Source organism: Geotrypetes seraphini, chromosome 11 (genome assembly GCF_902459505.1).
Source record: "Geotrypetes seraphini chromosome 11, aGeoSer1.1, whole genome shotgun sequence".
In the NCBI taxonomy this organism is placed as follows: domain Eukaryota; kingdom Metazoa; phylum Chordata; class Amphibia; order Gymnophiona; family Dermophiidae; genus Geotrypetes; species Geotrypetes seraphini.
The window spans coordinates 32844966-32989144 of record NC_047094.1 but is presented as its reverse complement, the minus strand read 5'-3'; the positions used below and the strand labels follow the sequence as shown (position 1 = coordinate 32989144).

The 144179-nt window shown below is 42.4% G+C and overlaps 1 protein-coding gene across 1 annotated transcript; it reads left to right on the top strand.

Moving 5' to 3' along the window:
• The first annotated feature begins 67503 nt into the window (after positions 1 to 67503).
• Positions 67504 to 135512, top strand: CPPED1 (calcineurin like phosphoesterase domain containing 1). The gene is given in 9 exon segments (XM_033914817.1): positions 67504 to 67814; positions 78768 to 78986; positions 119004 to 119044; positions 119046 to 119090; positions 119092 to 119136; positions 119138 to 119191; positions 119193 to 119228; positions 119230 to 119431; positions 134270 to 135512. Coding segments are annotated over 9 exon segments (936 nt in total). The 5' UTR covers positions 67504 to 67750; the 3' UTR covers positions 134500 to 135512.
• The last annotated feature ends 8667 nt before the right edge of the window (positions 135513 to 144179 follow it).

Below are 144179 nucleotides of genomic sequence, written 5' to 3'. Positions count from 1 at the left end.
TTTTAACTTTTAAATTGCTTTTCTAGCCCTTCTTCCTTCCTTTGCTTTTTCCTTAACCTTCTCCCTCTTTATGTTTGTCTTTCTTTTTTGAATTACCAATTACCACAGCTCTTCAATTCATCTTAAAATACTGTACCACCTTGTATTATAGATAATCACCACTTGAATTTTTGTGAAATGCTCAGACCCTACACCCCGTATTTGGGGGCTAGTCCATATAGTACTTTGAAGCAGAGGCAGGCGAGTTTAAACTTTACGCGTGCTTCTGTCGGCAGCTAGTGCAATTGCCGGTAGTAAGGTGTCACGTGACCGAATTTCTTCAGCCCGAAGATAAGTCTGACCGCTGCATTTTGCAGTGTTTGAAGACGTCGCATATTCTTTGGGGAGATTGTTAAATAGGCGATGTTGCAGTAGTCAAGTTGACTTAGTACGAGGGATTGCACTAGGATTCTGAATGAGAAGATGAGCAAGGCGATGTGTGTAAATAACAAGGATTGCGCAAGAGAGTGTGCGTGATATATCACGGTGATTGGCTGCTAATCATGCAGGATTGTATGAGGAATTGGGCAAGATAAAATGAACCTACCAAGAGGATGATAATGCGATGTGACAAATGTGGGATAACCTCAAAGGCTAAAAAAAACAAAGATGCATAAGGTTGCATAACATTATCCCCCTCTTTTACTAAGCTGCGGTAGAGTTTTTAGCGTGCGCTGCAGATTAGCACACGCTACACGCCAAGAACTACCGCCAGCTCAATGGTGGCGTTAGCGTCTAGCGCATGCCAAAACCACTGGCGCAGCTTAGTAAAAGGAGCCCTATGTTTTATTTAAAATTTGATATACTGCTTTAAATAAATTATCAAAGCAGCGTACAGTGTTAAAACTATTAAAATCCTGGGAAAGACATCAAATAACAAGACTTAACTGACTTACAAGAATACAAATTGGGTTAGGAGGGAAGTACAATTTATAATAGGAAAGAATGAACGTAAACAGTCAACACACTAGGAAGGGGATATGTTCTTCCTTCTACTTGCGATCTAGCTTCTACTTATCATAAGCAACTTTTAAAAGGAAGGCCTTTAAGTAATTCTTGAATTTGTCCAATGAAGTTTCTTCTCGAAGGTGAGAAGGAAGGGAATCCCATATTGTTGGTGCAGTAACCGAAAAAAAAATTTTTCCTTGTGGTGTCGGAATAAGTGCCGCGGGGATGGGACCACCAGAAGGTTCTGGTTACTGGATCTTACCCCCTTCTTTAACTAAGGTGCACTAACCAATTAGCGTGCGTTAAATGCAAACGCGCCCATAGACTAACATGCACGTGTTAGAATTTAGCGTGCGCTAAATCGATTAGTGCGCGCTAATCGGTTAGCGCACCTTAGTAAAAGAGGGATAAGAGGAAATAAAAGTAAAAATATATAAAGAAATATAAATATGTAAATATATAGTGTAACAAAAGTAAAAATAAGATGAGAAAACGTAGGCTCCAGCCTATATCATAGTGCCTACATAAACTTGCTTGTTTACCACCACAGATATCAACTTAACCTTTCTTTAGTTTCATTAAAAAAACAAACAAACCCACAATTGTTCTAATTGAAATGGATCTAAGAATACATAATTAGAATTAGGAAACTTAATCATACACTTGGGTGGTCAGCATTTTAATTGAAACACCAAAATAGAGTCAGCAGCCACAAATACAAGAGATCTTCAAAAAGTTTCTGAACTCTTTTTTTTAACACTATTAAATATCTCAAAAGCAAATTACATCACTACCTGCAAGGTGAGCCAGCTTGCCTGACTAACTAGTCACATGGCATTCTATGGCACACCCTCTTACCACAACTCCTGCCCCAACCACTTCCTGCGAAAATGTGAACGTGCAGAAAATTTTTGAAGAACACTCGTATATGGTAAACACTGAGGGTCTGATTCTATATAGTAGAGAATGACACGGTGACAAAATTCATCACCGTTCCCATCCCCGCGGATAACCGCGGGAAATAATCCCATGTCATTTTCTAGTGTCTATTTCAACCTCAGTCCTTCTACACCAGCATTCTTCAAAGCAAAGCTTGCGGGTCAGTGGTTGTGGCCATTCATACTCTGATTCTTATGTGAGCCAAGGATAATGAAGCCATTGTGACATCACTGATGTGATTGGCTCTTAGTCACTGGTGGAATGAGGCATTATGACATCACAGTATCTGCTCTGGATACCAGAGACTGTCATTCTGTAGTGTCTGTTTCAACCTCAGTCCTTCTACACCAGCATTCTTCAAAGCAAAGCTTGCGGGTCAGTGGTTGTGGCCATTCATACTCTGATTCTTCCCTCTCTCCTTAAAGAATGACATGAAGATGGTTTCCCGTGGTTATCCGCGGGGACGGGAACGGTGATGAATTTTGTCACCATGTCATTCTCTACTATATAGGACACTGGTCTTGGCAGCCCCTTAAGAAGTAGCTGAAAATTGGGTACCAGCGTCCTATGCAGAATTGTGCCTGTCCTAACAGACGCCTACCCCCCCCCCACCCCCATTCTCTAACCGGCACCCGTGTCACCAGCATTAATTAGAGAATCATGCCTTAGCCTAATCCCTTGCCATCAGTTGATCACAGCAAGGGAATCTCTGTCAGAATTGTGCCGACTCTGCTGAGGGGGGGAAAAATACCCCCACCACAATCAGCTGAGCTGGCTGTGGCAGAGAACCCCTGAAATTGACAGGAGGGATGCCTACTCCCTTCTGCCTAACATTGCCCAACATCCTACCCCCCCCCCCCATCATGATTGGCAGGAGGGATTCCCACTCCCTTCTGCCTAACACCACCCAACACCTCCCCCCTCCCCCCCCCATCATGATTGGCAGGAGGGATGCCCAATTCCTCCTGCTGCCAGACCCTTTGATCCCCCCAAAAAAACCTTAATCTGAGATTGGCAGAAGGGATGCCCAATCCCTTCTGCCTAACACCATCTGACACTCCCCCCCCCCCCCATCATGATTGGCAGGAGGGATGCCCAATTCCTCCTGTCGCTGGATCCTTTCATCCCCCTACACCCTCCCTCCCCCAATCTAAGACTGGCAGGAGAGATGCTCATTCTTTCCTGCCACCAGCCCTTTGATCCCTGACACCCCACCCACCTCCCTCCCCCGTCACTAGTTCCATTTCTTCATTTGACAATCAATGTCAAACAGCAACTTTGAACTTTTCCTTTTCAGAGTGCATTTTACTTCATCTGGTACATTTCCCCCTTTTTTTTTTCTTCTTCCCTAACTTTCCTTCGCAAATTTTACACCTTATTGTTTGTTCCCTTAAATGTAATGGAGTTTGTTTTTGTATTGTTTCACCTCCCCAATTTAAAGTCATTGTAAACCGCTTAGATTTTAACTCTGGTTTTATATTTGTGGTGTATTAAATAAATTGAACTTGAACTTGTTTTTGACAACTGCCCATACTAATTCCAGTTAGGTAATATTTTCTTTCAACAGTTCGAGCACCAAGCAATCACCAGCATATAGGTGGCATCCATGACCACCTGCATTAGTCCATTGCACAGATGAAGTACAATAGGAGCTATAAATGGTAAGTTTGGCACTGGCATAGTAAGAGCAGGAGGCGCCCGGGATGGTGGTGCCCCCGTGCCCTCCTCTCCGTGCCCCCTTCCCCTGCTCCTTGTGTTCTCTCCCCTCCCCCCCTCCGGTACCTCTAAATCTTTGCCAGTGCGAATGGCTTCGACAGCATGCTCCTCATGCCAGCATTGGATTTCCCTCTGATGTCATTTCCTGGCCCCGTGACTCGGAAGTGATTCAGAGGGGAACCAGGCTGGCACAAGCAACAGGCAGAAGGTGCTCACACTAGCAAAGATAATACAGAGGTACGGGGTGGGGGGGAGGGCTGGCGTGAGCAGGGTGGGGCGGAGAGGTGCCAGCGCCCCCACCGACTCAGTGCCCGGGGCAGTCCGCACCCCCCTTACTATTCCATTGAAAATTTGCCTCGGTAGGCTGTTTTTCTTAGCAGATCCATAGTAAGGCGCAGATATCCACAGACAGCCAGTTTTACAATAAGCAAGCAGAAACACATGAAGGCGCCATTTGTGTGGCTTCTGAGGGTCATACATCATGAATGGTGTTCTTCCCTTGAAGCTGATTGTACTTTTGTCTATAACTATATTCCAAAATGAAATAAATAGCTCCAGGCATTTTTTCTTCATGAGCTCAGTAATATTTTTCACTTTACTGCCTCTAGTCTGTCGACCTGCAACACTATTGCTTGGTGGTTGAATATGTAACATACAAATGATTTGTCGAAATCTTTCACAAGAAAACACTTCACTATTAAAAAAGGCATTTATCTACCGACATGAAGAAATGTTCTGCATAGTCTCTCGCATTTGCATTGCCATCCTGAAAATTACACCAAGGTATGCCTTCATTTCTGTTAGTCACCTTAGTCCAACAATGCCATATGTGAGTAGATCGTGGTTCCAGCTCATGATTCTTTTTCTTCTCTGCTGCATTATCGGTTGGTCTCACTGACAAGTTCATGCGGCATGTCTCATGTGAAAAAGAGTTTTAAAAAATACTTGTAGTATCTGGGATATCTCCACCACCAATCTGCACTCCCAGTATTTTTATACATTAAAAGGTAACTGATTCAATGTACAAGTTATAACATGACTGGAATCTTGACATTTCACTCACTGTCTGGAATCAGTTTCAGTTTCACTTTCACTGTTGTTGTCCTCTTCATTGTCACTACCACTGTGGTCATCTGCCAACATCTGATCATTTTCAGTGTCCTTCAATACATTGCTATCATTTGCAGAATCATCAAATCAGAATTACTATATGAACAAAGGAATGTAAGCGTTGTCATACTGGGACAGACCAGAAGTCCAACAGTGGTCAATCCAGGCCACAAAAGAGTAAAGCAGATTTTATGCTGCTTATCCAAGAAATAGACAATGAATTTTCCCAAGTCTATCTAAATAATGGTTTATGAACTTTTCTTTCAGGAAATTATTCAAACTTTTTAAAACTCTGCTAAGCTAACACCTTTTACCACATTCTCTGGCAACACATTCCAGATTTTAAGAACATAAGAATTGCCATACTGGGACAGACCAAAGGTCCATCAAGCCTAGCATCCTGTCTCCAAGAGTGGCCAACTCAGATCCCAAGCACCTAGCTGGATCTCAAGTAGCAAAACAGATTCTATGCTGCTTATCCTAGGAATAAGCAGTGGATTTCCCCAAGCCATCTCAATAATGGCTTATGGACTTCTCTTTTAGGAAATTATCCAAACCTTTTTTAAAACCTCGCTAAGCTAACTGATTTCACCACATTTTCTGGCAACGAATTCCAGAATTTAATTACACGTTGTGTGAAGAAATATTTTCTTTTTTTATAAAATATTCTTTATTCATTTTTGAAATCAAATGCATAGTGCAAACGGATAAACAATCAAGTAATATATTGCACTCCATTCCATCAAATAATATACAGCTATTTAACACCCCCCCTCACCCTAACTCTCCCCCCTGCCCCTCCTGGATGTGTATAACGATCTTTCAAGAAACAAAGGGAAATAATGTTAATAATTCACATTCATATTTTACAATATTTTGTTAACGGGCCCCAGAAAGTGTGTTGTTTTGTTTTTGCTCACCATTAGCAAGGGCTATGGCCACTTTATTTACAACATATCACTACTTCCCGTTTCTTACTTCTGGTGACTTCCAGTCTGGAGGTGCATTTGTTTATTACATCTGATTAATCTGATAATGAAATGGCCCACAGAGGAGGACTTACAGCCTTAAAATAATAAAACTATGTGGGACAGTTGAATAGATTAGGCACACATCTGGCCCCATTCTCCAGCTCACACAAAAGGCCTCCTCCTTTCATGCATTTCAGCAGTAGCAGGAGGAGCTGAGATGGAAAAGAAGTGCAAAAGTTTTCATTCTAGATTGCATTGGAGGTCTGCCATATCCCCACCCACTCTGTATCAGGAAGTTTGTACCAGAATGGAAGGGGCACAGCAGAACTTAGAATGAGAGGTCCCTTACTTCTCTTCCATCTTAACAAACCCTGCAATGAACTATGGTTACTGACCGCAAGACAGGGAAACTGTTGGTGAAGGAAAAAGGGGAGATGCAGACTATGGTATAAGGGAAAGGGGGACAGGGAAATTCTAGACTGCAGTAGCAATGGGGAAAGGTGAGGAAAGGAGAAGAGAGAAGGGAGATGCTTGGTTACAGAAGGTGTAGAGTGTTTCTGGGCTATTTTGGGGAACAGAGATGGGGAAATGTTAAACTGCAAGGGGGAAGAAAATGAGAGGCAGATAGATGCTGGATCACTGGGGAGGATAGGAAGTGCTGGGCTACATGGGGGAGGGAAAAGATGGAAAGAAAAATCCTGGACTGGGTGGAGAACTGAGGGAAGTAGAGGGAGAATGAGGAGATGCTGAACTATGAAAGCAGAGGGAAGGGAGAGGAAATTGGGAGATACTAGACTAGGAGGGAAAGAGAGAGAAAAAGAGATGCTAGATTGGGGGATAGATGTTGGAAAGGAAGGGCAAGAAGGAAGATGTTACATTGGGAAGGGGGCAGAATGGAAGAGAGAGAAAGAGGGGATGCTTGCAAAGGAGTACAACAGGCATATCTTTTCAAATTTATACCCCAAATGCACTGCAAGAGAATCTTCACTCATTGTTCTTCAGTCTCAATCATTGGAGTAGTATCTCAATCATTGGAGTAGTCTCAATCATTGGAGAGAGATGGAAGAGAGAGAGAGAGGGGATGCTTGCAAAGGAGTACAACAGGCATATCTTTTCAAATTTATACCCCAAATGCACTGCAAGAAAATTTTCACTCATTGTTCTTCAGTCTCAATCATTGGAGTAGCATTTTTCTATTTGTCTATGACCTGGAAAGTGAAAAGGTATCAATGTTTTAACAGAGCAATTCCCATACATTCCTTTGGCTTGGAAAGAACAATAACACAAAACCAAGTGTAATAGGATATTTAACTGTTATCATATCAAGAAATTTCAACGGATGGATTTTGCAGATACTTCTGTCCCACAGTAAAAGGTAGCACTGTGCTTTTCTACTACTGGCTGGCAATACATAGCAACCAGTAGCAAACTAATTGGTTGTCACCATACATAGCAACCATGAAGAAAATTATATGATTTGGTCACCACATTTCCTATACTTTAAAGCACAGAAAGCAAAAACACTTAAGAAAATGGCTGCAGTCGCTCCTGTTTTCTTGGCTTGCTACTTTGAATGTTGTAGAGTCAGCCCATGACAAAAACCCAGGCATCTTACAAGTAAATTGTATTTTCCTAACGGGGTGCTTTGCTGCAGTTACTATGTTGGTTACTAATGTAATTTGCTCTATTTTTTATTTTTTTTTTTAATCTTCATTTAACAAACAAATTTCAGTTTGATAATCATAAGAAGAATACGAATGTTTTTGTTGGGCATGGATCTGTTTGGGTAACTGCAACATAAGGTGGTGTAGTTTCACCCCTAATTAAAAACAGGACTGAAAACAGGACTTGATTTATAGACAAACAAGAACTGTGAAGCTAAACTAAACTAAACTAAACTAAACCTTAGGTTTGTATACCGCGCCATCTCCGCAAGCGCAGAGCTCGGCACGGTTTACAGAATTAAGAAGAAAGGAACTACAATGAAAGGATATAGGAGAGGGACTAAGAAGATAGAGAGAGACAAAATACTAGAGAATGGGAGGTGATTAGATTTTTGAAAAGAGCCACGTTTTCAAGTGTTTGCGGAAGGATTGGACGGAGCTTGAATTTCTGAGCGGGAATGAGAGGTTGTTCCAGAGTTCTGTGATTCTAAAGGGGAGGGTAGTTCCAAGTTTTCCTGCGCGGGATATACCTTTTATAGAGGGGAATGATAGTTTCTGTTTTTGGGAGGGTCTGGTGGAGTGTGGATTTGAGGAATTCCAAAAGAGTGGGATAACGGGAGGAAGGACGCCATGTAGGATCTTGAAGGCTAAGCAGGCACATTTAAAGAGGACTCTGGAGTATACTGGGAGCCAGTGAAGCTTGGAGAGGAGTGGGGAGACGTGATCGAACTTGCCTTTTGCGAAAATAAGCTTAGCCGCGGCGTTCTGAATTAGCTGAAGTCTATGGAGGTTTTTCTTAGTTAGGCTTATATAGATGGAGTTGCAGTAGTCCAGTCTAGAGAGGATGGTAGATTGAACGAGGACGGTGAAGTGAGAAAGCTGAGGTTAAGGGTGGAGATGGGTGGGCCAGGGGAGAATGGGCATCCCCTACCCTCCTCCTCCCTACAGGCTGCCTGGAAGGGAGAGGCTGGAGCAGAACATCCCTGCTGCTCTGGATGCTGAAAGAAAGTGTGTTCCAGACCATTCCCCAGAATGTAAAGCTTTAACTAAAGGGCTTAAAATGGTTTATCTGCGTTGACTGCTGTATTAGAAGTGCAGTGTTTACAATCAGGAGGCGAGTGTGGACTGGAGTAGTGGTTAAGAGCCAGTGGCCCAGCGAAGGTGAGAAGGTTCTTGTTTACCTCATAGAATCCTTTTCTTATTCATTTGTGATGTGCGTACAGTCCATTCTCGCTATTCATACGTTCCCAATGCACAATTTTGCATATCCACAGTTGCATCTATTGTGGCTAATATTCTCCATTTACACCGCCAGGTTTGCGCACTCATGGACCTGCTCTTAAAAAAAAATGCTTTCATTTCACTTTGTGTCTGGTATTCGTTTCCCGATATGGCCCCCAAGTGTCCAGAGAGTGAATTACAAGCGTCTACAGTGTTGTCCCATGCAGGAACCTAACCCTATTTTCTCAACAGGATCCACTGTTCACTTTCTGTGATTTTGATGTGCAGCGTACACTGCTGGAACCTAACCTCTATTTTTCCATAGACTCAATATTTCGTTATTCGCGATTTCATGGTTTTTGAACATTTTCAGGAACTGTACTACCGTGAATAATGAGAACGGACTGTAATTATCTTATTTCGCTTCCCTGTTTCCCATTCATGGTACCACTTCCAGCATACTTTCACAATCCTACTTGCATTGACCCTTTTTCTACTTACATTACTTTCACACTGCCCCCTTTGATTCTGTACAGAATTACTATAGTACTTGAGTTTCTTGCTGCACAGATCAGCAATACAGGGAATCGGTGCTCTGAGAATCAGGGCAAACATACAAGAGAGAAACGGCAGTACGCGGGGTATAGATAGGGCAAGCTCAAATAAAAATGTGACTTCCAATAACAGATAAAAGGCGTTTGGTCATCTATGAGAGAAAAAAGCATCTCAGAAACCTGCTCAGAAACTGATAAAATACTATGGGGGTCTTTTACGAAGGCATCCATAGACTATAATGGGCACGTTAGCATTTAGCACATGCTAAATCAGCCAGCGTCTTAGTAAAAGACCCCCCTAAAAGATTTAAGTCTGAGACTTATCAGTTCCAGAATTCAATCATGGATCCTGCAAAACACCTCTCATATTATCAAAACACCCACTTTTATGTATAGTAATAATTTTGTAGTGATAATTTTTTTTTAATATTAATTTTTAAAATAATTTTTAAATGATTTTTCGATGACTATCCAAACCAAATGTCATCATCCAGCTAGAACAGAAACAATTTTGAAATGAACTCCCACATTGTGACTGACAACTACTTCTGCCATGTTGATTGGACATTGCTCCTGAGTTCCCAACTTGGTGATTGTGTAGCATGAAATGATTTTATAATTCTGATATGATCTTAAAATATGTAGCATGATATAGTTAATATTGCTGGAGTTATGAATTTTGAATTTGAATTATTGCCTGACCCAATAGATCATTTATTCTGAGGGACTTAAAGTAAAAATGATATGGTTTTATAATTCTGCTTGGAGTTAAAATGTTTTTATAATTCTGATTGGTGTTAAGATGGTTTTATAATTATTAATTTGATAGATTTAAAAAGTGAATTTCTGACTTGGTTTTTGAGCCAGCAGAGCCATCTGTTCAGAAAGGTGTTAAATGCCACATTCAATAGAACACAAAAGATAGAACTGAGCCATCTACCTTCAGAAAATGTTAAGTACCTGGCCAGGGTGGATAACAGGATGTAGGCCAGAAGACCAAATTCATCTCTGGACTACAAGATCAAACAGAAGCCCTTCACACTAAATTCATCTCCAGTCTGCAAGATCAACAGAAGCTCTTCACACCATTTTAAGCTACTCAAAGAAGATTCGATCAGATGCCTTCATCTGCCTAGAACATAGAGAAACCACTCAGACATAGATTCACACCACATCCAGTAAAGATAGTAGCAATAATCTGTATTGGGACATCCTTTTAAGTCATTGTGATTCAATCATAACACCACCTGGGAACAGAGAAAAAAGATGAACTGCTATGCATCTTGGGTCCAGAGACCTAGCATTCTATTTTTAGAACAGGTCTCAACAATATAAATATGAAGTAGAATTCTTTCTAACCAGGGAAGATGCTCTCTCTCCCTCTGGAACCTTCCTGGATCAAGCTGCAACTCTTCTTCTCCCTGGATCACCATGCTGCTTCATTAGGCCTTGTGGCCTCTGCTTCATTTTAAGGACTATTTACATTGGGGTTCATAATCAAAAAAAACAAATGTCTAAAAAGTGTCCTAAATGGCTTCTTGGACGATCAAAAAGCCTGATCGTCCAAGTACCCATAACCAAAGCTGGTTTGTAGACGTATCTAAAACCAGCTTAGGCCTTTTCCCTGCCACTAAACGCACAGGGAGAAAAGAGGCGTGTTTAGAGGAGGGGAAAGGGCGGGCGGGCGGTGGGCCAACCTACACCTAGGCATGCAGCAGGTATAACCAAAACCTTAGGCAGGTTGCCTAGTCAGCACTTATACCTTTTTGACTTAGATGAAGTCAAAACAGATCTAAGTGCCGAAAAAGGGGCCGCTGAGCTGATGGTCGCTGTCGCGATTAGTTCAGTGGCCCGGCAACCTACCCACCCACCCACAGCAACCATCACAGCAGGAGAGATGCCTCATCTCCCCTACCGCGATGCGATCACCCCTCTATCCGAACTGCCGTGACCCACGGCAGGAGAGATGCCCAATCTCTCCTGCCGCGGGTTGTGGCAGTTCGAGTAGAGGAGTGATCGCATCGCGGCAGGGGAGATGGCCAATCTCTCCTGCCAGGATACATCACTCCCCCCCCCCCGACAATATCGGGGCAGGAGGGAGCCCAAGACCTCTTGCCCCGCAGCACCCCCGATCTCCCCGACGACATCGGGGCAGGAGGAAGCCCAAGCCCTCCTGCCCCACCGATTAACATTGGGCCAGGAGAGAGCCCAAGCCCTCCTGGCCCCAGCAATCCGTGACCCCCCCCCAGTCGATTACATTCAGGGCAGGAGGGAGCCCAAGCCCTCCTACCCCACGGGCCCCCCCCCCGATTACGATCAGGCCAGGAGGGAGCCCAAGCCCTCCTGACCTCTCGCCCCTCCCACCCCCCTACATGATCAGGCAGGAGGGAGCCCAACCCCTCCTGCCCAGGCGGACCCCCTATCCCCCACCCCCTACTACAAAATGGGCAGGAGGGATCCCAGACCCTCCTGCCCTCGACACAACCCCCCTCCCCCCAACATCCGCCCCCCCTGATCCCCAGATCGGCCTCCCTGCTGACCTGCGACCCCCCCTGATGACCTCATGACCCCCCACCTCCCTTTCCCATATTTCAAATCGTTGGCCGGACAGACGTGTGCCAAGCCCGCCCGTCTGGCTCCAGAAGGGGCCGGATTGGCCCAGGCGGATGAAACCCCACCCACAGGTGGTGCCTGAGGCACCTGGGCCAATCAGAATAGCACATGGGCCGGGTTGGGCGTTAGTACCTGGTGCGTAGCGCAGGGAGGCAGCACGAGGTAATCTGCAGCTTGTGCTAAAAATGCTATCGCACCTTAGTAAAAGAGGGGGGTTATTACAGAGCTAAGTTTTAATCAAGCGAGCTAACTTTCCCCAAATTACTAGTTCTTTATAATATATATGTCTCTAAGCCAGAGAGGGATATTACTGTATATTATTGAAGGAGTTCCCTTCATTTAATAATAATTTTTAACAATTGGATTAGACTTCAAGCCCCCAGAGTCCATAAAAAGAGGAGATTCACCTAAGCTTCTCTCTCTCACTGGACTTTCTACAACACACCCTGTGTAATCTCTCTTCTACCTCCAAAATGCCATGTGCTCTCAGCTAATCGTCAACTGAAGAACTCTTCTTCCAGCAAGGCTCTTCATCATAGTGAGTTACTTTTAATCCAGTTTAAATTAATCATTTTGTTTCTCTAACAATATTTTATCTTGTGATACATTTCTCTTGTTTAAAATCCCTAAATTCTAACTAAATTCAATGCATTCCTGGCATAATCTCCTAATTAAACTTTGCACTGTAAAATTAAAATTCTAGTTCCTCATAAATACTTTAAATATCTGTTCTTAAAAATATTACACAGAGCTAAGTTATAAACAGGTAGTGCATTCCCCAAAATTAATATATAATCCTTCTCTTCAAGTGCTAAAAAAAAATAGTAAGAAATACACTTTTTTCTGTCCTATAACCCCAATGATAAAGCAAAGGGGCTCAAGTCAATCAACCAATGGTCAATTTTTGGCTTCAGTGTGGAGATTCTTTGTAGTATCTCAAGCTTTGGCACTTGTGCTGCAATACCTTTTGTCTTATCTGGGATGCAGGTACAGCATTCTTTATCCTTAATCACAGCATACATGCCTCCTTGTACAGCTAGAATATAATCCAGTGCCAAATAGTTCTGTACTACCATTGCATGCATTGCTCTTATCCCACCCATAAGCATACCAAGAGGATCTAGATCCTAGGGGTTCATTGAAAGCTTCTGAGATAGTTTATTCTTTAAAGCTGCACTTAGTCTTTTTGTGGCTACAGAACGTGTGGAGGTGCAGACCAATGACATCTTTATAGAAGTCACAATCTCAAATGTGAGTTTTGCAACCCAGTTTGGAGTTACAACCCAAAGTCTGATAAGCTTTATTCTATAGGACAAGGCTCATCCTACGGTAGGGAACAACGCTGTCGCAAGCCTTCCTCCCCCACAATGAAATATGCTTCAATTCCAGTCACCGGAAGCAAAGTAAGACAAAGAACTGTTTTTCTCTCAGTAGTGCTGTTAAGTAAGACAGATGAGCATAAACTTGCAAGCATCACAAAACATGGCTGTCACTCCTGCATTACAGCGAAGATGTAAAGAATGATGGCAGAAAGTTAGCACACTTGTCCCACTTCTTCCAGTTCAATGGAGCCAAACAATATCTCTCTCTAAGCTTAATGGTTGTGAGTTATAAGAAGGATAGGCAGCTCTGATCCTCAAGTGCCAGAGGCTAGTCAGGGCACCTGAATTTAATGGCGAAAATGCATGCAAAGGGAGTTCATGCATATACAGTACGGTGACTAATTTGTAGTATGTGATGTCTGGAGTTGCCTATCTTTGAGCTAAATTAAATCATTCATTCAGCACTGCCACCTTTCCCTGCAGTATTCATAGCATGGTCAGTGACATCCCTGTTTCTCTCTCGTTATTCTCCTTCCCCCTATCCTTCCTTTTATTTTTTATTTATCGTTGTAATTAAAACTTCCCTATCCCCCAAATCTCTCGTCTCTAATCAGTCTTAATTCGTTATAGTTTTAGGTTTACCCTCTTTTTATTTTACCCCACCCAAATCACAAATAATATTAGACCTTTTTTAACTTTTAATATTGTAAACCACCCAGATACTTGTGATGGTCGGTATATCAAGCCACGAATAAACTTGAAACTTGAGAACTGGACACACAATAGACAAACAGTCTAGAACACATTATTTTCATTTTTATGCTTACTTTTAGGATCTGTAAGACACAATAAAACACTCCAGTAAATTGGTATATACAGTATGTACTAATAATCACAGTGAAAATCTAACCCCCACCCTTTTTATACTAAACTGCGATAGCAGTTATTAGTGCAGGAAGCTCCTGACGCTCATAGGAATTCTGGGGTCCTTATACTAAGGCGTGCTAGCCGATTTAGCACGCGCTAAATGCTAATGCGTCCATTATATTCTATGGACGCGTTAGCATTCAGTGCATGCTAATATATAGCAAAATAACATAACATAGTAACATAGTAGATGATGGCAGATAAAGACCCGAATGGTCCATCCAGTTTAAATTTTTTCTTCTTAGCTATTTCTGGACAAGAATCCAAAGCTCTACCCGGTATTGTGCTTGAGTTCCTACTGCCGAAATCTCCGTTAAAACCTACTCCAGCCCATCTAAACCCTCCCGGCCACTGAAGCCCTCTCCAGCCCATCCTCCCCCAAATGGCCATTTACAGACACAGACCGTGCAAGTCTGCCCAGTACTGGCCTTAGTTCTTCAGCATTTACTATTATTTTCTGATTCTAGATCCTCTGTTTTCATCCCACGCTTTTTTGAACTCCGTCACCGTTTTCATCTCCACCACCTCTCTCGGGAGCGCATTCCAGGCATCCACCACCCTCTCGATAAAGAAGAATTTCCTTACATAGTAACATAGTAGATGATGGCAGATAAAGACCCGAATGGTCCATCCAGTCTGCCCAACCTGATTCAATTTAAATTTTTTAATTTTTTCTTCTTAGCTATTTCTGGGCAAGAATTCAAAGCTCTACCAGGTACTGTGCTTGGGTTCCTACTGCCGAAATCTCCGTTAAAACCTACTCCAGCCTATCTACACCCTCCCAGCCATTGAAGCCCTCCCCAGCCCATCCTCCACCAAACAGCCATATACAGACACACACCGTGCAAGTCTGCCCAGTACTGGCCTTAGTTCAATATTTACTGTTATTTTCTGATTCTAGATCCTCTGTGTTCATCCCACGCTTCTTTGAACTCTGTCACCGTTTTCCTCTCCACCACCTCTCTTGGGAGCGCATTCCAGTCGGCTAGCACGCCTTAGTAAAAGGACCCCTCTATGAGCATCGGGAGCAGTGCGAAGTATTCAGCGTGGCTCCCTGCACTAATAACTGCTATCGCGGTTTAGTAAACGTGGGTGGGTAAATGAAGGGAAAAAGCATCAAAAGGCACTCAGAATCATTTCTACTGTGCTAATGAAGTGAGCTGAGATCCTCTAGCTCTGCTTCATACCATCTATCATAGACAAAAAAAAAACAAAACAACAACTTTCACCATATATTATTCAGACCTGCAGACAAAAAAATGGCAAGGTTAAAAATAACAGACTGTAGATGTGGACAGTGGCGTACCAAGAGGGGGGCGGTACACCCCGGGTACACCCTTAGGGTGGGTGCACAGCCGGACAGGTCCGGAAAATTCCTGGGCTGTGACGGCACTCAGCAGCATCGGTGCCCCCCCTGCCCCGCAACAGCACTCAAGTTCGGCCTCCTTCTCCCGGCATCAGCAGAACTTCAGATCGGCAACAGGTGCTCAGTCAAAAGCTTCCCCTAACTCAGCTTCCTGTTTCCGCCCAGGCAGTTCAGTCAGAGGAAGTTTTTGACTGAGCACCTGTTGCCGATCTGAAGTTCTGCTGATGCCGGGAGAAGGAGGCCGAACTTGAGTGCTGTCGCAGGGCAGGGGGGCGCCGATGCCGCTGAGTGCCATCGCAGCCCAGGAATTTTCCGGACCTGTCCGGCTGTGCATCCCCCCTAAGGCTGCACCCTGGGCGGACTGTCCTCCCCTTTGGTACGCCACTGGATGTGGATGTTCTGAAAGATGATTTTAATTCGCTCTTCTCAATAAAAATACAAATAAAAGTCTAAAAAATTAATATATGTATGATTGTCCTGTCAGTCCCTACATCAGTGATGGCTAACCTTTTTGAGCCCGAGTGCCCAAACTGCCGCACAAAACCAAAGAATTTCCTCAAAGTGCCAGCACGTCAATTAAACCTTAATAACAAGATTTTAGTATCTAAAAACTGTTTATAAAGTTGCCTGAACTATGTAACATCATTTTTAAAGGTTGGAATCTTTGTATTGTCAGAGAATCAATTTGATTCACAATCCTTTGGTTTTCATTTCAATTTATTGGCAATTTATAATGTTTTAATGATTTCATTCAATTTAATGAATTTAGGAAGAATTTGATTCAGTTACACAATATATTTTAAATGTATTATTCACATAACATGTCAAAAGTATCCTGAGTAAAAAAAAAGATAAACTTCTTAAAACTGTTAACTGTGTCAAGACTCGGTGTGCATTCCCAAAGAGTCTATACATGTTTTTTTGTAAAATTTACAATCAAATTAGAAAATAGTTAAATCATTACATTTCTAATAATATGATGTAAAGAAAACAAAAGAGCTTTCAATTAAACCAACCGTTTTTATTGGAAATTCCAGATTGGAATACAACAGGGCCATGTAAAGTCCCTTTTTTAAATAACATCTTTAAATAATATTTCAATAACTTAGAAAGTATCTTAACTGCAAACTGAAAACACTGCTTCATGTAAACATATGCATTGGGCATGCTCTGAAAAAAATTAATGTGATTTTTGTTGTTGCATGCATGCTGATAACTTGTCAATCCTTGGCTCATAGTGCGTTAATTTCAGAGCAACACATGCAGCACTCATGTCATCCATTAATCTGTTTCTAGCATCAGATTTTATATGATTCAAAGCCGAAAACAGCTGCTCACAAGCATAGGATGACCCAAACAAAGTAAGAAGAGCAATCCCAAGTGCTTTCATGGACTTAAAATTGTCTGGCAGAGAATTCCATGCTTTTAGGATTTCATTTTCAGAACTGCTAGCAGTGATTTCATTTGTCACCCTTTCACACTCAATACGTTCAAGAGCCGCACGCAGGTCATTGAATTTACTTTTCCAGATAGAGCTTTCTTGAAATTCCAGTAGCTCCATTTCCAAATTTTGAATATCCAACCACTGTAAGCAGGAAAGATCAAGATCTTCAAATATGGACTTTTCTGGGGAAGTTATAAATGAAAGGGTGTCACTTGTCTCCATCTTACGGAACTGAGAAAATCTTTTACTAAAATTCTCCTTTGCTTCGGCTACAATGGTGGAATATGCTTTGTGGATTTCCTGGTATTTTTTATGACTGTCCACAAATGTTGTAGAATTATCCAAATGTATTTTTAGGTTGGGAAAATATTTTAGCTGTCCACTCTCAAGGTCTTTTTCAAAAACATGCAATTTTCTCTCAAAAGCTTTGATGTCACTAAACATGCTTTCTGCTGTTTTTCCCATGCCTTGTAATTTTTTGTTTAGTACATTAAAGTGGTTAGTAAAATCTCTAAAGAACATGAGGTTGGTAAGCCAGGCCATGTTGGTGAGTTGAGGATAGTCTTCCCCCTTTTCGTTCATAAATAGCCTAACTTCTTCCAAGCAGGCCACAAATCTCTCTAACACTCGTCCTCTGCTCAGCCACCGGACATTATTGTACATCAGTAAAGTGTTATATTGTGCCTGAACCTCATCAAGAAGGGCTTGAAATTGTCGAAAATTAAGAGCACGCGCCATGATGAAGTTCACCATTTTTGTTACATCTTTGAGGACATCGTCAAGTTTTTTGCTGCTTTCTTTGGCGCAGAGAGCCTCTTGATGTATTATGCAGTGAAATTGAATCAGTGGATGTTTTGCTTCCTTAGCAAAGAAATGAATGAATCCTGATGTTGTCCCCACCATGCTAGGTGCTCCATCGCTAGTAACTGAAACCACTTTTTCTGGACTTATGTCTAGTGATGAAAAAGCCTCCATCACAGCATTGTGGATATCTATCCCTTGTGTTCTTCCAGGCAAAGACAGCAGTTTTACCAGCTCTTCTCTCATGATGTCACCAGTAGCATAACGCAAAATGAGCGCTAGTCTTGCATGGTTAGTAATATCTATACTTTCATCCAAGCACATGGAGTAGAAGGGTGCTTTTTGTAAGTCGCAAGTAAGCTGTTGACTAACATCAGCAGCCATTCGCAGAACCCTATCTTTTGCAGTATTTCTGCTTAGCGGCATCTCAGAGATGCGCTGCACAATTTTATCCTTGTTTTGGAAATCATGGAAGAGTGAATTACTCCCAGCCAAAATTTCCTTTTTGATAAAATCTCCATCAGAGAGGCGCTTACCATGTTTTGCCATGCACAGTGAAATTTGAAAGCTGGCAACTGTAAGATGATTAGTTTTTGAAAGATAGTTGCTAAAACTAAGAGACTGGGAGTGATATTTCTTTAATTTTCCTACAAGGAACTCTTTTCTTTGAGCTAAACCAAGTTCAGCAACACTGTTATGGTTGGTCTCAAAGTGACGTTTGACACTTGATGTGCGAGACACAACACTTTCATTACACATAATACACAATGCTTTCCCACTGCGTTCAATCACTCCATATGTCTCTGTCCAGGCCTCTTGGAATGGTCTTCCACTATCTGTTTTTGCTTTTTTTGCTGTACTCATTTTCTTTGTTCAAGACTTCAAGTCTACAAAAAGATAAAATTTGTATAATAAAAAAAATCTAATGAAGTGCTGTATACAAATCCGTCCCCATAAAAAAATATGTGATTGGGGAATTTTACTAATTGTAGACATCCGTTTTGGTCAAAAAATATACTGTCCGGGTGAAAACCGGACTTGTGCAACCTGAGTGTATGGGAAAAGGACTTTTATTTTTCATTATTGGAGCCTTTGTTGTTTTATTATGATGTTTACAAAAGCACTGTGAAGGGCCACATATACACTTTACTGTTTTTTTGCTATATTGCGTTTTCCATAAGGTACAGCGCAGAGGATTAGTGTGTTGGTTGTTCACAGAGAGCCCAGCCCTCCTCTCAGCTTACTGAACTTCTCTATGCAATCATCATAAGCAGCTTTTTTATTTCCTCAAATTTAGCATGTCCCCCATGGAAGATACAGAGGTTTTTACAGAGGAGCACATTATTAGACACATTAACATCCCCCCATATCCTCACCTCTCTAGCACTAGGAACTGTTCCTGATTACAGATGCTGTAAGAAGGTAATTTAGATTCGCTGTTAAGGGCAGGGAGGTTTGTCGGACCAGGGCTGTTGTCGGTGGGTCAGGTTAGCGCCACAAAAGTAAGGGAACCTGTCCGGCTGTGCTGCACACGGGGCGGGGTGGGGCGGGGCGGACCGCCCCCTCCCTTGGTAGCCACTCGAGCCGCAAGGCTACTCCTCCTTACCTATCCTGCCTTCAGCACAGAGCCGAACGGAAGTCTTCCCGACGTCAGCGCTGACGTCGGAGTGAGGGAGGACTTTGTTTAAGCCCTCCCTCCCCTCCGACGTCAGCGCTGACGTCGGGAAGACTTCCGTTCGGCTCTGTGCTGCAAGCAGAGCAGGTAGGGAGAAAAGCCGCGCGACTTAGTACATCCAGCCCCGCAGGAACCCCGCGACCCTCGGAGGCGTCCCCACGGGATCCCCGCGACCCTAGGGGGCGTCCCGTGCAGCTCTCTATTGCGGACCTTCCCGCGTGCCAGCTGCAAGGCCTTCGCGTGCCACAGTTGGCACTCGTGCCATAGGTTCGCCATCGCTGCCCTACATGGTCCATGTTTCGGCGAGACCACCTTCTTAAGGGGTCCGGATGATGTAGGGTACAAAGATAAAAATATGAGCAAAACAATGTACGTGTCTTTGAGCATAAAACCTGAAAATGGCTTGAAACAAGCAGAGTGGCGCATAAAATCGAAGGATCGAAAAATGGTAGTCATAAACAGTGTGTATACAGTGAAAACTGTTAAAGTTACACAAAACTGCTTGTATTGCAAAAGAGCAATCACAAACAGCATTTGCTTATCTTGAGAAGCACAGGATCCCCCGACGGTGGCCATCTCATAACTAGCTGTGAAGTGCTGAAGGCGGAGAATGTTTAAACAGAAAGGCACAACAAGGTGCCACGTCTCATACATTGGAAATTCTGTGAACATTACAACATCACTTTGCTAGAAAAGCATTGGGATTGTCATGATCCTAAGAGAATTGTAGAAAACAAAGAGGTTACGATGTTATGGAACATCCCCATCCCGACTGATAAGCTAGATCCGCAAAAACTGGATATAGTGGTAAAAGTGAAAAACTCCTGAACGGCATTAATCATAAAGGTGTCAGGCATTAATTATAGAGGTGTCAGTCCCAAGCAATTACTCTGTGAATCGAGTGGAGAGAGAGAAGATCCTGAAGTTCCGAGAAATGCAGTCTGAGACCAAGACGCTGTAGCAGAAAGATACAGAAATGTTTTCCATCATGTTGGGTACCACAGGCTTGATCAAAAAAAATTTCCAAACACACCTGGATAAGTTGGCCAAAGTTACATCTCACAAACTCCAGAGGGAAGCTATCTTTGGCAGGGTGCACATTTTACAGCAGGGATCTCAAAGTCCCTCCTTGAGGACCGCAATCCATTTGGGTTTTCAGGATTTCCCCAAAGAATATGCATTGAAAGCAGTGCATGCACATGGATCTCATGCATATTCATTGGGGAAATCCTGAAAACCCGACTGGATTGCGGCCCTCAAGGAGGGACTTTGAGACCCCTGTTTTACAGCATGCATTAGATTTGAGAAACGAGAGAGGTTTGTTCTTCTTGAACTGAGAAACTTTAACTACGACTTCAGCAGAACGAGATTTAGGAGTAATCATTAGTGCAGACATGAAAACTGCCAATCAAGTGGAGAAGGCTTCATCTAAGGCAAGGCAGATATTGGGTTGTATCAATAGAAGTTTCATCAGCCGAAAGCCTGAAGTCATAATGCTGTTGTACAGGGCCATGGTGAGACCTCATCTGGAGTACTATGTGCAATTCTGGAGGCCACATTACAGTAAAGATGTGCGCAGAATTGAATCGGTTCAGCGGATGGCCACCAGGATGGTCTCGGGGCTCAAGGGTCTCTCGTACGAAGAGAGACTGAACAAATTGCAGCTCTACACTCTCGAGGAACGTAGGGAGAGGGGAGACATGATCGAAACATTTAAGTACCTCACGGGACGTGTCGAAGATGATATTTTCTTTCTCAAGGGACCCTCGGCCACAAGAGGGCACCTGCTCAAACTCAGGGGCGGAAAATTTCATGGCGACACCAGAAAGTATTTCTTCACAGAGAGAGTGGTTGATCATTGGAACAAGCTTCCAGTGCAGGTGATCGAGGCAGACAGCGTGCCAGACTTTAAGAATAAATGGGATACCCATGTGAGATCCCTACGAGGGTCAAGATAAGAAAATTGGGTCATTAGGGCATAGACAGGGGGTGGGTAAGCAGAGTGGGCAGACTTGATGGGCTGTAGTCCTTTTCTGCCGTCATCTTCTATGTTTCTATGTTTCTATGTTCCTGTCATGGGATGTATAAAACTAACCCATTTGGAGAAATAGTCCCAAGACATATACTAATTAGGCCCAGAGGCTTAATTAAAAGCACTGCTTCTCATTCAGCCACCTCTAATTCATTACAAACTTTCTAGGGCAGGGCTGCCCAATTCCGGTCCTCGAGATCTACTGGCAGGCCAGGTTTTCAGGATATCCACAATGAATATGCATGAGAGATTTGCATACCAAGAAGGCAGTGCAGGCAAATCTCTCTCATGCATATTCATTGTGGATATCCTGAAAACCTGGCCTGCCAGTAGATCTCGAGGACCGGAATTGGGCAGCCCTGCTCTAGGGGGATCTCTGATTTATATAAGTTGACGGGCAGAACCGTTCCAGCCACCACAGCAGTGGATGCTGTAGCAGCATGCTTTATATTTCTTCTCCGTACAAAGTTGGTATGGTCCTGAATTCAAGAGTATGCTGGGCTACAGTAGTGAGGTCCTTATGCTTGTTAAAATGAAACAGAATATATTTCAGGTTTCCACCATGTCAATGCACTGATGCCATAAGTTTCAGAAGCTAATTTTCTTCAAACACTATAAGGTTCGAGTAGCCTTTGAGCTTGCCAGCAGAACGGCTGTGCAACTTTACGCCATCGGGGTAGTTTCACAGATTGGAGCCACCTTATGATTTCCTTTCCCGTGAACGACATGGCAGACAGGACATGACTTGATAAGAAAGAGATTATCATTGTCTAGCAGTGCCAGAATGCAACAAGACACAGTGCCAAGGACCTTTACCCTAAAAAGCAAATGACAAGGTTAAAAGGGTACAGGGATTGTAATGAATGTGCTGTACTTTCATAGGAATGATTGATACTGTCATGAAGGCTGTCAGTAATCTGAATGCACACAATTTCCCTAAATTTCAATGTTATCAGCAGAAATTGTATATTCTGATAGAAACAGGACCAGACCAAAGGTATCTGACACCTCTCCAGCATTTTCTCTTTCACTCCCTACCTGCCCACTCCCCTTAAGTAGCAGGCATCTTCTCTCCCCGTTGGGCCCAGCATCTTTCCTTCTCTTCCCTACCCTTCCTCTCCAGATCAAGTATCTTCTCTCTTCTTCTTCCCCTCCCTACCTCTTACTGAGTCCAGTCTCTTCCCTGCCATACCCCTCCGGTTCAGTATCTTATCTCCACTTCCATAAGAATAGCCTTAGTGGGTCAGACCGATGGTCCATCAAGCCCAATAGCCCGTTCTCACGGTGGCCAATCCAGGTCCCTAATGCCTGGCCAAAACCCCTTCTTCTTCATCTCTTCTGGATCCAGCATCTCCTCTCCCCTTGCTTACCCCGCTCCCTTATCCAACATGCTCGTCCTGCCACTGCCATAGCCACCAGTTCTTTTGCACCTCTTTTCAGGCTGTTTTTTTTTTTTCATTTTGGACTTTTTTTCCCCCTCCAAAATGTTTCAAAAAGATCATCGCACTGTGTGCAAACACATCTAAGAAAAGGCCATTTTCCAAACAAAAATAAGTTTTCTCGTTTTGAAAATGGTCATGGTCGTTGCCGGATGTTGGGATGTGTTCCACAAAAAGTCCAAACGTGGATTTAGACATTATATCGAAAATGCCCCTCCATGCCCTAATAGGAATATATTGCAAACTAACATATTTCCTTGCTACAGGCGTGCTAATCGAGTTAGCATCTGCTAAGTGCTAAGGCCCCCGAACCCCACTGCAAGTCGGCCAGCAGGAGGGATGCCCACTCCCTCCTGCTGGAACCCTTGAAACAACCCCTGGCAGGAGGGCGCCTTAGCATTTAGCACGCAAAACGCTAAATCGGTTAGCGCGCCTTAGTAAAAGGACCCCTATGTGAAAAAAAATACTTGCAGTTGATCCTTTGCCGTCCTTTTCAAGTGATTACGTTAGCGCACTTTGCCTTTGCTGTGTTTTATTGTACCGCATAAGGATGCAAGCAGTAATGTGATAAAGAAGATGAGAGCAAATACTGAGTGGGAGCAGAGATGTTCTGTGACTATTATTATTATTTATTAGTTTTATTATTATTATTATTCAGGTTTAGCTCAGGCCTTTTGTCATGGGTAGCTCAAGGCGAGTTACATTCAAGTAATGTGACTATGCTTTCCTATTTAATCTAGCACTGTTACGCCAACAGCACCATGGGGACAGGGACTTCTGCGTGTACAGAAATCGCTATGGATATAAATACCCACACTGCAAAGAAACAAATGGGAAGTATGCTCTGAAGTTTGGAGTTTTATTTCTCTTTAAAATAGGACGATATATAAGATGAGAGAGCGTGAGACAGAGATAGAGAAATATATACCCCCCCCCTTTACTAATGCATAGTGCAGGTTTTAGCGCCGGCAGTGGCGGTAACGGCTCCGACGCTCATAGGAACTGTATGAGCGTCGGAGCAGTTACTGCCGCGGCCGGCGCTAAAACCCCCGCTATGCGTTAGCAAAGGAGGAGGACAGTTATGCTAATTTTATTTTTTTGTAATGCCCTTTAATAATTCTTAAATAATAAGACTACAATTCGATTTAAATGTTCATCCCTCTTCCTTTTACTGTTGCAGCTTCAAATCTGTGCATTCAGAACCTGCCTTAACAGGGGGCAAGCGAAGCAATAATTCTAGCCCCCGTAGTCACGCCTGTTAAGCTCTAAAGGGGCAATTCTACAAGGGGTGCTCGAAGTTAGGTGCCTGAATTAGGGCTAAGAACATAAGAATTGACGCAGCTGGGTCAGACCAGTGGTCCATCGCGCCCAGCAGTCCGCTCACGCAATGTCTCCATTTACTATTTTACTTTTAATTTTTATTTTATTTATTCAGCCCGTCCTCCCAAAGGAGCCCAGAACAGGTTACAAGAGTGCATTCATAGTATAAGTAAGACAAACTTTGGAGGGGAAAAACAAACTTGGTGTACATAAAGGTATAAATTTCAGCTTTTACAGTATAACAAAAACAAAAACTGTGGATAAAGATGTTCTGGAGATAGTTTATTAAACACTGACATATAAAACCATGAAAATTCAATTAAAAAAGTACAATGATAAAAAATATTGTGATAAAAATCCAACCGGACCCTACACGGTCCGTGTTTCGGCGAACACGCCTTCCTCAGGGGTCCAATGGTTTGCAACCTCACATATAAAGAATTGGACTGAAAACAGTCTATTGTCTTTAAACATGTGAGCAAAGAACACCGCAGACAAGCTGAAGTAGCAAAAAAATGCCCATCTGCAGTAACCATTATCTTTCTCTTTATTGGCTAAGGCTCTTAATATTTGCATCTCCTCTTCCTATAGGCTAAGGCTCTTTACACCTGCATTGTGAGGTCATAGGGCTTTATGGTTATAGAAACATTGTAACATGATGGCAGATAAAGGCCAAATGGCTCATCTAGTCTGCCCAACAAAGAAAAATGGGGAGACCCAATGATCCACAGTGAAAACAATCCACCGATGAAAACAAAAACAAAAAACTGTGGATACAGATGTTCTGGAGATAATTTATTAAACACTGACATATAAAACCATGAAAATTCAATTAAAAAAGTACAATGATAAAAAATACTGTGATAAAAATCCAACCGGACCCTACACGGTCCGTGTTTCAGCGAACACGCCTTCCTCAGGGGGTCCAATGGTTTGCAAACTCACATATAAAGAATTGGACTGAAAACAGTCTATTGTCTTTAAACATGTGAGCAAAGAACACCGCAAACAAGCATTTTTTTGCTACTTCAGCTTGTCTGCGGTGTTCTGAGGAAGACGAGTTCGTCGAAACACGGACCGTGTAGGGTCTGGTTGGATTTTTATCACAGTATTTTTTAGCATTGTACTTTTTAAATTGAATTTTCATGGTTTTATATGTCAGTGTTTAATACATTATCTCCAGAACATTCTGTATCCACTGTTTTTGTTTTCATCGGTGGATTGTTTTCACTGTGGATTATTGGGTCTCCCCATTTTTCTTTGTTCTGCAGCTTTTACAGTATAGTCATTACATACAGATTTGGAAATATAGACTTAGGCCCTGTTTTACTAAGGTGCGCTAATCGATGTAGCGCGCGCTAAACGCTAACGCATGCATGTTAGTCTATGGACGCATTAGCGTTTAGCCCACGCTAATTCGATTAGCACGCGCTAATCGGTTAGCGCACCTTAGTAAAACAGGGGGTTAGTGAACAGAGGGTGTTTTAAAATTGCAGCATTTTCCAAAAAGTCATATCCTATGGTAGTTTAAATGACATCATTTTCCGTATGGACTTATCCTAACATAAGGTAAAATAGCTTTGTAGGTTTGTGCGTCTTTGAAGTATGGTGGGTTTTTGGTCCGTTGGTCCGATGTAAGGGTCAGTAAGGGATGCTGACGTAAGCTAGGGAGCTGGGTTTGTAAAGAGGAAGTTTTTCAAGGCCTTCCTGAAGTTCCTGTTATAGGGGAAAACACCCTCCAAGGATTCAAGACAAAGTTAGACAAGTTTCTGTTGAACAAGAATGTGCGCTGGTAGGGCTAGTCTCAGTTAGGGTGCTAGTCTTAGACTAGAGGAACGCCGCATGATGGACCACTGGTCTGACTCAGCAGTGGCAATTATTATGTTCTTATGTTCCATAGTCTGTTTAACGATCTGACAGATGGGGGGATGATGTGCCATAATCTGGGTATGAAATGGGAATAAGAGCGTATCCGGGCTGTTTCAGATGTGAGTGAGCGTCCGGGTGGAATGGCTAGCCATTTTTCTGCTTGGGATCTCAATGTTGGGGACATAAATTTGTAGTTTTGATGCTATGTAGCTTGGTGTCATCTTGTAGAATATCTTGAAAGCTAGAACCAGGGCTTTAAAGACGCATCATTTTCGGATAGGTTTTTACTGCGGGCCAGCAAGGTAAATGCTCCAATGCTCCATTAAACAAGCTCATAATTAAAAAAAATAAAATAAAATTTAATTGGGAGATAGGTCCCTACCTTTTTAGGATGTGATTCTGCAAAAGATAGGTGTTTATCACGATAGTGCCTAGCATGTTTAGGGGTGGAGAAAGACTTAGGGCAAGATTCTGTAACCAGTGCCCAAGTCAGCGGTCATCTTAAAAGCGGCCACTGATTGCCTGTCAATCATTCGAGAACAAAAAAAATCTAAGATTGCCAATAACTTTTAGAAAAATCAACAACAATTTGGCAATCAATATGGAGAGAATAAAAAAATCTCACCATATGCAACCCCTCTACAAAGAGGTTTATACCATGCAATATGAGAATGCAAATCAAACTTAGAAGTTTATAGGGAATAGACCTCAGTACTGGGGAACTAAAGATTCTATAAGATCTAACAAGCCCTGTCATGTAAAATGAGTCCGCCCTGAACATCATAATGTCTGTGCCTTTTTAATGAAAATTATAAGTGAAAAATCACTATCCCAGAACTAATAAAACCATATACCGTATTTTCACGCATATAACGCGCGCGTTATACGTGTTTTTACAAACCGTGCATAACCTTGCGCGGTATACGCGTGAGCGCGTTGTACAAAATTTTTTTTACATAGTTCCCCCCCGACGTCTGATTCACCCCCCCCCCCCGCAGGACCGCTCGCACCCCCACCCCGAAGGACCGCTCGCACGCACCCGCACCCCCACCCCGAAGGACCGCTCGCACGCGCTCCCACCCGCACCCGCATCCCCACCCTGAAGGACCGCTCACACGCACTCCCACCCGCACCCCCACCCTGAAGGACCGCTCGCACGCACTCCTGTCCTCTTGCCCCAGTCAACCGCGGCACCCCTGACACGATCGGGGCAAGAGGGAGCTCAAGCCCTCTTGCCCCAGCCAACCGCGGCACCCCCGACACGATTGGGGCAAGAGGGAGCTCAAGCCCTCTTGCCCCCCCCCCGACACGATCGGGGCAAAAGGGAGCCCAAGCCCTCTTGCCCCGCCGACTCCCCAACTCCCCGACAATATCGGGCCAGGAGGGAGCCCAAACCCTCCTGGCCACGGCGACCCCCTACCCCCACCCCGCACTACATTACAGGCAGGAGGGATCCCAGGCCCTCCTGCCCTCGACGCATACCCCCCTCCCCCCAACGCCCGCCCTCAACCAAGAACCTCCGACCGCCCCCCCAGCCGACCCTCGACCCCCCTGGCCGACCCCCACGACACCCCCACCCGCCTTCCCCGTACCTTTATGTAGTTGGCCGGACAGACGGGAGCCAAACCCGCCTGTCCGGCAGGCAGCCAACGACGGAATGAGGCCGGATTGGCCCATCCGTCCAAAAGCTCCGCCTACTGGTGGGGCCTAAGGCACCTGAGCCAATCAGAATAGGTCCGGGAGCCTTAGGTCCCTCCTGGGGGCGGGGCCTTGGGCACATGGTCGGGTTGGGCCCATGTGCCTCAGGCCCCGCCCCCAGGAGGGACCTAAGGCTCCCGGGCCTATTCTGATTGGCCCAGGCGCCTTAGGCCCCACCAGTAGGCGGAGCTTTGGGACGGATGGGCCAATCCGGCCTCATTCCGTCGTTGGCTGCCTGCCGGACAGGCGGGTTTGGCTCCCGTCTGTCCAGCCAACTACACAAAGGTACGGGGAAGGCGGGTGGGGGTGTCGTGGGGGTCGGCCAGGGGGGTCGCGGGTCGGTTGGGGGGGCGGTCGGAGGTTCTTGGGGGGGCGGTCGTTGGGGGGAGGGGCGGTTTGCGTTGAGGGCAGGAGGGCCTGGGATCCCTCCTGCCCGTAATGTAGTGCGGGGTGGGGGTAGGGGGTCGCTGTGGCCAGGAGGGTTTGGGCTCCCTCCTGGCCCGATATTGTCGGGGAGTTGGGGAGTCGGCGGGGCAAGAGGGCTTGGGCTCCCTTTTGCCGTGATCGTGTCAGGGGGGGGCAAGAGGGCTTGAGCTCCCTCTTGCCCTGATCGTGTCGGGGGTGCCGCGGTTGGCTGGGGCAAGAGGGCTTGAGCTCCCTCTTGCCCCGATCGTGTCGGGGGTGCCGCAGTTGGCTGGGGCAAGAGGACGGGAGTGCTTGCGAGCGGTCCTTCGGGGTGGGGTGCGAGCGGTCCTGCGTTGGGGTGAATCGGACGTCGGGGGGGATCAGGTTTTCAGGGTGGGGACAGGACTTCAAGGGGGAGAGGAGAGTTGGGGCGGGCGAAAGGAGAGTCGGGGAGGCCAGAAGAGAGTCGGGGCGGGCAAAAGGAGAGTCGGGCGGCGACGGGAGAGTCGGGCAGCATGCGCGGTATATGGGTGTGCGCGGTATATAAAAATTTCTGTACATAGATTTGTGTTTTCCGCGCGCTATACCCGTGTGCGCGTTTTACATGGGTGCGCGTTATCTACGTGAAAATACGGTATACATGGTGTACCCTCTCTGAATGAGAAAAAGTTGTCTTTAGTTTTCTATGTCACTATATGTAATTACACAATGTCAGCACAATGAAAAAATATATCCAAAATATCAACTTATCTGCATTGAAAGGAAAGTCTGTTCTTGCCCAACAGAGCTCTGTTTTGCTGTCTTCCTCAGGAGCCAAACCCCCTTAAATTGATGTCCACAAAATTCATGGCTGATTCAAAACGATGGTAAAAACCTATTTCAAAAGCATTGAAAGTGAGCTCCCAGTTACAGAATCGCACCTATTCAGTCAAGATAGGTGGCTGAAATGTAGGCCCATAAAACCCTGGCCTATATTCCAGCCGCTTATCTAGACCACAGCAGCCAATCGCAGCAGGGGGAATTCTCCCCTCCTCCCCCATCAGCTGAGCAGCCGCGATTCTGTAGCCAGCACCCAAATGTTATTTTATTTTTAACTTTTATCCTTGGCATATTTTATTGTAAACCGCTTTGAGTCGCGAATGCAGTCAGATGGAGTCGGAACCGATCAACACAGAGTTGATGATCAAAGCAAGATTGCTTTACATTCATGGCAAGTCGGTTGATGGACTCTTAAGGCAGGCGTTATTACCAAAACACGGCCATTGTCAAGTCCCTTAAGGAACATCAGATCTTTGTCATTTGTTAGTGTAGTTTATATATATTTTAATTGTTTTATTATGTATGTATTCTATTTTAATCCAGCTTGGATAAAGGTGGACTAGAAATAAATTAAACCAAACTAAGGGATCCTTTCACTAAGGTGCACTAACCGACTTAGCGTGTGCTAATCGTTAATGTGTGTTAAATCGATTAGCGCGCCTTAGTAAAAGGCCCCCTAGATTCCCCATAACAGTGATTTTGAGCTTCCTTACAAAGTAACCTTCTTGGAATTGTTATCTCTGAACCTCACTGCTTTGTCTGTCCATAAGCCCATTAAGTATCGGGTGGTCCTTTTTCGAGCTCTTCATTTCCACACTCCAGTATATTAGACAGATATGTCTGGTTTTTTAAGGAAATTACCAGTATTACAATCCACCCTGATGTGTTCTGTCTGGAATGGGTAGTAATTAACTAGGGACATGCATTCATTGACATTTCAAATGGCACCTCCCATGTCGTTTCATATCATTTTAAATCCAAAAATGACAGGAAAAAAAAAAACCCTGAGGGTCCAGTATTCAGAAAATACTGAGTTCCTAAACGTATGCTCTAGTTTCAGCCAGACTTAGGAACATAACTTTTCAGTTGAAAATTCATCTTTTAAGGAGATTGACCCCCTCTTTTACAAAGGTGCGCTAAGCTATTTAGAGCGTGCTAAATATTCACACGTGCTAAACACACGCTAAACGTTAACATGTGCATGTTATCCTATGGACGCGCTAGCGGTTAGCGCACACGTTGATTTAGCACGCACTAAATCCACGCTAAAACGCTTAGCGCACCTTTGTAAAAGAGGGCCTAAAAGTTGGGTTTATAAATTTAAGCCCGCCGTTCGTTTGCCTAGATTTATGAGCCTAGTTTATGTGCCAATGCTGAAAATCTGTGCTAAGCTTAAACTTTTTCCACACCCTAAATCTGCCCACTCCCCCCCCCCATTGTCACCTATGTTTTTATGCTCCTAAATTTAAGAGTGAAATGTTGAGTATAAATGTATACACTTGGCCTTTGTAAATTTTCAAAGAGATCAATTTATGAGCCTAACTCTCCAAGCTGGAAGCCTAAATCCTTTGAATATCGGACCCTGGAATGTGGGGGTTCTGTGTCATCAATAGTGCACGCTATTTTGCAATAGAGCCCACAGTGCAAAAGGGCGTACTATTTTGCAACAGTGAGCACTATTTCAAAATGATGGACACTATTGCAAAGCAGGCTCACCGTTTTCAAATAGCGCTATTTCACAATAATGCTCAGTATTGCAAGACTGATGACATTGGCCCAAAACAAAATTTAAAAACAAAACAAAAAAAATCTCATAAATGATGCACAGGCCTCTAGAAATTAATGGAATGGAAATATATTAGTAAGTAGGCAAAAAATGAATAGAATGGGAGGGCTGTATGGTTCTCATCTGGAAACATTCAACGCAAGAAGATGTATGATGACCTCCTAGCAACGCAGGCGGCGAAGCTAGACCCCTCGATCTCTATTCTGTTGACAACCACATGTGACCTTAAATCTTTTCGAAAAGAAATCAAAACTCTGTTATTCAAATAAACTATCTTGTCCGCTTATCCCCCTTCTCCCTAACATTCCCCTCCCTGCTTACCCCACCATATAACCAACCCTAATCTCCTCCCTCCCTACAAGTTTCCTCAAATGTTTCCCCTTCCCTAAATTCACCCTCTTAGCCTCCACTATGTATCTAAACCTATCTAAAAGGAGCACTTTCTAATAGGTTTGACACAATTGGTAAGTTAGTTGAAATGTTTCATTATAACATAGTAAATGATGGCAGATAAAGACTTGAATGGTCCATCCAGTCTGCCCATTAGTTATAGCCATTAAAAATGCATGATTAAATTAACTTGTCACTTCTTTGATATTTCTGGGTCATAGACTGTAAAGGCCACCTTGTATTGTCTTAGGTTCCAAATGCTGAAGTTGCGTCCAAGCTCACTCCAGCCTATCCAACCATCGTGTTTACAGGATATCTACTATAAAGTCTGGCTAGTAACATCCTCATGTTCCATGTTACTGGAGTTCCCATTGATGCCTTCCCCAGCCCATCCTACACCACTTACTGTATGGTACACAGACCATGCAAGTCTGTCCAGTCCCAGCCTTAGTTCTTTAATTTACATCCTTCATTTTCTAATTAGAGATCCTCTATGTTTATCCCATGCTTGTTTGAATTCCATCACCGCTTTCCTCTCCACCACTTCCCTCGGGAGACCATTCCAGGCATCTATTACCCTCTCCATGAAAAAGAATTTCCTAACATTGCTCCTGAGTCTTCCTCCCTGCAACATCAAATTATGCCCTCTAGTTTTACCATTTTCTCTTCCCTGGAAAATATTTTGTTCTATATTAATACTTTCCAAGTATTTAAACGTCTCTATCATATCTCCCCTGTCTCTCCTATCCTCCAGAGTATACATATTTAGGTCTTCCGGTCTCTTCTCATACTTATTTTGGATCAAACCCCTTATCATTTTCATCACCTTCCTCTGGACCGCTTCAAGTCTTTTTATATCCTTCACCAGATACGGCCTCCAAAACTGAACACAAACCTCCAAGTGTGGCCTCACCAATGACCTATATAGGGTCATCAACACCTCCCTTCTTCTGCTGGTTATTTCTCTTTCTATATAGCCTAGCATCTTTCTGGCTACATTTTTAAATTTTGTTTAGGGAAGTAGCTAAACGTGGAAACCAGTGAACGGGATCATATGATACAGTCCTCATTTAACACTGCTGAAAAAAAAAATCTATTCCATTTAAGTTTCAAGCTCATTACTCAAATACAGTATATTTGAGGCTCAACTGGAATGCATTTCACACTTATCTGAGCGAGTGAAATAAGGGCTGTACTGTCGGGAATAATATACAGCATCTGGTTCCATAAAACTTATTGTTCTCCGTTAGGTAGTTTGATCAACTTGAAAGTAGGGCAAACGGATAACTTTCTTCTCTTTGTTAATGTATTAGGGGCAGTTGATAGCATTAATTGCATCTCTCAGGACACAAATGGTTTAAAGGTCCTTATAGAATGAAATTTTGCTATTTCAGCGGAAAAATAAATGTGACATCTCATTCTTCTAGAAACATGCGCAAAACCTAAAACTGCTTAGATTTACAGCATCTTGAGAGTAGCAAAAACCAGAGCGCGACAGCCATTTTAAAGTAATCCTCAAATGTGTGATAGGGTCATGCAATAGATGCTTAAATTTTCTTTGCCACAGTTCATACCTTCAGATTCACTAAGGGGCCCTTTTGCTAACCTGTGCTATCCCCGGTGTGGGGCTTTCCCACACGCCAAGTCTACTTTTAGCATAGCATTAAAATGGTATGATTTTCCATTTTCTCTATTAATGGCCTTGGCCTCTCCCAGTGTATCCCAGGATGCACCGAGAAGGGGGTCTAAGGCCCTGATTGGCCTGAGGGGCCTTAGGCACCTGGGCCAATCAGGGCTTTAGGCCCTCCCCGGTTCATCCCAGGATGCACCAGGAAGGGAAAGGCCTGCCATTGTTAAGAGGCAGGCCTGCCGGCTGGATGGTGTAGGCATCCCTCCAGCCGGCCATACTACAAAAAGTACAAGGGGGGGGAGTCAGGGGAGTTGGGGGCGTATCAGCGGTTGGGGGGTCATAAGTTCAATAGGAGGTTGGGGTTCAGGGGGGCCTGTAGGCAGGAGGGAGTGGGTATCCCTCCTGCCTATCACAATTGGGGGGATGTGCTTCAGGGTTTACAGCAAGAGGGAGTGGGCATCCCTCCTGCATATCGCAGTTGAGGGTATCCCATGCTTCAGTCACTCAGCTGATTGCAGCGGGGGTATTCCCACCCCACACCCCCCACGATCAGCTGAGCCGAGTACTGCTGGCTCTGGTGATCGGTGATAATTTCCCCTGCTGCAATCAGCTTATGGTTGCAGCAGCCTGACTAGGATCCCACGGCGGCATAGATAAGCAGCTGAAATGTAGGTCTGGATTTTCCGGGCCTATATTTCAGTCGCTTATCTTGGCTGAATTTAGATGTGATTTTGTAACCAGCGATTTTAAGGCGGCCACCGACATAGGTGCTGGTTAAGGAATACAGCCCTAAATTTTTTTAAATCAATCAATCAACTTGTGTCAAAGATCACATGAAAATCTTTAAATCACATGAATTCATTAACTTGTACTGTACTAAGAAATCCATCATCTCCTACTTTACTGGAAGCTCTTCTTCACATAAACTCAGAGTAGCAATGTCAAATGAAGGTCACTTCATTTCCCAGACCTTACCCAAGTACTGCAGCCAACGAGACATGCTGAGAGGATCTTTGCCCTCAAGACCTCCCTTTCCAGAGACCTCTTGTCTCTGGGTCTCACCCTGGGAAGCCTCTTGCTTCGGGACCTTACTGGTTCCATGCTCTCTCAGGGCTTTTAAATGTTCCTTCATTTGAGCCGTGTCCCTCCAACTCAGCGCCTGCTGTGGCAGTTTAGCACCCCCTGCTGTTAAGCAACTAAACTGCACCCTCAGTGAAGAAGTGCTTCATCCCTTTACCACCCACTTCCTCACAGTGATCCACATTTCTGTTTCAGTTCATATTTGAGATAATTTTATATTTCTACAGTTCTAGATGTCTTAGCAGTATATTTTTATGTTCAATTACTTATGCATTTTATAATTTGTTTTATTGTTAAATATGTGTTAGTATCAAGAAACATCTAATAATCTACCCTGTTTCCCCAAAATAAGACCTATCCCGAAAATAAGTCCTAGCATGATTTTTAAAGATGCTCCTAATATAATCCCTACCCCCAAAATAAGCTCTAGTTAAGATCAACCCCCGAACCCCCCCCCCAAATGTCCCCGACTCCATCCCTGACACTAGTGCTGCCCGATTCGTCGAAAAAAATCAGATTTGTCAATTCAGCAACCCCCCACCCCAGTGAGACCTGACATACCTCAGCTCCGAGGCCTCCTAAAGCAGCAGCAGCGCTCTGAACAGGCTGCTTTGTGGCCTTCGCCACTGGGGTCTTCTCTCTGCCACATCACGGTAGAAGGGTCAGTAGGGTTCTACTGCACAGGGGGATGGGAGGGAAGGAGAGAAAGATGCTGTAGAGGGAAGGCCTGGCCCTGGCGGGGAACAGCGTGAAACAGCCCATTCAGAGCGCTGACGCTGCTGTTTTTTGAGGCCTCAGAGCAGAGGTACGCCAGTCTCACGGTGGGAGAGTCGGCGGGGTTCTGCTGCACAGGGGGATGGGAGGGAGAGATAGAAAGATGCTGCACAAGGGGATGGGTGAGAGCGGAGGAAAGATGCTGCACATGGGGGGAGGCAGAAAGGAAAGAGGAAGAATTGGGGTGGAGGAGAGGAACGGAGAGATGATCGTTGTACATAAAAAAAAAATAAGACATCCCCCGAAAATAAGCCCTACTGCGTTTTTTTGACCCATAATATTTTCGGGGAAACATGGTATTTATTTGTTTATATGGTCTATTTGCCACTGATGCAGTCTATTATTGGGCAAACCATGGCCATGTTGAGCACTGTTTGCTCAAGTCTTGTGGTGGCATTTAACGAACATCAGTTTTATTTCTCATCTGTTCTGCTATCCTATTTTCACCTTCCATTTGTATCTTTGCTTCTTTGTTTTTCCCGATATTGATGTGTGTCAGCCTCTTTCTGCAGTCTCTTGTCATTTATGAACATAACCTCTTTTTCCTTATTTTTCAGTTATTTCTTTTTTTTTTTTTAATTTCTTTATTGATATTTTGAACTTGACAATGTATACATTTGAAAAATCGAAAAAAAAAACCTATATGAAAATACACTATTAACATCAGAAATATTACAATAAAAATTTTAAATCCCTTCTTAACCTATAACAGTAATGATATTATATTATACTCATCAATATTATAGAATATTATGAAATTTATACCTCTAAATAAATAATACACCCCCCACCCACCCTGGATGTGCAAAGGAATCTAACATAAAGAAAAAGGAATCACTTTAATTATAATGTGACAAAATTAGTTAATGGACCCCAAATCCCCTTAAAGGATTTAACAAACCCTAAACGCTCTGCCATAATCTTTTCATATTTATATGTTGCACATACAGTTGCCCACCAAAAACTAAAATTAATCCTAACATGATTTTTCCAATTAGATGTGATCATTTGAACCCCTATTCCTGATAAGATCATGAAAAGGCGACTATTGTTTCTATCCAAAGTGGGTTTATCATGCAGAATCGTTCCAAAAATTATTGCTTCATATGTCAAAGGAATAGAGGATTGAAGAATATTATTAATTTGCCCCCAAATCGACTTCCAAAAGCCAAGTATCAATGGACAAAAAAATAAAAGATGATCCAAAGTCCCAATATCAATATGACAATGCCAACATCTATTAGATTTAGAACTATCTACTTTATTCAACCGAACTGGAGTCCAAAAAATTATATGTAATAAAAACAACCATGTTTGTCTCATAGATGCTGACATTGTACATCTTAATCTCCAAGTCCAGATTCGTGGCCAACGAGAAACAGAAATATGCTGTTTTAACTCAATACTCCAAATATCTCTAAGACTATTTTTTGGTTTTTTATTTAAAAATCCAGAAATCAATTTATACCACTTTGAAAAACCATACTGGTTTCTTTTTTTCTCTCTCTCTCTCTTACTTTTATTTACTTTCCTAACAAAAAAAGGTTTGCTGCAATTCTGCCCTTGGCGAGGAGCAACCACATAACTATATGATTCATAACAACAGGAAAGAAAACAACAATTCAATTAAATAAAAGAGAACGAAAGTGCCAAAATAATAAAATCCCCGAACAATAAATACAACAGTAGATCAATTGGTGTGAGAACCTGAAACCATTATAATATTTTTAAGCAATATTGAACATAATCCAAGCTCTATTGCATCCTATGCAGATTAAACATTTGCTGTTTCCACTATCTCTTTCCCTCAACTAATGGAGTTCTTTTCTATTATACTAGTCTTTAAGCCCGTTACATTAACAGGTGCTAAAATAGATGTGTGTGTCTGTCTTTCTTTCTTTCTTTCTCTCTCTCTCCTTGGCCGCTTTCTGTCTGTCTGTCTTTCTTTCTTTCTGTCTCTCTCTCTCTCCTTGGCCGCTGTCTGTCTTTCTGTGTGTGTCTGTTATTTCTTTCTGTCTCTCTCTTTCCTCAGCTGTCCACCACCACCCCTTGCCTGCTTTTTCTGTCCAGCAACAGCCCTTCTCCCTTCATTTTACCTCCCCCCTGTCTAGCAGCACCTCTTCACTGCTCCACCTGTCCAGCAGAAGCCTTTCTCCCTTCGTTTTACTTCCCCCCTGTCCAGCATCACCTCTTCCCTGCTCCCCTTGTCCAGCAGAAGGTCTTCTCCCTTTCTTTTACCTCCCCCCTGTCCAGCAGCAGCTCTTCCCTGCTTCCCCTGTCCAACAGTAGGCCTTATCCCTTCCTTTTACCTCCCCCCCCCTGTCCATCAGCACCCCTTACCTGATCCTCTTTTCTAGTAGGACCCCTTCTCCTTTCCCTGCTCCCCCTGTCCAGCATCCGCTAGCCCGGGCAGCCTCGGGGCTTTTGTTAGGCCGGCCCACCTCACATGCGCGCTTAAGGTTTTATTATAGAGGATGATGTGTGTGGGTTTTTTTTTAAATTGTAAACCACTGTGAACAGTTGTATGCTATGGCGGTATATCAAACTTTAATAAACATAAATGAACCATGCCCTAAAAAAATGTGGACCATTGCACCATCATGTCCTCACTACTTTGGACAAGGAATAGTGACAGGAGCAGACACAGATGGGGAGAAAAAAAAGTTGGTTATCTGCCAAGGCCGCTACAAACCATCATCTTTTAGAAGAGATAGGTTTCATGGGGCTATCCAGCATCCTACAACTGAGTACCACCAGGCAGTCATCCATATTCAGCTAACACAGAATTAACAACTGCTGGGTTTGGTAGGCAACAGCTACACGTACTGGAGGAGACTGGAAGCAATGGTGACAGCAGAAGAGAAAATGAGTCCGAGTCAGGGAGGCTGACATGGCCATGACAGTTAAGAAGTGGCAGAGGACCATAGGGGAAGCTTTGTGATTAGAGTTGTCAGGAGAAACAGGGACCACTAGGTCTCAACAGATTGCTTAGGGCAGCAAAGCATAATACTGTATAGCCAACAAATTTTTGATGGTACAACAGAAACAATTTGTCTGGGGCATAGCTATAGGGAGCCTTGGGGGCCTGCCCCCCTTCAATTTGAGCTCAGGCCCCCTGAAAAATTGTGGCACCAGATGCATGGCTGGCAGGAATGCTCAGGCCCCACAAGTCAAAGAGATTCGCCACTCAAGCCCCTGAGAATTCTGCCTGAGCAGGAGAAAGTCAGCAGTAGGTTCCAGCCACCAATGCACTGAACTAAGCATGTACGAAAGTGCCGGTTAGAGAATGACACGGTGACAAAAATCATCGTTCCCGTCCCTGTGGATAACCATGGGAATCCATCCCTTGTCATTCTATAGTGTCTATCTCAACCTCAGTCCTTCTACACCAGCATTCTTCAATGCAAGGCTTGAGGGTCAGTGGCTGAGCCCATTCATACTCTGATTCTTCCCTCTCTCCTTAAAGAATGACATGGAGATGGTTTTCCACGGTTATCCGCAGGGACGGAAATGGTGATGAATTTTGTCACTGTGTCATTCTCTAGTGCCAGTGTCAGAGGGTGGAGCTTCCAGGTGGCTTTCTTACTGCACATGCAATATGGGCAGGGGCTCCAGCAGAAAATGTCCTCGGCTTATGGGGCCTGAGCATCCCCATTAGCAAAGGTACGATTCAGAAGGAGAGGGGAGAACTGAAAGGAAATGTTTGCCCAACCCCCCCAGTCCATTCCTGGGACCCACCCAAAAATAAAATTCAGGCTAAATCCCTGGTGTACAGCATTCTATTTAGCTGCCTTGGGCAATCTACTGCTCTGAGTAGTTGTCTTGGGTGCTTGTATAGTAACATCAGCCTTACATGATCATTTCTGCTGTAGCAAGGGTCAATGATGAGAATTGCTGTAAATGTTTTAACAAAAATATAGCAGAGTTAATGTGGTAAAATTGTGTTTCATTTAACCATAGTGCACATTAGTGTACGTCACCATGGGTTGCATAATAACGAGATACAAAGCATGTAAATGCATGCAGAGCACTTCATTATTATGCAAATTGAATAATGCAGCCTGTGTTGAACTCTGCAGCCTGCATTATTCATGAAAAAAATAATGCAGCTGAAAGCTGCCATTATTTATCCTCCAAGGAGCACGGGGATGCTCATATACAGGCCATGCTCCCAGGGAGCTTTTCTTAAAGGGGCTGGAGTTGGACAAATAGAAGAACACATCTCCTCCTCCCAAATACACCCCTTCTCGTAGGTACTCCTCACTACAGGCCTACTTCAGTTAATCCTTTGTGGTCTAAGGGATCTGTAGCAGGATTAATCCCCTGCCCCTACTGGCAGTGGGTTCAAAATGGTGCTAGTTACTCCTAGTGGCAGTCTTGTGGCACAGCACAAGCTGCCATATTAATTGAGGTTGGTCCAGGGGATTCCTAGAAGGGTGGGGGAAATTTGGAATGGTTCATGGGGGGAGGTGTCTGTAGAGATATCTCTGCAGAAGGGGAAGGGGAACACTCTTATTTGTGCACCTCAGCCTCCTATAAGAAAGGCTCACCAGGAGCATTAGGTCACACATTAGTGACCCCATGCTTCCAGTGAGCAGAATAACTCAGCTTGCAAGGTTGATTGCAAGTTGTATTATCCATTTATTGTAGGAGTGAGTCACTAGCCTCAGTTACCAAAGTGCCAATGCTATATTTTACCACACCTCAGTAACTTTCCCCCCATATGTATGTTCAAGTTTCAAATTTTATTTAAAATTTGATTAAACGCTTATAAAAATTTCTGAGAGATATACATCGATTAAAATGAGGGACACGTAAAAACGTACATATCTGGACAGTCACCAAAACTAAACTGACTAGAAAACAGGTTGGAAAAGAGGGAAGAACTACAAATTTTATAGTAAAGGAGACATTTAAGGATGAACAAAAGGAGGGTTGAGTAAAGAACAAGGAAAAAATAAAAACTAAGGAGCCTTATTGGCTAGGTAGGTAAACTTAGGCCTTATTTTACAAAGCGCGCGCTAAATCAACACGTGTGCTAACCGTTAACACGTCCATAGGATAACATGCACGCGTTAGCATTTAGTGTGTGTTTAGCACATGCTAATATCTAGCACGCTAAAAAGCTTAGCGCACCTTTGTAAAAGAGGGGGGGGGGGGTGAATGTTGCTAATACTAATTTTCACCAATTCCTGAGATCACAAATGCTTCTGCTACAGCAGGGGTAGGGAACTCCGGTCCTCGAGAGCCATATTCCAGTCAGGTTTTCAGGATTTCCCCAATGAATATGCAGGAGATCTATTTGCATGCACTGCTTTCAGTGCATTTTCATTGGGGAAATCCTGAAAACCCGACTGGAATACGGCTCTCGAGGACCGGAGTTCCCTACGCCTGTGCTACAGCATTCTCATATACAAACACCCTAACAATTTATCATACACAAGTAATTATTTTTTCCATTCTCAAAAGCCGTAATAGTCAATTTTTTTTTTTAAACACTAGCCACAGTGAATAGAATGCTAGGCATGATAAAGAAAGGAATCATGAGTAGATCGGAGAAAGTCATAATGCCGCTTTATAGAGCGATGGTCAGACCACACTTGGAATACTGTGTCCAGCATTGGTCTCCATACTTAAAGAAGGATATCAAACTGCTAGAGAGGGTGCAGAGACGAGCAACAAAGCTGGTGAAAGATATGGAGAACCTGGATTACAAGGAAAGACTTAAGAGACGGGTTGTTCTCCCTTGAGAAAAGGAGACTACGAGGGGATATGATCGAGACATTCAAAATACTGAAAGGAATTGACAAAATAGAGCAGGAAAAAACGTTTTTTACAATGTCCAATGTGGCACGGACAAGAGGACATGGGCTGAAGCTAAGGGGGGACAAGTTCAAGACAAATATCAGGAAGTTCTGCTTCACGCAATGAATGGTGGGACACCTGGAATGCTCTCCCAGAAGAGGTAATTGCGGAATCCACCGTTCTAGGATTTAAGGGTAAGTTAGATGTACATCTTCTTATGAGTGGCATGAAGTGACATGGGTAAGGGTAAGATAGATGCACTTCTCTTTACGAGAAGCTTAGAGCGATATGGGGACCAAAACTATGCCAGGGTACACCTGGTGGGGCCTCCGTGTGTGCGGATGGCCGGACTTGATGGACCTAGGGTCTGTTCCGGAGATGGTGCTTCTTATGTTCTTATGTTCAGTGTTTAAATATTTTGGACTAAATTCAATAAATTTGTGCACCCAAAAACCCCCCAAACCAAGCACTATTCTATAAATGGCTCTCCAAGTTGGTCATTGTTCATAGAATAGCGCATAGCGATGGGATCTGCGCACAACTTTTAGACGTGAAGATTTAAACCAACTGAAACCTGGTATAAATCCCTTATTAATTAAAAAAAAATTTTTATTCTGCACTATCTACCAATTTAGGCGTATTACAAATGAAACACCCATAAAATTATTAACATACAACCCCCATCCCCTCTTTTATCAAGCAGTGTGAGCTAAATGCCAAGTCGTCCATAGGAATAGAAAGGATGGCTCAGCATTTCGCTCATGCTACTCAGCAGTGCAGCTTGATTAAAGAGAGGGAAAGTCAATGACATGGGGCCCAAACATTCATAAGGCTCTTAATACCACATATTCAAATACAGAAATTTCATGAACAGCATACCTGAGACTAGACCTAAATGAGGCACGAATCACCCTGAATTCTATAGCAGTGCGAGCATCTTTGATGAATGCCCCTGGCCCTGCCCCTTTCATGGACACGCCCCTTTTCAGTTGCATGCTGAAGGACTTGCATGCGCATCGCATAGACTAGTAATTGGCAGGATGCATAGGTAAATCCAAATTGTTGCCAATTGCTATCCCCCAGTTATTGGCACTAATAGGCTTGTGCAACCTCTGCAGGTATATTTAGCACTGCTATTTGCAGAACTGGTGATACTGAATATGCATATGCGACACCATGTGCTGCCATTATCATCTAATATAATAAAACGGTAAGCCGCACATGCGCAGTTCCTATGCGTGCGTCCGTTTTCTGTGAGCTGTAACTAGGAAGTGTGCATGCGTGGCTTACGGTCTTCTTCCTTCCCCCCCCCCCCGCCGAGGTGGATGTCGGCCGCCGCGGCTGCTGGCCGCCCAAAGCTTGCTCTCTCTCTTCCTCCCCCCCCCAGGCGGATGTCGACATAAGAAGGGCATGGAGTTCAGGAGGAAGGTATGGGGGGGAGGAAAATACTGCACAGGGAAGTGGGGTGGGAGGGAAATGCTGCAACACACGGAAATGGAGGGGCAGAAAAGGGGTTGATGGACAGGGGAAGAGGTGCTGATGAACAGGGAGGGGGCAGAAAAATGAAGACAGGCCTACTGCTGGACAGATGATGGACAGGGGGAGGTAAAACAAAGGGAGAAGGGCTTCTGCTGGATAAGGTGAGCAGTGATGGGGTGGTGGAGGACACGGGAGGTAAAAGGAAGGGAGAATGGACAGGGGGAGCAGGCAAGGGGTGGTAGTGGACAGCCAAGGAAAAAAAAAAAAAAAAAGACAGACAGAAATACAGAAAGCGGCTAAGGAGAGAGAAAAAATAAAAAAGACAGACACACACACATATATTCTAGCACCCGTTAATGAAACGGGCTATAAGACTAGTAAGTCTATAACAGCTTGCCTAACAAAGGTAAAGGGGATGGGACTTGATGCACTGCTCTTTCGGTGTGGTTGCAATCAAAGTGGTTTACATATTTTAGACAGGTACAGTAAAACCTTGGATTGCAAGTCACTTGGTTTGCAAGTGTTTTGCAAGACAAGCAAAACATTTGATGAAATTTTCACTTGATATACAAGCAATGCAAGTGCATACAGTATACACACGTCACAACTGAGCCGATGGTTCTTCTCTCTCTGAAACTGCAAAAGTGTAGTGACTGTTCCAAATGAGCGAGGTCTTGCAATACAAGTACGTATAGTATTTTGAATTAAACTTTTTGGGTTATGGAACGAATCGTCTGAGTTTCCATGATTTCCTTTGGGGAAACTCGCTTTGATATACGAGTGTTCTGGATTACAAGCATGCTTCTGGAACGAATTATGCTCGCAAGCCAAGGTTTTACTGTACTTATTTTGTCCAGAGTCACAAGGAGCTGCAGTGGGAATTGAATTCACAACCTCAGGGGGCTGAGGCAGCTTCCCTAGCCACTAGGCCACTTCTACATTGCCTACCCTGAAGCTTCCTCTCTAGAAAAAAAAAACCCCCACCTACTCTTCTTTATAGCGTGACCAAAAACACCCTTAGTGGCAAATTTTATAAAAGACGCCTAAAGTTAGGTACCTAAATTAACTAGTAAATTGGCCTCAATTATGAGCTTTAACAAGATCATAATTGAAAAAAATAATTGGGCGATAGGCGCCCAAAGATAGGTGTCTATCGTAAAGCACCTAGTAGAGAATGACACGGGGACAAATTTTTCCCCATCCCCACAGGAACTCAATTTCCCCACACTGTCCCTGTTTAGTTTAGTCACTGTGCCTGTTCCTGCAAGCTCTGCCTTAACCGCACAAGCTTCGAACACTTATGATTTTAAAGTGTTTGAGGCTTGTGCAGATGAGGACAGGGCTTAGGCATTGGTGGAATGAGGCATTATGACATCACAATCTGAACTCTAGAATGTTGCTACTTATGATTTTAAAATGTTTGAGGCTTGTGCAGATGAGGACGGAGCTTAGGCATTGGTGGAATGAGGCATTATGACATCACAATCTGAGCTCTAGAATGTTGCTACTTATGATTTTAAAATGTTTGAGGCTTGTGCAGATGAGGACGGAGCTTAGGCATTGGTGGAATGAGGCATTATGACATCACAATCTGAGCTCTAGAATGTTGCTACTTATGATTTTAAAATGTTTGAGGCTTGTGCAGATGAGGACGGAGCTTAGGCATTGGTGGAATGAGGCATTATGACATCACAATCTGAGCTCTAGAATGTTGCTACTTATGATTTTAAAATGTTTGAGGCTTGTGCAGATGAGGACGGAGCTTAGGCATTGGTGGAATGAGGCATTATGACATCACAATCTGAGCTCTAGAATGTTGCTACTTATGATCTTAAAATGTTTGAGGCTTGTGCAGATGAGGACGGAGCTTAGGCATTGGTGGAATGAGGCATTATGACATCACAATATGAGCTCTAGAATGTTGCTACTTATGATTTTAAGCTCTAGAATGTTGCTACTTATTATTTTAAAGTGTTTGAGGCTTGTGCAGATGAAGACGGAGCTTAGGCATTGGTGGAATGAGGCATTATGACATCACAATCTGATCTCTAGAATGTTGCTACTTATGATTTTAAAGGGTTTGAGGCTTGCGCAGATGAGAACGGAACTTAGGCATTGGTGGAATGAGGCATTATGACATCACAATCTGAGCTCTAGAATGTTGCTACTTATGAGTTTGAGGCTTGTGCAGATGAGGACAGAGCTTGCAGGAATGGGGCAGAGATAGGAAAAGAACTCGCCGGGATGGGACGGGAAAATGAGTTCCCACAGGGACAGGGAAAAATTTGTCCCCGTGTTATTCTCTAGCACCTAGCAGTGTCTAAGTCCAATGAACGTCGGGGTATTTACCTTGCTGGCCTGAGGTAAGAAGTTCTTCTGCACGTTAGTAAAACCCAGTGTTAATTTTGTAATTGGCTTAATCGGTGGTAGGTACCTAACTCAGCAGGTATCTACTACATTGTGGTAGGTGTCTACACCAAGGCGCCTACATGAAAAGTAGGTGTGGTTAGGGGCAGTGTTTGGGCATGGATTGAATTAAGCACTGATAGGCATCTACCTTGGGCACTGGTATATTAGGGCAAAAAAAGCTTGACTTAATATACCAGCGACTAACATTATAATGCCTTACGACACCTAAGTTGAATTAGGCATCATAAGAACATAAGAACATAAGAAATGCCTTCACCGAATCAGACCCTTGGTCCATCCAGTCCGGTGATCCGCACACGCGGATAGGCATCGATAGGCAAGATTCTACAAACTGCACCTAACCGATTGATTTGCAGTAGCTGCTGTTTTTATTGATTTCATTTATTTATTTCTAACTTACTATACCACCTTTAACCCTTTAGCAGATGGTGAAAATGGCTGCTTTACGTGACTTTATGTTAAACGAGAACAGCGGTGCCAAGTAACAGGCATTTGGAGATGCAGATTTCCCATACGAGCCATGGAAGACACATGTTGCTTCTGAGCACTCGTGGGAGTGTGTGGGGCAGGGGTTAGAGCTACAGCCTCAGCACCGTGAGGCTGTGGGTTCAAATCCCTCGCTGCGCCTTGTGTCTCTGGGCAAGCCACTTAATCCCCTCATTGCCCCAGGTACGCTAGATAGAGTTTGAGCCCACTGGGACAGATAGGGGAATATAATAAAGTACCTGAATGTAAACCACTTATAAGTGGTATATAAATAAATGCCAAATAAAGGGTTAACTACGGTAGTAGATCAAGCCAGTGCATAAATCTACAACTTAAAATAATGGAAAGGAACTACAAATCTTTATCGATGCAGGCATCTACCATGTGAGGCGCAATTTAAAGAATTGGGCTACTAAAAAGTCCGTAGGTATAAAATAGGCTAGTTAGCAAGCACAAATCATTGGTTCATGCACTATAGTGAAAGGTTCATAGTCTAAAGCGCGCGAGGACAAAGGCGCGCCGACAACCGAGCGCAGACAACTGAGCGCAGGACTTAATCGTGCCGAAGAAAAAACACCCCCAACGGGGGGTGTTGGTGGGGAACCCCACCCCACACACACACACACACACTTTACTTAATAGAGATTGCGCTGGCGTTGGGGGGGGGTTGGGGGGTTGTAACCCCCATCATTATACTGGAAACTTAACTTTTTCCCTGTTTTTTAGGGAAAAAGTTGTTTTCAGTATAATGTGGGGGATTACACCCCCCCCACCACACCCCCAACATGGCAGCGTGAGGCAGCGCGATCCCTATTAAGCAGAGTGGGGAGTTCACCCCCACACACACACCCCCTGTCAGAGCCCTTTAAAATATGATTTTTCTTTGGCGCGATTAAGCCCTGCGCTCAGTTGTCCGCGGTCGGTTGTCGGCGCGCCTTTGTCCTCGCGCGCTTTTGACCCGTCACCATAGTGAAAGGACCCAAAATACGTTGTCAGGTTGGCAAAACGATATTTAGAAAAGTTCACTTTCCTGGAAATGTGATTTACTGCAGATACAGTGCCCTTGCTGTTCGATACTTAATTTCCTTTACCCTCTCTTCTCTCTCTTTCCCTTTCTCCCTTCCTCCTCTCTCCCCTCTTTTTCTCTCCTGTTCCTCTCCTTCTTACCTATCCAACTCCTCTCTTTCCTTCCTCTTTCTCTCCCCTCCTACCTCTCTTTACAGTCGCCTTGAGTCTGTATAGGTATGAGCGACGCACAAATAGAAGATTAGATTGCTTAGTAGGCCAGCATAGGAGGAATCTTCCCACTGCTTTCGCTCTGATCTGTAAACATTTTCAGCAGCACTATCCATATAGTGATGCAGAAAACTCAGAGATTGCATGTGATGATCTTAAGGTGGCCAAACAGGTTGAAAAGGTGACAGCGAAAGCTAGAAGGATGCTAGGGTGCATAGGGAGAAGTATGGCTAGTAGGAAAAAAGGAGGTATTGATGCCCCTGTATAAGACTTTAGTGAGACCTCATTTAGAATATTGTGTACAATTCTGGAGGCCGGACCGTCAAAAAGATATAAAAAGGATGGAGTCGGTCCAGAGGAAAGCTACTAAAATGGTATTTGGTCTTCATCATAAGGCATCGCCTTTCCTTTGGAGGAAAGGCGATGAAGGGGGAGGGGAGATATGATAGAGACATTTAAATACCTACATAATGTAAATGCGCATGAGTCGAGTCTCTTTAATTTGAAAGGAAACTCTGCAATGAGAGGGCATAGGATGAAGTTAAGAGGTGATAGGCTCCGGAGTAATGTAAGGAAATACTTTTTTTTACAGAAAGGGTGATAGATGCATGGAATAGTCTCCCAGAAGAGGTGGTGGAGACAGAGACTGTCTGAATTCAAAAGGGCCTGGGATAGGCACATGGGATCTCTCGGAGAGAGAAACAGATAATGGTTACTGCAGATGGTCAGACTAGATGGGCCATTTGGCCTTTATCTGCCATCATGTTTCTATGTTTCTATCATGGCTGGCACATGCATGGATTAGTACTTTTCACTATCGGGCTTTTTGTTTCCCAAATTGAGTCTTTTACATCCACAATCATATATAAAGTAGGCTGCAGACGGAGTAAGACTATTCTGACAGTCTACTGCCTCTATAGTAAACTGTATTGTATACTGGTATAACCTGAGCTAAATTTGCTATTGTTCAAATATAAAACCAATACTTGGCTTTTGCAAGAACAATATTACAAAATGAGTGATAAAAATGCTAATCTGTATACTTAATTATAAAAGATGCAAGTTTATGATCCTATGTTGTAATGTTTCTCTATGGGTTGAATTTATGGAAGCAAAGTAAATTGGTGAGAATATGTGCTTAAATCAGTCATATTGCTTCAACTTTATATTCCTGTGTTTTGCACAGATCCAATGAATATATTATAGACTTTCTGGAACAAATGGTGTCTGCCCACACTGACTGAGTCAGATAAAAATCAAAATGTGAATTCTTAAATCTAGAAATAATCGATGCCATTCCTTTTCTCCCTAGCAACAGGGACCTGAGTTCTGATCAACTGATTCCAGAAGATTTTTACAAAACATCTCCTTCAAAAATTCTTAGCTTCAGAAGGTAAGGGTATCACTCTGTACATTAAAGGCAGTTTTCTGAGGTGTTTACAGAGCTACCAGATAACCCAGTTGCAGTAGGGAAGACTTTTGGCCAATCCTAGTTTGGACCTTACATCCTCAAGCAGTGTGGTATTTATAATCCCCAACCCTAAACATTGAAATCAGTGCTGCAAGTCCCATAATGCATCAGGATGGATTGTCAGAACTTGGAAGCTCTGAAACGGTTTTGATCGATGCAGGCCTTTTCTGCAATGGAGGGACATAGCCCTGGATTCTATATACAGCGCCAAAATTTGGGTGCACTACTGAGGTGCACATGCAAATTAACCCCCCCCCTTTTATGAAGCCGTGTTAAAAGTTGTGTTTTTTTTTATCACCGACCACGGCGGTGAAAGTTCTGATGCTCATAGGAATTCTGTGAGTGTCGGCAATAAAAAAAACGCTAACGCAGCTTCATAAAAAGTTCTAAGGACGTATTTACCAAATCGTTCCTTGTGCTCACAATCAACAATGAGGTTATCGCTTGAGCATACACATGAGGTACACAATTTTTTTAAAAATGGATGGAAACAATTTCTGTGGCTGGTCCTCGGTTATGGAATGCTGTGAATGGTCCATCTGAAGTCTTTCAAAATATCTCTGAAAACGCATTTGTTTGTTAGAGCATCCTTTTAGACTAGAGAATGTTTATTTTTTTATTTTTCTGCGAAATCTGTTTGATTCTTTGTAAAGATGTACTAATGTTTTATTTTCGATTTGTGTATGTGATTATTGTAATCCGCTTAGGTTATAAACAGAATAGAAAGTTTTAAAATAAAAACCTAAATAAATAAATGGGAAGGGGGAGTAATTGCCTAACGAGTCAATTAAACTCAATCATTGGATGCTAACAACCAATTATTGAAGACTAGTCTTTAAGCCCGTTACATTAACGGGTGCTAGAATAGATGTGTGTGTCTGTCTTTCTTTCTTTCTCTCTATCTCTCTCTCCTTGGCCGCTTTTTGTCTGTCTGTCTGTCTGTCTTTCTTTCTTTCTGTCTCTCTCTTTCCTCAGCTGTCCACCATAACCCCTTGCCTGCTCCCCCTGCCCAGTAGTAGCCCTTCTCCCTTCCTTAAACCTCCCCCCATGTCCAGCAGCACCCCTTCCCTGCTCCCCCTATCTAGCAGCAGCCCTTCTCCCTTCGTTTTACCTCTCCCCTGTCCAGCAGCACCCCTTCGCTGTTCCCCCTGTCCAGCAGCAGCCCTTCTCCCTTCATTTTACCTCCCCCCTGTCCAGCAACACCTCTTCCCTGCTCCCCCTGTCCAGCAGTAGGCCTTCTCCCTTCCTTGTACCTCTCCTGCATCCAGCCGCACCCCTTCCAGCAGGGAATTTTTACCAGAATGGGACACCTCTCAGCACCCGCACGACACCCTCCAGCCAGCATGGGACACCTCGCTGAACCGCACGACACTCTCCAGCTGTTCCTCTAGGCGCCAGCTATCAGGAGTGAAACCGCCACCGCCGCTCAAATCCCTGCACGCGCCGACAGCCGGCGCAAGCCCGTGCACGCGCCAACAGCCGCCACGTGCCATAAATAGAATACGGCCACAGAAGGACACAGCACGCTGTCAGGGATCACAACCTCCTAAGTGCGCATGCGCGCATAGGGTTTTATTATAGAGGATAATTAGCACCCATTAAAATTTGCATATGCATTGTGCTGCACACTATTCCAAAAGGCATGGCACCTAACTCTGGGGTCTTTACTAAGGTGTGCTAGCCATTTTAGCGCAACGCTAACACATCCATAGAATATAATGGACGCCTTAGCGTTTAGCGCGTGCTAAAACGGCTAACGCGCCTTAGTAAAAGGACCCCTCTATTAGCATGCAAATCAAAAGGGGGCGTGGCCATGTGTGTGTGTCAGGGACATTCCAAAGAGTTACGCGTGTAGTTACTGGATATTCAAATGGCCACCTCTGTGTTTTGGTCTGGACTTTGGAAATGAAAACCCTGGAACTGTTATACAGTTGTGTGAATTGTATGACATTGCATGCTGCCGCCATATTAGGGACGTTTGAGAATATTGCCCAAAGAATAGTTACACAAACTCGTAAGAGCAATGCTGACTATTTTTGCCGATGCCAAGAAGATGAAGTAAATATATTAAAAACCACAATACGTATTTGTTAGTAAAGTTTTGCAGGAGTCCATCAGGTCAGTTCTACAAACTCCGGGGAACTATTTTGGAATTCATTTTAGGTATTTATTTCCACAGGTTATTTTCCTGTGAAATGCCTAGCATGTTATTTAGTTTTCTTTTAGCTGTTCACAGAAGCATAAGGGAAAGTTATATAGCTCAGCTGCCTTAGTCTATTTTTCATTTTCTCCTACCTGTGAAAGGCATAATTTAGTTACCTTTCTTCTGTGCTAGAAATTTGGTCCAACAGTAGAAATCATTAAATATAGTAAAACAAAAAATAATTGCTCTGTTGCTTCAAATACTATTCCAGTGCTTTCAGAATTGTTTTGTAGAAGTCGCTCAGGTTCAGCCCTTGAGCAATGTTGGAACCTACCAAACTGCAGTAAGAACGAATGCTTACCACAGCTTAAAAGGGCTTACCGTGGGCATCCTGCGATAAAATCGCAATATGGCTAAAAATGACCTTTTATTTTTTTTGGTCTAGGGGGTGTGTCTGGGGGTACAGACTGGGCACATCCACATTCATGTATGCTGATTAGAGCAGCAGCTCTTACTGCCTCTAAAATGGGTGGCAGTTAGAGAATGACGTGGGGAAAAATTAGATTATTTTGTCCCCATCCCCGCAGGAACTCAATTTCCCCGTCCCTGTGAGTTTAGTCGCTGTCCTTGTCCCTGCTCCATTCCTGTAAGCTCTACCTTAACCGCACAAGCCTCGAGCACGTTGTTTTGGTTTTTTTTATTAACTTTTTCAAATAATATATCTTACACATAAATTACACATATCAATCAGAAATTAAGGGAATCAAATAACTTAATACAAATTTACACACAAAATAGAACATATACTAATAAACTAAATAAAACAAAAATACACACAAGAGCTGCAGAATGTTTAATCAGAAACATATTCATTGGGGAAATCCTGAAAATCCAACTGGGTTGTGGCCCTTGAGGACTGAGGTCGCTCACTTCTATGGTAGGTCATTGTACTTGGATAATGAGTCTGGACTTCAACTTCTGCCTTTGTCTATGATAACATGGAAAAACATCTCGGCACTATCATTTACCAATACACACACAGGTCTTTTGCCTTAAGAACATAAGAATAGCCTTACTGGGTCAGACCAATGGTCCATCAAGACCAGCAACCCGTTCTCATGGTGGCCAATCCAGGTCACTATTACCTGGCCAAAACCCAAGGAGTAGCAATATTCTATGCTATCAATACAGGGCAAGCAGTGGCTTCCCCCCATGTCTTTCTCAATAACAGACTATGGATTTTTCCTCCAGGAACTTGTCCAAACCTTTCTTAAAACCAGCTACACTATCCGCTCTTACCACATCCTCTGGCAACACGTTCCAGAGCTTAACTATTCTCTGAGTGAAAAAAATTTCTTCCAATTAGTTTTAAAAGTATTTCCCTGTAACTTCATTGAGTGTCCCCCTAGTCTTTGTAATTTTCGACGGAGTGAAAAAAAGATCCACCTGGACCTGTTCTATTCCACTCAGGATTTTGTAGACTTCAATCATATCTCCCCTCAGCTGTCTCTTTTCCAAGCTGAACAGCCCTAACCATTTTAATCTTTCCTCATACAAGAGGAGTTCCATCCCCTTTACCGTCTTGGCCGCTCTTCTTTGAACCTTTTCTAGCACCACTATATCTTTCTTGAGATAAGGAGACCAGAACTAAACGCAATACTCCAGATAAGATCGCATCATGGAGCGATATAGGGGCATTATAACATTCTTAGTCTTGTTAACCATCCCTTTTTTAACAATTCCTAGCATCCTGTTTGCTTTTTTAGCCGCCACCTCACATTAGGTGGAAGATTTCATCGATGACACCCAGATCCTTTTCTTGGGCACTAATTCCCAAGGTGGACCCTAGCATCCGGTTACTGTGATTTAGATTATTCTTCCCAATGTGCATCACTTTGCATTTGTCCACATTAAATTTCATCTGCCATTTGGACGCCCAGTCTTCCAATTTCCTAAGGTCCACCTGCAATTTTTTACGATCCGCATGCGTTTTAACAACTTTGAACAGTTTAATGTCATCTGCAAATTTAATCACCTCACTCATCATTCCAATTTCCAGATCATTTATAAATAAATTAAATAGCACCGGTCCCAGTACAGACCCCTGCGTCACTCCTCTGTTTACTCTCCTCCATTGAGAAAAATGACCATTTAACCCTACCCTCTGTTTTCTAGCTGATAACCAATTCCTAATCCACAATTGAACTTTGCCACCTATTCCATGACACTTTAATTTTCTCAGGAGCCTCTCGAGCTAACTGGATAACATTTGCTCTGCAAAGCTCCACCTTAAAGCACCCAGGTGCTATGAGGTATTGCCTGGGCAATCTATAACTATTTTCAGCAGCACTATCTGGACAGTGTTTCTGAAAATCCAATGCTTTTTTCTAGCCAGTACTCCAATGCTGATACTAAGGGGTGGAGAGACCACTCAGGAACTGGCTCTGCAACAAAACCAAGGAAGAAACTGCAGATGTGATGTACAAGGCACAAAGTCTTTAATGGGTAAAAATATGATGTAGCAATTCAAGTAAATGGTTCTCACATGTGAAGAGCCAGGACCCGACATGGTCCATGTTTCGGAAAACACTCCTTCCTCGGGGGTCCAGGATGTTATAATACACACACATAGAGAACCTTTTTTAACAAATAAAAAAAAAAACAACAACACAGGGAATCTGTGAAAGACAGGCAACAAAGAGCTCCTGTCCTGCTTGCTATCAGTTAACTAACTGATAGCAAAATATTACACCAATCCTTAGAACACACCTCTTCTTAAGAAAACAAAACAAGCTGGACTGTAAAAATAAAATCCCTCCACATAAACCGCATGCTCACAAAATATCTCACCTTTGTAGCAGCCTTACCAAGTACAGAATAAATCACCATATAGTAGAAATAGAAATGTGCAGCCAACAACTGAACTGATAACCCCTAAGAAGCTGGACCCTGCTTGGAGTTCAATACAAGAGAAATAGAAAAGAAAATTCATTTCCTCCTTTACTATGCAAAATACTAAGATGTCAGAGAAGCTGCACATTCCGATCCTGAAGCTGGCACATTCTAATAACTAAACCATGTCTGTACAAATCAACCTCTTTACCCTGTGTCTCTCTTGTCTTACAAAGGCTAAACTATTATGTGCTAGCTGCAGCATGCACCTCTCCATTCTCTCATGGGCCTGCAGGGATTGGCTGAAGGCAATGTTTTCCCATAAGGGGCACAATCTCTGTGTGATTTTGGGGTGGGCAGAGCCTGGGCTGTCTTTTTAATACATGGGGTCTATGAGTCAGTTTTAGCAGGCAATGGAAAAGGTGCCAGTACTCAAGACCACCCAGAACCCCCTAAAAAAGTCCTATGAGAATCAATTGATGGCCCCAGTTAGTGTCACTTATCCAGATAGCAGGTATTGTTATCAAAATAAATTTGAATATCAAGAATTGCATGTATACTGCTTTGTAAACATTTTCACACCATTGTATGTTATTTTATATTCTGCTGTCTAAATAGATTCAAAAGTAGGAGTTTGTTTCATTGACCTACATTACTCTATAATTTGAACATTGTTTTGGTATGTTTAGACCTTTACTTCAAAATCACTTAGTACAACAGAAACAGCTTGATTTTTCATCCACAAGTATTCAAATCAGTTCTGCTACTGTGATTAGATGCAAGTGGCTCTATTTAACTTATAGGCCTTGTTAACACAATTTTCAGAAGCAGAACTAATTTGAATTTCTTACAAAAAACAGGGTACAAACATTTATGCAATCAAGACAATATGACTTCTTATTAATTACTTTCTGGAATATTTCTATAATTGTTCTTTCATGCTTAAAGTATAGAGTATGTTGTGCAGATCAATGAAACAAACAGCTGCTTTATTGCATTTTGTATTTTTTAGAAAGCAGAATGTAAAAAATATAATATATAAATATATATTATATATTGATTTATTAATCATTCATTTTTTTCTTAGTGTTCATTGCATTGTTCATGGGTGATTTCTAATTTGATATTTTTACACTGTGGCTCGGATTCTATAAATAGCGTCCTGATTGTAGGCAGCGGTACACATTCTACTGCTGTCTAACCAGCCAATCAGGACACACATTTTTAGGGAAAAAAAGATCCCAAGGCAGGCCACCTACATTGGAGGCACCCAAGCCCACCTAAGGTCGCCTAAGCCTAAGGCGCAGGCGTGGTTTGGCCCAGAAGTAGTCTTAGGCAGTCCTAGGTGGCCATACGTGTCTCCCTAGGCCAGTGGGAGATGCGTACAATGTAGGCCAGCAAAATGTAAGTAGACGCAGCTGCTGAGCTTATTGCAGCAAGGGATCTCCCTGTTGCGATAAATTTAGCGGCTGCAATTGCGGCCGCCCATCCCTCCCCCCCCCCCCCCCCCCCACCCAAACGAATGTGGCAGGAGAGATGCCCAGTTCCTCTGGCCCGGAACACCCCCACCCACCAAACTACAGCGGTTAGGACGGCTTTGAGTGGGTGTGTGGAGGTCCAGGGGGTCCGAGGGGGGTCTACTCGATCTATTGGGGGGATCCGGGCAGGAGGGATTGGGCAGACCTCCTGCTGCTTTTGTTCGAGGGGTAGATGGTGTTCCGGGTAGGAGGGATTCGGCATCCCTCCTGCCAGTAGTCTTCACAGGAGGTGGGGACAGGTTGCTGCTAAACTTATCACGGCAGAGAGATCCCTTGCCGCGATAAGCTCAGCAGGAACCCGATTCGCTAACCAACGTCTGTAACATGGACGTCGATTAGAGAATTGGGTTCATTTTAGGCAGGCTTAAGTGCGATTCTGTATAGGACGCCCATCGGCTTCTGAGACCGTACGTCCTATACAGAATCCGGCCCTGTGTATGTATAAGATAATTTGTATTTTTATACTCTACACCATTTTGGGTGGAATTTCTTTTTAGAGAAGCAAAAAGTATCCATAAATAAATAACTGGTACTGTTACTGTGAATAAATTGGTGGAATTTTCTTTTTGGGATCCTTTCTAGGAAACATACAGACCTCTTCTTAGGAATGAATTGTCTCTATCTTTAGTAGGCTCTTGTTCTGTGCAACACCCCTGGAAAATACAACTGTTTTAAGGTATGCTTTGTTAAAAGTAAAATATAGTCTCTTGTATGCAATCAGCAAGTCAAAAATGACTTATGGGGAGCCACTACTTGCTTGATGGTTTTTTGGTAGACTTTTAGCAGGGTGGTTTGGTATTATCTTTCCAAGTTACTCATTCATAATAGTCCTATTTGCCTCTGAGGTGTACTGATTATACATTTTCTAGGATTTTATTGTAAACCGCCTAGATCTGGATTCAGTAAATGGCAATCAAAATTCGGCACAGAAAAAAATGGCGCCTAACTATAGATGCTGAAAGCTGGTGTAACTGTTTGCGCCCAAGTTAGGTGCACTGATGCCCTGTTTCTAGAATTCTTCACGCAACTTTTGGTAATACCCATGACATGCCCACGGGCATGCCCCCTTTTGAGTTACGATGCCATGCCTTATAGAAAAGCGCATAGCTAGATGCGCATGAGTGCCAATTAAACATTAATAACTGGTTGCTAGCGCCAAATTACTGATGTTAGCTGGCTGATTATTCAATCAATTTGCATGCAAACACAAATCTGGATGCACAATTCTGGGTACCCTATATAGAATTTTGGGGGTTACACAGAGTATAAATTTTTAAAATAAATAAATAAAATCCTCCTGCATTCCTCAGCCGCCTTCTCTTCCTCTTCTATTTCAGCAGAGATCATGATCATACCTTGTGCTTATCTGTTTGCCTTGAAGAAACAATCTTGGCTTGAGTTGTCGGTTAAAGGGCTTCTCTTGAAGTGAGAGGATGCAGGCTGAGCCTCCTTTCATACTTTTATGAGGAATCGTGATAAGGAGCCCACTCCTTGTCTCTGCTTTAATGAATATTTAATTATACAACTGACACATGACTAATCAAACACACAAAGAGAGCCATCCTCCTCTTTCTGTTCCCAATCCTAAGCCCAGTCTATCTCATCTCTTTTGTTCCAACTGTGGTCTGTAAGCAGATGGAATATTTTTTTCAAGCTGCAACTTCTAGATACAAATCCAACTCAGCTGTGACCTGGCACATTGAACCTCTTACATATCTCTTAACCTCTTACATATCTTTTATTGTATATTTTATTTTATTTTTAGTATTTTAATATACCACTTATTGCCTAAGTGGTTTGCATTAAGGTACTCAAGCATTTTTCCCTATCTGTCCTGATACGCACACTCTATCTAATGTACCTGGAGTAATGGGGGATTAAGTGACTTGCCCAGGGTCAGGTATAGTGCTGCATATCTAGCAGCATTATAGAAATGATAAAAAAAGGATTACCTTATACACTTGAATATAAACTGATCCGAACATAAACAGAGATGACCTTTTTCCCACCCAAAAAAGAAAAAGTTTATATTCAAGTGCCCTGCCCTTCCAGGCTCTGAGTCCAGCCCCCCTCCCTGTCTGACTCTGCACCCAGCTCCCTTCTTCCCTGCCTCCTTCCCCTGCCCTGTCAGGCTTTGCACCAAGCTCTTCTTCCTCCCTCCCTCCCCAGCTGTACATCATGTCCCTCCTCCCTCTCTCCCCTGATGTTTTGCAGGCCTCCTCTGAGCCTGCCTTATGCCCTGGTGGTCCAGTGGTGGGCTGGGATGGGAGGCTCCTGTCCTAGCTGACTCAGACACATCCCATCTCCCTCCCACCTCCCCAATTTTATTTTTTTTTTAAACCTTCCTTTAAAGCCCTGGTGGTCCAGTGGTGAACCGGGGAAAGAGCAATCTTCCTTCACTTCTGCCCTGTGCAGAGCTGCTATCTGAATGGCTGCCTTGAGTTTTCTGTGACCTATGCTTCTGGGCTTGAACCTTTGAATGAAAAAGCTGTCTGCCTTCCTGTTCTGAGCTGTTACAATGAGGTTGAACGTTGGGTGACACCAACGATGATCAATGAATGGTTTGAAAGTTTGATACAGATAGCGTCCACTCTCCCAAATCCAGAGTCTATCTCCTGAGGAAATCGGCTTGGACATTGTCCACTCCTACTACGTGCTCTGCTGAGAGGGCCTGAAGATGAAGTTCTACCCACTGGAATAGCAAGTAGGCTTCCAGACTCAGCTGGGCACTCCTTGGTGATTGATATAGGCTACTGCAGTAGCATTGTCTGAGAAGACTTGTACAGCTTGGCCTTCCAAACTCTTCTGTACTTTCTGCAAAGCCAGCTGAATACTCGAAGTTCCAGACTGTTGATCAACCACTTCCTCTGGATGGTCGACCATCATCCCTGAATTGGATGATGGTTACAGTGAGCCCCCTAGCCAAACAAGCTGGCATCTGTTATCATAATTACCCAGGAAGCTATGCGAAGAAATATGCCCCTGGCTAATGACTGAGGATGGAGCCAATAGGCTTCTAGTGTCAAGGGCAGGGGTACTCGTATCTGCAGGTGCATCCTAAAGCTCCATGACCAATACATTAATATCAAAATGCTAGGGAAATGAAGCAGACTGGACTCTCGTCACGTGTCGATCATTATAGAGCAGGGACCAGAGGGGACCTGCTGGGAGTCCAAGTTTAACTCCCGCAGAGAATCAATAATAAGATCCAACAGAATTGAGGGTTTGAACAGACTGAGGACTGTGAGATCATCCCCTTGATTGAGGGTCCCCAATGGAGCAGATAGGAACATAAGAATAGCCTTACTGGGTCAGACCAATGGTTCATCAACCATCAAGCCCAGTAGCCCATTCTCACGGTAGCCAATCCAGATCACTAGTTCCTGGAAAAACCCCAAAGAGTAGTAATATCCCATGCTACTGGAATTCTATTCCAGGGCAAGCAGTGGCTTCTCCCATGTCTTTCTCAATAATAGACTATGGACTTTTTCTCCAGGAAATTGTCCATATCTTTCTTAAAAACAACTACACTATCTGCTCTTACCACAACCTCTGGCAATGCATTCCAGAGCTTAACTATCCTCTGAGTGAAAAAATATTTCCTCCTTTTGGTTTTAAAAGTATTTCCCTGTAACTTCATTGAATCTCTTCTACTCTTTGTCATTTTTGGAGTGAAAAATCGATCCATTGGACCCATTCTACTCCACTCAGGATTTTGTACACTTCAATCATATCTCTCATCAAGCATCTCTTTTCCAAGCTGAAGAGCCCTAACCTTTTTAGTCTTTCCTCACATGAGAGGAGATCCATCCCCTTTATCATCTTGGTAACTCTCTTTTGAACCTTTTCTAATGCCGCTATATCTTTCTTGAGATAAGGAGACCAGAATTGAACACAATACTCCAGGTGAGGTCGCACCATGGAGTAATACAGGGGCATTGTAGCTTTCTTAGTCTTGTTAACCATCCCTTTTTAAATAATTCCTAACATCCTGTTTGCTTTTTTTGGCTGCCACCACACATTGGGCGGAAAGTTTCATCATATTGTCTACATGACACCCAGATTCTTTTCTTGGGCGCTAATGCCCAAGTTGGACCCTAGCATCTGGTAACTGTGATTTGGGTTATTCTTCCCAAAGTGTATCACTTTGTATTTATCCACATTAAATTTCATCTGCCACTTGGATGTCCAGTCTTCCAATTTCTTAAGGTCTGCCTGCAATTTTTCACAATCTGTATGTGTTTTAACAAATTTGAACAGTTTAGTGTCATCTATAAATTTAATCACCTCACTCATCGGTCCAATTTCCAGATCATTTATAAACAGGTTAAATAGCACCAGTCCCAGTACAGATCTCTGCAGCACTCCACTGTTTACTCTCCTCCATTGAGAAAAATGGCCATTTAACCCTACCCTCTATTTCTATCCAATAACCAACTCCCAATCCACAACTGAACTTTGCCACCTATCCCATGACTCTAATTTTCTCAGGAGCCTCACATGCGGAAGGAAATAACTGAAGAGAGCAGCAGAGCCCTCTGGTGAAGTAGGAGGAATTCATAAGCTGGAGTGGATTCCTTCTGCGTGGCTTGCGAGCATTGGGATATTACCCATCCATCCAGAATAACACACCTATTGCACTAGAAGTAATTATAGTAGTAGTAAAAGAACCTGGAATACATTTTCAGTCACAGCTGTATCCTGGATTACAAAGCAGGAGCCTAGCTACACTGTGACCTACTTTCCCTTGAAAATTATGCAACTCCAAGGCAGCAGTAGACACAAAAACCAATATAATACACCCCACTTTTACTCTCAATGGGGAAAATTCTGTTTCCATGGTAGGATTTTTCTTTGCCCTGATTCTTACTTTCTTTCCATGAAAAGAAAAAAAAATCTTCATAATCGTATTCTAATTACAAATAATCAAATAGATCTGAGTGTCCTTGGTCTGCAGAATGATTCAAAGGCAGAATGTTTGAAGGGAAGCTACTTGATGGATGAAGAATGCAAGAGCAAATCAAAATCATAATGGTAGTGTAAAGTGTAGGGATTTTCTTTTGTAATTTTGTTGTTACAATATTAATTTTTCTAGAGCAGTGGTTTTCAACACAGTCCTCAGGGACCACTGAGCCAGTTTGGTTTTTCAAGATTCCTGCAATGAATATGCATGAGAGATATTCGGGATGGTGAAGGCATGCACATTGAAATTATATTATTACTATTAATTCTAACAAAAATATAATTAAGGAAATAAATCTCCTTCTGTGACCTCAATGAAAGTGCATGCTAACACATCTCATGAATATTCATTGTGGATATCCTGAAAACTTGACTAGCCAGGTGGTCCCTGAGGACTGAGTTTAAAAACACTAGAGCAGGGGCTTCTCAACCCAATCCTCAAGATAAACCCAGCCGGTCAGGTTTTCAGGATATCCATAATGAATATGCATAAGATAGATTTGCATACAATGGAGGTAATGCATGCAAATTTATCTTATGTATATTTATTGTGAATATCCTGAAAAGCTGAATGGCTGGGTGTGTCCCATGGACTGGGTTGAGAACCTCTGGCCTAGAGTAATGTTTCTCAACTTGGTCCTGGAGTACCCCCTGGCCAGTCAGATTTTCAAGATATCCACAATGAATATGAAACATCCACAATGAATATCCACAATGAATATGAAAGACATTTGTATATAATGGACGCAGTGTATGCAAATTCAATGTGGATATTCTGAAACCCTGACTGGCAAGAGGGTACTCCAGAACCGAGTTGAGAAACACTGCTCTAGAGCATTGTTCTTCAACCGCCGGTCCGCGGACCGGTGTCGGTCCACAGAAAATTTCTACTGGTCCGTGCAGGGCCGACAAGATCAAGTTGGCAGTTAAATTTCCTGCCGACTGCGATTCCTCCCGACTGCAGTTCCTGCCAACTGCTGTTCCTCCCAGCCTCAGGCGATCAAGACAGGCTGCCGACGTTGGGGCCTTCCCTCTGTGAGTCTCGCCTGTTAGGAAACAGGAAGTTGAAACAAAATAGGAGGGACTCAGAGAGTGAAGGTCCCGATGTCGGCAGCCTATCTTGATCGCTGCCCCTGCCGAGTTGCTGAAGAGGGTCGCAGGGAAGTTGCAAGTAGAACGGAGAGAGCTGCAGATACAGGTGCAGGGAGATGGTCAGCGTGTGCGAACAAGATCCTGGGGAGCCTTCACAGTGGCTGTCTCTCCTCCCACCAGCTCTTCTACTTGCCAGGGCAGTGATTTACTGGCAACTTCCTGCAGGCAAGTACTGAGAGCTGCTGGAAGGGGAGGAAGCCACTGTAGGAGGCTGGGAAGCTGCTGGATAAGGGGAGAGCTGTTACTGGACTTGGAGGGAGTTAGAAGGAGAAATGCTGCGGGGAGGAGGGAAAGGGATGGGAAGAGAGTTAATGTTGGATAGAGGGAGGAGGGAAGGGAGAAAGAAATAAGGAAGGAAACAGCTGGCAGGGAGATTACAGGAGGGGAAGGGGGTCAAGGTGGAATGGAGAGATCAGATGAGGGAAAGGGGAGAGAGTGGAATGAGAAAGTAGAGAGATATTGATGCTGGAAAGGGGGTCAGCAGAGAAATGAGAAAGGGATAAAGATGTTAGATCTGGTGTAAGAGAGATAAAAATGAAGAAGGCAGTGAAGCTGGAATGAATGATGTAAAAAGGAGAGAGGAGGCACAGGCTGGATGGACAGGGGAGAGGGGCATAGAAAGAAGTCAGATACATATGGAAAGGGGAGAGGGCAGACATTGGATGGAACGCACAGATGCTGGATTGAAGAAATAGGGCAGACGCTGGAAGGAAAAGAGTGAAAAGAAGATGAAAGCAAAATCCAGAGACAACAAAAGGTAGAAAAAATAATTTTATTTCTATTTTGTCATTAGAATATATCAGATTTGAAATATATATCCTGTTAGAGACATAACTGGGGACTGCAGTATTCTGTTAGCATGATATTTCTATGTAGCATTCTATAATAACTTGGCTTGTTCAGTTTTCTTGATAGTAGAGGGGATATATGTGAAGGGGAGGGGAGACAGGGGTTTTGTTGGTCCTTACTCTGTATATTTGTATTTATAAAATCACAATTGTTCAGAATATTGTTTCTTTTTATACTTTAATAAAATACGTTCAATATAAAATCATAACTGCGGCTTATGCAGATGGGATCACATGGTTTGCGGGGACCAAGCTCGCGGAGATTGGGCATAAACAGGGTTTTTAAATTTTAGTCCTAGTAGTTTGCCGGTCCACAAAATAATTCTTTTATTTCTGCCGGTCCACAGGTGTAAAAAGGTTGAAAAACACTGCTCTAGAGCATGGCTAGGGTCATGCACAGGTTGAAACAAATATGTTGCTTAATTTTCAGAGCAGTGGGGTTTTGTGGTTTCTTTTCTGTTAGAGTTTACAGTACAAACAGTGTGGTGCAGTGGTTAGAGCTACAGCCTCAGCACTCTGAGGTTGTGGGATCAAACCCACAATGCTCCTTGTGACCCTGGGCAAGTCACTTAATGCCCCCATTACCCAAGGTACATTAGATAGATTATGAGCCCGCCAGGACAAACAGGGAAAATCCTTGCAGTGCCTGTATGTAAACCACTTTGAGTGTGGTTGTAAAACTACAAAAAGGCGGTATACCAGTTCCAATTTCTTTCCCTAAAGGGATAGGAAAACCTTAACAAGAAATACTGTATGATGGACATCAGTACAAAGCAGTACCTCCAAAGAAGTAAAAATATATAACCATTAGCAGCAAAGAGGGTATCTTGCTAGATAGGTAATCAAATACTATTAGTAGCTGTTTACATTGACCTAATGAACCGAGTTTTGTTAAGCAATGACCACGTTGCTACAGGAAAACAGGCACTCTATGAAGTAGCAGTTTGCATGAAATGGTTACAAGTTCAGAAACACCTCAACCATTGGATGAGCAAATAAGCATTGGTACATCATCTTCTTCAAATGAAGAATTAGACTTCGAAGCTTACTTGGATAGAATAGAATGTCGCTTAAACACAGGAAAACAACCAGCTGATGCACCATTAAAGAAGTTTCAGAAAGAGTTTTCTGAAGGATTAAATGAAGTGGAAAAGTATGGCCACTTTCCAAAATTGACCATAGAAGCCATCCTTGTTTATCCAGAGGTTATTAGTGATGTAGTTAGAACTGTAACAGCAATGCCACCCACCCAAGTCAGTGCTGAGAGACTGTTTTTGGCACTACAAATAGGTAAATCAGATTTAAGGGCTTCTATGAGAGAGGTTTTGGCAGAAGTAATTCTATTCCTTAGAACAATGTGTTAATCATTTGGCAGAGGCAGTTCTGTTTCTTAGAACAATATATTTTATTTTTGATTTAAATATTTAAACCATGCTCTTTAAGTTGTTAGGTTGTAAGTTTTTGAATTAGTAACAAAAGATGATGCTTTCTTTTAAATCCTATTATTTTACAATTTATAGTCTTTTCGGGTGTATGTAATTTCTTTAATAAATAAAATTAAAAAGCCACAATGGCATAGCTATAGCCTTTAGATCCTGGCTTTAACAGGTTATACGGTTCTAAAAAGTAGCCTGATTCATATTGGCAGCGATGAAATGCCTTTTATGTTGCATGCTTGCAGTCAATACAGAATATATGTAATTAGTATAGTATTCATTTTCTATATAGATATATAAATAAAGGAGTCAGAAAGCTATTTTTGGGCTCCTCGAGTCAGAGGTTTTATGTACCGACTTCACAGCCTTGAGGGAGATGGAGTTCAAAGAGTGGAGAAGGCTTCATCTAAGGCAAGGCAGATATTGGGTTGTATCAATAGAAGTTTCGTCAGCCGAAAGCCTGAAGTCATAATGCCGTTGTACAGGGCCATGGTGAGACCTCATCTGGAGGCCACATTACAGTAAAGATGTGCGCAGAATTGAATCGGTTCAACGGACGGCCACCAGGATGATCTCGGGGCTCAAGGGTCTCTCGTACGAAGAGAGACTGAACAAATTGCAGCTCTACACTCTCGAGGAACATAGGGAGAGGGGAGACATGATCGAAACATTTAAGTACCTCACGGGACGTGTCGAAGGGGAAGATGATATTTTCTTTCTCAAGGGACCCTCGGCCACAAGAGGGCACCCGCTCAAACTCAGGGGCGGAAAATTTCATGGCGACACCAGAAAGTATTTCTTCACAGAGAGAGTGGTTGATCATTGGAACAAGCTTCCAGTGCAGGTGATCGAGGCAGACAGCGTGCCAGACTTTAAGAGTAAATGGGATACCCATGTGGGATCCCTATGAGGGTCAAGATAAGGAAATTGGGTCATTAGGGCATAGACAGGGGGTGGGTAAGCAGAGTGGGCAGACTTGATGGGCTGTAGCTCTTTTCTGCCGTCATCTTCTATGTTTCTATGTTTAGGTTAAGATGCACTACCCACAGGTTCAGGACTTATGTGCTTTTTGCACTGGAAAGGAATTTTGTAAGGCATAGTTTATCAACTTTTTAATAATGGTTCTTGAATGTTAATTTGCTGTATTTTTTTTTACATGGATTCTAATTTCTGTAACTAGGGCTCTAGAAAAGGGAGGACAGATTGAGACATCCAGGTTTTACTTCCATTGCTTTCAATGGAAGTAAAACCCAGATATCTCAATCTGTCCTCTTTTCTTAGAGCCATATGATAACCTTAACTGTAACCCACTTACATTAAATATGGATTTGATATGGATTCTAATTTCTGAATGCTGTACTGTAATCCACTTAGATTAAATCCTTCACAGATGAAGGTGAGGATCTTCCACAATTGTTTATCTGTCAATCTGAAGATACTCAATGAGGCTGATTTAATATTGCCAGATTTTGTCACAACTTAGGCATGCATAGCTGCCAAGCTGATCCAATTCTAGGGTTACCATCTGAATCCAGATTCAACTGATTGGGCTGATCCAGTCCTAGGTTTACCCTATTGCTTGCAGGGCCTTGTAGTTTGGATTTCCCCCATTGAACTCCTAAGAAAAACAAGACTACAAGTCCCTGCATGCAATGGGTAAACCCAGGACTAGATTAACCCTGTCAGGGAAATCTGGATCCAGTTGGCAATCTTATCCAGTTCCAGGATGGATATTTTGGACCAGTCCTTGCTTTCTGACAACCCTATGCTGATGCATTACAGGAAACCGTAGCACCAATGGTATTTCCATGAGGCAGCCTGCACCCCCACTTTGGTTTGAGGCTCTCCCAAAATTGTGGCATCATCTGCTGCTATGTCTGACAGGGATTCCTAAGTTTGCCAGTGGAACAGGTCTTCCACTACAGGTCCTCCACTGGCACCCTGGCAGTGCAAGTTGTTTCTGGCTATCCCATTTTTCCACTTCCTGTTACTGCCATAGGATTTAGTAATGCCAATGGCCCACCATAGGGGGGTGGGGGTGGTCCACCCTGGGTGCAGACCAAAAGGGGGTGCTCTTGGGGTCGGCGTCATGGTCCAGGATCTTCCTCTACCAGCAGTGGCAACTTCAGCCTTCACAGCTCGCTGCTCTGCCAGCATCGGGCCTTCCTTTATGCTGAGTTCTGCCTTTGCAAAAGCAGGCAGGACCCTTCACAAAGGAAAGCCCAAAGCTGACAAAGTACTGAGTTGTGAAGGCTGCCAACAATGAGAGTGAAGGAGAGGTATCCATAGGGAGAGGGTAGAAAACTGCTGCACCATGCATCTGATTAGAGGGAAGGAGGTATAAGGAAGAAAGCCATCCAACTGAGGGGGGAGAAGGAAGGGAAGGGAGAGGAGAGAGTGATGCCAAACCATGGCAAAGGGAAGGAGGGAAAGGAAGGAGAAGAGATGCCAGGGCATGGGGGGTGGAAAGGAAACAGAGATGACAGACAATTGGGAAGGGAGGGAAACGAAGGAGATGCCAGAGCATGGAGTGGGAAGGAGAAATGGAAGGGGAGGAGATGCCAGGGCATGGAGGAGAAAGGGAAGCAGACAGAGTTGCCAGACCATGGTGTGGGATGGAAAAGAAGGAAGGAAGGGAAGGAGGAGCGATGCCAGAGAATGGGGGAAGGAGTGGAGACAGAAAGGGAAAATGGAGAGGGGATGAAGCTGAAATGAATCATGTATAAAGGAGAGAAGAGGCACAGGATAGACAGTTTATGGCAGGGGCATAGAAAGAGGGAAGATGCCATAGAGGGGGAGAGAACAAATAATGGATGGAAGGGCAGAGAAAGAGGGCGGATAGTGGATGGAAAGGAGAATGAAGATGAGGAAAGCAGAAACCAGAGATGGCAAAAAGTAGAAAAAAAGATTTTTTTGTTGTTGCTTCAGAATAAAGTAGTATTGAAGCTGTATTTATAAATAGAAAATGGAAATAAGGTAATCTTTTTTTGGACTAATTTTAAATTTTTTTTGCTAACTTTTGGAGACAACACCTTCTTCCTTAGGTCAGGACAGGACACCAATATGCTGTACTGACCCAGGAAGGAGGTTTTGGTCTCTGACAGCTAATTGAAAAATGGATTGGTCTAATAAAATGGTATTTTCCTTTTATTTGTTAATTTGTAAAGTGGTAATTGGTATTTTGCAGTTATTTTCACATTTACATCTTTATATTTTGCACAGTATTAGGGAACATATCACTGTTTCTGTGGTGTTGCATTGCATGCAGAGTCTGGCTTCTTGGCAGTTCAGTTTAACTACTGTCCACATATTTCTATTTTTAGTTTGTGATTACTTATTCCATATTGGGTGAGGGTGTTTGTGTTCCGTTTATATAAAAAAACAAACAAACCAACAACCCATGGCTATCTATTAGCATTGACTGCACAGGATCGATCTGTATTAATCTGGTTTGTTTAATTTTACAATAGGTGTACTGATGTTCTTAAACATTGCAGTGAGCACTAGATGCTGCCTTTTCCTAGGTGCATCCTTGTTATGTGAGTTGTGGATTATTACTAAATAATATACAGTAAAACCTTGGTTTGCGAGCATAATTCGTTCCGAAAACATGCTTGTAGTCCAAAACACTTGATCAATGCGAATTTCCCCATAAGAAATAATGGAAACTCCACAACTCAGAAACTTTAATACAAAATACTGTATGTACTCATATTGTAAGACCTTGCTTGTATATCAAGTTAAAATTTTATAAAATGTTTTGCTTGTCTTGCAAAACACTTGCATAACAAGTTACTTGCAATCCAAGATTTTACTGTTTATATACAAGTGGAGGGGGATTTTATGATCAGCCCCAGGTTTCAAATATACATTACATTGATGTCTTCTATCCCAATACCTTTCAGTTCTAGGCGGTTTACAACAAGAAATTAGCCTGGGCATTCCCAGGGAGATTACAAGATTGATAGCTATAGAATGCGTCAGGATCTGAGAAGGATCTAACTCTTTGGTTAGATTATTTGACAAATTTCTTGAATAGTTTTCAGTTCTTTTCTGAATGTTTTGTAGTTGGGCATCGTGGTCAGCAGATTTGAGAGGTGGCGGTCTATTTTTGCAGCTCTGGTGGCTAGTAGACTATCATATTTTTTTTTGCTCTGAATGCCTTTGATTGGGGAATGGGTAAAGTGTGCTTGAGTTCTCCTTGGTCTGGATGTGTTTTTTCCTGATTAGGCCATTGCTCAGATAGCATGGTCCATTTCCATTTAGGGCTTTGAATAGGGTGCAGTAGAATCTGTGTTGTATGCATGCTTGTACTGGGAGGTACTTTTTCCCTACTTTCCACATCCTCTGTCTAATTCGTTCAAAGCTGTAATTCTGATAAATAGTTGTAAATCTGCTTGTTTATGTAAACTGATGTAAACCGCCTAGAACTCGCTGGGTATGGCAGTATATAAGAATAAAATTATTATTATTATTATTACTGTCATATTTTTTCAGCGAGTGTATTAGTCTTAGGGCTGTACTTTGGATGGTTTGTAATTGTTTTAGCATGTTGATGGGGCATGACAGGTAAAGTATGTTACAGTAGTCCAGGAGTCCTAGGATTAGGGTTTGTACTCTGAGTTAGAATTTTTGGTTGTTGAAGTATTTTCGGATTTGTCTTAAGTTGCAAATGGTTGCCAATGCCTTCTGAACCAGAGAAACAACTAGGGAAGGAGCTGATCCAGGGCAAGAGACTCAAATTTCTAGAGTCAAATTAGACTCTGAAGGTAACTGCTTTAAAACGCGTTAATTTGCACATACCATGACAGTAAAGAACCTCATTTCCAAGCCCAGTCCAGCTAAAGGTTTATTTTTAAAAAAATAATAATAATACAATGTAAACAAATGTATTAAAAACCAAATATAGCTCAGGCTTCCAATAATTGACCCCCACCCCACTTCCCTTTCTCTCTTCTCTTCCTTCGCTGTTGCCGCCTTGATTTCAAATACCGCAATCCTCCGTTCTATCTCCTCGCCCCCCCCCCCCCTTCTGCGGCAAGAACAAATTCCAGCGCGACTGCGCGCGAGCGCTAGCCCTGTCAGGTTAGGGAAGGGGCTGCAACGTCCGTTTGGTTACGCCATGACGGCATTCCCAGACCAGATGGGCGGATCGCGGAGAACGCCGGGCGTCTGGCATGCCTGCGTTCCTAGTAGACAGCACTAGTCGCGGGTAGAAACCGCGGCGGTTAGGGGAAGGGATAGGGATGATGCCTCGCGAGCAGGGTGGAGCTTCGCATCCGGTGTTTGGTGGCGGTTCCGCAATTCTTGTCAAACCGCCATGGCCGAGAGGCAGGAGGTTTTCCTGAGAGCTCGCGACAGGACGTTTACCGCCTTCAGTGCAGGTACTGCACGCCCCCTTCTTAAGGGTGGCTTGAGCCTGGTTCCGTGGCGGGAAGGAAGAGCACCCCCTCCCCCCTCGTGGGCCGCCGTTGAGATCAAGGTGCAGGTCGTAGGCCTCAAGGATCTCACCTGCAAAGGGCACGGTAGCAGCCATTTGTAGATCCAGCAGCACAGTGTTCTTTCACCTGAAAAACACAAGGTGGAAGTTACTATTAATCTGATTCGCCCACTCCGCGTTAATAAGCCTGTTTTCACCCAGATGAGTTTTCGCACGTGGTCGAGGGTGTTTGAGGCTTGATGTAGGGGAAATGAAATGTGTGTTGAACATATGTGGGAATTAAAATAGGAATAATTCGAAATAGAAGAGGCACGAGGGAAAGACGTTAACTGCACGGGTTACTATATCTGGATGGGGCTTCCTGACAGCGTTGAGAGATCTCGTACGTTTCTACATACAGGACTGGTGCTAGGCGACCTCGGCGAACCTTTTTCAAGCATGGTGCCCCCCTTCTTAATCTTTAGGCACATAGGTCCCATGCTGAGATTTTGATCCTCGGTATCATTCTCAAAACAATTATGTAAAAACAAAACACATGTACTTTTAAAGTATTAACCTTTGTTTTATATACATACATATATAAAATAGTGACAATTTCCAAAATGTGCCTATCCTCCTCTTAGGAAAAAGAGTATTTGTTCCTTTGAGTTTGCCTGTCTGTCAGAATGCTTTGAATGTAGCTGTAGTTGATCTAATGGTTAAGCTGGCAAGATGAAGTCCCATTGTGAGGGTAATTCTATAAAGTACTTCTCCAAGTTACTTGCCTGCTATGAGTGTAGCTCATTAGAATAATATTCATGGATATATGCCAAAATACTACATATGTGCATATTTACAGAACAGTGCTTACCTTGTATAGAATTTAATGTACAGGTGGGCATATATGGCTATACTCTGGGCAAGAATCGCATAACTTCTGAATACAGTAAATTATGCATATATCACCAGAACTCAGTTGTGCACACAAACCAGCTTTGACTGGCATAACTCCTCACACCTAAGTTATAGGTTAGTATTTTCTCTGTTACACTACTTTCCTATAAAGGAAAGTAGACACCTGCCCAGGTACCCAGTTAGAAGTACCCACTGACTGTATATTTTTCTTAAGTTCATAGAAAAATTTTTTTCTAGAATAAACAAATATAAAATCTATTTTACTCTTTTGGTACATTGCCAGTTACTTGTGACCTGGATTTGGTTACTGTTGGAAACAGGATACAAGGTATGACACTGCAAACTCGTCCTAGAAAAAGTGCTAATACCTCATTGCTGAATATCACTGTGGTCACCTTTGAAGTACTCACCTTGGGAAGCTATGCAGCAAAAACAGCACCTAGTCCATCCTTCAAAGCAGTTTTGGAACTCTTTTACTGGAATGCCCAACAGAGCTGTCATTAAAATGTCTTTCAATATTTCTTTTATCTTCAGGTAAAGAAATAAGTCATTGGGAACCAGATCAGGCAAGTAGAGAGGGTGTTCCAATAGAGTTATTTGTTTTCTGGCTAAAAACTCCCTCCCTCGTGTGAGCTGGTATTGTTGCAAAAAGTTCAGGTTGTTTTAGTCTTAACTTTTTCACGCATCCTTTTCAGCACTTTCAAATAGTAAACTTGGTTAACATTTTGTCCAGTTGGTACAAATTCATAATGAACAATCCCTCTAATATCAAAAAAGGTTAGTAGCATCATTTTGACTGTTGATTTGGACTGGAAGAACATTTTAGTCATGGAGAATTGGTTGACTTCTATTGTGTACTTTGACACTGTATTTCAGGGTCGTATTGGTACTCCCATATTTCATCACCAGCAATAACATAGCCCAAAACATCATCTTGCCTCTCCAAAAGGTGTTGTTAAACTTCAACTCTCTTTTGCTTTTGTTCATCGGTGAGCTCCTTCAGGCCCATTTTTACACACACCTTTCTTATGCCAAGATTTTCGATTAAGATTTTCCTGTTTCTCTATGCTTCTCAGTCATCCAATGATTTTGACACACAATTCAACGAGTTTTTGCAGTTTTCATCAGTTCTCGTTACTGGCGCCGTTGACCTTTCTTCATCAGTGACGCTTTCTCTCCCCTCAGAAAAACCATGTAATCCAAATTTAAGTTTCAAGTTTATTAGTGTTTTTGATTAATCGCTTAATCACAATTCAAAGCGATGAACATGAATAATAAACAAGAAAATTACAGTATTAAGGAGTAATACAATACTTAACATAAACTTAAAATCAAACAGGACTATTAACAAACTTTACAGTCAAGAATAAAAGGGGAAAAAGGGAATTGAACTACAAAATATTAAAAATAGAATAGTCAGGGAAAAAACACAAGGTAGGGGATGTAAAATTCCATAATCATAATCAACTCAATAAATAAATTCAAGAAGGAAAACTATTAATCAAAAGCATCTTTAAACAGAAAAGTTTTTAGATTATTCTTAAATTTGTTGTCTTCTTCTCTCAAATGGATAGGAAGAGAGTTCCAGACTTGAGGGGCCGTAACGGAAAAAATAAATTGTCGTCTTGTATTGATGATCTTGAGAGAAGAAATTGTCAATAGATGTTGTTCGTTTGATCGTAAAGTTCTATTCGAGGAGTAAGGAATTAATAATTTGAAAATAAATGCAGGAGCTTTATAGAGTAAGGATTTGAAAGTAAGTAAGCATAATTTATAAGTTATTCTATGAGATACCGGAAGCCAATGTGCATTCTTAAGAAGTGGTGTTACATGATCAAATTTCTTTGTTTTTGTTATAAGCTTAATGGAAGTATTTTGTATAATTTGTAATCGTCTAATTTCACTTTGTGCAATTCCCTTAAAAAGGGCATTATAATAATCGATTTTAGAAATCACCAAGGAGTGGATAAGAATGTTGAGTGATTTAGGGCAGAGGTATTGCAAAAGGGAACGAATTTGACGAAGTCTATAAAAAGATGATTTGATAATACTACCAATATGATCATGAAAGGTTAATTTATTATCAAAAATCACTCCTAGAATTTTAATAGTGTTAACCGATTGTAAGGGAATATTTTTTTAAAGAAATAGGAGCAATAAGTTTAGGAATTTCTTTCCATGGGAAAAGCATCGTCTTTGTTTTTTCAATATTAAGAGCTAACCTATTAGTATCTAACCATTGATGAATTTGTTCAAGTTTATTGTTAATTGCTACGATATCCAAAGTATTGCTGGGATCCAAAGGATGTAGAAGCTGAATGTCATCAGCGTAGGTGAAAACATGAAAACCTAATCCATTTATACACTGCCGTTTTCTTCATGGCATTGTCCCATAAACTTGGACTAACAAGTCTCTGATTTAACTTCCACTCTTGCCAAGTTTAACAAGAAATTTAATGTTTGTTCGTTGCTTTAATTTAAGCTCTGACATTCTCACGACGGCACATAAAAACACACAAAAACAATAATGAACGCCACTCAGCAAGACACCGCCACACATCAACATGAACACAGCTGTGAGACAATAATATACCAAGGATGTGAAATCTTACTCAGTTGTTTATACAGTGCCGCCAACGTAAACACAAGGAGGCAAACTTAATTGTCAGACCTCGTACTGGGTTTGATGGACCTTTGATCTGTTCTGGTATGGCGAGGATTATGTTCTTATTTGATATACAACTAATAAAACAGGAGGAAAAAAACTACAAATGTAAGAAAAAAAACTTTCAACCATAATGGTGCTCAGAACCTTGAATAGGTGGTGAAATCACAAACCGGGGACAAACCCCTGTAAGTGTTTCAATGCTCTATCATTGCACCATCTTTATCGGTAGAAAGATTTGTTGAAAAAAATTTGTGAAATTATATTGATTGTGATGCAAAAAAACTATAATCAATGATATCTTCAACTTTTTAAATACTTGAGAAACTTGAACTTAACTTGCAAGGGTGTTAAGGAAGTGGTCTCACTCCAGCGGGCTCTAACACGTTTCGCCGTTGGCTTCTTCAGAGAACTCCCATAAGCTGGATTTGTAACAGAGTAAAACTTCTTCCTAACAAAAAAAGATGGATAGCATTTAATATGTATAAAAACCAGTATTTTTACTTAGCTCTCATCGCGGCCGGCGGTTACCTTCCTCTTCAGCTGTAATTACATCACTTCCTGGTAATGTGACTTTCAACTGAACTCCCTGAAGATATGCTGTTACTTCTGTCAATCTTAATGTAGGAACGCCCACCATTCCACCTCCCGATTCAAACCTCCTGGACTGACAGTCTGCCAATAAGAGATCCATGCTTGTTCCTTTTTCCACAACAAAGCTTATTTATTCCCACCTCTTTTCAGTGTGGGAGCTTCCAACACTACAAACTTCAATTCATCCAAAGTGTGAGAAAATGCTTGCCAATGTTGCGTGAGTGGGGCCCCCATATCTCCCCGATGGATCTTACTGAGATGTTCCATTATCCGTTTTCAACAAATCTTTCTACTGATAAAGATGATGCAATGATAGAGCATTGAACTTACAGGGGTTTGTCCCCGGTTTGTGATTTCACCACCTATTCAAGGTTCTGAGCACCATTATGGTTGAAAGTTTTTTCTTACATTTGTAATTTTCTTCCTTTTTTGTTAGTTGTATGGATCTACGCTTTGGGGGACTTTTCTATTTATATTTTTACCCAGTAGTTTTGATTGGGAATCCAGTGCTTATTTGATATACTGCAGATCAAACAGAAACATTTAAGTGACTTACAGAAAATCAATAAAATTCTAAGTAGAACTAAACCATGGGAGAAGAAGAGAAGCCGGGGAAGGGGGGATGTTGAATGGTGTCTAAAATATACTATTTACACTGAAATAACAAATGAAATGCTATGTAAATTAAAAAAGCTGGTAGAATAGGCTCCAATTAGGCACTCCTTTATAGAATTGCTCTCTCAAGTTGGAACAATTGGGAATTAGGCCAGTGCTGGGCAGACTCCTGTGGTCTATACCTCTATTATGGCTAGTCAAAGCTAGATGGGCTGCAGGGGGGGCTTCAACAGAAACTCTAGTAGAATGAGGTCAGTGCTGTGCAGACTTCTGTAGTCTGTGTTCTGATGATTATAACAAAGGCAGATCATGATCAAATATGCATGTTATTGGCTTTCAACATCTATAAGAGAGATTTGCATGCACTGCTTCCAAATCTTTCTCATGCATATTCATTGTGGATATCCTGAAAACCTGACTGAACATGCACGTAGCTTAACAGTTGGCACTAATTGCCTCTAGTGCCAGCATTAGGTTCTGAGCATCAGCCTGAATCAGATAAGACACAATTTAAGACTGCTGAATTCTCCTGTCTCTTTTTGTTTTTCCACTTGACATAAACTAAACTAAACCTTAGGTTTGTATTCCGCACCATCTCCATGGTCGTGGAGCTTGGCACGGTTTACAGGAATTGTAATGAGAAAGGAACTCCAAGGAAAGGGCTAGATGAAGATCGGAGGAAAGAAGAATGTTAGAGGGCTAGGATGTCAGATGAGGAGGGAGTGTTAGATTTTTGAGAAAAGCCAGGTTTTCAGATGTTTACAGAAGGGTTGGAGAGCACTCAGGTTCCGAAGAGGGGAGGTAAGGTTGTTCCAGAGCTCGGTGAATCTGAAGGGGAGGGAAGCCCCCAGTTTTCCTGGGTGGGAAATGCCTTTTAACGAGGGGAAGGATAATTTCGATTTTTGGGTAGGTCTGGTGGTATTAAGATTCGAGGAGTTCCAAGAAAGTGGAATTAATGGAGGAAGGATGCCCTGGAGGATCTTGAAAGTTAGGCAGATGCATTTGAAGTGGACTCTGGAAATTATCGGAAGCCAGTGAAGCTTGAAAAGGAGCGGTGAGACGTGATCGAATTTACTTTTTGCAAAGATAAGCTTGGCCGTGGCATTTTGAATCCGTTGGAGTCTGTGAAGATATTTCTTTGTTAGGCTTATGAAGATAGAATTGCAATAGTCCAGTCTGGAGAGGATGATGTATTGGACGAGAACGGCAAAATGTTTTTAATGGAACAGGATCTTACTTTCCTCAGCATGTGTAGGCTGAAATAGCATTTTTTTACCAGGGAGTTGAGGTGGTCATTGAAGGACAATGTAGAATCAATGATGACGCCCAGGACCTTGCTGGAGAATTCGAGTTGCAGAGTGGAGCCAGAGGACAGTGGGATTTAGGTGGGTAGCTGAACTAATTTTGGGCCAAGCCAAAGTAGTTTTGTCTTGGATTCATTCAATTTCATTTGGACGGTGTGGGCCCAGGATTGGAGGTTCGAGATACAAGAGGATATGTTCTCTGAGAGATTAGTGAGGTTCGAGTCGGTCTCAAGAAGGACAAGGATGTCATCAGCATAGGTGTAGATTGTTTCAAGGGGGGATAGATGGAGGAGTTTTAGAGAGGACATATAAATGTTGAAAAGGATAGGAGATAAAGGTGAACCTTGCGGGACTCCACAGATTGGTATCCAGGGGGAGGATGAGATGCCATTCATGTTGACAGTGTAGGATCGGGAACGAAGGAATTTTGAGAACCATTCAAGGACTATAGAGGTGATGCCAATCTCGGAGAGTTGGTAGATTAGAATATCATGGTGAACACCGTCGAAAGCGGCAGAAAGATCGAATTGCAGGAGGACGGCGAACTTGTTGTGGGAGTGAAGTTGTTGAACCTTGGAGATTAGGGAGGTCAGTAGGGATTCGGTGCTGAAATTGGGACGAAAGCCATATTGGTAAGGTAGGAGAATGGAGAATTTCTCTAGGTAGGATGAGAGTTGGGTTGATATGATGGACTCGAGCATCTTGGTTAGGAGAGGGATATTTGCTATTGGGCGATAGCTGGATGGTGTGGAAGGGTCGAGGTCAGGTTTTTTTAATAGAGGGGTTAAGGCGATATGGCCCATTTCTAGGGAGAAAAGGCCCGAATGTAGGGCGGAGTTTAGGAGTTTGGTAATGGAAGAGATGGCCTGAGTGGGTATTTCCTCGTAGAGGTAGGAGGGGAAAGGGTCTAAAGAACAATTGCAAGATTTCATTTTGAGACAGAGTTTGAGGATGAGGGATTCGGATATGTGCTCAAAGGCAGCCCAGAATCTGTCGGCTGGGATAGTGCTAGAGGCCAATAGAGTAGGGTTGGAGTCAGTGAGCACCAGGGAGTTGTAGGAGACTGCAGGTGGGAAGGAGCATCGTAAGGTAGAATTTTGCTAGAACTTCGGCTGAGGGAGAGGAGGGGAGAGAGGTGGAGTCTTTTCTGGAGGTTAGAGAGCGCCAGATTTTGAAAAGTGTACTACTCTGGTTGTTGGATCTGTTGTCTGGATTTTCTCACCGTAGAAGTTCTTCCTTGCTTTTTTTAGTGCTGAATTGTAGAGCTTAATGTTGGCTCTCCAGGACTGTTTATCTATAAGGGAGTTAGATTTTTTCCATTTGCGCTCCAGAGCTCGACATTTCTGCTTTAGTTCTCTGTGATAAGGGAGGTACCAGGGGGCTTTGCGAGGGTAGGAGATGGATTTGGTGGAAAGGGGGGCAAGGGAGTGGTAGGTGGACTCGGAGCGGTCCAGTTATGCCAGTTGAATTCAGGGTCTGCAGGCTTAGGAGCAGAGGAGAATTGTTTGAGAAATTTTGTCCAGAACAAGTCGCTTGAAATTTTTTTGCGAAAGGTGATGGAATTAGAGGAACGGGGAGGAGGCCCGAGATGCGACATGAAAATGGGGAGGCAGAAGGTCCCAAGGAAGTGGTCAGACCAGGGGACCTGTTCCCAGCGGGTGTCACCGGCTGAGGTTTTGTAGCGGTAAGATCAAGGAAACTAATGAGGTCTAGAGTGTGTCCCTTTTCATGGGTTGGGGATGGTGAAGGGGGGGAAAAACCAAGAGAGATGAGGAAGTTCTTCAGTTCGATCGTATCCTTGTTGGTGTTGTCATCAAGGTGGAGATTGATGTCCCCAATGATCAAGAGTCTTTGAAATTTGAGGAAGGTGTTTGATATGATTTCGAGAACGAGATCAGAGGATTTGTTCCAAGGGGTAGGTGGGCGGTAAAGAAGTAGGATACCCAGTGGGTGAGGTTGGAGTTCGTCATTGACCGAGGCTAGCATGTATTCTAGAGAGGTGTGGCTGCTCTTTTCGATGAGCTGGACATCAAAGAATGATTTGTAAATTAGTGCCAGATCGCCTCCTATTCGGTTAGTTCTGGGAGAGAAGAGACCTTGGTAGCCTTGGGAGCAGAGTTCATTTTGTGTAAATATGCATGTTATTGGCTTTCAACATCTATAAGAGAGATTTGCATGCACTGCTTCCAAATCTTTCTCATGCATATTCATTGTGGATATCCTGAAAACCTGACTGAACATGCACGCAGCCTAACAGTTGGCGCTAATTGCCTCTAGTGCCAGCATTAGGTTCTGAGCATCAGCCTGAATCAGATAAGACACAAGACTGCTGAATTCTCCTGTCTCTTTTTGTTTTTCCACTTGACATGTTTAAAAAAATATTTGGTGAAAGTTCTGAAGATGACTACAGATTCATTGCCCACTATTACTAAAGCCCTATTTATTTTGGGTTCTGGCAGACCAAGAGAAGGGAAAATGAATCTAATGTCCTTAGGAGGTTATTACACAGAGAGCTTCTTTGCCTTTGAATTGGACCGCAATACTGTATTGAGACTTTCCTTTAGGCATTTAGAAGAGTTGTTTTTGGCATCTGAAATAAGGATATTTCCGGACCTGCAAAGGAGACTCAGATGAGGCGTAAGGCCTTTCTAGCTGTCCGGGCTAGGGTCCAAGCTTTGGGTCCTACTTATATTTTAAGATTTCCTTGTACATGTTATATAACTATTTTAAATTTAGTGTAAACCGCTTAGATGTAATAGGCGGTATATCAAATTATAATAAACTTGAAACTACATATTTGTTTAATTACTTATGAAAGCAAACAATTTCAGTTTTATTAACCCAAACTAGATTTTCTAAAAGCTAAGGAAGATAGAAACGTGATTGTTAGCACCTATAAGTTCACTGCTGGATTGGGCTAGGCTGGGGAGGGTGATTTGGGTAGATTTAAAAGTTTTGATTTAGGGAGCTGGGGCACATTGCGGGGAGCAGCTGGATGGAAGAAGGATGGCCTGCCTATCTTTATTGCATTACCTGGGACTGGAGGTGATTTTGGCATCCTGGGTGGGATTGGCACACTGGAGTGACATTATGGCAGAGACCTGAAACACCTAAAAGCTCTGTGGCGCATGGCTGCAGGGTGTGGCCAAAGGGCCCTACCTAAGGGGCACGCTTAGCCCCAAGGAGCACCAAGGATTACTGAGCTCTAATTTCCTAATCTTTTGTGATATCCTCTAAAGTCAAGAAAAGGAAAGCTCAGGTCAAGAACTCAGCAGTTGAGAGTACCCATATAAGGGGCCTTATGGATAAATATATTATAACTTTGTTGGATTCTAATACCCAGTCTGCTTTATCTCTTTCCACTAGTGAATCTACTATACTATATGATTGCCGACAGGAGGGTCCCTAATACCTCCTGCCAGAACAGCCCCCTGGGGCCTAAGATTCCGATTGGCCCATGTACCTAAGACCCCTCCCCAGTGCATCCCATAATGCACTAGGAAGGGGCAGGTCTGCCTCATTTTGATGGAGGCCGGCCTATTGGACAGAAGGTGGGAAGACCTGTCTGGCCAGCCATCATTCAAGGTTAGCTGGGGGGGGGGGTCGCAATTTCTACGGTGGGGTGAGGGTTTCTGGCAGGAGGGATTAAGCATCCTCTTGCCGGTTTCGTTCAGGGGGGTGAGGTTGTGGGGTGTTCCAGCAGGAGGGATTGGGCACTCTTCTGCCAGCGATCATCGGGGGGGGGTGTTCTGGCAGGAGGGATTGGGCACCCTCCTGCTGGCGATCATCAGGGGTGGATGGGTATGTTCCCAGCAGGAGGGATTGGGCATCCCTTCTGCCACGTTGGGGGGAGGGGTAACTAGCGGCCACAGTTTCAGCCATTAAACTTATGTAACTGGGAGATCCCTTGCTGTGATAAGCTTAGCGGCCACGTCTATTTATAATGTAGGCCAGCATTTTGCTGGCCTATATTGTATGTGTCTCCCACTGGACTAGGGAGATGCATACACCGCCTAGGTCCGTCTAAGGCTACTTCTGGGCGAAACCATGCCTGCTTCTAGCCTTAGGCAGGCTTGCATGCCTCCCTATGCTCTCTGAGGAGCCTCCAATGTAGGTGGCCTACCTCTGGAGCTTTTTTTTAAAAAAAACAAAAAACAACCATGCCTCCCGATTGGCTAGTTAGACAGCAGTAGGACACCTACTGCTGCCTAGAATCAGGACGCCGTGTATAGAATCCTGGCCTTAATGTTCAGCTATGAATTTTTCTAATGTATAGTATATTATGTTTTGTCATGATTTGCGTGTTTTAATGTGTTTTATGATTTTGTATTTTATTTTATTATCTCCTCTGTGATGCTTGGACATAGGGCGGATAATCAAATTTTATGAAACCTAAGCGATCCAGGGCAGGGCCAGCCCAGAACATCATCATTTTGGGCATTTGGGTTTTTTTTCTTACCACGCTTTACTATAAAGGTTTTCTATTAGCCCTCTTAACATATGGACCGTTCAAATCTTGTTTTATGTAGCAGATGGGAAGGTACTTGGTATTCATTTGAAAAGGAAGCTTTTACTAAAGGAAATGCACAGCTCAAGTCCAAGAGGGTTGATTTCTCAGGATACTTTAAACTAGGCCTTCCTAGTGAATCTATAGTCAGTCCAGTTTCAAGATACCCATCATGAATGAAATATATGCACATGCTGATATATAAATAAATTTTATCACATTCACTGAGATGGCATATTGTTGGGATGCAAACATAAAACCAGCAAATTTCTTTTGTAGTGCTAAGTTTTGTTTTGTTTTTTAATTCTTTTTTCTAAGATGATGAATCTCAATGGAAAGGCCCTTTTTACTTCATCCAGGGAGCAGATCCTCAGTTTGGTCTTATGAAGGCCTGGTCTGTTGGTGACCCTGATAAAGGAGGAGACGAATGGGATCAAGAGATCAGATTGACAGAGGAAGCTGTACAAGCTGTTAACAAGCTAAACCCCAAACCCAAGTTCTTTGTATTATGTGGGGACCTTGTACATGCTATGCCAGGTAAGACTGTTAGATACCAAGACCTGTGGATTTCTTGGCAACTAGTAATATGTAAGTGTTACTGTAAATCACCAAGACTGGAAGGAGGGACAGTATATAAATAAATGAGCATTAATATATCATAGGGCTCCTTTTACAAAGCCCGCTAAATTGCACGCGCTAGCCGCTACTGCCTCCTTTTGAGCAGGTGGTAGATTTTCGGCTAGCGCACGCTAATCAGGTGCATGCATTAAAAACACTAGCGCACCTTTGTAAAAGGAGCCCATAGTAATATCATAAATGTCAGCAGAAAACCTATCCATCCAGTTTGTACAACAAGGCAGCCCTAGAGACCCAGTTTAAAGTGTGAAGGTCTTAATTTTTTTTTAGATTCCATGCTTTTTCATATAGAAAACTTATGTGTTAATCCCATGTATAAAGGTAATTGTAACTTCATTAAAAAGAATCATCTGTAATTGCTGTGGAATTGTAATTACGTAAATTTTGAATTAAGATTTTTGCTTCATTTGTTCCTGGGGGCTCTGCATCACTATGGTATGACATGAATGCTAGGATTTGCCCTCTAGATCAGTGGTTCCAAGCCCTTACCTGGAGGACCACTAGCCAGTCAGGTTTTCAGGATAGTCCTAATAAATATGCATGGAGCAGATTTGCATGCCTTCCACCTCCATTATATGCAAATCTCTCTCATGCATATTCATTAGGGTTATCCTAAAAACCCGACTGGCTGGTGGTCCTCCAGGACAGGGTTGGGAAACACTGCTCTAGTTGATAGTGTCTCCTCACACCAGGAAGGTGTTAAGATGGCAGTTGCTGAGAATGGATCATTAGAATTGTAGAAAGTTGAACAGCTGCTCCAATACTCGTAGATTTCTTAGAGGCTGTATGAAATTTTTTTTAAATTAAAAATGCAAAAACATACAGTCATCAAGTTAGTTGTCCAAGATGGACAATACAAGGATGTCCTTGCAGCAAGGAGTCATGAAAAGGAAAAAGGGTTAGAAAGATCTTGCAATGCCATCTATGGTATTTGTTGTGTGAACAGCCTAGTTTCATCCACCTCTATAAATCGAAAGATGATAATAAAGCGTCTATGATAAATTTCAGAGTCAAAAGGAGAGATTAGCAAAGCCAGCATTTTCTTTGAACTGCATGAGGGAGCCTGTTTTAAATGGAGAAGTGAGCAGTGATCTACAACATTTTTAAGAGATGGTAATATGTCTACTGTTTCTCTGAATTGCTTTTTGATGCCAGAAAAATACATTTACAACAGCAGCCAAACCAGAAAAGGCTCTATTTTCAAAATAAAATACTATTGGTTCACAAATAACAAAAATTATAAACGTGATTGTTTGTATGATCCAAATGTCAGAAGAGGTAAAAGACAAAACTCCACTGTAATAAGTTGTTTCAAATAAGAGTTCACATTGAGAGATACAGCCATACTTTGCAGTCTCAATATGACAAGGCTATGCAAATTTTAGCCAAGTATGCATATATAAAACATTTGCTTGACAAACCTTTAAGCACATAGTCCAGCAAAGCCATTACAATAAAAATGTAAAAAGCACTAAAATAATAAATATAGCAAAGACATACTGTAAAAGAAATGTAAAATTGAAACAAACAAGCAGCACAAGAGTAAATAACCAGATTATAATCCTAACAGATCCCAGCATCCATCTCAGCCATTCCAAAGCCAACTGAAAAAACAGGTTTTCATACCCCTTATGAGTTTCTGATTATATTTTTCTTATGAAGGGAAGGCATTTTATAGGAAATGATCATGTGATAAAAATGCTTTGCTCTTACTAAAAAAGGAAGAAAAATTGTTTTATTTTTATTAACTGGAATGTATTAGCTTTGGGAATGTACATCACCTATGTATTTGTATTTTGTTCATTATAGTAGGAAATGCATTTCTGTTTTAATTTCTCCCTGGCGGTATATAAGAATAAAATTATTATTATTATTACTATTATTACTGTGGTATCTAGCTAGTTTGACTTCTTTTGGTTCCCAGTTTAATTTTTGTCTTCATATTTACATTTCTAATTTGTGATTTCTGTATTTGGTGAGGCATTGTGTGTGTGAATGAGGTGTAGTTTTCTGCAGAGAGGCTATATGCAAATAGAACTTTGAAGTAGTTGTATTGGTGTTTTAGAGCTCCATGTAATATTTGTAGCACTGCCTATTAAGTAGGGTTCATGTTAGAATCACAGGAATTGATGCTAATTCAATTTACTACATCTATGTTGTTATTTTTCTAGGTTTTGTATTACTTAACAGTGGGGTCCTTTTACTAAGGCTCACTAGTCATTTTAGCACGCGCTAAACGCTAACACGTCCATAGAATATATTGGACGCGTTAGCATTTAGCGTGTGCTAAAACGGCTAGTGTGCCTGTGTGTTCTGACTGAGAAAAGGCTGAGAACCACAATTTTCATTACTAGGGGTTTCCAGAATAAACACAGAAAGCTATTGAGAAAGAGAGCATCCTGTCCTTGTGGCCCCCTGCAACTCTGTTTCAGTAGTTAAGCTTCCAATAATTGGCCTATGATGCAAAACTCGTATCCATTCTAGGAAATCCCCTTTTATTCCAGATTTCTAGGACAAATTTTCCCAGGTAATTGTATCAAATGCCTTTCAGGCATTGAGGGTCACTGTTGCTGTTTTTTCTTATTTGTTTCCTTTTAAGTGGCGTACTATCATTGCTCGCAACATGTTCATCCCACTGGTCTCTGGATTCATCTGCTGCTGTGATAAGGAAGGAAAAATTATGTTCTTACCTGTTAATTTTCTTTCCTTTAGTAGCAGCAGATGAATCCAGAGCCCCACCCTTTCTGTTGATACTCGGTTCGTTGGTTGGTTGTCAGTTTCAGTTTGGTTATTGTTGGTGGTTGTTTTCTGTATTTTCTCTATTACATTTGATTGATGGAAAGAAGTTTTTTGGCATGCTCATTGTTTCCTGGTACCGGATGCTTGGGCAAGGAGCGATACTGGGTGTACAGGAGGAATGCTAACCTATAAGACCACCTGTTAATCAGTTTCTCTATCTCCACCTGCTGGTCAATGTGTGCTATCCCACTGGTCTCTGGATTCATCTGCTGCTACTAAAGGAAAGAAAATTAACAGGTAAGAACATAATTTTTCCTTCTGGCCTGATTGCCAGTTGCTAAAATCTTAGCATCTTGGTTTAAGAAAGAAATTGGTCCTGATTTTGGAATCACTACTATGTAAGATTGATTTTATGGCTTCACACTGTGCTTCTCAACCTGCGGTACCAACCAGTAGACTTTCAGGGGTAGATGGGTCTAGTGCTTGCTTACTCTTCCCCCCCCCCCTTTTTTTTTTTTTTTTTTACAAAACTGTAGCGTGGTTTTTAGCACCGGTCATGGCAGTAATAGTTCCAGTGCTCATAGGAATTCCGAGTGGCTGAGCTGTTACTCGCAACCAGTGCTAAAAAACACACTACGGTTTTGTAAAAGTGGGGGTTTAAAAAACCTAGAAATAGCTTTTCAGTAAAAGAAGTAATCTTTCAGTAAAAGAAGCATTAATGAATTAAACTACAGCTTCTTTCACAACATCTCTAAATACCAGAAACAACTTAAAATAAGAATCATAATTTAACTGGGACATTTTTCTCTAAACATTTTATAGAGGTCTTCAGCCTTCTTAAACTGAACAGTTTTTATCCCACTATAGTTAGCATACATAATAGGATTTAAGCATCACTATTCACTAAATTTAGGAGATACAATCCACTAGATAATGTTATTTTATTAGTTGAACTTATAGGCAGAGGATTTGTATTTAGAGAGATGTATGCCTACATTTACTGTTGCAAAAATAAAAATGTGCTTATCCCTAGATAGGATAATTTTATAAGCACATAAAACAGCATTTTACATTCATAAATTGGCACTTATTTTTATGCAGTAAGCACATTGGTGTTCCTTGGGGGTCTGAAGTTGGGCAGTATTACAAAATGGCATTTGTTAACAAAATTTGTGCTTATCCATGCAAACTTAGGTGTAATTTTATGTGGGAGCTTTCACGAACCACACTCATTTTATATGTACTTGTGAAAACTCAAGGATGGCCCCAATTGGTTCCAGAGCATAGAAAGTCTTAAAGAATCCAGTCAGATGAATGAGTTTGAAAGAAAATAAGTTAGTGATTTTAATAGCATGCATAATGCAGAATATATTAAAGTAAAAATGGGAATTCATCCCTTAATTACCAGCTTTTCTGTCCTATTCTTAAAATGTTCCCTGTTGTTTTAGGTCAAAAAGGCATAATAACTCAATATGTAACGCAATGTGCAAATGATGAAATTATTCAGAATATGCATTTACCAGATACAATTTATTGCTTGAATTAAACAAGTCACCAAGATGCTCAGTTTGCAATGAAGTAAAAAACTTGTGTATTTGGGAATTAAAATAAAAAGTCAGCTGTGATAAAGTAACAGTCTCTGCATGTGGAGATAACGAGTCAAAGCACTGGGCATAATTATAGAAAATCCATGAACATTAGACATCAAAAGGCCATACGGAAGCACTGAGAATTTAAAAATGGGAAATTTGAGAGCACTATAGATTATAATTTAATGAAAGCAAAGTAGGATGTAATTTGCTCCTCGGCTAAGTGTACTTATAGCACAAAAAACTCCACTTCTGAGAAAATAGTCTTACAGGATGGTAACTTTGATATTTTTGACTTAAGACTTTATAAGGGGAAGGGGACTTGTATACTGGCTTTTTGTGGTTACACATTCAAAGCAGAGGATTAAATGACTTGCCCAAGGTCATAAGGAGCAGTGCTAGGATTTGATCCCATGCTGAAGCAGCAGCTCTATCATTAGGCCACTCCTATGTCTTCTAGAAATTTTTAAAATTCAGCTTGGCATAACAACTTGTGTTTTGTTTTGTTTTTTAGTGGGGGGAGGGGTTAGCAAGAGGAGAGGAAACAATCTAGATTTTCTACACTTACTAACAAAATGTTTCCAGAAATACTATCCTTTTTTAAAATTATTTCAAATTTGTCTATTAAGCAACAAATCTTACACATTAGAAATTAGTATAGCCATACAAATTAACTACAGAAAGAAAATAGAAATGAAGATATGAAAGCAAAATAAGACATGTACTAAACTTAACCCAAAATTATGGGGAAAAGAAAGCCAAAAATACAAAAGGGAAACAAATACACTTCCCCCCTCCATATTCGCGCTTTCCGTATCTACGGATTTGATTATTCTTGGTTTTAAAACAAAAAATGCTTTTTCATTTTCTGGGCTATTTTAAGCCCTGTAAGCCCCCACTTAAGCCTTACCTGATGGTCTAGCGGGTTTTCATGGCAGGAGTGATCTTCCCATGCTCTTGCCCCATGTAGATCGCTCACAGGAAATGGCTCAAGAGACTACGGGAGCTCAAGCAGCCATTTCCTGTGAGCGATCCGCACGGGGCAGGAGCGTGGGAAAATCGCTCCTGCCTGAAAACCCGCTAGACCACCAGGTAAGGCTTAAGGGGGGGCTTTCAGGGCTTAAAATAGCCAGGGGAAGAGGTGGTTAGGGGCAGAACTGGCCCAAATATTATTCACGTTTTTTTAAATATTCGCACGCCGGTACTGCCCCTAACTACCGCGAATACGGAGGGGAAGTGTAGTCATAAAGAAAAAAATTATAGTAAAACAAAATGGGAGCTGCTGGGTGTGAGATCTGTCCCATTATATTAGCGCACTGATTCTGGGGGACCACCAGCCAGTTGGGTTTTTGGGATAGCTCTAATGAATATGCATAAGAGAGAGAGATGCTTACAATGGAGGAGACATGCATATTCATTAGGATTATCCTGAAAACCTGACTGGCTGGTGGTCCTCCAGGATAGAGTTGGGAACCACTGTATTAGCGGGAAAAGAAAACAAAAATAAGGATGTCTTGTTTATGAATGTTAAGATACTTATGTATCTAGATGGAAAAATGCTTGAATACCTTAATAAATTCATGTAAACCATTCTGAGCTCCCTTGGGAGAACGGTATAGCAAATTGAATGAATGAATGGTTTTTCTTGTGACGTAAAAGAAATGGGAAGACGTTTCTTTTAATTCATCCTGAGGTAATGCAGAAGGGATATCCTTCATTCTCCGCTATCCATGTAAAGGTAGCCTACTTGGGGTCCATTGTTTTTTTGAAGGGAGTTTTCAGCATTTGCTGCTAATAAGATCAAGATTGCTTTAGCACTATTATCTCTTTCATGGTGGTGGTGATGTCCCTCTGCAGCTAAATGAAAGGAGCTGTATGAGCAACATGTGTGGAAGTAGTTCTATAAAAGCTATCCCATTGTGACAGTGGCAAGACATTCAAATTAAATAGAAAGGACTATGAGGAATAAAAGGTCATTTTCATGAATATATGCTTAAATGGCCTATTTAAAATATTGATTGGCATACTTTGCTGTTAGGTATGTACAAGGGCAAAGTTTACAAGTATGCACAAGAATTATAAAGTGTGCTATTCTATGCGTGTATTTAAAAATTACAGGCACAAACATTTACATTTGCTCCAGGAAGTTTCCATGCCTGCAATTTAGGCATGATTTCTGTCTCTCAACGCTAGAATGTTATAAAGACCAAGTAAGTACCTATCTCTTTATAAGATAGCACCGATATAGATGCCTACTTACTCTCCTAAACCAAGTGCCTTGTTATAAATTAATAATAATAATAATAATAATTTATTTTTATATACTGCTATATCAAAAAAGGTTCAAAGTGGTTTACAACATGGTAAAATACATACAATCAAAATAGAGATAACATAAAAACAATCAGTTAAAATTAGAATGCATCAATTAAGAAACAGTAAAATTGAAGTACTTCAGTTAAGGAATAAAATGAGTTAAAAAGTTGTAATTCTAGGATGTAGACATGTCGAACAGACGGGTCTTTAATGTTTTCCTAAAATCAAAATAGGAAGTAGCCTCTAATATAAGCTTTCCCAGCCACATATTCAGTTTAGCAGCCTGGAAGGAAAAAATTATATAAAAAACCTTCTTGGCAGGATTTTAAAGGGAGATAGTTAAATAGATTTATTCTAGGTGTACTCTTGTTAAGATAATTCAAAAGGAAGCGAGAAGCAAGATAGTCTGATAATATCCCCAAAACTGCTTTGTAACAAATATAGGAAAACTTAAACAGAACTCTGGACTCTACTTTCTGTTTGTTTTAGAAGACTCATTATTAAATGAATACATTATTGCATAGTGATATTCCTTACAGATAGGATTCATTAGATGGTGGGAATTATGTTGACATCCTCAGCTGAGAATTTTGTGGTGGCAGTATGGCATATCCTTATTTTCTTGTCTATTGATTGATCTTAAGAAAAAGTCATCTACTGTGTTAAGTTCTTCATCGTATGTCCTGCAAAATAACATATTAAGGACTCATTTCAAGTAATTTTGCTTTTCTGCTTCACATCCATTGAAAACAATTAAAAATAAGATCCTAAAACTTGAGTGAATTTTTTTTTTCTCTCACCATGATTCTATATGAATTTCAATGCCCTGCTTCTCAATCCCATCTCTTAACACTATGGTCATACATTTAGATTTTGGTCTGAATATTGTATTGTTTTTAAAAAATCTTTCTGTAAAAATATTTATCCCAGGACAAGCAGGCAGCATATTCTTGACTGATGGGTGACGGCACCGACGGAGCCCCGGTACGGACAATTTTAGAGTGATTGCACTCTAAGAACTTAGAAAGTTCTAGTTAGGCTGCACCGCGCGTGCGCGAGTGCCTTCCCGCCCGACAAAGGCGCGCGGTCCCCAGTTTCTTAGTTTCCGCGGAGCTAAGAAGACGCGTGTTCCAACGGCTGTTGGAAAAATTTTCTATTTTTACTCGCCTTCCCGCTCGCGCGTTTTTTTTCCTCGTGAACATTTCACGTTCTTGTTTTCTTTCTTTTGCTTAAAAAAAAAAAAGGTCTATTTTTTTTATTTTTTTTTTCGGTCGGCCCCGGCGGGGCCTGTTGGCACCATCGAAGCCTCGGGCTTCGATTTTGCTACGGCCGTTTTTCCCTTCATGCCCCCTTCACCGGGTTTTAAGAAGTGTCAGCGGTGTGCACGTCCTATTTCCCTCTCCGACCCGCACAAGTGGTGCCTTCAGTGTCTGGGTCCGGACCATAGGGCAGAAACGTGCACCCGCTGTAGTTCTCTTCAAAAGAGAACTCTAAAGAACCGCCAAATTCAGCAGCGGATTCTTTTCGGTGCCGCCATGGAAGTACCCCCGGCATCGACACCGACATCTTCCACCAAATCGGCACCGGTGACTTCGACACCGCAAGATCCATCCTCGGTGTCGCACCCTGTAGGTAAGCCGGCTAAGAAGCCATCCCCTACTGTCCTTGGCCCGCCAGTCGAGCAAGCAGTGAGCCAAGTCCTGCAGACTGCGTGCCGGCCCCGCAAACGCTCCGCTCCCATAGAAGTTACTGCCTCTTCATCGGCATCGACTTCGCCTGAGCGTCGAGCTGCACTGCAGGTACCGAGCAAGAAAAAAGCGGTACCGGTGCCATCGGGACCGTCTTTGGATGAGAGAATAGCATCCATCCTTCAGGTCCAGCTTAAGGAGCAATTACAACAATTGCTCCCGGCTCTGCTGACTCCGAACCTACCAGTGTTGGTACCTACTGAGCCTTCGGCGCTGATTGTCGACCAGCCCATGTTATCGGCACCGCACAAATCGGTATCTATGCCTATTCTGTCGACGGAACCGAAGTCGCTTCGGCGTACTGCTTATTCTGCTTCTGATCCGGTACCGTTCTCTGACACCCGTACCGCTGTACAGTCACCGGGTACGGTGTCGACACGGTCAGGTAAGTCGGTACGCAAAACCAAGCATACCGAATCTTTTACTCCCCTTTCTCAGGGCCGTCTCCCATCGGTACAGGACCCTGATTTGTGGGATGATTCTGATGACCCCCTCGGTACCGAAGATTATTCATCAGATGAGGATAATCCATCGGTGCAGGATCCTGCTAATAAGCCAGAGCACTCCTCCTTCACCAAGTTTCTTAAGGAGATGTCAGACACCCTTTCAATCCCCTTGGAGTCTGACTCTAAGAAATCCAAGGCATTTCTCGATGCTTTGGATTTTGACCAACCTCCTAAAGAATTTTTAAAGTTACCTCTTCACGACATCTTGAGGGAAACTTTTTACAAAAATTTAGAAACTCCTCTAACCATTCCAGGAGCTCCTAGAAAACTGGAATCACTTTATAAAGTGATTCCAATTCCAGGGTTTGACAAACATCAGTTGCCCCATGAATCTCTACTGGTAGAGTCAACCCTCAAAAAATCTGCTGGCTCTAGTGTGTATGCCTCTGTCCCTCCTGGCAGAGAGGGCAAGGCCATGGATAAATTTGGTAAAAGACTTTACCAAAATGCAATGTTGGCAAACCGTTCAGGTAATTATGGGTTTCACTTCTCCTTCTACCTGAAACATCTAATCCAACAAGTAGCCTCATTTCAAAAGTATATTCCTGACCGCAAACTTCCTGCATTTCAACAATGCACTTCCAGTCTTTTGCAACTCAGGAAGTTTATGGTCCGTTCCATCTATGATACTTTTGAACTCACATCCCGAGCCACGGCTATGTCTGTGGCGATGAGGCGGTTGGCTTGGCTTCGTGTCTCAGACCTTGATATTAACCACCAGGACCGCCTCGCCAATGCTCCCTGCCTAGGGGATGAGCTGTTTGGAGAGTCTATGGATACCACCACTCAAAAGCTTTCTGCCCATGAGACGAGGTGGGATACTTTATTGAAAAATAAGAAGAAACCTCCTCCTCTTCGTCCTTTTAGACAGCAGCCATCATATCAGAGGCGGTTTTCTGCTCGTCCAGTTCAGCCTCATCCTCCTCAACCTCGAAGGCAACGGCAACAGCAACAACAGGCTCAGCAACAACAGCCGCCTGCCATAAAACCTGTCACTCAGACTAAGCCGACTCAGCCCTTTTGACTCTCTTCTCAAGGGCATTGCCAATCTTCCTCCCTCCTGTCCTCTTCCACAGCCCATAGGAGGTCGAATAACCATTTTTCACTCTCGATGGGAAGTAATCACCACCGACCAGTGGGTGCTCTCGATCATAGCCCACGGCTACTCCCTCAATTTTCAGACTCCTCCGCCATTAGGCCTACCAAAAGAGTCTGCTTCCAACAAGTCTCAGTCCCTCCTTCTCGCTCAAGAGGTTCAATCCCTCCTTCCTCTCAATGCCATCGAAGAAGTTCCTCAAGATCAGCGAGGTCAGGGATTTTACTCCAGGTACTTTCTAGTTCCCAAAAAGACCGGAGACCTCAGACCCATCTTAGATCTAAGAGATCTCAACAAATGTTTGGTCAAAGAGAAGTTCAAAATGCTCTCTCTTGCCACCCTCTACCCTCTTCTCACTCAGGGCGACTGGCTATGCTCCCTCGATCTCAAAGAGGCTTACACACATATTCCTATCCATCTGACGTCCAGGCAATATCTGCACTTTCTCATCAATCAACATCATTATCAGTACAAGGTGCTACCCTTCGGCCTGGCCTCCTCTCCCAGGGTATTCACCAAATGTCTGATTGTGGTAGCGGCCTATCTCAGCTCTCACAACTTTCAAGTCTTCCCTTATCTGGACGACTGGTTGATCAAGGCTCATTCCCCTCAGGCGGTTCTGCTTGCCACCAATCAGACCATTCATTTCCTTCGACTGTTGGGATTCGAAATCAATCTACCCAAGTCGCACCTCATTCTGACCCAGCGACTTCAATTTATTGGAGCCATTCTGGACACTGTTTTGATGAGGGCGTTTCTTCCATTCAACCGCCTTCAGACCATCCTTCATCTCTGTCGGCAGGTGTTTCAACAGATTACCATCTCTGCCAATCACATGATGGTGCTCTTGGGGCACATGGCTTCCACAGTGCATGTCACCCCCTTCGCACGTCTCCATCTGCGTACTCCGCAATGGACTCTAGCGACCCAGTGGTCACAAGCGACGGATCCTTGCTCACAACACATATCTGTGACCTCGTCTCTTCGACAGTCGCTTCTTTGGTGGTTGACATCTTCAAATCTATCCAGAGGTCTACTGTTCCATCTACCTCCTCATCATTTTGTGATCACCACAGTCGCCTCCCCTTATGCCTGGGGAGCTCACCTGAACGAATTCCAAACTCAGGGCTTTTGGACTGCCCAGGAAAAGAAACACCACATCAATTTCCTGGAACTCCGAGCAATGTTTTATGCCCTCAAGGCTTTTCAACATCTTCTCTTTCCTCAAGTACTTCTCATTTGCACAGACAATCAAGTTGCAATGTATTACATCAACAAACAGGGAGGGATGGGCTCTCGCCTGTTGTGTCAAGAAGCCCAACGGATTTGGTCTTGGGCAACAGCTCGCCACTTATTCCTGAAGGCTGTCTACATTCAAGGGGAACAGAATTCCTTAGCGGACAATCTCAGCAGAATTCTTCAACCTCACGAATGGACTCTCGACCCTTTGACTCTCCAGTCCATTTTCGCTCAATGGGGCATTCCTCAGATGGACCTTTTTGCAGCTCCTCACAATCATCAGCTGCCCCTGTTTTGCTCCAGACTCTACTCTCCTCACCGTCTGGCACCCGATGCATTTCTCCCAGATTGGACCAATCTCTTCCTATATGCATTTCCTCCTCTACCGCTCATGCTGCGGACTTTGTTCAAGCTCAGGAGGGAACGAGCCACCATGATTCTCATCGCTCCACGGTGGCCCAGGCAACATTGGTACTCCCTTCTACTTCAACTCAGTTCCAGGGATCCCATACTTCTTCCACTGTTTCCTTCTCTGCTTTCTCAGCATCAGCTGACCCTACTGCATCCCAATCTACAGTCTCTGCACCTGACAGCTTGGTATCTCTCGGGCTGACTTCGGCTTATTCACTCCTTTCTCAGCCTGTCCGCTCTATCATTGATGCTTCCAGGAAACCGGCCACGCTCCAGTGTTATCAGCAGAAGTGGTCTCGGTTTTCTTCTTTGTGCCTCTTACATTACCATAATCCCATATCTCTAGCAGTGGGACTGGTGTTGGACTATATTCTTTCCTTATCTGACTCTGGTCTTAAATCTATTTCTATCAGAGTTCATCTTAGTGCCATTGCTGCATTTCATGAGCCTATTCATGGAAAACCCCTCTCGGCTCATCCTTTGGTTTCTAGATTCATGAAGGGCCTTTTCAATGTGAAACCACCTCTCAAGCCCCCTCCTGTGGTCTGGGATCTCAATGTGGTTCTTTCTGCTTTAATGAGACCTCCTTTTGAACCTTTGGCCACAGCGCATTTCAAATTTCTTACTTGGAAAGTGGTCTTCCTTATAGCGCTCACTTCTGCCAGGAGGGTCAGTGAGCTGCATGCTCTAGTGGCCGATCCACCTTTCACTGTATTTCACCATGATAAGGTGGTTCTCCGTACACACCCCAAATTTCTTCCTAAGGTTGTGTCTGACTTTCATCTTAACCAGTCCATTGTCCTACCTGTATTTTTTCCAAAGCCTCATTCTCATCCAGGTGAACAGGCTTTGCATACCTTGGACTGTAAACGTGCTCTGGCTTACTATCTTGAACGCACTAAGCCTCTCAGATCATCTCCTCAACTGTTTTTGTCCTTTGATCCTAACAAGTTGGGTCATCCTGTATCTAAACGCACTCTATCCAATTGGCTTGCTGCTTGCGTTTCTTTCTGTTATGCTCAGTCGGGCCTGACACTGGAAGGTTCTGTCACGGGCCACAAAGTTAGAGCTATGGCAGCGTCTGTAGCTTTCCTCCGCTCCACTCCCATTGAGGAAATCTGCAAGGCTGCTACTTGGTCCTCAGTTCATACTTTTACATCACATTATTGTCTGGATGCATTCTCCAGACGGGATGGACACTTCGGCCAATCTGTTTTACAAAATTTGTTTTCCTAATGGCCAACCTTCCCTCCATCCCTCTTTTTGTTAGCTTGGAGGTCACCCATCAGTCAAGAATATGCTGCCTGCTTGTCCTGGGATAAAGCACAGTTACTTACCGTAACAGGTGTTATCCAGGGACAGCAGGCAGATATTCTTGCGTCCCTCCCACCTCCCCGGGTTGGCTTCTTAGCTGGCTTATCCTAACTGGGGACCGCGCGCCTTCGTCGGGCGGGAAGGCACTCGCGCACGCGCGGTGCAGCCTAACTAGAACTTTCTAAGTTCTTAGAGTGCAATCACTCTAAAATTGTCCGTACCGGGGCTCCGTCGGTGCGTCACCCATCAGTCAAGAATATCTGCCTGCTGTCCCTGGATAACACCTGTTACGGTAAGTAACTGTGCTTAGTGACCTAGGTGTCACTGAGCCTGATATTAGTCTCTAATGTGGACATACTGGCTGTTAAGGGAAGTCTGTGTTCTGGAATCAGCATGAGACTTCATCTGATAATTTTCTAGTTTGCCCAACCCCAGAGGAGGTACTGGGAGGTTATGTGGTAAAATTATATATTCTCATGGTTTTGGAGAAAAAGTATCATTTTTCTTTCTTAGCCCTAAAATCTAGAGAAGCAACTTACCCTTGAAACTTGTCTGATCTACTCGGGTAGCCAGGGTTGGATTAGTGAAACATTGCTCTAATAAGAGAAGGAAGTGTGAGATTGCTGCTACTTGAGACAATCTAAATGCTCTGGTTCGACTCAAACACTCGGCTCAGCATTACTCTAGGTACATCATGGAAGCAGCCACATGCAGTTTTTCTTTTTCTATCAAACTAGACTGAACCCTGGGCCACTCAAGCTAGTGGGATCTCTAATCATACCATACCACATGGTGGTGCTTGCGCAGATGAGCTGCTATCACCGTTAGGCACTTTGTGAATTCTCTTAGTGGCGATGAGAGGCCAAAGGGCAGAACTTTGTACTGGAAATGTTGTTTCAGAAATGTGAAGCAAAGGAAATGCCAGCGGGATGGATGAATTGGGATGTGAGTGTATGCATCCTTGAGATCTAGAGTGGCTAACAAGTCGTATTGCTTCAATAGAGGAAGAATTGCTGGAAGAGGAATCATCCTGAACGTCTCTTTCTTGAGGCAGGCAGAGAGATCTGAGGTCAAGAATGGGGCGAACGCCCTTTTTATTTTGAGGGTGAGAAAATTGGGAATAGAAACCTTGGCTTGAGTACTTGGAACCTGTTCGATGGCATTGTTGAGGAGCAAAAGGGAAATCTCTGCTGCAAGCTGCAAAATATGATGGTATGGAATCTTAGAAGGGTCTAAAGTTGGGAGGGTATAGATTTGTGAAAGGAATTAAGGAAGTATCCCTGGGAAACTATGCCAAGGACTCATTAGTCTATTGTGACTGCCAGGCTAAAAGGAAGTGTGTTAGCCACCCTCCCCTCCCCCCACTAGTAGAGAAGGTCAAAAACCGAAACTTACCTCTTATTCCGGTTTGCCGTAAGTTACATCAGAAGGAGGGACTCGGCGGCAAGAAGGTTTTGGACCAGTCCTGCATGCAGGAAGCTTCTAAGAGCCTGATAGGCCGACCCCGAGAGGCGTGAAGGGGCTGACCCAGGAGAGTCACAGGTTTGTTTTGTTTTGCAAGGGAGGGAGGGAGGCTATTGGACCCGCAATAGGGAGGGAGGGAGGGGGCTGCTGTGGCAACTGCGAAGGGGGGGAGATGCTGAAGGGAATGGAGACAGATGCTGAATCTGGTCTGGGGATTGGGGACCCATGTGGGTGGAGCTGGAGGAAAGGGAGAGGTGCCAGACCCACACCTAGGTGCTGATGGGAGGGGATAAAGGTGTTAGACCCATGGAAAGGGAGCTAGAGGGAAGGGAGAGAGGTGAAGGACCTGCAGGGAGGAAGAGAGAACAAAAGAGAAAGAGAAAAGCTGAACTAAGAGGATGAAGGAAGAGTGAGTGAAATATTGAACATAGCAGAGGGAGGGAGGAAATAGAGAGTTTGCGAGACACTTTGGTGTAAAGGAGTAAGAGAGGGGAGAAGCTGGACACATGGAGATATACAAAAAGAGGGGAGATGGTGGGCATGAATGGGAACATAGGAGCAGGGACAAAAAAGGGAATGCTGCATGTGGGTGGTACATTGGCACAGGGGTAATGCTAGACATGGGAGGATATATGGACATAGAGAAGATGAGAGACATGAGAAGATGTGAGACATGGGAGAGAATAAGAAACAGAAGGAAGATACTGGACAAGGGGGGGGCATAGTGATATAGAGTAGTGATACTGTACACAGGAGGACGGGATCATAGAATGGTGAGATGATGAAGGCAGGGAGAAGGGCATGGGGAAATACTAGAAAGGGACGTATAGGAGACATAGAGAAGGGAGATGTTGAACATGGGGAACAATAATACATACACAGAGATAGAAGATGGATGGTGAGCATGGCAAAAGAAGAAATGTCAAATAGGAGACCCTGACAAGTGAGTTAAGAGATGACAAAAGAAAACAGAGACCAGCACCATGTATCCTGCTAGAGCTGATGTTAGACATAACTGGGGACTGCAAAGCCCAGGCCGTGCTTCTTTAGCTTCCAGCTGGCTCTCTCTGACCAGGGGGCAGTTGCCCTAGTTGCACATGACTATTCCTGTCATGTGTGACTGCAGTATTCTGTTAGTATGATTTTTCTGTGTAGCATTCTGTAATAATTTGGCTTATTCAGTTTTCTCGATAGTGAAGAGGATATTTGTGAAGGGGAGGAGATACAGGGGTTTTGTTGATCCTTGCTCTGTATTATTTGTGTTTATAAAATGTCAATTGTACAGAATATTGTTTCTTTTTATACTTAAATAAAGTTCAATATCAAATCATAATTAGTCGAGGCTTGTGTGGTTTGCAGGATGGGGCAGAGACGAGAAGAAATTTTTTTCCCCATGTCATTCTCTACACTCTACTCTTTGTGATTCTGGGCAAGTCACTTAACCCTTCATTGTCCAATAAGTGTATATAATATGTAAAAACCACTTTGATTGTGACCACAGAAAGATGGTATATCGAGTCCCTTTCCCTTTTCTATTGCCTTTGTCCAGATTGGTTTTGCTGTGTACTGCTCTGGGCGAATCCTAATAATTCAGCTGCTGAAATCTGTAATTTTATTTTATTTTGAAGTATCCACTAGGTTGGCCACTCAGTGTCACCGTATTGCTTTTACAGTAAGATCAGTAAAATTGTTTATCCCAGGACAAGCAGGCATGATATTCTCACATGTGGGTGATGTCATCTATGGAGCCTCGATGCGGAAGCATTTTCAAGCAAACTTGATTGAAGTTTGCTCTGCTGCTCCACGCATGCGTGCCTTCCTGCTCCACTAGGGGGCGCATCCCCTCGTGGTCTCCAGTTCAAAATTTTCCGCTGAGCCTAGAAGTCGTGTTTTTTCAGGCTCTGCCCCAACTGCCTTCTAGCACTGCGATTTTCTTATTTTTTTCTCGATTAAGTCGTTGTGCGCGAATTTTTTCTTGTTCAACTTGTTCCTGCTTCATTTTTGAACCGACCCGGAGGCTTCCGGGTCCCCGTGGCCGCGTGGCTACTCGAGCCACGGCCACTTTCGATTCTATATCCCGGCCTTTGACCGGCTTTAAAAAGTGCACCCGGTGCGAGCGGCTTCTTTCCATCACACACCCGCATCGCCGGTGCATCCTCTGCCTGGGGGCCGCTCATCCAACCGACTCCTGCCCCCAGTGTGCTACTTTCCAGAACCGGGCCCTCCGCCGAAGAAAAGGCCGCATGGCGGATCTCTTCGCCGCCGACCAACCCTCTACCTCGGCCTCGAGGTCGGCCCCGGCCTTGACCTCGGCCCCGAATACCTCGGCATCGCCTCGAGACTCGAATCCAAAGTCCTCGGGACAACAGAAAGCCTCGGCTCCGGGTAAGTCCCCACTTCCCTCTTCAGGTTCCGCAACAACGAAGAAGCCAGCCTCGGGGACACCGGCGACGCATGGCGCAAGTCCCATGCTCACAGCCCCGGCAAGCCCTCCAAGCCTTTGGGCTGTGCCTCCACCCCACGGGAATACTCTGATATGAGGTCGCCCCCGGTGGAGCGCACCGAGGCAGTGGACATGCCCTCGATGCTGTCTGTGCCCGTCTTCCAGGACCTACTCCGAGCGATGATTTCATCGGAGCTGTCCGCTGCAATGGCCCATCTACAACCGACCTCGACCCCGCATGTGCCAGACCAGCCTGAGCCTCGCGTCGAGCCACGTCGAGGAAAAGCGCGCAAGCTTCGCTGCATCTCGGACTCCTCGCCGAGACACCCGAGGCGCTCTCCCTCCACAGACCGCCGCGGGGCAAAACGTCGTACTAAAACGACAGAAACCTCGAACCGCCGTACCTCCAAGAAGGCCCGAGGTTCCCCCACTCTACGAGGCCGTTCACCTCGTACGGGACCGCTGAGGGTGACGGAGCTATCACTCTCCAACCCGCACATCCTCCGAACTCCCCCTCGGACCGGGGCTCCGATCCGAGGTTTCAGACTTTCACCGAGGGAGTCCGGGTCGAGGTCACCGATTCGTCATCGATCGGTACCCCGAACCCCGGCATCGTCTCCGAGGGGCTCCTTGAGACGGCGGAGATCCACGACCCCGGAACACTTTCACAGTGCTTCCCCGGTCTCGGAGCGTGGATCGGAGCAGGAACCTCGATACTTGAGGGAAGCCTCCCCATCCTTCTCCACCCGACAGAGGTCTCGTTCACCGACCCCGCAAGGGGCCTCGGGAACATCCCGCCCATCCTTCTCTCGCTTTGTCCAGGACATGGGCCACGCTTTGGACTTAGACCTCCAGTCCGACTCCAGATACTCTAAAGAGTACCTAGCGGAGCTGGATATGCCATCACTGCCCAGAGAGTCCCTTCGCTTACCGCCTAACCCGGTACTCCAACAGGCTTTCTTCAGAAACCTCGAGACCCCCTATATGGTCACAGCAGTACCCTCCAAAATGGAGGCTAAGTACCGTACAGTACCCTTCCCGGGATTTGAACAACCGCAACTCTCCCACCAGTCAATGTTGGTAGAATCCTCCTTGAAGAAGGCTCACCCATCCAGGGTCTCAGCGGCGGTCCCCCCAGGCCGAGAAGGCCGAACCCTAGACAAGTTCGGCAGGAGACTATATCAAAATGCGATGATGGCCTCTAGGGTGTAAAGCTACACTTTCACCTTCACATCCTATCTCAAACATCTCATTGGACTACTGAGAGCCTTTGAGACTGACTTACCGGCCTCCCGCCAAGGAGCGTTTAGCCTGCTTGCAGAGTCCCTCTCCAACCTACGCCTCCATCTATTCCACGCGGCCTACGATGGCTTCGAACTCTCCTCCAGAGAGGCAGCCTTTGCTATCGCCATGCGCCGACTAGCTTGGTTGCGCCTGGTCGACATGGACCCCAACTTACAGGACCGGCTGGCTAACCTCCCCTGCGTGGGTACAGAACTGTTCGATGACACTATCAAGGCGGCTACAAAACGCCTCTCCGAACACGAACGCTCGTTTGCCTCCCTCGTGTGGCAAAAGCCAAAACCATCCACGTCCAGGCCATTCAGGGCCCCTCTGCGCCGCTACCCACAAAAATCCACTCCTGCCTTCTCGCGGCCTCCGCTCAGACGCCCGCAAGCCCACCATCGGGCCCCGCCCAAGTCCCAACCGCCTGCGACTACCAAACCGTCCCCGTCCTTTTGACGGGACACGCGGAAGGGGGCGGGCCCCCTCCGCCGTAGTCCCAGGCCTCCTTCCCATTGGGGGTCGCCTCAAGGTCTTTTACCCTCGCTGGGAACAAGTCACGTCGGACGCATGGGTCCTTGGCGTGATCTCCTCAGGATACTCTCTCAACTTTGGGGCCATTCCTCCAGACAACCCCCCAAGGAATTGCCCTCCCAACCGGACGCAGCTACCCCTACTCCTCTCCGAAGCTCGAGATCTGCTTCACCTGAGAGCAGTGGAGGAGGTTCCCCCCCGGCCAACGGGGGAAGGGCTTCTACTCCCGTTACTTCCTGGTACCGAAAAAAACGGGAGACCTTCGCCCAATACTAGACTTGAGACGCCTCAACAAATTCCTGGTACGGGAAAAATTTCAGATGCTTTCCCTGCCAACCCTCTACCCCCTGATCGACGAGGGCGACTGGCTCTGCTCCCTCGATCTGAAGGAGGCGTACACACATGTTCCAGTGCACCCCGCTCACCGCAAGTTCTTGCGTTTTCAGGTGGGAGTCCTGCACCTGCAATACCGAGTCCTCCCCTTCGGCCTAGCATCGTCACCTCGGGTCTTCACCAAGTGCCTCGTGGTGGTCGCAGCTACCTTACGCTCCCAGGGTCTTCAGGTTTTCCCCTACCTGGACGACTGGCTGATCAAAGCCCCGTCCAGGGAAGGGGTTATCTCAGCGACCCAACAGACTATTATCTACCTACAAAGTCTGGGGTTCGAGATAAACTTCCCAAAATCCCAACTACGGCCCTCGCAGTCCCTACAATTCATCGGGGCCACGCTGGACACGGTTCGCCTCCGTTCCTTCCTCCCCCCTCCGCATCTAGAGGCGTTAGTAAGTCTGAGCCGAAGGATCTCACTGATGACCTCGGTATCAGCTCGACAGATGATGACTCTCCTGGGCCACATGGCCTCCACCGTCCATGTCACACCCTTCGCCCGTCTCCATCTGAGAATCCCTCAGTGGACCCTGGCCTCTCAATGGCGTCAAGACCGGGACCCGATCGATTGTCCCGTGACAGTGACACCTTCCTTGCAACGATCGCTCCGCTGGTGGGCTGACTCTTCAAATCTTTCCAAAGGTTTGCTCTTCCTCTCCCCTCCTCACAGCAAGGTACTCACCACAGACTCGTCGGAGTACGCTTGGGGAGCCCATCTGGACGGCCTCCGCACTCAGGGGATGTGGTCAGCAGAAGACCGCCGCTGTCACATCAACGTGCTAGAACTCCGGGCCATCTATCTCGCAGCTGTAGCTTTTCAACATCTGCTTCACGACCGGGTGGTTCTCATCCGAACCGACAACCAGGTAGCAATGTACTACGTAAACAAACAAGGGGGGACAGGGTCTTGGCCCCTCTGTCGGGAAGCCATGCGCCTCTGGAAATGGGCAATCTCCAACAACACCTTCCTTCGAGCGGTGTACATACAAGGAGAACAAAACTGTCTGGCGGACAGACTCAGCCGCCTCCTCCAGCCACACGAGTGGTCACTGCACTGACAGGTGTTCGAAAAGTGGGGGACACCGCAAATAGATCTGTTCGCATCCCCCCACAATCACAAACTGCCCCTCTTCTGCTCCCGGATACACTCCCCGGACCGACTCGAGGCCGACGCCTTCCTCCTCGACTGGGAGGGAAGGTTTCTGTACGCGTTTCTGCCGCTCCCTCTGATCCTGCGGACGCTGGTCCACCTGAAAACGGTGAAAGCCACCCTGATCCTGATTGCTCCTCGCTGGCCAAGCCAGCCTTGGTTTTCCCTTCTACTTCAACTCAGTGTCAGAAATCCACTGCCTCTGCCTCGGTTTCCCTCTCTACTATCACAGAGTCAGGGTTCGCTGTTACATCCCAATCTTCAATCACTTCATCTGAATGCTTGGTTTCTTTCCCCCTGACTTCTCTCCCCGTGTCTCAATCAGTCAAGGAGATATTGGAGGCCTCTAGAAAGACCTCGACGAGAACCTGCTATGCTCAAAAGTGGACAAGATTCTCAACCTGGTGCTCCTCTCACAGCCAGGACCTGGTGTCGGTCCCCGTCCCTCTGGTCCTTGACTATTTACTTCAATTATCTCACTCCGGCCTAAAGACCAACTCCATTCGAGTACACCTCAGTGCGATTGCGGCCTTTCATCAGCCCCTGGAAGGAAAAGCCCTCTCGCTCCACCCCTTAGTCTCTCGCTTCATGAAGGGTCTTCTGAATATCCACCCTCCTCTCAAACCCCCTCCGGTGGTTTGGGACCTTAACGTGGTTCTGGCTCAACTAATGAAACCTCCATTTGAGCCCCTAGACAAATGCCATCCTAAATTCCTCACGTGGAAGGTGATTTTCCTGCTTGCACTCACTTCCGCCCGGCGAGTTAGTGAGCTACAGGCTCTGGTAGCGGACCCACCCTTCACTGTTTTCCACCATGACAAGGTAGTACTCCGCACACATCCAAAGTTCCTGCCTAAAGTAGTGTCTGATTTTCACCTCAATCAGTCCATCGTCTTGCCCGTGTTTTTCCCCAAACCCCACTCTCACCCCGGAGAGGTGGCGCTTCACACTCTTGACTGTAAGAGAGCGTTGGCCTTTTACCTCCAATGCACTCAACCACACCGGAAAGTTCCACAATTATTTTTGTCCTTCGACCCAAACCGGTTAGGCCACCCAGTTTCCAAGCGCACCTTGTCCAACTGGTTGGCCGATTGCATCACCTTTTGCTACGCTCAGGCTGGTCTCGCGCTGCATGGTCGAGTAACGGGACACAAGGTCCAAGCGATGGCAGCCTCCGTAGCGTTCCTCAGGTCCACACCTATTGAGGAAATCTGCAAGGCTGCCACGTAGTCTTCGGTTCAAACGTTCACCTCCCACTACTGTCTGGACTCACTGTCCAGGAGCGATGGCCGGTTTGGCCAGTCGGTGTTACGTAACCTGTTTTCCTAAATTGCCATCCTCCCTCCTGCTCTTTTTTGGTTGGCTTGGAGGTCACCCACATGTGAGAATATCATGCCTGCTTGTCCTGGGATAAAGCACAGTTACTTACCGTAACAGGTTTTATCCAGGGACAGCAGGCATATATTCTCACAACCCGCCCACCTCCCCGAGGTTGGCTTCTCTGCTAGTTAAGTGAACTGGAGACCACGAGGGGATGCGCCCCCTAGTGGAGCAGGAAGGCACGCATGCGTGGAGCAGCAGAGCAAACTTAAATCTTCAATCAAGTTTGCTTGAAAATGCTTCCGCATCGGGGCTCCGTAGATGACGTCACCCACATGTGAGAATATATGCCTGCTGTCCCTGGATAACACCTGTTACGGTAAGTAACTGTGCTTTACAGTACTGATTTAAAAAAATGCTTTGTAGATTCTTGATTAGAATTAAATCAAGCAGCCCAATATATTTTTTGCTAAACTAGGGTTTAGTAATTTGAAAGAAGAGGGTACTGTAACAAACATAGGAGACAAAAGTGATGAACAGAATTGTGATCAGCTAAGCTAGGAAGCAATCAGGAAGAATACCTGGAATTATTACCACTTCAAATCCATCATATATGCTATTGAAGTAGCTAACTAATCAGTAGCAGTATTCAAGCCTGTAGATGCTGATTAGAAGTGGTTGGAGCTAATTCAACTAATATTCCTAATTAAGAAATTCAGAGTACGATTTCAAGAAATTGTCTTGATTGGGATAATGTGTTCATAAACACTGTTTCTAAAAATATTCATAATCTCTGATTTGGTACCTAATTAAATATTGTAAAACTTGTAATTTCTGCTATACATTGCTATTCATATCTGCACCAATATCTGAAAGATTATATCATTAACCGCTGAGCAAGAGCATTAACCAAACCACTAACTTAAGGAACAAATTTTCTCTCTCACACAGGATGCATATAATGGGTGCTTTGATGTAAATGTGCTTTAGCTGATAGTATTTTTTTGTATAGTTTGATATTAAGAATGGATTGGAAATTTTAAAGCTGTAGTTATTCTTTCCAAATATTTTCACAATATGGGTGGAAGGCTTTTTTGTTTGTTTGTTATTTTGTATCTTGGGGGGAAAAAAGTCACTTAATTATTATAGTAGACCTGGAGAAAGCCATAACATATCCCTGGGGGTAAGTACAATGGAATCCTGCTTGGTATTTGTGACTAAGACTTGCCCTTGGAAAATGGATGCTGGGCTAGTGGATCTTTGATCCGACTTAGTATGGGAGAACGAGAGGGCACTCTCTAAAGTTGAAAGGGGATAGATTCTGTACAAACGTAAAGAAATTCTTCTTCACCCAGAGAGTGGTGGAAAACTGGAACGCTCTTACAAAGTCTGTTATAGAGGAAAACACCCTCCAGGGTTTCAAGACAAAGTTGGACAAATTCCTGCTAAACTGGAACGTACGCAGGTGAGGCTAGACTCATTTAGAGCACTGGTCTTTGACCTGAGGGCCGCTGTGTGAACGGACTGCTGGGCAGGATGGACCTCTGGTCTGACCCAGCAGCAGCAATTCTTATGTTCTTATGATGACAGTCTTTCTTCATTTTTTTTCCCTCCATTTTTCTTGTCTGCCCTTTAAGGATCCATTCATAATCAGAGTTTCCTCCTCCCCTTTTCACCCTACAATCTTCACTCTTTTCCCATAGTTACCAACTTTCTATCTCCCATATTCACCACCTTGTTTTTCACTCCTTCCCAACCTTTCTCCAATCCAAGATAGATATAGCAGAGATAAAAAAGGTACAGGGAAAGGTGACAAAAATGATCAGAGGGGGGTGGGACAACTTCCCTATATGGAAAGGCTAAAGTGGCTAGGGCTCTTTAGCTTGGAGAAGAGAGAGCTCAGAGGAGAGATGAAAGAGTGGAATGGGTAGACGTGAATCATTTGTTTACTATTTCCAAAAATACTAGCATGAAATGAAGTTACTATGTAGTAGATGTAAAGTAAACTGGAGAAAATATTCTTCACACAGTGTTAGTTAAACTGTGGAATTTGTTGCTACAGAATGTGGTGAAAGCAGTTAGCTTAGCAGGAGTTTAAAAAAGGTTTGGATAATTTACCTTTAAAAAAAAAGTCCATAAGCCATTATTAAGATGGACTTGGGAAAATCTTCTGCTTATTTCTAGGGTAAGAAACATAAAATCTGTTTTACTCTTTTTTGGGATCTTATTGATACTTGTGCCTGGATTGGCAACTATTGGAAACAGCATACTAGGCTTGAAGGACCTTCGATCTGTCCCAGTATGGCAACTCTTATATTTTTATGTTCTTATACAGTAAAATCAGAGAAACATTGGGATTCATAATAAAAAAAAAAACATCTAAAAAAGTGTCCTAAATGCTACTTGGACGATCAAAAAGCCTGATCATCCAAGTACCCATAACCAAAGCTGGTTTTTAGACGTATCTAAAACGAGCTTAGGCTTTTCCCCTGTCTCTAAACGCACAGAGAGAAAAAAGGCATGTTTAGAGGAGGGGAAAGGGTGGGCGGGAGGTGGGCCGACCTACACCTAGGCGTGCAGCAGGTATAACCAAAACCGTAGGCAGGTTGCCTAGTCGGCACTTATACTTTTTTGACTTAGACGAAGTCAAACCAGGTCTAAGTGCCGAAAAAGGGCCCGCTGAGCTGGGGGCCGCTGGCGCGATCAGTTCAGCAGCCCGGCAACCTACCCACCGCAACCATTGCGGCAGGAGAGATGCCTCATCTCCCCTACCGCGATGCCATCATTACCTCTACCCGAACTGCCGCAAATCGCGGCAGGAGAGATGCCCTATCTCTCTTGCCGCGGGTCACGGCAATTCGGGTAGAGGAGTGATGGCATCGCGGTAGGGGAGATGAGGCATCTCTCCTGCCGCGATACATCACCCCCCCACACACACACACACAATATCGGGGCAAGAGGGAGCCCAAGCCCTCTTGCCCCGGCGATCGTGCCCCCCCCCCCGCCAAGTACGATTGGGCCAGGAGGGAGCCCAAACCCTCCTGGCCCCAGCGACCCCCCTCCCCTTCCTCGACTGGATTTGGCCAGGAGGGACCCAAGCACTCCTGGCCCCGGCAACCCCCCCACTACAATACGGGCAGGAGGGATCCCAGGCCCTCCTGCCCTCAACACAACCCCCCTCCCCCAATGACCGAACCCCCGATCACCCCCCCCCCCCGCCGACCCACAACCCCCGGCTGACCCAATGACCCCCCCCCCACCCCCACTCCCCCGTCTTTCAACGTTGGCCAGAAGGACGGGTGCCAAGCCCGCCCGGCAGGCCAGCCGGCTCCAGAATAGGGCCGGATTGGCTCAGGCGGCTGAAACCCCGCCCACAGGTGGGGCCTGAGGCGCCTGGGCCAATCAGAATAGGCCCGGGAGCCTTAGGCTCCTCCTGTGGGCAGGGCCTTAAGCAAACTTTGTCAAGCCTTGGCAAACATAGTGTCTGCGGCTTGAGGCATCCCAGAAGTATGTGACGTTGATGTGATGACATCATGTGCATGTGTGACCTTATCACATGGATGTCCACGTATGCATGAAGGCTCTCTAGACAGGCCCTGAGCCGCCAGTGGGGGTGCTGGCAGGGAAGATGTGCAGAGAGAAGGAGAGGTACTGGCACTGGCTGATTGCCTACAGGATGTGGCACATGCTGTAGGCAGTCAGCCGACATCTCTTCTTCCCCCCCCCCAGCATCTCGCAGCATACCTGAAATGTCAGGAGGCACACAGTTTGCGATACACTGTTCCAAAGGGACAGAGCACACGCCTGTGGGCATGCCTCTGTGGCCACATGCTACAATGTCAGTTGCCCCATTCTGATGACATCACGGGGTGACAATGCTGTTTTGGAGATCGAAGTCCTATCTCCCAGACTCTCAAGACTTCTCTGCAGATGTAGAAAAGCTGCTTCCCCATTTTTTTCAGTGTGTAAGATGTGTATTTAACATGAGTACTGAATTGTTAATATTGAATGAATGGTCAGATCAAGACAGTCTGCTTCTAGTAAGGATTGTGCATTTAAATGTACAGTAATGTCTTGCATATATGCTCATGTTGGTCCATGAAGTTTATAGAAATATCTAATGAAATAAACCCTCATCTGGTCTTAAAACCCAGAATTTTTGATTGTATAGTACATTATATCATAAATATCTGTTATTTTCTTAATTGCATTGCTTTCAGTCCAGAAAGATATGGATGCTTCATACTTTGCATTAGCAAAGTACTGTTAGTTTCTCTGTTGTTCTTGGTCTAAATTTTTAAATCTGTAATTGCTACCATTTAGATTCCTTCTTAAAAGTGCAATGCTGTTAAGATGCATTTTAGTTTTGCTCAGTTTATTATATTTATTTGGATGATGGAACAAGTGTCAAAGTAAGTGCATGGCTGTGACCTCTTGCAAATTTCTGTTAGCTCCTGCCGTAATAAGATGGAGCAGTTCTAGGCCAAATTAATTGAGGCCTGTCTAATAATGTGTGTAATCGAAAAACCAGAAGAACCTGATTAAGCTCAATCTGTTAGTAATGTGATAACGAATCAGTGAGCAAGTAATGTTTATGCCAGCTCAGTTTTAGTTCAATGAACTTGTATTCATATGTTAATTGAAAAATGATAAAATACCCAATTTTTTTTGTACTTATTAGATTTAGGACAAATAAAAGTGCTAAATATACGTGCCCTGGTGAAGGAGTAAATCAAAGTTCAGTCCTTGCTCAATATATGAAACACAAAGCAAAAATAATTGCAATCCCTCAGCAGTCTAGATAGACCTAGTAGAACTTGTTCCCTATCAACCTGTTTAAACATTTTCTATAGTTTCTAGGTATCATTTGTCATTAAAGTCTGTGACCGATGTGAACTTTTCTGAAGAATGCAACTATATATGCTGCTTGACCTGAATATCATAGATCCTGTTTTCAAAAAGATTTATCAAATCGGGTGTGCGAAACAGCTTCAGTGGAGGTGATAAAGACACAAGTGATATCTGAATAGAAGAAGCCTCTTCTCTTCTCATAGCCCACAGCTTTACATATTTCAAAAGGGTCAGAGCAGAGTGAAAGCCAATCTATGCAAAACTCTGCTACACAACTCATCTTCTACCAACCTCACTACACTCATGTCACCCCTCTCCTTAAATCACTTCACTGGCTCCCTATCCACCTTCGCATCCAATTCAAGCTCCTATTGCTGGCCTAAAAGTGTGTTCATTTTGCTGTCCCTCAATATTTCTCCTCTCTTCTCTATCCCTATACACCTCCCAGAGAACTCCATTTTCAGATAAGCCATTCTTAGCTGTACCCTTCTCCTCTGCTGCCAATTCCAGACTTCATTCCTTTCATCTAGCTGCTTCCTATGCCTGGAATAAATTACCCAAGTTTGTCTTCCAAGCCCCTTCCCTTACCTTATTTAAAAGCAGACTGAAAATCCACATTTTTTTATATAGCTTTCAATCTATGACCCTACTGCCCACCAACCCAGCCAACAAATTAACCATTCCCCTTAACTGTATCCATGACATCCTGTTTGTCTGTGTTCACTGTTTAGATTGTAAGCTGTTTCATGCAGGGACTGTCGTCTTTGTGACTCTGTACAGTGCTACATTTGCCTGGTAGTGCTATAGAAGTAATAATAGTAGTAGTAGATTTCAGTATATGAGAATTATATGAAAGGCATTTAATAATTTATCTACCCAAGTATGAAAAAAAAAGTAGCAAGTGTGTTGAAACAAGTCTGTGCATGTTGGGGGGGGGAGATGTGAAGGGTGATGGGGAGGGGTGTAGGGTTCTGTGGTTCAGCTTATCCTTGCAGGAGGAATCTCCATCAACTCCATCAAGAATTCCCAAAACTAGCTCAACTGATGGGAAGCCTATGGATTGTTGTTGTTTTTTTTTGGGGGGGGTTGTTCTTTGGGTGGTGGGTGGGTTTGTGGCCATAGGGGGAGTAAGGGGGCTATACCTTAAATCCTCCAGTGGTCTTGTCAATTTGGGCACCTTTGTGGAACTTAGACTCAACTTAAACAGGTCTAAATGCTGGCATCTAAGTTCCCTCTAGGAAAGTTTTGATTATGGCTGGGGGTACGTCCAGATTGAAGCCCATCTGATTCCCGCCCATAAAATACCTCCCAACATGACCCTTTGCTCTCTGGACGAACAGCAGCTTAGAAGTGCTGGTTTTTATTATCGGCACTTGTTGTTCCCTGCTATTAGGTCATCACGGGTGTCGACTTAGGCTGGTTTTTGGACGTTTTAAACTTTTGTTTATGAGCCCCATAGATGCCATGTATCTTTATAAATAACCTCAAAATAAGTGCCTACTTGAATGCCAGCTTTGGCAGCTTTTTATAAAATTAAGAGTAATTTTATAATAGGTTGTCTAGCGTGAGTGTTCAAACGGGTTTCTAGTTTATTAAGAAAGTTTCAGAAACTGTGTCTTAGAGAATAATATGGGGACAAATTTGTCCCTGTCCTCATGGGATCTATTTCCATCCCCATTTCTGTCACTGCCCCTGTTCGAGGCTTGTGCAGATGAGGACAAAGTTTTCAGGGATGGGCGGGGACAGAACTGACAGGGATGGAGATAGATCCCACGAAGATGGGGACAAATTCTGTAATGTCATTCTATAATGAAGATGCATACATTTACATTGGCTTGGGAGCTGGTATATACATGTATGTGCGCCATTCTTGCAAACATGCCCATTTTATAAATACCATGCACAGTGTTCAGTATTCTGCCCAAATATACTTGCCTCCTGCCACGTATATGTATGTACATTCTTGTATACTGGGGAGAGCAGGGGAATTTTAGAAGTGGCGCATATGCGTAAAAAATCCTTCACAAAATTATCACTAGGGGGCCAATTCCTAACTGTACTTATATTCATAGCACTGCACTCAGGGGCATAATCGAAAGGGACGTCTAAGTCCGTTTACGTCCATCTCACAAGTCGTCTAAAGTTAAAAAGAGCCTAAGACACATTTTCAAAAGATATGTCCAACTTTTTTTTACTTTCGAAAATCGTCTAATTATACGTCCTGCCGATCTGATCGTCCAAGCCGCTAAATCGTCCATCTTTATACCACATTTCCGTCCAACTTTCCGTCCAAGTCCAAAACGCCTAGAGCAAGCCCTGTTGGACATGGGAGGGGTCTGCAAAGTAATGGACTGCACACCCAGACATGCCACTTAAATAGTGGGGTACCTACAAGGCACTGCTGTGAACTTCATAAAAAGAGTGCCATGACTTCTCCTCACTATAGCTCCCTTTTAGGTGACGGTGAGCCCCCCAAACCACCTCCAGAATCCCCTAGATCCACTTATCTACCACCTCAATAGCCCTTATTCCTGCAGGAGACACTAATATGCCAGTAAAAAAAAGGTTTTGTGGGTGTATAGAGCAGTGCACATGTTTCAGTATCAATGCAGTGATTACAGGGGCTTATGGACATGGGTCCTCCTCTCTGTGGGTCCCTAACCCACCCCCAAGATGACTTAAACTGCCTCTGGGCTGGACGACTAGGCTTTCGTATGCCAGGCAGCTAGGTGATGATGGTCTGGAGGCTGAAATTTAAAGTGAATAAAATTTTTATGGGGGTGGGGGGGGTTGGTGATCACTGGGGTAGTTTGTGGGGCACTGTGTTATGTGTTTTCAGTGCTTATCTGGTGAGTTTAGGTGGTTTTTATTTACTTAGACCATGTTTTACATGGTCTAAGTCACAATGTCCAAGTTCCGTCTAGACTCTGTTGTAAAACTTTCAGTTTTACATGCTGTACAACTAAGTCTAAGCCGGCCCACGTCCCGCCCAATTCCCGCCCTCGACACGCCTCCTGAAACGCCCCATTTAGCTTTGGACGTTGAGCTGCACTATGAAGGCCTAGATCATTTTTAAATACGTCCAAAACCCAGTTTTATTCTCGGCGCTTGGACATTTTTGAGAAATGTTCGTCCAAGTGCCAACTTAGGCCGGTTTTTGAACGTTTTTCTCTTTTGATTATGAGCCCCTCAGCCTCTGAGTGCAGTGCTATGAATAATAGTGGTTTCAGCTCAAAGAGAAGGTTTGGTAACTAAAAATGTTGGTGCTTGTAACTAAGGAGGCATAGCCCCTGACGAAACTAGGGGCGCAAAGATAAGTGCCTTTCCTTTGCAGCACTATAGAGCACTTTTATAGCACTGTATGCACTTTATAATTTATGCAGAGCCTGTTGAAAATTAACAAAAATATTTATTGCACATGCTATTTGCTAAGACCAATGATGAAAACACCACCCCAGTAAGGGCACGAATAGAATTAGAAGTAGTGCCTTGGGTGTTTGAGGTCTAGCAAGAAATCCACTTATTGTAGATTTGTCCTCACTATCTAGCATATTTATAGGTTAACACTTAAATGGAGTTTTGGCATTTTTGCATGTACATGCCGGTATTCTGGTCAGATCGGATCTTAATTAATTGATGTGAACCGCCTAGAACTCCTTGGGTATGGCGGTATACAAGAACATAATAATAATAAATGTTAGTACTTTCTTTATAGAATTACTCTATAAGTGGACAATTTTCAAAAATCAAATTACAGTAAGCAGGCAGAAGGTAAAAAGCTATTGAGACCGCCTGCCTTGTGTGTGCCCAATTTTCTTGTAGAGGTATTTCTGAGAGAGGATTAGACCAGGGGAGCCAATGATATGTGTAGCTTGTGCATTATTTTTTGCGAAGAAGCAGGAGTAACATATCTGCAGATAATTTATCCTTGGAGCAATTTTCACAGGTAAAGTTTGTGTGTAATTTTATCTTGCGGAAGAGGTACAAAATCTGCAGATAAAAGTATCTCTTGACTTTGCATCAAAATGCATAATTTTGAAAATTGTTCTTTAACTACATGTTAATTAGCAATACTTAAAATCCAACTGTATGTGCCCATTTGCTTGCTTTAAAGTGCCAGTGTTTGCATTCTCAACACTTTTCTTCCTCACTTTCCAAGATGGTCTTCAGTCCCCTTAACCTGATACATTGATATATTTTTTATGCAGACATGCACATGGTATCTGAAAAGTACTAAGCTGAATCTGCTAAATTTTAAGACATCATATTAATAAGAATGAAGTATTGTAAACATTTAAAGTTCTTGATTCGCTCTATTGCCCTATAAGAGCTGCACTTTAAGTTTCTCCTTCACCTATATGTGTCACCTTATTGAGCCTATATCTCTGGCATAGCTTCTCATGCTGCTACTACTGCTATCCATTCAGTCATGTCCGACCCTTGGATACTCTGTAGGCCAGTCCTCACCATGCTTCCCTGTTTTCCACAGCTTCTTTCAATTGCTTGATATTCATTCCTGTATCATTCTTGATGGTATCCAGCCAACAGGCCTTTGGTCTCCCCTGCTTCCTTTTACCACTGACCATTCCAAGTATTACCTCCTTTTCTAGTGAATTTGCCCTCATCACATGTTCAGAATAGGTCAGTTCTGTTTGGTAATCTTGCCTTCGAGGGACAACGCTGAATTTATATGATCAAGAACATCTTTGTTGGTGATTCTAGCTGTCCATGCGATTTGTAGAAGTCTTCTCCAGCACCACAGCTCAAAGGCATCAATTTTTCTTCTATCTACTTTCGTGATTGTCACTTGCAGCCATGTGTTGTGATTGGGGACACAATGGCAGTGATCAGTCTTTGCTTGATGGTGACTCAGACATCCTTGCACTTCCATATTTGGACCATGCTCACCATGGTTGCATGCCCCAGTGCTAATTGACACTTGATTTCTGCTGTCAAACCGCCACTGTGATTAATGAGGGGCCCAAGGAAAATTACACTGTCAACCACTTCTATTTCTTCATTGTTGATCTTTATGTGGACCTTCTTTTTGGTGGTAGTCATGATTTTGGTCCTCTTGATGCTCAGGTAAAGTCCCATCTTCTTGCTTTCTTCTATGAGCTTCAGGATCAACTTCTTGAGGTCCTTCTCACTACCAGCAGGGTAGTATCTGCGTATCTCAGATTGTTGATGGTTCTTCCACCTTTGTAAAAGAGGGGGTAAGTCCAGCTTCCTCAAGATTACTTCTGTATAGTGGTTGAAAAGAAAAAGAGACTGCCATCCTAAACTAACATGGCAATGTTAAACTCACTTATCAATAACACTATATCACAAATGTAACTCATCTTGCTGTAAGCCACAATGATTCCCTATCGAAAATTGTGGAATATAAGAAGTTGTATTATATTGAGAGAAGATGCTTCCTTGTCTTGTACCCTTTTTGATCTTGAACCATTCTGTGTCTCCATACCTGCTTTACTCTGTAGCTTCTTGATCGTAATAGAGCAATTTGATTAACCTGATCAGGTGCGCTGGCACTCCTACCTCACTAAGTGCTTTCCAAAGCTTGTCATGCTCAACACAGTCAAAAGCCTTGGTATAATCAATGAAGCACAGGTAGAGCTGCTTCTGGTGCTCCCTTGCCTTTTCTTTGATTTACCTCAAGTTTGAGATGAGATAATGGGTCCTTCTGCCCTCCATATAGAGTGTCCTAAATGTCTCTGTACTCCTGGATGGATTGATACATATGTTTTGGTCTTGTGAGAGAATACAAACATTTTGGTAATTTATTGCCTTTTACATACAAACTGTATTGAGCAAACGGATTCCTTTGAAGGCAGATTTGTTGTTATTTTCTAATAGGTCATTGGGTCTGTCCATGGGGGGGTGGAGGGGGGAGAATGCATTGCTGCAAAAAGCTTCATTGTTAGCAGAACAATGTATTTTTTTACACCGGAGACAATCTGATACCCCCACTTTCACCTTATGGAGAAACTAAGGCCCAGATTCTCAAAACTTTAATGTGATCACTAAACTGGTTTTCAGATGGTTTAGCCTGCATGCATTTTTGCAGCGGATTATCAAAACGGCTTATCTCGGTCTTTAGTGAGTTTTCTAGCAGTCTCCGACTCTTCAGTAATGAAATGAGCACTCCACTCCAGTGGATTCTTAAAAATCGCCGCTCCATTCTCCAAAACTGACAAAAATCAGCGACTGGTCCAGGGGTGCCAGTATAGTGATAGCACTGTTACAGGTGCATCTTTTGGCATGTGTTTTGATTGTGGCTAATGAAGAAAATGAAGAATCAAGCTGTCATCTATTTTATTTTTTAGTGGGAGTAGCCCCCTTTGTGAGCAGGAGATATGTCCAGTCTCTCCCGTCTCCAATCGACACACCTCCCTGGCAGTGGGAGAGATGCCCAATGTCTTTGTCCACCAAATACCTTCCCAAGTGGGGTCATGACATGGCTTGCCCTGGAATCAGTAGCATGGAATGTTGCTACTATTTGGGTTTTTGCCAGGTACTTGTGACCTGGATTGGCCTTGATCAAAACCACGCTGAATGCAATCCAGAACAGGGAAAAAAGAGTACCTGAATACAAACTAAAATTGATCTAAAAGCCCATGACCATCTATGAAGTTTTGAACTTGTTCAAGTGGCTTCTCTAATACTTTTATTTAAAAAAAACAAAAACCCAAAAAGCAGTCTTTAGTTTTCTAGAATAATTGGATCTAAAGATTAGCCTTTTAACAAAGGTTTAACCACATCTTGTTTAAGGGGCGTAGGGACCTATAGTTTTGTGGGGAATGGGTAATCAAATATGCTAAGGTGTACTGAGCTTTTGTATCAGATAGAAAACATATTTTAGAAGCAAGGGCAGAACACTTTTTTGATAGGGACAAAGCAAGCCAATCTCCAGCCCTACACCTAAGTTGCTGATGCAGTTGTGGGCAAAATATTGGTAGAGATATAACTGCAGTAGTTATCCCATATTGCCGCCTGTGTTTAGAATTAGTAGATGATTTATCATCTGTATAATCTAGTTACTAGTAGTATACTGATTGATGAAAGGAAAAGGACCAACTAACCCATTCTCTCTGCCTAATTACTCGTATACACTGCTAAGGGTATATCCTAGTCACTGATCAGGGCTGCTAGTAAAATATTACTTATCCAGGACAGATTTTGTACTTTTCCTGTCTTGTGTTCTACCCTTAGATCAGTGTCTCACAAACATTTTTCACTGTGGCACACTAAACTCAGGGCCATGTCTAGAGGGCCTCTGAGCATGTGTGGATGTCGATCGATGATGTCACCCACATATGCGTGATGTCCACACATGCTTAGAGGCTCTCCAGATATGGTCCTGAGCTCAGGGGGGCCTTCCAAAACCTATACAAACTACTGGGTTTTGGAAATCCCTCCATCATCGGGGGGGGGGGGGGGCAAAGAGGAGGAGAGGCGCTGGCAGGGACAGGCTTATAATTCGCCAGTGCACACAGTTTGTGATTCACTGCGTTAGATGATGGCATGCATCCACCACAAGGTCCATTTAGTCTTCCTTGTTCTTAGCCCTGTTTTATTAAGTTTCATCCTAACTAAACTGAAAACAAGTTGTAAAATACACTAATTAAAAATCATGGCTCTAAAGTATTTCTAAGAAAACATATAAAGGGACTTTTTGGTCTTGAAAGTATAGATTGTAACATCTCTTGTGTTGTCCAATAAAAGTTATCACAGTCTACAAAGTTAGTAAATAGTACTGTCGGTCTGATGCAGACAGATTTTTATGTTTACTGATACCATTTTGTCTTAGAGTAGATTTGTAAAATGTGAGTTATATGGTTCCCTTGCATGGATTTCACAAAGCTCCTTGTGAAATCACATTCACCTAGCAGCAAGCGATCTGTCACAAACAGAAGACGGTGATAGATTTATCTGAACAGCATGAATAAATGCACTAGAAAAGGCAAATATTTTGTTATATATAAAAACATGAGGAAAGGGAAATGGCCAAAAATTTATAATCTGGGAACTGAATTTGTCAGTGATAAAACATTTTACTTTTAGGTGCTGGATGTTTTGTCATTGGAAATGCAGTATTTATGAAATGATCTGTCAGTTGAAAACATTTGAACAACATAACACAGCCATCAGTCAGGAATATGATCTAGAGTGAGGTACTGTATCTGTGAAGGATACCATCAAATTAGGAAGTTAAGACATCCCAATAAAGGCAAAAGTAAGCCAGGTGGTGAGTTTTTTGTTTGTTTGTTTTTTAAAGGAAGAGCAGACAGAATAAAGGTTGTAAATTATCCCTGTCAATTACTAAGCAAATTGTAGATACAACAACAACAAAAAAACTTCTTGAGGGCCGGAATCCAGTCAGGTTTTCAGGATTTTCCTAATGAATATGCATTAAAAGCAATGCATTGCAAATAGATCTCAACCTTTCTCGAGCTGGGGCACACTATAAGGTAGTGGCCATGGCTTGAGGCACCCAGAAGTGTCGCGGACATCACACGCATATGCGTGACATCATCACATCGACATCTGCACATGTGCAGAGGCCCTCCAGATGGGCCCTGAAACGCCAGTAGGGGGTGCTAGCAGGGAAAGAGGGCCAGAGAGGCACTGGCACCAGCTGATTGCCTACAGCAGTGTTTCTCAACTATAAGCTAAGTACACCCTAACAAATATCAACCGAGTACCCCAGCCACAGACCTCTCTAGGCCCATCCAAGCTCTGCCCCAGATCTCTGCCCCTTTACTAATTGTAATGCAATTTTTTCCATTCATTTTTCACAGTTTGAGATAAACTACTCTAGACCTATGATGATTAAGGTGCTGTTTTCTGTGAAGCTGAAAGTTTATGGCCAAACATTAGCATCATTGAGGTCTATTAATTCAAGGATAGATGTTACGGTTCCTGATTTGGAACTTTGGAATGATCTTCCACTTTTTTTGTGAAGTTTTAGTTCTCTTTCAAATTTTCGCAAGCCTTTGAAAACCATTCTGTTCACCAAACACTTTGGTAATTAATTCCTCTCCTACTTCTGCTATGTTACGATTTGCTTAATTTAATTACTGTTTCATATTTTCATTACGTTATCTAACTACTGTAAACCGAGTCGAGCTTTCTTGGATTAAAGACTCAGTATACAAAACTAAGCATTAGATTAAATTAGATTTTCAGTAATTTTTAATTTATTTATATTTAACCAGTGCATAAGTATAATTGAAAATGTGAACTTGTTTTTCAAGCCTCTTATGACATCTGGTATAACTCTTGGGCTCCTTGGACACCTTGCAATTTTTGGTTTATGGTAACTTCTTTGTGGGGATTCAGAGACCAGGTAGCTTGGAGCTTCTGTATAGGGATTTGTAGTAATCCAGTTTATACTACTTTCCCAATAGTTGTATTGATATTCTAGAGTCCATTGCAGAATTACAATATTGCCCTTTTTAGGTAGCCTTATGTAAGATCTGGTGTTGAGTAATCTATTGTAAGCTTTTGTATTACTTCATAATATGGTACTGGGGAATGTTTGTTTTCATGTTACTAAGATGAAACTACATAGAATCTGGCCTTTTCTTTTTTTTGGTATGGTGAATTATATGAGGACCATTCCAGTTCTGCTCTGCGCCAATTGTTGGACAATGGGTTCTTCTTTGCATGCATAATATAGACCTGATTCTATAAATGGCACCTACGTTAAGTGTCCTAATCTTAGACGCCTAACAAAGTTTCAAGTTTAATAAATTCTTTGATTAGATCGCAAAATCTCATTTCAATGCGATTTACATCAGATAAAAATCAGATAAAATAATAAAATCCACATATATCACATATACTGCTAATTGACGTTAAAACATTAGGGAAAAGGGCAACTTAAATTACAATATTAAAAAAATAAAACAAAAAAATAAAATCAGTTATAGGTTTAATACACACAGGATGAGGGACCACATACCCACATATTCAGTAACCTCCTCATCCTACCCTAAAATATAGTGAGACTGATCTATTAAAAAGCATCTATTAAAAAGCCAGCTCTTTAGAGACTTTTAAATTTGTTCAATAGTTTTTCTTCTCTTAAATTAAGTGGAAGTAAGATCCAGATTTGGGGGGCCGAAACAGAAAAAAAGTCATGTACTCTTCTAGAGTAATATAACTTTTAAAGAAGGAACTGTTTAATAGGGGCTTTGTCTTCTGATCTTAAAGATTTTAATGTGGAGTATGGTATTAAATATCTTTCTAGGAAAGCCAGGGCATTTGCACACAACTATTTTTCATAAGTTAAAATGGTTGTGGTAATTGGCCGCACCAATTGAAAACACATTAAAAAAACAATTTCTTAAATTGTTTGCATGTAGATATTCACACAGCACCTATCGATGCCTAAGTCGAGGTGCCTTCTGTCTACCTGAAAAGTAGGCATGGTTAGGGGCAGAGAAGAGATGTGGTTGGCTTAGGTGTTGCTAGGCATTGGAGGTAGGCACTGGTAGATTGGACTAGGTAATACCTGATCTAATATATCGGCACCTATCTCTAGGATGCCTAGCGACACCTAAGTCCGTTTAGGCGTCACTATGTGTGATTCTATAAACAATGCCTAGCAGTTGATTGACAACCATGCCCAACTGGCACCATTTATAGAATTGAGCCCTATATGCTACAATGACACCATGATGGTCCATTGTACAGGTCAGTATTTTATATTTTAGAGTCCTAGACTACATTATATAACTGCAACAGTTTTGTTTGTTTTCTTAAATATAACCAGCCAATTGCAAAGTTGTCACTTCTTATTTTATATTCTGGAAACATAAGCTGTATTTTTTTTTTTTGGGGGGGGGGGGCAGCCTCCTCGCCAGTGTTCTGAGTGAGAGGACCTTCCCTACCTGTTCCCTAACCAGAATTTTGAGGGGGCTGCCTCTTTTGGGTTTCTTGTGGGGATACCATTTCATCCCTTGCTCGGGCAGTAGATTGTCTTGAGGCACCCTGGGGTGTCGGATACCCTTGGGCCAGCTCTGGAAATTACTAACTACTCATCTTGTTTAAGATTTAGGTTAGATATGACAGTGCTAGAAATTGTGCATGCATAACTAGTTCCATAATTTCTCCTCCTCTTTTTTTTTTTTTTTTCATTTATTGCTCCATGCAGCAAAACATTTTTGAGTGAAATTTGTTTTCATGCAGAGACTATTTTGTTTAATCGCATGCACAATATGGTTTAATTTGCTTATGATTTAATGTAGTAATCAGTCTTGCATATAATGTAGATGTGGAATCTTTCAATAATTTTTGAGCCCAAGAAAAATCTACACCCTGCTCATTACACTGAAAATTTGTATAAGAGCTAATATTGTCTGATTAGATTGTAAGCTCTACTTAGCAAGGACTGTCTCTTGCGTGTTTTAATGTACAGCGCTGCGTACATCTAGCAGCACTATAGAAATGATTAGTAGTAGTAAATATTGTCTGGATAACATAAGCAGTAAGTTGATGGTGTTTTAAAATATGTTCTGGGAAAATATCATAATTTTCAAAGCAAATATTAAAGTGCCTCACATACATGTATGTGTCTTCATTCTGCAGTTTCTCATTACCTCCTACTCAAGGGCTTTTAAAACCTGCCTTAATCCTATAGCCAGTCGGGTTTTCAAAATGTCCTCAGTGAATACTTATGAGATAAATTTGCAAGCGTTAGAGATCTACCATAAATATATTCATTGCAAGTATCCTGAAAACACAACTGGCTGCAGGGTCTCCAAGGCAAGTTTGGAAGCCCTACTCTCTCCTCATTTCCATTTGTCAGTTTATGTCTTTGTACCCCCCCCCCCCCCCCCATATTTCCTTCTTAGAATTCCCTCTATTTTGTCTTGCTTCTAAAAATGATGTATATTATTTTAATTTATTTATGTAAAAAAAACCTTATATTCCACTTACTGTATTTTTTGCTCCATAAGACACACTTTTTCCCCCCCAAAAGTGGGTGGAAATAAGGATGCATCTTATGGAGTGAATAAAAAGCACCCCTCCCCCCAGCGGTACCTTTAAATTGTGGTGGTCGCTGGACAGCTGCCTCCTTGTTATTTTGGGGCCAGCAGCGCACAAGCGCTTTTGCCTGGGCCTGCGAGACTTCATTGGGCAATGTGGGAGATCGGCATTCAGGATGCTCTCAGCTGACATAGACTGCTGCAGACATCTAGGAGGCACAGCACGGCAGGCCAGGGATAGCGGCAGAGAGGGGAAAAAAGCTTTTCAACACCGGCAATCCCAACAACACAGACTCCACCTGAAGGGAGGCAGCATGCAATTGTTGTCATTGGCCTCTGAGCTTAGTGGCCGCCAGCGTGGAAGAGAGGAGGGGGAGAGGCCAGGGCTTTGTTGATGCCGAAGGGGGACTGATTGCTGAATCAGCTGGAGTCGGCATCCCCCAGCAGGAAAACAGAAGCATTTTCGGCCTGGAGGGCACCATGGAGAAATCCAATTTAGTTTGCAGTCGACGGCGTTTCCTTGGCCTTGCGCTGAGCAGATCTACCAGTAATTTCAAGCTGGACTTAAATGGGCCTTATTTGATTGTAAATTTTTATTTATTTTGGTTTCATTCTCATCCATTATGGTTTAATTTTGATCTAATGCCATTTCTTAGAGTTTATTTGTAAATCTTTATTTTGATCTTATTTTTTTCCCTTTTCACAGCATACAACCTTTGGTTCTGTCCACCAGTTTCTCCCGCATTAGGCATTCTACTTATCCTTCTGCAGCAGGGTTTATATTTTATTTGTTTTATTGTTCTACTACTGTTATCATATATATTTCCTACTGCTGGCCCCAATATAATCAGCAGGCAGCCATCCAGCGACCACCACAATTTAAAGGTACCGTTGGGGTGAGGGGAGGCTGGGATGGAATTTATAGGTTCCTGGGATGGAATTTAAAGGTGCCGGGGGGCTAGGATGAAATTTAAAGATGCCGGGTATACATTAGTATACAATTTGGTTCAGAATGGGTTTTTTTTCTTATTTTCCTCCTCTAAATCTAGGGTGCATCTTATGGTGAGGTATGTCTTATGGAGTGAAAAATGCAGTATACCTAAGCGAATTAGAAAGCAAAACAAACATAATCATAAGATAAAAACACCAAAATATAGTATTTTTGGGTTGCTTGTTTGATTGTGAAAAGACATTTTAAATACCTACATACTGAACAGTTTTAGATTATAGACTGCAGATATGATTATTTGACTTTTATAATCACAGTACAAAACTCTGTAGCAGAATTGAATATTTTTAAAGTAATAATTGGTTGCAATTCTGAAGAATTATCCATATTTTCAATTGGCAACCATAACAATAACTCTTTGAATGTTAAGATATATCAATTATTACAGCCAACTAGATACTATAATATGTAATTTGTGGTTCTTAATTGTTTGTGCATATGGAGATAAGCAGAAGATGACATTAATAATGTACGTGATCACACCAAGATTTCATGCATACATTTATTCATCTTTTATAGGAGAAAAGTGGCGGGAAGGACAAGAGCAAGATTTAAAGAATAACTCTTAAGAAGATTGACCAAGGAATTCCAATGGTGTTTGTTAGTGGGAAATCACGACATTGGCAATACCCCAACACCTGAAACAATAGCTGGCGTATTGCAGGAGCTGGGGTGATGACTACTTCAGCTTTTGGGTTGGAGGCGTTTTTTTTTCTTGTGCTGAATTCCCAGTTGTTTTTTGATTTTTTCAAAATGCCCAGAGTTAAAGGAGGCTCATGACAAGTGGCTGAATGAGCAACTAGCAATAGCCAAGCAAAAATGGTGTAAACATGCAATAGTATTTCAACATATTCCTTTATTCCTTAAAAATGTGAATGAAGACCATGACTACTTCAACATAGAAAGATCACTTCGGCAAGATTTACTGGAAAGGTTTAATAAAGCAGGTACAGTATATTTATATTCATAAGCAGTCATCCAGTAGCATCTTTCTCCAGTCACTGATGGTTTGATCTTGCATAGGGATGGTCGAAATAAATGGTTTCATTCCTTAGTAATATTTTGTTAAAGTTTATAAGCATCAGAAACAGGAAGTTCCGCCTGACAACTTCCTGTTTCTGACTAAACAGAGTGATAAGCTTCGGGCCCGGTGAGAAGCAACCTGCTTTCAGTGCACTAGTGGTCAAGGCAAATTCCCAGGGGCACCAAGAAGGAGCGAGCAGGGGAGCGTGAGCTGATGGAATATGCGGTGAAGTATGAAGAGAAGCCTGGAAAGAGAGAGATGCGGACCGGGAGGGGAAGGGGATAGGGGTGCAGTTTAATCGAGTTAATAATGCCTTAAATTAAAGCCCTAATTCATATTCAAAATGTGCTAAAGGAGAAAAGACACTTTCAAACAGCCAATGTTATCTGGAAGCAGACTTCACCAACAGAGAGAGTTTACAAATTTCTGACAAGGGCCCTCATTTCACTTGAGTTTTATCTGTGGAAACATGCTGCAACCAATCAAAATAGAAATGTTCAATAACAAAATGGTCATGGCAGTAAAATAAGCTTACTTTGGGAGAAAGTTGCAATATGTCAATTTTCTATCGGTGCCTATCAACATTGGACCATGAAAAATGGTGGTTTAGCATTATAAAGGTTCTTATTTCTTAGCTAAATAATCCCCCATTAAAATGTCATACATTCCCATTCTGATTGGTTAAAAAATCTGAACATATGAAAAATTAGTCAAATTTTTAAAAAATCTATTCAATCTTAACATTTAAACCCGCTGGTTCTAAAGAACTGAACCTAAAATCTAGCACTGCTCATTCTGGTGAAGTAATTTCTTGAAGTCATCACCCCTTGGGTTAGGCAAAATTGGGTCAATCACCCAACAAAAGTGTGATTTAAAAAAAAAAAAAAAAAATTCAAATAATGTTGAACTAAAGGTGCCTCCAATTGTGTTTAGTAATGCAATATTTATGTTCAGATATTTGGTTTGACCCAAGTATATTAAGCCACACAGGCAAAATTTAGCATAACTCCAATAGTAACACATGACGTATGGTAAGAGAGTGCATATTTTTGTCCACAGATGTTGCACTGTGTACATTTAAAGTGACCCATCCTACAATCTCTTGCTGTATTATGGAGATGTTTTCAAGATTTCAGCACTGTTCATTGGACAAAGGAGTGCTTGTAAATTACATCCTCTGATATAAGTAGTAACTAACTGGTCAGATCTGAAACACTTATAAACTTTCAAATACAGTATGTCATTGCTTTCTGTAATTTCTTTATTGTAGAACGATGTATTATTCTTATCTTTTTTTCTTTTAGAGGTAATAATTTAATCTCATCTTTTGAAACACCCTTTTTATTCAAACTTTTGTTATAATTTTTTTAATTATAATTTTTGAGCCTCAGCCCCACCACTCCACCGCCTCAATATATCTCATCGCGGTGAGCTTTACGTCGTCTAATCATCACCGGCTCAACTAGACTTTCAATTTCTCAATACAGTTATCTATTTATTTTTTCTAATTTTAAAGTGCTTTGTGCTTTATGTTGTATATTTCTTTATATATTATTTTCTATTCTTCAAATAAATAAATAAATATATAAATAATTGTAATCTTAATAACAATTTCATTTAAAGCATAGACTTATCTGAAAATAATTTTCTCAAATATCTTTCTATTCAAATTTGAGCGCATTATGGAAGGAGTAGACCCGACATGTTTCGCTTTCAGCTTTTTCAAGGGTCCTCCCGTTAGCGCCGGTGTCAGCCACCTTCCCAAAGTTTCTCATAGCTGACACCGGCGCTAATGGGAGGACCCTTGAAAAAGCTGAAAACGAAACATGTCGGGTCTACTCCTTCCATAAATGTGCTCGAAATTGAATAGAGAGATCTTTGAGGAAATTATTTTCAGATAAGTCTATGCTTTAAATGAAATTGTTATTAAGATTACAATTATTTATATATTGATTTATTTATTTGAAGAATAGAAAAGAATATATAAAGGAATATACAACATAAAGCACAAAGCACTTTAAAATTAGAAAAAATAAATAGATAAGTAACTGTATTGAGAAATTGAAAGTATAGTTGAGCCGGTGATGATTAGACGACGTAAAGCTTACCGCGATGAGATATATTGAGGAGGTGTTTCAAAAGACGAGATTGCTTTCTGTAATGCATAAAAAACCCAAAACAGGATCTTTGAGTATTAAATGCCCCCTCAATTGCAAATCTATATGGTCAATTTGAAACTAAATGAGTATTCAATTCTGTTTTTTTTTTTTCCTCATATCCCTTTTTTGGTGTTTATATATTAGCAACATAGATACATGATGGCAGATAAAGGCCAAATGGCCCATCTAGTCTGCTGCTTTGCAGTAACCATTCTCTTCCTCTCTATAAGAGATCCCACGTGCCTATCCCACACCTTCTTGAATTCAGATACAGTCTGTCTCTACCACTTCCTCTGGGAGACTGTTCCACACATCTACAACCCTTTCTGTAAAAAAGTATTTCCTTAGAAAGTATTTCCTTAGATTACTCCTGAGCCTCTTTACTTCATCCTATACCCTCTCTTTCTAGAGCAGTGGTCTCAGACTCAAACCCTTTGCAGGGCCACATTTTGGATTTGTAGGTACTTGGAGGGCCTCAGAAAAAAATAGTTCATGTCATTAAAGAAATGACAATTTTGCATGAGGTAAAAACTCTTTATAGTTTATAAATCTTTCCTTTTGGCTAAGTCTTAATAATAATATTATCATTTATAGCTAAAGAGACACATGATCAAGAAACTGTTTTATTTTACTTTTGTGATTATGATAAACATACTGAGGGCCTCAAAATAGTACGTGGCGGGCCGCGAGTTTGAGACCACTGTTCTAGAGCTTCCTTTCAAATGAAAGATACTCAACTCACGTGTTTATGCCAGGTAGGTATTTAAATGTATTTATCATATCTCCTATCTCCCCTCGCTCACCTTTCCTCTAAAGTATACATATCTTTAAGACTGTCCCCATACGCATTATGACGAAGACCACGCACCATTTTAGTAGCTTTCCTCTGGACCGACTCCATCCTTTTTATATCTTTTTGAAGGTGCAGCCTCCAGAATTGTACACAATATTCTAAATGAGGTCTCACCAGAGTCTTATACAGGGGCATCAATTCCTCTTTTTTACTACTGGCCATACCTCTTCCTATTCACCCAAGCATCCTTCTAGCTTTCGCTGTCATCTTTTCAACCTATTTGGCCATCTTAAGATCATCACATACAATCACACCCAAGTCCTTCTCTTCTGTCGTGCACATAAAGTTCTTCACCTCCTAAATTGTACTGTTCCTTTAGGTTTTTGCAGCCCAAATGCATGACCTTGAATTTCATTAAATTATAGCTTCCAAATTTCAGACCATTCTTCAAGCTTCGCCAGGTCTTTCTTCATGTTATTCACACCATCTGGGGTGTCTATTCTTTTGCAGATTCTGGTATCATCTACTAAATCTAAAAAACTTATTAATAAAACTTATTACTAAATCTAAAAAATTTGATCATGTCACTCCCCTACTAGAAAAGGCACATTGGCTCCCTGTCATCCATAGAATAACTTATAAAATCTGTTTACTTACATTTAAAACACTACTATATAAGACACCTGCTTTTATTCATAAACTTTTAATACCTTACCATCCAATTAGAACATTAAGATCAATTGATCAAAACCTATTAACAGTACCTTCATTGAAATTGATTAATACCAGGCGGCAATTTATATTTTCCGTAACAGCCCCTCAAACCTGGAATGCTCTTCCAATTTTTATACAGAACGAGCAAGATTTGGTAAAATTTAAATCATTATTAAAAACATTTCTTTTTAATGACGCTTTTAACTCTTGATTTTTATTTATTGTTTCTCCTAATGTGTTTTCCTATGTTTAATCTTTTATTTGACGAATGTATTTCTTAACCCTATTTTTACCCAATGTAGTATAATAAGTTTAAACCTTTGTAAGCATTGTGATTCCCAACAGTTTGTTTTGTATGTTTGTTTGTTATCTTTTAACTAAATTTGATTTGTACATCGCTTTGAATTAGAGAAAGCGATTAATCAAGAAAAATTAATAAACTTGTAAACTTGTAAATCTTATCTAACACCCCTTCAGGAATATCGCTTATAAAAATGTTAAAAAAGAACAGACCCAAGAACAGAACCTTGAGGCACACTACTGGTAACATCCCTTTCCTCAGAGCAATCTCCATTAACCACTAACCTCTGTCGTCTTCCAGGCAACCAGTTCTTGACCCGGCCTGTCACTTTGGGGGCCTATCCCATGATAGATCTTTGGTCTAAGCTAGCACTTCTGAACAACTATAAGATTTTTTGACTTGGTTAAATTCTTATGGTCCTACCATTTAATTTGATTTGATATGCATTGCATTCATAAGATTTCATTTTTAGATGTGGAGGTTATGTCGACTTTTTGTAAGACCAACTGATTCTAATACGTTTTTTGCAGTATACTAGTTCTCATCCAGTACGTTGAAAAAACTTCTGAGCTACCAAAAGATATATTCCACCAATGATGATTTTCAATCTAAACATTACTTTTATAAGAAAAATTATTAGCTACAGGATAAAGAGAACTCTACATTGATAGGGATCAATTGCTACAAATGTTGGTTAATACTTCTGACAACAATGTCACCACAAGATCCTGAGTTATTGTAATTCATTGAGACCTTTTTCACCACCTTTTTAGTATTTTGGCATTTAATTTGTATTTCATTGCCCTGTACATAGATTGCATCTTCATATACAGTATATTGACTTGATGTTTATTGGTAAACATAATTAAACAGAAAAATATGAACACATTAAGCAGCAATCCCTTATTCTGTTTCTTAAGCAGATTCAGATGTATTAATGAGCAGTTCTAGATTATTTTTCAAAAGTATTAAATATAATAAACACTTACCTTTGCATTAAAATGCTGAATTGATATTGTACAGTAAAGTAGGAAGGCAGTGTGTGATCTGCAAGTGACTTGGAATCAAACTGAGGGTTTCCCTGGTAACAGGTTCACTCTGCTTCCATCTTTTTTTTCCCTGTTTTTGTTTGTTTTATGAAAGAAGATGTGCTTATATTATGGTTAGTCCGTCTGCCTGTCTGTGGCACATGATGTTACAGGGAAAGACCAACAGTGTAAACAACTGTGTGATGGTTTACTTGGATACCGCAAGTGCAGTACATCTTTATTTACAATTTGATATACCAGCTATCAAAACATTAAGGGCTCCTTTTATCAAGGTGCATTACGGGGGTTAGCGCGTCGGACATTTCATCACGCGCTAACCCCCGCAGCAAGCCAAAATACTAATGCCTCATCAATGGAGGCGTTAGCGACTAGTGCGGCAGGCGGTTTAACACGCGGTATTCCACGCGTTAAACCCCTACCGCGCCTTGATAAAAGGACCCCTAAGTGAATTACAGTATCTTCGGGAAGTATTTATTTTAAAATTTTCTTCCCCGCTTAACACCTAAGCGGGTTACAGTAGAAAACATACATATTCAGGACATACTCACATATAATCGCTAAAACTAGCATAATGCTCATAAAAATGTTCATCCTCTAAGAACCATAAAATGCAGTATTATGCTAAGCTAGCGAAAAGCTTTGGCACACAAAAAGGTTTTCAGTTGCTTCGTAAATAACATTTTTTCTTTGCATAATCTTAAGCAGATATAATCTTAAGTAGATATAAAAAGTTTCATAAAAACTATAGTATGAAATTAAGATAAAGCTTGACTGAATCCAGGATCTTTGGTTTCTGCAAAACTGAATGCAACCGAACTGGCTGCTTGGTTTCAGCAGAAAATGAAATCCCTCCGACATTCAGTCAAAAAATCCTCATACCTGTCAGTAGCCTCCCTCATTCTCATTCTCTCTCTCGCCCTCCTCCACCTTGCCCAACCTACCCGTACGTCTTCCTTGGATCTACCATAGGAATCCCTGGTGGATGTGGCCACTTCAGAGCAGGTATGAACACTACTCACTCCTATCTGTGCTGATTCCAATCGCAAAATGGCTGCCAAGACTGCCCATGGTAGTCCCAACAGGCATGTGATGAACCAGTGGCACAGCTCAGAAACAAGTGGGATTTGTTTCTGGCCCCTTCTTAAAGTAGACCCAGGGAGGGCCTGCATGCGATCTGGGGGGATGGGAGTTGGCAGAGAGTGATTGTGGGGGGCAGAGTTTTGGTCTCTGCCCAAAATGCATAAGCCAGCCCAGGTTACAAGTACCTGGCAAGATCCCAAAACTTAAACAGATTTTATGCTTCTTATCCTAGGGATAAGGAGTGGATTTCCCCAGCTATTCAAGGAGCTCACTTTCTTCAGAAACGATTCCAGCCATCTTCCAGGTCTTCTGCAGGCTCTCGGCTTTGCAGAAAGATGCTGGGAACAAAAGGCAAAGGTGAAAAAGCAGGCACTGTGTATGGGGTCTTTCTCTTCTTACTGAGTATACAGAGATTACTTCTTTATCCTCTGCAAGATTCCTTTTTGTATGTCTTCTTCAGACTCGTGTTGATAGAGTGCAAATAAGCAGTTCTGGCAGGACGGATACGCTGATGAGTAGTAATACCAGTCATCTTTCATTTTTATGCGTTGCCTAGGAATAATCAATTTGAGCACATCCTTGGTTATGAATTTGGTTTTCTCTCCTAAGTCACCTGACACCCACTTAGATACAGATTTTAGATAGAGAAATCCCATTCCGGGCCAATTTGTCAATAAAACTACAAAGTGTTCTTAACTGACACAAAGCATAAAACTGCATTTACAACCAAATATTTTTAAACATATTTCTCTTGAGTACAATGATATTTTTCTTAGTCTTGTGATTATATCCTTTAGCACAGCATGGGTGACTGACTTCAGTTTCAAAAAGCCAGTTTTAGTAGTATTTTTGGATTCTGACTTTTTAAAATCCTGGATGAAAAGACCAACAGCAGAAGCTACATCTGGTGTGCAGTAATGAAACACATTTCTCACATTAGAGGTATCCCTAACAGTTAGGCTAATTAAAGATGAAATCATGCCTTACAATAAATATTTATAAGTTAAAAATCTGGCAGTGAGTAATGTGTACTATGACTTTTGAAATTAAAAATAATGTTCTATATATAGATACAGATAAGGAAGAAATAAGAAGAAATGACTTTTTGCCCCAAGTTTCCCTTCTCTCTCTCATTTTTCATCATAGTTAAGTGCCCTGATATCACTTTGGACATATCCATTTGCGTAGAATTTAAGAAAGAGCAGGAAAGGATGACCGTAAGACCATAGGAGGTTTTGGTTTAACAGTAATGGTCTCTTGTGCTAAATTAAGGTGTTATTTTACTACATTGTAATAAATGTTTGCACATACAGCACAAATTGGAATAAACATAGAGGAAAACTATACAGAAAAAGAATGAAATCCAGTTAAAGCTTAGATGGCTTCATAACTGGATTGAGCTTTGATGGCAGCTTCAGAGGTTGGGACGTAAGACCAACTCTGGGCAGACTTCTATGCTCTGGGTCCCATAAATGGCAAAAACAGATAAGGATCAAGGATGGAGTAGGTTTTGACGGCAAATAGCAAATCCTAAAAGTTGGGAAGTAGGTCCGGTGCTGGACAAACCTCTATTGTCTGTAGCCCAAAATTGGCAGAGAGTGACAGATGTATACCAGCGTTTAATCATGAAGAAGTGGAATCTGTGCAGATTGGATGGATCATACCAACAGTTACTATGGTAAGAGCAAAAATTAACAATTGCGCAGTAGTTATTTGGTGCATGCCTAGTGTGTTCTCTGCAGTTACTGGCTGAAACATCAGTTTCTATCTGACAATGATGCAATGAGACCCGGAAACCTGCAACAAGCACAATGCCAGCTGCGGAAACCCTAAGAGAACATCTTTAAACCTACCAGAGACTTTTTCAATTCTATGGACTTTCACAGCAAAATTCAAATTTCTGACCAACCTACTTTCCCGCCAAAATTCATATTGGTAGACTGCCCTGTTCCCAATAAGGTCAGTGAACCTACTATTTACAAAGGCACACTGCAGACTTCAAAGCATACTCTGAAGAAATCCATAGCCATAGCAAGCTGCATAAATGGCAGTGCATGTATTTAAGTATATTCTCTGCCATTCTCTACCCATTTCCCAGCACCTAACACAAAATCCATTTAAAGTGCAAATTAGCTAATGCTAACTTGCTCCTGCCTATGCCTGTTCCATTCAGCAGTCTCAGCTGACATTTTGGTGGTAGAGATGGCTGGAGCAACTACTGAATTGCTCCTGTCCCGGTTGGGCCATTAGACAACCAGTGTGCCTAAGGTAGGCCCAGAGAGTTGGTTGATAAGCAGGTCAGAAGAGGGAGAAGGGAGGCTGTTTGCAACAGGGTGGGAGTGGAGGGAAAGTATATATGGTTTCAATATTAGCTGAAAATATGTCAGTATTTGAACCAAAACCAAAAGATGGCCAAATTAGAATTTTGAAACTGAAACCGAAATTCACTTAGCCTTTAATTTTGTCCTGCATTTTACAGAAACTTATTTTTCAAATCATTGAAAAACAGCCCAGAATATCAGATTCAGATGACTTCTTGATGCTATATTTCTTTGTCATGTAAAATACCTGACTATATTTTTTTTAAAATTACAAAGCACTATAAAGATCTGATTTTATAATGTGAGAAGACCTAAAAGGTACCTGATTTATAAAATACGGCTTCTAAAAATTGTGAGAGTAATGAAGAAATTGGCAGAGCAGCCACATGGTCCTCCCTCCATACTTTCACAACATTTTATAGGATGTATGTAGTGGCAAATTGGATACTGCTTTCGGATATTCAGTATTTAGTTCATCTATCCTGCCCTAGATTCAGGGGACTGCTCTGGTATGTCCCATAGATTCAAGAATGATGTGCCTCTTGCACTAGAAGGGAAGATTAGGTACTAACCTTGATAATCTTTATAGTAAATAGGCACATCATTCTTGAAGCCTGCCCTATCAGATCTTCATTAGCCGCCTTGCTGTCTCAGAAATGTCATTATTACCAGATATCTTGTTTCTTTCTTCTGTCCAGCAAGGTCAAGGATAGGAGAGACCACTTCTTTTTTTGAAGAGACTATGGGGGTATCTTTCAGAACTCCAAGATTGTTAGTGCAGATTGCAACCAGGTAGGTGGCTTGTTCGTTCCACCTTCTTATACATGGTTCATGGTTGTTTCGTGTTAAATGTTGTAATATAAGCAGAATAGACTTTTCTCTTGGAGAATCCCCTTACCCCTCCCTGTTATGTTTCATTCTTTTGGGCTGACCATCTGCTTTGATACAAGCTGAGGAATTACAGAACAGCCCAGAGTGATGGGAGGCAAAGCAGAAAAATGTAAATGAGGTTCTCTACACCAGATTGCATGATCAGAGATGCACAGCCCCACAGGTTCAAGAAGGATGTGTCTATTCACTAGAAAGAAGATTATCAAGGTAAGTACCTAATCTTCCCTTTTTACCATCTAGTACAAGAGTGTTTCAGACAGAATAGGATAGGCTAGGATTAGATACAGCCCAAAGAACTTGTATTAACAAGCCTAAAGTAGAAAGCTTGTACATTTGATTTGTATTTCAAATTCTATCTGGAAAATTATGCCTTTTTGCTTAATTCTCATTTGTAAGTCACAGTTTCTAAAGTGATTTGCATTCATTTGGAAGCCTATTCACATTATCAATAATTAAATATATATGGTTCTTTCTGTTTAAATAACAGTATTTTAGTCAGTGGCTATTGAATTGGTTGCCCTACTTTTGTATTTATATTGATAGTGTTAAATATTTATATAGTACTTAAGCTAAAGTTTATATTAAACTAAGTTGTTCAAATGTGCTTATTTTGCTTCTATGAAATAGCATGGCATAATTCTCATGAATTTCTTCCTTTTCAGGCATACAGAGAGTGAATAGACTTAAGCATGTCTTTTCATTCATTGTTTTCATTCACTAGTACTGTATGTGCAGAACATTTTTTTAATTACACTGATTATGCAACATTATCAATCCCTTCAAAAAAGTTAAACAATCATTTAGGAATTAAAGCAGCACTTTGGTCCGATAATTGGCCACGAAGATTTAAAGCTAAAAAAATGCAGGGTCATGCACTTGGCCTGCAAACATCTAGGCAAAAGGTACAGCATAGGAGGTGAAGTACTTTTGTGTACGAGAGAAGAGTGAGACTTGGGGGTCATTGTGTCTGATGATTTCAGGATGGCAAAATAGGTAGAAAAAGTGACAGTCAAAGCCGAGAAGATGCTTGGGTGCATAAGGAGAGGAATGGCCAGGAGGTTTTAATGCCGTTGTATAAGTCTCCATTTGGAATACTGTGTGCAGTTCTAGAGACTGCACCTTCAAAAAGATATAAATGCTATACCATACCATACTGTTTCTTATACCCCACAATTATCAGCAAGGAATCATTGCAGCTTACATAAGATTAATAAGGATTCATAATAGTAACATCAAGGATCAGTTAATGTAGAGTTCATGTCTTGGATTACAATGAGAATAGATGTGTCTTTAGAGATTTCCTGAATTGAAGGTAGGAAGGGATCTGTCGCTAGCAGACCAGAAGGCAATTCTAAATCTTGGGACTTTGGAATGTGAAGGTAGACTCGAAGAGTGATTTTTATGGATTTGACGTGGCGAGAGAAGAGTCAGTTTGCAGCACTGGGTCATTCTTGAGTTGTAAAAGGAATGCATGACCTGAATGGCCGATGTCAACTCAGTTGAGTTTTCCCCATATATAGCTTTATGGACCATACATGCAACTTTAAATTGGATTTTGCTCTTAACTGGCAACCGGTGCAGCTTTGCCAGTAGCGAGGTGGCCCTCTGGATTTGTGAATGATTAGCCTAGCTGCTGTGTTCTGGAGCAACTGCAATCTCTTAAGACCTTTCATTGGGATGTTAGCATATAGAGAGTTGCAATAGTCCAAATACAGGAGTAAGATAGCCTGAGCTAGGTAGTATCCTGTTTTTAATGAGGGCTTGAATCGGTACAACAAGGAACTGCATTTTGTGGCTATTAAACATAAGTTTGACATTCCACTTTTACACTGGAAAAATTAGCCCCCTCTTTTACGAATGCATAGCGCAGGTTTTAGCAGCCATAGTAACTACTCTGACGCGTGTAGAATTCCTGTGAGTGTCGGAGCAGTTACCGCCACTGCCAGCACTAAAACCCATGCTATGCGTTCGCAAAAGAGGGGCTTAGTATTTGTGTGCACGTTGTATACCTTTTTTTAATGAGGGTTTGCGCCATTTTCCAGTTTGTATTGCCTGCTGCCATGGTATTTAAATGCATTGTGGGGTAGAGTTCACTCTTAATCAGTGTAACAAGGAACTGCATGCTGCTGCAGCTCCTACTACTTGGAAGCCTGATCAGTGAGTACATTACTTTTGTCTTTGAACTGGTGCAAAAACTTAGGGCTCCTTTTACAAAAGTGCGTTAGGGGCCTTAACGCACGAAATAGCACATGCTAGCCGCTACCGCCTCCTCTTGAGCAGGCGGTAGTTTTTCAGCTAGCGCGCGCTAATCCGGTGTGCGTGCTAAAAACGCTAGCACACGCTAGCTGAAAAATTACCGCCTGCTTAAAAGGAGGTGTTAGCGGCTAGCGCGCGTGGCAATTTAGCGCACACTATTCTGCGCTTTAAGGCCTAACGCACCTTTGTAAAAGGAGCCCTTAGTGTTTCTGTATACTACGAGGGCGTGTTTAATAAAGCACTCATGTCAACTAGACAACACTTTTAATTGTGTGTTTAGTGAGGGTTTGCTCTCATGAATGCATTCCATTTTTACACTGGAAAACCCCAGTATTTTTGAAGGAATAATAATTTTTCAGTACTTGTGTGCACTTTTAATTCTATTTTTAATGAGGGTTTGTGCCCCTTTTTTCAATTGGATTTAAAACTTTTAAGCAGCGTGCCTGTTGCCATGGTATTTAAATATATTGTGGGATAGAGTTCACTTTTAATCAGTGTAACAAGGAACTACGGTACATGCTGCTTCTGCTCTAGCTATTACTACACAGAAGTTTGACAAGTGAACACAGTATTTTTGTCTTTTATTTGGTGCAAAATCTTACATCCCCCCACCACTTTTACAAAACCACAATAGTGTTTTTTAGCTTAGGCCAGCAAGCTGAATGCTCTGCGCTGCTCCTGACACTCAATAGAGTTCCTTTGAGCATCTGGAGCAGCGCAAAGCATTCAGCACACTGGCCTGTGCTAAAAAACACAGTTTTGTACAAAAAAAAAGGGGGGGGGGGTTAATGTTTCTGCTTACTACAGTACTCCCCCGAAATTTGCGGGGGTTCCTTTCCAGGAAGCCCCGCAAATTTCGCCTGTCAAAAGTCAGGAGAGGTAGGAGAGGGCAGCTGGAGCACCGGCGGGTGAAGAAAATCACTCGCGGTCTGCTCCGACCGCCTTTTCCTGTAGTAAAGCTCCTGATTGGTATAGCCCGTGAATTTGCGGGGGAACACTGTAGTGTGTTCAATAAGGCACTAACTTTTACTAGATAAAGTACTTCTTTAAATCTTCTTTTTAGTGAGGGTTTGATCCCATATATTTTATATATAAATTCTAACAGAGGCCTACTTTTACCTTGAGCCCTCTTTTTATACCTACTTTTTTAAGGGCACAGAAGCGAGTTCATCACTTTTTAGCTATAGTGCTGCAGTTACATCCCCCCTCCCTTTTTTTTTTAACAAAACCATAGCGCAGTTTTTAGCGCCAGCTGCTGCAGTAACAGCTCTGACATTCATAGGAATTGTATGAGTGTCTAAGCTAATACCGCCACAGCCGGTGCTGAAAACCACGCTAAGGTTTGTAAAAGGGAGAGATAGTGTACAAGTGTAATGTATTTATTTTATTTTGTAGACTCTGTCACTTAATTGATATCATATTCATACCCAAAGTGGGTTTATTCCACCTCCTTTTATTAATATACAGTATCTGCTTTTATATGGTTGTCCTTATGTTTTATATTTGACATCATTTGTTCTTAACTTTTATATGTTTGTGGTAATATTTATATATTCATTTATGGAATTAATGAATTTAATTTGTTTGTTTTAAGCTGTTATACAAAAGAACAGTGTTGGTATAAAATCACATCTATTAATAGTTCTTACAGCCCCTGATGCAGCTCCTGGAGAGGGCAAAACATGGTCGTTTTGGGCTACTGTGGTCTAAATATAGTTCCTTAATAAATATCTGTTTAAAGGACTCTTCCAACTGATCATCTCCTTTTTGGGTTTTTTTTTACCACATTGGATCTTGCCCTGTTTGGATCTTGCCCTGTTTGGATCTTGTTTTGTTTTGTTTTTAACCTTCATCAGAGCTAAGAACCTTGTGTCCAATTGTCTAATAATTTGATGGCTATTGTATGATAACTGAATCAAATGTAACAACCACTGTACAAAATCTGTCACAGTGCACTATACTGGAAGCACTATACTGTAGACACACAAATATGGTACTCAATCCAGCCCCTGCAACACACCCAGACAGGCGAGATATCTGCAATGAATAGAGTTACCATATGGCTCCAGAAAAAGGAAGATGGATTGAAACATCCATTCAGTGGAAGTAAAACCTGGATGTCTCAGTCCATCCTCCTTTTTCCTGTAGCCATATGGTAGACCTATGCAATGAATATTTATGAAGTAGTTTTGCACACAGTGGAGGCACAGGTAAATTAAGTGGTACATATTTATTTGTGGACTGGATTGAAAACCATTGTTATAGACACATAAGAACAGCCACACTGCATCAGACCTATGATCCATCTAGCTCAGGATATTGTTTCCAAAGTAGCCAATCCAGGTCACAGTACCTGACAAAAATCCAAATAATAGCAACATTCCATACTATCAATCCAGGACAAGCAGTAGCTTCCCCCATTCCTGTTGCAATAGCAAACTATGGAGTTTTTCTCCAGGAATTTGTCTGAATCTTTTTTTTTTTTTAAACCCAGCTACACTAACCGCTGTATTCACATCCTCTGGCAATGAGTAAAAATATATTTCCTCCCATTTGTTTTAAAAGTATTCCCATGTAATTTCATTTAGTGTGCCCTGGTTTTTGTACTTTTTGAAAAGGGTGAGCATCATGAAGGTAGAGATATCCTTAAATGTACACAAATATTTCAATATCATTAGATTTGGAAGAAGCACATTACTTTGGGACCTCAGCTTATATGGTGGAGAAGTTTATTTCAAGAAGTTTCATCTTTAGACATACTGCATGTGTGGTGGAATCAAATTTAGGGAGAATTATGAAAACGCAGTTCAATGTAGGTAGAATTACAGAAACGGTGTTTAGCATTTTGAGTTGAAACTAAAGGCTCCTTTTACAAAGCCGTGCTAGCGGTTTAACGCGCGCTAAACCGCCAGCCGTACTAGCCGCGATAGTTTTTCGGCCAGCGCAGGGGTTAGCGCATGATGAAAAGTCACGCGCGTTAACCCCGCTAGAGCGGCTTGATAAAAGGAGCCCTAAGTATTGTGATTGCTGTGATAATTTTGCATGGATTTGTAGAACATGACAATCACAATAATTTGTTCACGATTGTTGACCACTATTAAAACTACAAATGAATATCTTGTGGGAGGAACTTTTGCTTTAGAATATTGTTTACATTTCTGTAATTAATTTATTTATTTTTTTTTTTTTTTAAATAGGTATTAAAGCTGTGTTCTCTGGACACTACCACAGGAATGCGGGTGGCTCACACAATGGCCTTGATATGGTGGTTTCATCAGCAATAGGATGTCAGCTTGGAGAAGATACACATGGCCTCCGAGCTGTGATTGTTACAGCTGAAAAGATTATTCATAAATACTACAGTTTGACTGAACTGAACAATCAAGGCATAGAAAAAGAGCTGATGGACTTGATTAAACAAAAGTAGATGTAGCAGCCTTTAGGTTCAACAGCAGTACTGACCTCTAAACTAGTTTCAGAATTTATTTAAAATTTGATATTCCACCTATACATAGTTTCAAGGTGGGTTACATTTAAAATTAGCATGTAGCCTGAGAAAAGTCAAAACATTTATTAACAAAACACGCAATGAATTGACTTACTGGAAACAAGATGGTAGGAAAGAAGAACTACAATATTGAATAGAAAAAGAACAATTAAGGCAAGCAATGTAGATAGGATTAAAAAGAAAAAAATAAAATGTCATCTTAAAAATATCATCCTAAAAAGGACATTTTAATGTTGTAAGCGTCTTTGAATAAAAATGCTTTCAGTTTCGATTTAAATTGAGTCGATGTTTCTTCTCTTAGATTAATTGGAGCGGCATGCCACAAAGTTGGGGCAGTTACCAAAAAAAATAGAAGTATGCATTGTATTGATATAATTAAGTGACGGTATAGATAATAAGTGCTGTGATGAGATCTCAGTGATCTTATAGGTGTATAAGGAATGAGGTGCTTATTTATAAATTCTGGACTATTAGATGCACATGTTTTGAAGGTTAGCAGAAGAATTTTATAAGTTATCCAATGACCAATTGGTAACTAGTGTGCTCTTATTAACAGAGGGGTTACATGATTGTATTTCTTGGAATTGGTTATAATTTTGATTGCGGTATTTCTGAATGAAAAGGGGATTGAAGGGTATAGTTAGATGGTTACTATACAGGATATTAAATGATTAGGGAATAAAATGTTTTAGGTAAAAAGATCACTTACAGGTCATAGAGCTGGGGGGCCGCCGCGGGAGCGGACTGCTGGGCGTGATGGACACATGGTCTGACTCAGCAGAGGTGATGCTTATGTTCTTATGAGTAATGCCCTTATACAATGAATTGCAATAGCCGAAACACGAGATTACCAAAGAATGTATTAGAATGTTTAATGAGGATGAATTAAGAATTTTTGATAATGAGCGAATAAATTGTAATCTGAAGAAACATTTGCTGACCACTGTGCTGATTTGTTCATGATATGAAAATTTAGAATCAAGGGTTATGCCCAGTGTTCCCGCTAAGGTGCGTTGGCCTGCGCGCGCGCACAAAATATTACATCGCAGCGCAAAGTTTCTCTTCACAGCGCACACACGCGTCGCAAAGGTAAGGGGAGGTAAGGTAAGGGGACGCATTGGGGGGATTGCACTTCCCCACAATTGCCATGCTTCGGTTCCTCTTCTTCCTTCCTTCCTCCCCCCCCCCCCCCCCGCGGGACCCTGCGGCACCATCAACTCTTACTCCCTCTAATGTCGGCCCTGCAGCTCCAGACTTCCTCGCACCTTCTCCCCTCCCCCTTTGGATCGCTATTATTTTAAATGTTATAGCCGCGGAGCTGTATCCATCAGTGGAGATGTCTAACCTCGGCCTGCCCCGGAACTCTTACTGCAACAGTGACTTCCTGTTCCTGCCTAGACGGGCGGCTGCTGCAGTAAGAGTTCCGGGGCAGGCCGAGGTTAGACATCTCCACTGATGGATACAGCTCCGCGGCTATAACATTTAAAATAATAGCGATCCAAAGGGGGAGGGGAGAAGGTGCGAGGAAGTCTGGAGCTGCAGGGCCGACATTAGAGGGAGTAAGAGTTGATGGTGCCGCAGGGTCCCGCGGGGGGGGGGGGGGGGAGGAAGGAAGGAAGAAGAGGAACCGAAGCATGGCAATTGTGGGGAAGTGCAGAGCTGCAGGGAAGAGTGTTGCGGTACCCAGCTGGAGGGAGAAGGAAGATGAGGGAGGGAATTAAAGGAGATGCCAGGGCTTGGAGCGTAGGAGGAAGGTATGCCAGTCTAAGGGAAAAGGAAGGGGGAGATGTGAGAGCATGGAGGGGGAACGAAAGATGGAAGAAAAGGAAAGGAGAGAGATGCCAGAGAATCAGGGAAGGGGAGATACCAGACTATGAGGAGAGGTGTGGGAGAGGGAAGGCGAGGAGAGAGATGCCAGACCAATGGGGTGAAAGGAGAGATGGAAGGGGGAGGCATACAGTTTCTGGAAGGGGCATAGAAGGAGAGAAGATGCCATATAGGGGAAGAGAGACAGCAGACAGTGAATGGAAGGAAGAGAGTTACAAGAAGATGAGGAAAGGAGAAACCACAGAAGACAAAGGTAGAAAAAAATTTCTATTTATTTATTGCTTTAGGAGACATGTGTCACTGTTTCTGTGAAGCATTGTATGCAGAGTCCAGCTTCTTGCTGGTTCAATTTAACCTTTGTCTATGTATTTTTATTTTATCCCCCCTTTTACAAAACTGTGAAGCGTTTTTAGCACCAGCCTTGGTGGTAGCAGCTCTGATGCTCAGAATTTTATGAGCATCAGAGCTGTTACCTCCGTAGCTAAAATCCACACTACAGTTTTGTAAAAGAGGGAGGGGTTAGTTTGTGATTACATATTCCTTACTAGGCGAAGGTGTTTTCTGTGTTCTGTGTGTTCGAAAGACATGGTTTTCTGTTAGGATTGACGGTGTAGGATTGATCTGTGCTGGTCTGGCTTGTTTAGTTTTACAATGGGTGTATTGATGTACTGCTCACTGCAATATGTAAGATGCTGCCTTTTCCTAGGTACTCATGTGTGACGTGTGGTTTGTTACTAAAAATCATGTTTTTCTTACAGATGGGGGGGGGGGTGCCAAAAAATGATGGGCCCCGGATGTTACATATGCTAGGTACGCCACTGTATGTAAAGATACCAGAAAGCTGGCGTAGCAAAAACTTCTAAGTTTTGAGTATTTAACCCTCCCACAATCTCACGGGCACTCGTTTCAAGTTTATTGAGATTTTGATTTAAACGCAATATCAAATATTTTCAATGCGTATAACAAAAATAAATTTGGGGAAATAAATAAAACCATTTGAACCAGTGTTCCCGCTAAGCTGCGCTGGCGTGCGCTGGCGCACAAAATATTACATCGCAGCGCACACGTTTCTCGTCACAGCGCACGATCGGAAGAGGCGTACGGCAGATGGCAGGGCGGCGAGAGGAGAATCGGGCGAGTTGGCTCATAACTTGCTGGCGCCCGATATTTTTGGCTCACGGTGAAAAAAGTTTGCTCACAACACCCGCCCGCTTAGAGGGAACACTGGTTATGCCTAAAAGTTTTATTGAGGAGACAATCTGTACCAGAATTGACTTGATCTGAATGGGGCATGAAAGTGAAATTCCTTTCCTAGAGACAAATAGCATGGCCTTTGATTTATTTATATTTAAGGATAGCATATTCTCATTTAACCAATTTTGGATTTGGTCCATTTTCTTGTATGTCATTGGGGTTTTCTGGCTTAAGTGTATTAGTTGAATGTCGTCAGTGTAGGCAAATATTGAAAAGCCAATTGATTGGGCAAGTGTAAGCAGAGGAACTAGGAAGATGTTGAAAAGCATCGGAGAAAGAATGAACCCTTGGGGTATACCAAAGTTATTTGAAAACTGTTTAGAAGATGATTGATTGAAGATTTCTGTGGAAGAACGATTTGTAAGGTAAGATGTAAACCAATCTAGAATTTGTCCAGTTATGCCTATCGATTGAAGTCATTGTAACAGAAGGTTATGATCTATCGTATCAAAAGTAGACAAGAGTTCTAATGATATTAGAATTGCTGACTTGCAATGATCCAAATGGTATTGATGTTAAATCAATGAGAGAGTATTTGGTAGAATGATTTTGCCTAAAACCTGTTTGATAGGGATGTAATGTTATTTGTTCAATGAATTCTGAAATTTGATTATAAACTATTTTTTCTGTTTTGATAAGAATGGTATGTTGGCTATCGGACGGTAATTAGTTTTATCAACAGAGCCAATTTTGTAATCCTTAATGATTTGGACGCTAAACTCAGTGCTCCAGCCGGAAGACACCTGGAAGTGCACGGGATGTTGACATGATGACGTCGTGCACGTGTGTGACATCATAACGTTGACATCCACACATGCACGGAGCAGCCACGACTCTGGAGCTGTCCAATGGTGGGGAATCCAAGAGGAAGAAAGATGCTGGCGAGAAGGAGAGTTGTTGGCGCTGGCTGACTGCTTACAGGACGAGCCTCTCACGGTGAGAGGCATGTCCTAGAAGCAGTCAGCCAGTACCAGCGCCTCTTCTTTACCGGCATCTCGTTGGGGCACACAGTTGGCGATACACTGCTCTAAATCATCAAGTGTTTTGTTTCTTGGCTATTGGGCCAAGGAGCAGAGCATTTCTTCTTTGTTTTAGGTCCCCACACCTATCTGATGTGAACATAATAATATGTTTTACATTCTGCATCCCATGTTTTTCCTTTTTGAACTGCTTCTCTGAATTCATTCTTTTGTTGTGCCATTTTTGTATTTTGGGGTAAGCTTCAAGCTGCCCACCTAGGTAGAAAAGAAATACCCATAGAACTTGCACCTTATTTTCCGAGGTCCTTATTTTTTGCAGACCAAATTTCTATAAATAATAATATCTGTAGCTTTGAAAATACACTCTGCGTATGTTTATTTTCCAATCATACCTAAAACACACGTCCATGAATGCCTCTTCTGAATCTGGCATGAAGAAGTACCTGTCTTATGGAACCCTGTTTATATTTGAGTTCAGTTTGAATGAGTACATTTTTCAGACAGCTAACCCAGGTATAAATTACCTAGAAATGTGGCTTTGAAAATTGCCCTCCACACATATACTAGTATAATGTTTGTTCTGCTCAGAATTTGTTCCACAACATCCTGGGTGTATTTAATTCACTCATAGGAGGAATTTTTAAAACTCCAGGTGCATCTACTTAGCAAGTAATCAAATCATTAACGTTAAAAGAAAAAAAAAGCAATCATTTTAATTTTTAACTTCAAATTATCTAAAATTAATCTTATGGATACTGCTGTTCTCACGTGGTTACTATAATCAGTGGTGAGAAATGTAAAGAATAACTAAATTTAATGTGGATGAAGGAAGCTTATTCTAGATTCTTCTCCTTTTTCAACTGTTTTCTTACTGATGTGTTCCTATGATTTTTTCACACTTAGGTAAATATGGGAACACTCAGCAGCATATACTAAACCTTGTTCTGTATTTCTATAGACAGCAAATTGTTCTTATGAAATGCCAGGCAGCTCTGTAGCTACCCAGAGGAGTGTAGAAATGTACCCAAAGCATATCGACAATTGCAAAAAAAAATAAAAAAAAAAGTACCAAAAAATATAATTTTACTAATAGTGCTAAGGTAAATGAAAGAGCTTGAAATGAGATATATATATATAGTTATCATGGCTAACCTTGACTAACAATTCTACAGGCTCCTGCCAGCTAAAGACCACAAGCATTCTAATCATTTCCCTCACTTCATTAGATATTCACTGATGTGGAAGATTATATATCTTGCTACTCTTTGGGTTTTGGCCAGGTACTAGGGATCTGGATTGGCCACCGTGAAAACGGGCTACTGGGCTTGATGGTCCAGTAAGGCTATTCTTATGTTCTTAACCCTTTCAGGACCAAGGGACATATTTGTCCCATAACTTTAAAATCCTATAAATTTTGATTGGGATAGTCTACAGTTCTAAATTTGATATGTACGGATTCCATATGATACTGCCTTTATGTAAACAAACTGGTTCCGACATTCATTCATTAGCGTCGTTGCTAGATTGACGAGAAGATTCACTTGCCACACTGTCCATAAGCCAGAAGTGTGATTTTTTAAAATAAAAATAATGATATTTCACAAAAAAAAATCAATTTTTTGGCATCTGCAAGCCCTTTTTACCATAAAATGTCAAAACCACAAAAATTGGCCTACGATCCTTATGGTCCTGAAAGGGTTAAAAGAACATTGCCTTTACTTTATTTTGGATATTAAGAGTTATTTGCATAAAGAAATATTTTTTAAATTCATCACTGTAATGAAGATCAGAGAGTTTTACTTGACTTGCAGCTGAACGCTCAAGGCAAGCCAAACGCCAAATACAGTAAGTATTTCTTGCCTAGTAACAAATCAAGCCATGTAGCTATAGCTTTGCATATTCTTGAAAACTTCTGATGCCAAAACATAGTTTATAGTTTATTTAAAATTTGATAAAAGGCTCAATATATTTCAAAGCGTTGTAGATTTAAAATCAAAAATAAATAACGGGCAAAGACAATACAAGGACAAACGTACTAAGGTGGGAAGGAGGAATAAAACAAAAGGAAAGTGTGGAAGAAAATTACAATTTTTCAAAAATATTAAAAACAGAGGGAAGAAACAGGGAAAGGATAGGGAAGAATTTTAAAATTGATAAATAAAGGTGAATTAAGATTGTATACAATTGAATCAGATACATTAATCATTTGCATCTTTAAAAAGGAAACATTTTAAGCTGCTCTTAAATTTAACCAAGGACTCCTTTAACGAAGGCGCGGTAGCGGTTTAACGTGCGCTAAACCGCCGGCCGTACTAGCCGCTACCGCCTCCTCTTGAGCAAGCGGTAGTTTTTAGGCCAGTGCAGGGGTTAGCGCATGATGAAAAGTCACACGTGTTAAACCTGCTAGCGTGGCTTCGTAAAAGGAGCCCCATGTTTGTTCTACTCTTAACTGTAAAGGTAGTGAGTTCCAAATAATGGGTACTGTTACGGAGAAAATGTATGAACGACGAGCACTGATTATTTTTAGAGATGGAACATTAAGGGTAAATTGTGATGAGGATCTTAAGATTCTAGGGGAGTCATATGGAATAAGTAGTCTGTCAATAAATGCTGGTGCATTAGTCTGCCGGGTCTTGAAAATAAGATGGGTGATTTTATAGATGGGAAGCCAGTGGGCATTTTTCAAAAGAGGAGTAACGTAATCAAATTTTTTTTTTTGAGTTAGTAATAATTTTTATTGCTGTATTTTGTATTAGTTGAAGGCATCTAATGTACACTTTTGGTATAAACCTTTATATAATGAATTACAGTAGTCGATTTTTAGAAATTATGAGGGAATGAACTAAAATCTGGAGAGATTTAAGGTCAAGGAGAGGAACTGAAGATCTTATCATCCTTAACTTATAGAAACAGTTTTTGATGAGAGCATTAATTTGAGAACAATAGGTAAGATTATTATCAATGAGAATTCCTAAGATTTTTACTGTTGAGGTAGAGTCTAAATGAAATTGATGATATTAAGTGCTGACCATTCTTCCAAGAGAAAAGAACGGTGTTGGTTTTTGTGATACTTAAAGATCGCATATTTGATGTTAGCCAGTTATGTACTTTGGTTAATTTATGGTTAATAGAAGAGATATCATTGAAATCAGAGGGGTCGATGACATGCAGAAGTTGAAGATCATCAGCGTAAGCATATACTGTAAATCCAATGAGCGTGTAATTAAAACATGAAAGTTTGGTAATATTATCTCATGTGACAGAAACACAAAGTCATGAGGAGTCACCATCCAAGAAAAGAATCTAGGTGTCATTGTTGATATGTTGAAACCTTCTGCTCAGTATACAGCAGTGACTAAGAAAGCAAATAAAATCCTAGGAATTATTAGGAAAAAAATGGAAGACAAAAATGAGCGTGTTCTAATGCCTTTGTATCACACTATGGGGCAAATGCATCTCAAATAAGATATAGCAGAATTAGAAAAGATACAGAGAAGGATGCCAAAAATGTTTTAAGGGAATGGGATGACTTCCCCATGAGAAAAGGCTAAAGTGGCTAGGGCTCTTGAGCTTGGAGTAAAGACGGCTCAGGGGGATATATGATAGAGGTCTAGAAAATAATGAGTGGAATGGAACAGGTAGTCGTGAATTGCTTGTTTAGTTTACCCTTGCCAGAAATGCCAAGCCGGGGGCCATGCAAATATAGCTACTACCTAGTAAATTCAAAACAAACTGGAGTAAATATTTCTTTACTGAGCGTGTAATTAAACTCTGGAAGGTTTGGATTATTTCCTAAAAGTCAAGTTCATAAGCCATTATTAAGATGGACTTGGGAAACTCCACTGATTATTTCTTTGATAAACAGTACAAAATCTGTTTTACGCTGTTGGGATTTTTCCAGGTACTTGTGTCCTGATTTGGCCACTGTTGGAAACAGGATACTTTAGTATGTCCCAGCAGGCAAATGTTTATGCTCTTATTTTCAGCAGAATGATTCAAATTATAATTTTCTATTCAGAGGCCCTAAGGAGCCTTTTTAGAATCTGAGTTTAACATGCAGTAACCTGGGATTTTCCCATGCACTAAGCCCAGGTTTAATGTGACATTTTTCAGGGAATTTCGTTCTTTTGAGGCAGGTTGTGCTCCAATGTTTCCATTAGCGCGCAGAACCTGGAAAAATAATCACAGGTGCATATATTGCCTCCTATTTAAGAGGTGCTAAGTGCTCCTATGTTAATTCTGTATTAGAGAATGACATGGAAACAAAGTTTGTCCCAATCCCTGCCCTGTCCCCGCGGACTCATTTGCACAAGGCTCGAACACTTATGATTTTATATATAAAAAGGGACAATATACTATACAATTGTTTATAAATCACAAATAGAGCCATTTCAATCTGGTTTTGGTATGACCTTCACAAACATTCAGTTGCCTTTGTTTTTACATCAGACATGGGTGTAGAAGAGAACCTAAACTCTCTAGTGGATGAACAGGAAAATAAGTCTATTTAATGTTGGCCATGCTCTTTGATGCCAGCAACAATGGATGAATCTGTTGCAATAACAGTAAAATGCTTGAGCAGTTGGGCACAAGATGGAAGGACATTGCAGATGGTAGGAGTCTGATCATCGGACAAGACTCTTATTGCCACATCAAAGGCAGACATGACACAAATGACATCATTAAACAGTAGCTCATTTAAATTCAAAAGCAGCTTCTGCCGGGGTTTATGGTTTTTTAATCATTGAATTCAGTTGTCTAAGATGTGTTACATTTTTATACATTGATACTAGGCTCAAGTTTTTAGAGAATGACACGAGGACAAAGTTTGTCCCTAGCCCCACAGGCTCTGTCCCAGTCCTTTGTCCCATCCCCCTGAGCTCTGTCCCTGCACCCTACCTGAGATTAACTATGGGTACCCATCCCCCTGTCATTCTCTACTTTCTATTACCCAGTTAGCATATGCTAATCATAGCAGGACCATCCATGTAGCAGCACCTTAGAGGAAAATTCTGTAAACAGAATCATTACTATAGGGCTTAGCACGTGAAGACAAGAAAAATATTGCAAAATTTAATGCATTTGTACAGTACCCTGTTTTTCTGCATTACATGTGCATTAAGGACTTAAAGCCCTTTAGTAAAAAGGTCCCTAAGTTCTGACTCCACCCCCTAGAACAGGCAATATTTAGCTGCAGTAATCGCTTAAGTGCCTCTGAATATTGCTGGATGCCCAGCTTTGCAGGATTTATCCAAGCATGGTCCTAAACTTCTAAATTTCTCTCCACCATGCAGCAATAAAATTAAGGAATAATGTACTTTTAAAATAGAGATTTGCACGGGGACAGAAATCTCACACGTCCCCGCCAGGATCCTCTCCGTCCCCAACCATCCCCGCAAGGAATTACCTCCATCCCCACCTGTCCCCATAAAAAGCAGCAATTACTTCTGACAAGATCATCAATTCCACAGTTTCTTTTGTGTTTGCGCTGCTGTTTTCCTTGTGGAATCTCTTTGGAACCTTTTTTTTGTTTTCTGT